Below are 144,179 nucleotides of genomic sequence, written 5' to 3'. Positions count from 1 at the left end.
ATAACACACACTCTCTCTTATATATTGTACATCTATATTTATGTATATATACATATATACAAAATTAATATATGTGTATTATTTAATATTTGTATACACATTATTAAATTTTTTAATTAAAATTTTTAATTAAAAATTCCAAATGAGGTGATAATAGAGATGTTGATACATGTGAAAATACATTACCTATGCTAGATAGATCCAAACAAACACAGACACAAGGAGCCCACTGCCTCCTTTTGAGAGACTGAAAAGTTTATTTTTCTCAGCATACTTGTTCAGACTGATCCATTATAATAACTGCTAGGACAACTTTTGTTTACTTTTGAGGCCGAGAGTCTTGTATCCCAGGCTGGCCCCAGACTCACTATGTAGCCCAGGAGGATCTCCTTGAACTTCCGATCCTCCTGCCTCCACCGCTTGAGAGCTGGAGTTGCAGACATGTGCCATTACTCTTGGTGCTGGGAGTATAACCTAGGGCTTTGTGAATGTTGGCCAACCACTCTAATAGAGTTACATTCCCAACAAGAGACTAACACATGTGTAACAGGTGGTTTTCATGCTCAGCATCCATGTTCTATCAATTTCTTAACAGTAGAATAACCATTTTTCCTTCAGTTTTCCAGGTTTTCTACTGGCTAAGATGCTCAGCAAATCCTCTATTACTAAGCTACATTGCTAGCCCACTTTGTTGTTTTCACATTAACACAGGGTTTCACTACATTTCAAGGGTGGTCTTGAACTTGACCTACAGTCTTGATTGTAATCTTGCTACCATAGCCTCTTAAAACTGGGGTGCCAGCCTATAATCAGCCCTGGCTGAGTTTTTGTCCTTATCATTTATATTCTATCTTACAATTTTTCTTGATCTTCTATTTCTGTACGTCATTAAATCCTTATGGGATTAAAATGCTCACACACATACATATACTGGGGGTGGAATTATCACAGCTTTCCAGAATGGTGACGCCATGACACTACCCACTTAGCAATGGCTAAAATTCCTATTTGTCCATGTTCCTTTAACATTGTCATGTTGTTTGTTTTCCTCTGCAATAGCAGTATGTGCTCTTAACCCCTGATCTGGCTCTCCAGCCCTGTTTTGTGTTTTTTGACTCTAGGTAGCTTAGGCTAACCTGGAATCTCTCTCCAACTCAAGAATGCTGGGATTACAGGTGTATAGCTACATCTGGCTCAGTCATTATTTTGATTATGCAATACATTTATTTGTAAATGATGTTTCTATGATGTATATTTGTATATTCTGTATAGTTTTATATTTTTAACAGTTGTCTTAATTAGGGTTTCTATTGCTGTGAAGACACCATGACCATGGCAACTCTTATAAAGGAAAACATTTAAAATTGAGGTGGTAGCTTAGTTTCAGAATTTCCATCCATTATTATCATGACAGGGAGCATGGCAGCATGCAGACAGACATGATGCTGGGTAGGTAGCTGAAAATCCTACATTTTGCAGGCAACAGGAAGTGGACTGTCTCATTGGGCATGGCTCCAGCAATATGAAACCTCAAAGCCCGCCTCCACAATGAAGCACTTCCTCCAACAAGGCCACATCTACTCCAACAAGGCCATACCTCCTAATAATACCACTTCCTATGAGTTTATGGGGGCCACTTACATTAAAACTACCACAATAGTCAATTATCTTTTATATATTTCAATAAGAAAACATGCTGCATCTTTCAGGAACTCATACTCCTTCTGTTCTTAACTTCTTTGTGCAGACTTGTTCATCTGGTGTTCCTTGCCTGGAAAATTTCCTTGGTCTCTGTGATGTCTGTCTTCTGGTGATGAATTTTTGTTTTTTTGATACAGGGTCTCTCTATTATGTATTCCTGACTGTCCTGTAACTCAATATATAATGCAGAGTGGCCTCAAGCTCACTGAGATCTGCCTCAGCCTTCTAAATGTTAGGCAAAAAGGCATTCACCATCACACAGGCTGGTGATGAATTCTTAAGGTATTATTTGCCTCTCGTTTTTTTGTTTTGTTTTGTTTTTTTGTTCTTTTTTTTTTTTTTTTTTTTTTTTTTTTTTTTTTTTTTTTGAGACAGGGTTTCTCTGTGTAGCTTTGTGCCTCTCCTGGAACTCACTTGGTAGCCCAGGCTGGCCTCGAACTCACAGAGATCCATCTGGCTCTGCCTCCCGAGTGCTGGGATTAAAGGCATGCACCACCACCGCCTGGCTGCCTCTCGTTTTTAAAGGAAATATTCACTTGGTGTGGAATTCCAGACTGGAGGTTTTTCTGCATTGTTGGAACCTGGCTGGCATTGCTGTCTGTCACTTTTGCTCTTCTGTCCACAAAGTGGTTCCCCCTTGTGGCTGCTTTAGAGTATTACTTTCTCTGGTTTTAAGTCATTTGACTGTGATTCAGCTTTTTCATTTCTTGCTTTATGCTTTGTTTCACTGTTTTCTTTCAATTGAATATATATATATATTGGCCTGAGTTCAGTGTTTGTGTGTGCTCACTGGTCATGGTACATACGTGGAGGCCATACAACTTTCAGGAGGTAGTTCTTCTTTCTACAGTGTAGCTTCTGGAATTGAACTTAGGTCATCAGGCTTGCAGCAAGCACCTCTACCCACTGAGTCATCTCACTGGCCTTTCTTTCCCTCCCTCCCTCTCTTTTTTTTTTTTTTTTTTTTTTTTTTGTTTTTCGAGACAGGGTTTCTCTGTGTAGCTTTGCGCCTTTCCTGGAACTCACTTGGTAGCCCAGGCTGGCTCGAACTCACAGAGATCCGCCTGGCTCTGCCTCTCCGAGTGCTGGGACTAAAGGCGTGCGCCACCACCGCCCGGCTTTCTTTTTTTAAAATCATAAAAATTAAAACCTTTAAAGATTCAATTACATGTATGAATGTTTTGACAGGATGTATGTATGTGCAGTTTGTGCATACTTGGTAGACTCAGAAGAGGTTTTAGATCCTCTGGAACTGGAGTTATGAACAGTTGTGAGTGTGGGAAATTGAATCCAGATCCTCTGAAAGCACAATAAGTGCTTTAGACCACTGAGCTATCTCTCCAATCCTTCTTTTTGTGAGACAGGATCTCATCACTTTGTAGCCCAGCCTGGCCTTCAACTTGTGGCAACCCTTCTGCCTCAGTCTCCCAAGTATGAGACTACAACCTTGAGCACAGCCATCACCACTACCTTTTTTTTTGGAACAGGGTATCACATGTAGCCATGGTTGGCTTGGAACTCACAATTCAGAGTTCCACCTGCTTCTGTTTACCTAGTCCATGGATTAAAGGTGTGCACCACTACACAGGGCTCCTTGACTGTTCTCAAATTCACTTACCATTTCTTCTCTTTCCCCTCACCTTTTCTCCTTCCCTTTCCTACTCCCTTTTATTTTTTTTCATTTTCTGAGATTTGGTCAATTACCAGGTTCTTTTTTTTTTTTTTTTTTTTTTCAAGACAGGGTTTCTTTGTGTAGCTTTGTGCCTTTCCTGGAACTCACTCTGTAGCCCAGGCTGACCTCAAACTCACAGCGATCTGCCTGGCTCTGCATCCCCAGTGCTGTGATTAAAGGCGTGCGCCACCACCACCCTGCACCAGGTTTTGTTTTGTTTTTTTAAACAATACCTTTTTTTTTTTTTTTTTTTTGCATTTTTGTGAATTTAATACACCATGTGCAGGTAGCCAGCAGGTCAGAAGAGAGGGCATTGGATCCCCTGAAGCTGGAGTTAGTGAGCCACCGGATAGGGTGCTAGAAACTGAACAGGGGTCCTCTAGAGGAGCATCAAGCGTTCTTAGCCATCTATCCATCTCTGAAATCTATTATTACTTTCTGACTTAAGAACTTTGTACTTTGTTCATCAGCTCATCAATATGGGGGACTTAACAGTACATTACTCAGGACCCTGTTTGGTGAGATAGGTTAGTGCCTGACCCAGACTACTACTGCCCCCTTTTAATTTTTTGGACACAATGGTCTCATATTAAGCTCAGGCTGGCCTCACACTCGAAGTCCACCTTGCCTTAACCTCCCAAGATACTACTCCTTTTAAACAGTTGAATTATTCTCATCTCTCTGCCATTTCAGTACCTTTATCTACATTTTGTGTATGTTAGGGCAGGGGGACACACACACCAGGATATAAGGCTAAATTTACCAAGCCCTCTCTCAACAGAAGTAAATAAAGTCAAAATGCTTGCCTACCACCTTCCCTTATAAGTTGGTATGTGAATTCAAGCTCTTCTGCAACATCAGGGAGCAATGCCTTCTTTTACTGAGTGGGCTTAGGAATTCCACATGGTAATCAACATTAGGGAGTAGAATTATGGCCTCCATAGTTTTAAAGCTATGGTAGCATTATTTACACATTATCTCCTCCATTTTAAACGAGGTCCTACATCCTAATAGTTCATCCAAGTTGCCATGTTAAGTGCCACTCTGTGTTGCTTTGCTGGTGACAGTTACTTATAACCTGACAGGATCCAACTACTGACTTAAAGCTAGGGACATAGCTCAGTTTGCAGCATGCATAAGACCCAGGCGAACAGGACATGATGGCACATGATAGCAGAAGGACCAGGAGCTTAGACATTTTCAGCTACAAAGGGAGTTCAAGGCCAGCTTCAGCTACATAAAGCTTGTTTCAAAACAAAAACAAAGCTGGGTGATGGTGGCACATGCCTTTAGTCCCAGCACTTGGGAAGCAGAGAAAGGCTGATCTCTGTGCGTTCAAGGCCAGCCTGGTCCACAGAGTGAGTTCTAGGACAGCCAGGGCTGTTACACAGAGAAACCCTGTCTTGAAAAATCGAAAAACAAACAAAAACCCAAAATAACTCCCACTCCCATCCAAGAATTACTGACTTATCTGCTACAGAATCAAAGCAGAAAGTCCGCAAGTAAGCATAAAAGAATAACCAAAACACAAAGCCATGCAATTTGCATTACCTCTAGGGCCACATTTTGCAATCAAACCATGAGCTCAAATATCATTCATTCCATTATGTTAATGAGCCAATTCCATTGTATATCTGACACCAAATCAGGCTTTCTGTCCAATCATACAGTTTGATGTATTTCAGGCTCCTAAGCCTAGATTCTTTTTTTTTTTTTTTTTTTTTTTGTCTAAAATAAAAAAAAATTGAAGGCTTTTCCAGCAAATGAGGCAGACACAGGAAGATTCAAGTTTAGGTCAGCCTGGGCTATATATTGACATTCTATTTCAAAACAAAAACAAGTTAAAAGTAGAAGGAATAGAATTAAACTCATTAGCAACAAAATTCTGATTCCAAGTATAGCTCTAGGTTTAAGACCATAATATTCTTTTGTTTTTTGTTTTTTTTTTTTTTTTGAAACAGGATTTCTCTGTATAGCCATGGCTGTCCTGGAACTCGCTCTGTAGACAGACAAGGCTAGCCTCAAACTCAGAGATCCACCTGCCTCTGTCTTCCAAGTGCTGGGATTAAAGGCTTGCAACCACCACCCAACAAATATTCTTATTTTTAAAATGTGTGGTACGTGTGTGTATATATGCCATGGCATATATGTTGAGTTCAAGGACAGCTTTTGGAAGCAGGGTCTCTCCTTTCACCTCATGGGTTCCAGGAAATCAAACTCAGGTCATCAGGTGCCTCTATTCACTGAATCATCTCAATTTTACTTTTAGAATTGGCATATTAAAGTAGGAATTTTAATTTTCAAGGATAAGAGTATTCAGATACCAATGCCAGCTTAAGTAACTTGTGAATCACAATTCTGTACCAAGAACCACTGCTTGTTTTTATACATAATGATGATTCTAAAATCTTGGGGGGGACCCCTCTTTTAACAGCATCTCAATCTGTTCAGACCAAGTTTAGACTTCAGAACATCCATGAAGCAATGACACAAACATCACAGGTTCATCTCAACTATGATCATATTATACTGCCATCATTTACTGAAGACTTCAGTTTTCAACTACAGGGTTTAAAGTGGCTATTTCCCTAATTTAACAGAAATTTTCACAGAACTTAGTTTAATCACACATTTACAGAAACCATTTTATGATCCATATCCTAAATATATTCAAGTTTTAACTTTAACCAGTTACAATTTTTTTTTTTTTTTTACACTTTGTGTGTCCGTGTGTGTACCTATGTACCTATGAACACACAGGGACAACTTACAGAAGCCAGTTGTTTTCACCACATGGGATCTAAGGATGGAACTCAGGTTTATGAGGCTTGGCAGCAGGTACCTTTACCTACTAACCCTCTTACCAATCCCTAAGTACTTTAAGTGTTTATTATTTTTATGTGTATGTGTGTGGGTCTGTGCACACAAATACAAGAGCATCAGATCTCCTTAAACCTGGAATTACAAGCAATTGTGTACTAACCTACGTGAGTGCTAGCAACTGAACGCAGGTCCTCTGCCAGTATGTGTTCTTTCCTGCTGGGCTATCTCTCCAACCCCCCAAAATTTTGTTTTTTGTTTCTGTTTTTGGTTTTTCGAGGCAGGGTTTCTCTGTGTAGTTTTGCACCTTTCCTGAAACTCACTTTGTAGACCAGATTGGCCTCGAACTCACAGAGATCTGCCTGGCTCTGCCTCCCGAGTGCTAGGATTAAAGGTGTGCGCCACCACCACTCCCTCGGCCTTGTTTTTTAATAATAAAACTAATAATAATAATAATAATAACAATAATAAAACTTGTTGCTGGAGAGATGTTTCAGTGTTTAAGAACACTTGCTGCTTCCCCAGAGGATTAGAGTTCAGTTCCCAGCACCCATGCTGGGTGGCTCACAACCAACTGTAACTTCAGCTCTAGGGGATCCAATACTCTCTTCTGGCCTCTACCCTCCTCATGTGCATATACCCACACATACACATAATTTAGTCATTAAAAAAACTTTATTTGAATATTTTAAAAATCTGCATAGATGTTAAGAAATAGTAAAAATCATTTTGATAAGTTTCATAAAAACTTGATTCAGAAGTTATTTTTCATGACCTGTAGTTTTAGTTAAATATTTTAAATGCTACTGGTTATCACTGATAATCGAATTAGGTGATTTCCCAGTTCAAAATCGTATTTGTACAGTGTTCAGCTTAAGTATTCTAAGTATATTTACATGGCATACTTTGTGTTTAGTATTGAAACAGAATTAGTAAGTAGCATACTTTAACACAAACTGATAATTAGGTCTCTCTCTTTAAAAAAAACAAACAAACCACCCTTTTAGGCAATGTGCAAGCCGTCTTATGCAGAAATGGAAAAGGGTTTTGCCTGACCAAAGAACACACTACACGAAACACCAAAGAGAGAAGAAGAGTCCTTCAGAGAGGAGCAGTCATCAGTTCAAATGGCCTCCTGGAAGGGCACATAAAAACCACCAGAGGTCTTGGATTCCATGGAAACCTCACACTGAAGAAGTTCATTATTCCAGCACCCCAAACAATTTCTGTCCCTATAGATGATTTATGTCAGTTTCTCATCTTAGCCACTGATGGGCTTTGGGAAGTTCTGGACAAGAAGGAAGTCACTGCACTGGTAATAACCTTGTTTCACGCATATAAACAAACATGTGCTTCTGGCCCTAAAAACAAATCCTGGCCATCTAAAGAGCCTCTTTCGCCATCAGACAGTAACATCCGAGTGCTGTTCCAGTACAAACCTGAGTATGAAGAAGTTATGTCAACTACTAATCTAACAAAAAGGTCATCTAATTCAGTATTTTCTGAAGCTTGTATTTATCAGGCTAAAAATACAGAAACATTTCCTCCAGAAGTGACTAATTATGACCCTTGCAGCAAGAAAGAACTATATGCTAAGAATTTCTATGGAGGTGCAGCTGAGTACATTGGCCGTGAACTTATAAGTACTGCTTTAGAAGGTGGTTCCAGAGACAGCATTACTGTTATGGTAATGTTTCTAAATGGCAGTGAGTATCAGCTGCTGTCATAAAAACATTCTGAAGACCTAGAGCAGCAAACAGTACCACAAAGACTTCAGTGCGTCAGACTCTAGGACAGATAATGACTGTGAGAATCATTCTTAAGAAAAGGGAAGAAAATACAAAAGCTTCCAGTTATATACCATGCGTGTTATGCTCACTACTTTATGTTAAAGAGAAAGAAAACTCAATGTTGCTTTTTATACCACTTTATTCCAACCTGAGCACCTCAATATAAAACTAAACACTGGTGAACTGTTTTCCTTACTAATTTTGAGTTACTGTAAAATGTACAAGTTCTGCTAGCAGATCAACACTTAAATAGATTAAATCATCTGACACATGGTAGATTTCATATAATGAAAATACCTAAAATAATTAGTGCAATATACTGATCAAAATAAAATGGACTTTGAAAAACAAGGTTTCAAGATTATTACTAATAACATTGTAATACTTATGTTACAAATTACAGGTACAGTGTTTATTATGGTTCTAGCTATGAAAGAACAGCAAAGCCCCTTCCTTTCATAGGGGGAGAAAGAAATAATTAGCTGTTTTAGTAACTGTACATTTTGTATACTCTTAGGCAATTCTTAAATATTACAGAAAATAATAAACATGGAGACTACAATGCAGTACTCTATTTACAGTACAGCTGAAGATCATATTTAAAATCATCAAGTTTGAATGTACATAATTGTTAGTGCACTGACTAATCATGTCCAAAGGGAACCAGAGCTCCCTCCCTGCTCCAGACAGACCTTTATGTAATGGCCAACAGTGATTAAAGAGAAATCAGACACCTGGTTTATTTCCACTTTGTTAAAGAGCTTCCCACGAAGGGACCATTATCCATTAAGATGCATTTATCAGTTTTTATATTCCTAAAACAAGATGGGGTTACACATGACTTCTTTTCAATCATATTTTAAGAAATAACAGGACTGAGTAAGATGTCACTAATATTCATTCTTTCTGGAGATGTAGGACTGTTTTCTTAGGATTATTTATTAATATGTGGAATGTACACTTATTAGACAATAGAAGAAATTACCATTTGCTTGGCTTCTGTTGCTAAGCATAAATATTTTTAGTCTTCTAAAAATGTTTCTCTAAAGCTCACATTAGTAATTTTGAGTCTTTCACACCTGACTATTATCCCAGTTTGGAGACTGGGTGGGTTAAGTGTGGGTCCATACCAACTGGAGACGAATGGTTCCCCTGTACTTTCCCATGGAAAAAAATTGTACACAGTTCTCATTTCCCTTTCTACTGCCGAAACATTAGTCGGAAGAATACATGCATGTTATTAAAAATTAAGTTCAAAACACTCAAAATAATTCAGTATTAGAAACTTGATTCTACCATAAGTCTCTTTTTGGAAGTCACAATGGGCCGGCTAAATGCTCCCACTCCACGTTTTTTGCCATTTAGGAAGTTCACACTGGAATTCAGTTACTACAACACTGGCTTCTGGCTGGCTGTGCAGGCTCAGTAAGATCTACTCCTCGTCCTCTGGCCGAGTTTGCGCCTGGATTCTGTGGTTCATTCTTTGGCAGCTTTTTAGCTAAGAAAGAAATGACCAAAATAAAATTATAATATTCATATTAAAATCACTTAGACCTGCCTATTTTCCCAGTTGGGCTATCTCCAAAGTTTTATGTGACTGACTTATGTTTGCTCTTTTCAAATGTTTATCATCTATTAAATGCCAAAAGTAAAACAAAATACCAAAATAACTCACAAGAAACACCCCACTGATTGCTGTACTAAAGGAATTTAATTTTTTTTTTTTGTTTTTCGAGACAGGGTTTCTCTGTGTAGCTTTGCGCCTTTCCTGGGACTCACTTGGTAGCCCAGGCTGGCCTCGAACTCACAGAGATCTGCCTGGCTCTGCCTCCCAAGTCCTGGAGTTTAATTTCTTAGTGTTTGCGAAGAGGCCAATTGTAGGCATACCATTTAAACTTAAATTTAACTAGAACTATACACAATTTTTTACATCAATTCCCTTAGAAATAGCATATTTTACTTAAGTATTAATACTTTGCATTGTGCTGGTTCACATGCAAAATAGGCAAGTCCACTACCACTTAGCTACACTCAGACTGTTTTATATTCATTAAATTTCTACTATATACAATCTGCTAGACATGATGAGACATGGTGTGAGAGCATGCTAGAGCAGCTCTCAGTAATTCCCATGATTCACTCTAGAGAATGAGTTGGGACAATCACTTGAGCCCAGGAGGTTCAAACTACCCTGAGTAAGCATATCAAGACTCCATTTTGAAAAACAAAACCATCCACAGACATAAAATCCAGTCAATAGATCATGGCCAGCTATGAAGTTTATAAAGAAGCTCACATTATGGCAGTATTCTCTGGGTTGTCCCAAATAATCTGAGAACAAGTCAGGATATAAACAAATTTTATAAACATAACCACCACACCAACACAACCAAACTTGTCCATTACTGTGCAACCTAATCAGAAACTGAACTAGATGACACACAGCATCTATCTCCTTCCTGGCTTCCACACCTTCAAATATCTAAGCTGTTCGTTCCCTCTTGGGCTGAGAATCTCGATCTGATCTACAAAAATAGTGATACTTAATATACACAAATAGCTTTAGCTTTGTGAGTTTACAATTAAAAGTGGTTCTATGAAGTATGCTTCCCACTAAAACTTTACCTGCTAGATCCATGGCTTAATCCTGAGGACAAAGTAGCAATACTCCTAAGAGTAGTACTTTATGCCCAATCGCCCCCTGGAATCCTGGACCCTGAACATGTTACACAAATTAACAACTACCACTAAGCCACACACCTTCATCCTGCATTTTTTTTTCATCCTGCATTTTTTAACCCTCTATTTTTTCTTACTTTTCCCACATCAATATTATTTTTAGAATCTCAGATGTTAGAAGCAGGTCCGGTGAGCACTGACGTTTGGAAAGAGCTTCCACTGGGCCACCCTAGGAATGGCTCTAGAGATGGTACCATAAAGTACAATAAAGACAAATGTTCAGTCATATTTATTTACAAACAATGCCCAGTAAGTGGATTAACAATTGTACTATGGACACAGAATAAGCTAGCACTGTAGACTGTATTATAATAAATACAGAGTTGGGTTTTGGAATGTGCAGAATTTCTCCCTATAGCCTACTCCTCTAAGGACTTTCTCTAATCATATCTGACTGAAATCAGGAGGAGAAGTAAACAGGACCAAGGACTGTTTTTGTTAATTGGACTGCACTATGTGATTTGAGATGCTAACTTTATTAAGAAAAGACCATAGTTGTATTTACACTGGAGATTTCTTTAAAAAAGGGAAAGAGTTTAATTTGAAATAGAACCTGGAAGTTGGGAACAGAATTGGGCTTCAAGGAATGCAACACAAGTGCTGTACCACAGAGCTATTTCCCCAGCCTACAAGTCTTAAACAAGTCTAAAGTATAGCCTAACTGGGAATGGTTGCTCCAACCCGTAATCCCAGCATTTTGGAGACTGAGGCAGGAGGATCTGGAGTTCCAGGCCAGCCTTGGCCACACAGTGAGGTTCTGTCTGAAAAAAAATAAAACAGGTTCAGTTAATGTTTGTTGTGTAACCATGAAGTTCTGAGTCTGGACTCTCAGCATCCATGTTAAAAAAACATGAACATGTAACTCCAGCACTGGGGTGGATCATGTAGGAATAGAAATATCTTGGGATTTTTCAATGAGCTCAGAGTTCACTGAAAGACTCAGGGTCAAAACAATGGGATAGTAGGATGATTCAGGAGTTAAAAGTGCTTGCTGTCAAGCTTTATGACTTCAGTTCATAGTATAAAGAGTAGAGCCAATTGTCCTGCCCTCCACATTTGTGCTGAGGAACACACAAAATAAATGTTTAAAAATGAAAGACGGGGCTGGAGAGATAGCTCAGTGGTTAAGAGTACTGACTGCTCTTCCAGAGGTTCTGAGTTCAATTCCCAGTGACCACATGGTGGCTCACAACCATCCATAATGAGATCTGGTGCCTTCTTCTGGCCTGTAAGGACACACGCAGGCAGAATACTGTACACATAATAAATAAATCTTAAAAAAAAAAAAAGAAGAAGAAAAAAAAAGAAAGAAAGATGGAGAAACAACAGAGGAAAACATCTCAGTGTCAACCTCTGGCTTCTATGTATACTCACACTAGCAAGAGTACCTGTGTGCAGGTATGAAACAAAAGTGTAGGCTGTTCTAAGGCACATGCTGAAATCCTAAATTGTCCCCACCTTCCTGCCTTGAACATGGAATGGATCATTTTGTCTAACATATCAACAATATGTACCAACTACCTACCTACTAGTAGCCAGCTTGGTTATCAGACTACCTTGGTATCATAGTGTTCATGTTAACATGACCCTTATTTTACTTAGAATGGCCCTAAAGCACAAGTACGAGGTCATCCTCAGGTACGTGAGACCCTATCTTAAAGCAACAACAAAACAAATAAAATAAAAATAAATAAATAAACAAATAAATAAAAAATTTTAAAAAAGGAAACTTCCAAGCCAGGCCTGTTGGTACACCTATAAACCCAGCACTCTATAGAGTCTGAGGCACAAAGACCCCATGTTCTAGTACAGCCTAGATAAAAACCAAGCCTAAATTTGAACTCAGCATCAACAAAACTCAAACTCAGGAAAACAAATCTTCAACAGTGGGGATGTAGTTCAAAAGTACAGCACTTGCCTACCATATTTAATGTTTGGAGTCTGATCTCTTTCCTAGGCAGAAAAGAATCTGTACATGGGAAGGAGAAGGAAATCTATGCTCGTTTTGCTATTCCATCTCTGTGTATACTTAGGACAGAAAAAGTATCAAAGGCATTATAACACTACCACATAGTTTCAGGCATCCACAGTGTGTCTTGGAATATAGTCCCTACAGGTAAGAGGTACTATTGTACACAGGAAAACTTTCATTTGCTCAGACTTTTCAGTGAAACCTTTGGACAATCTACCTCTTATCTGAGATCAACTTTTAATTCACATGTATTATATAACCCTGAATTCATGAATCAATATAAATCTGACATTACTGGGGTTGGGAATGTAGTGCAGTGGTAGGTACAGAGAAAGCTTGGCATGTTGGAGACCCTGGATTTAATTCATAAAATTGGAAGAGGGGGGAAAAAAGAAGAAGAGAGGAAGAGGAGGGACCTTTTGACAATCAATCAATCTTTTTTTTCTTCCCCACTCTAAGATCCCACTAAGACCCCACTAAGAGGCAGGGTCTTATGCCCAGGCTGGCTACTATGTCCTGCTTCCCAACCAGTCTTTACAGTATTACTAACAAAATATTGCTTAGTGGAAAGGATCTAAAAGTATAATCAGTTAAGAAAACCAAATAATGTTTTAGAGGGCATGGACCAAATATTCAATGTATTTTGCTTATCATTTGAAGAATGTTGTTATTAATCTTACCTATTGCCATGAATATTTCATTTACATTCATTGATGTCTTAGCTGATGTCTCCATGAATAATAAACTGTTGTCATCTGCATAGGACTGTGCTTCCTGTTTATAAAAAAAGATTTATCCCTTGAACATACACTGTATACCTGCTTTATTTCATAGATTTATTTGATTACTTATTACTAAGAGCCAGAGAATATGCTGTGGCAAAGGAAAAAACAATGAGTGGGATAATTCACCAGACTTTTTTTTTAACCTTAACTTTTTGCCTATTCCACTTTTGGTCATCAGGTCTAATATTAAATCTAATCACAATAACTGGGGACAGGGTATAATTTTACTACTCTAAATACTCTTTACTTTCAATGGCAATTTTTATTATGCCTTTTAAAGATAAAGATAGAATATTGGCAACAACTCTGGAATTATACCCTCATGTTTAATTTTCAATGACATACAGCATTAAAATTCCAACTATATTATGAACAATTCCTTCAAAATTACAAACTACCCTATATTTCTGTCACACTTGCTAGCTTAGCTATATTGTTGCCTTTGGTTCCCACAGCTCTTCTGAGCAGGAACAACTGAGGCCCCTTTGAGCTGTTAGAGCACAGTGCCACTTCTGAAAATAATTGAAGCTCTCTAACATGTTTTGCTGGGGAGCTTAACTGTTTGGATAGCATAGCAGATAACAAAACTTCACATGGCTGTCTTAAGAATTAAATGAAGTCACAATGCAAAGTGTTCTGCTTAATATGCAACAGTAGCTCCTTTTCTCTCTATTCCTGTAATGTCAAGAAGAATGAATTTCATCACTGATCTACATATTAGGCCACAGCTAGAGCTTTCTGAGCAAGAGAAACAGAAACAGTTTTCATAAATCTAGAAAGATCTGTTTTATTTCTAAAAGACTAGCATTCACTCATACACTGTTTTGTAGTGGAGGACATTCAGAATTATCTTAAATATACACAAACTAGAGATCTTAAATTTTTTTTTTACATTAATTTATTTGGAGATAGAGGAGCCTACACTAGAGGTCAGATGACAAATCAATATATTCAGTTCTGGAAATCCAGATTGTCACTTGTCATGACTGACAGCACCTTTGCCCATGAAGCCTCTCTTACACTTAAGGCTTTTTTCCCCCTACTTCTTCCTCTTCTGAGATAGGTTTACTGTGTAGCCCTGGATGCCATGTAACTATGCAAAGTCAGACTGGTCTCAAACTTATGGCAATCCTCCTACCTCTGCCTCCCAAGTAATGCAATTATAGTGATGAACTGCCATACCTGGCTCAAACATTGTTATTTTTGTATACATAATTACACATACATAATTTACGTGTGTGAACATGTGTTTGTGTGTGTATGCATATGTTTGGAGTATATACGTGCCAGTATGCATATGGAGGTTAGAGGAAAATCTGCATTTCTAGGCATAGAACTCAGCACCTTTATATGCTAAGTAAGTCACATTGCCCGGCCTCAAATGAAGAGCAGCTGCGCTTCTATTTTTAAATTTTCCTTTAAGGACAGCTATCTAAATATGCATGCGTGCGTGCGTGCGTGCGTGCGTGCGTAGTAATATATGAAGCATGCATGTACATGAAAAAGTAGGAAGAACATTAGCCTTTCTCAGGTGTGAATATGAGTGGAGGAGTGGAAGGTACAGAACAGTATTTCTGCAATTTTTCATGAAATTATTTTTTGGGAAAGAGACAGGGTCTCAAGTAGCTCAGGCTATCCTTAAACTCTTGATCCTCTTGCTTTAAATATGCTTTTAAGTTAAAGTAAAATTCCACATACCTGGAAGTCAACAGCTCTTTTATTTGCTAGGTCAGCCTTGTTTCCTGACAAAGCTATCACAATATTAGGACTTGCTTGCCTTTGAAGTTCTTTAACCCAGTTTTTTGCTCTTGCAAAGGACTCCTATTAAACAAAGAAAAAGCTATTTGGCACAGGATCAAAATAGAGTTATGAAGCATCTTCTATGAAACAAGGCTTAAAGACTCTAGAGAAGTGGCTCTCAACCTTCCTAATGCTGTGAACCTTTAATATAATACAGTTCCTCATGATGTGGTGACCCCCAACCATTAGATTATTTTTGTTGCGACTTCCTAACTATAATTTTGCTACTCTTATGAACTATAATGTCAATGCCTGATATGCAGGATGGTCTCAGGTGACCCCGTGGGTCACTAACACCCACAGAGGGGTCACGACCCACAGGTTGAAGACCACTGGTCTAGCATGCCCTGTAGGAAGGATGTAGCTAGAGTTTTCCTGCCTGGCCCACAGTCAGGACAAATCTCTCTCACCTGCCAGTCCCACAGCCGCTCAGACCCGACCAAGTAAACACAGAGACTTATATTGGTTACAAACTGTATGGCCGTGGCAGGCTTCTTGCTAACTGTTCTTACAGCTTAAATTAATCCATTTCTATAAATCTATACCTTGCCACGTGGCTCATGGCTTACCGGCATCTTCACATGCTGTTTGTCATCGTGGTGGCTGGCAGTGTCTCTGACTCAGCCTTCCACTTCCCAGCTTTATTCTCCTCCTTGTCCCGCCTATACTTCCTGCCTGGATACTGGCCAATCAGTGTTTTATTTACCAACCAATTAGAGCAACACATTTGCCATACAGAACATCCCACAGCAGAAGGAAATTTTTTTTTTTAAAGATTTATTTTATTTATTATGGTTTACAGTATTCTGCCTGCATATATGTCTGCAGGTCAGAAGAGGGCACCAGATCTCATTATAGATGTTGTGAGCTGCCATGTGGTTGTTGGGAATTGAACTCAGGACCTCTAGCTCTTAACTGCTGAGCCATCTCTCCAGCCTCCTGGGAAGAAAATTCTTAGGACTCCTGCATCATTTAGACAACTTCATCTTATATCTCACTCAGAAGAGCTTTGGCAGAAATGTTATGATTGGCTGCAAAGGAATTGAATTCTGAATACGAAAAATGATTATTCCAACTGGCTTCAGTCAGGGTACTAAGATTTCATACCCACCTCATTTGTGATATCATACACAACTATGGCTGCTTGTGCTCCTCGGTAGTACATTGGTGCTAGGCTATGGTACCGTTCTTGGCCAGCTGTATCCCATATTTCAAATTTTACTGTTGTATCATCAAGACACACAGTTTGGGTTAGAAAGGCAGCTGAAAAAGAAAATATCTGTAATAAGTTTATCCTTTTTCTCAACTTTTTGTTAAGACATGAAGGCCAGGTTGGCCTGGAATTCACTTCACAGCCAAGGATGACCTTGAACTTTTTGATCCTCCTATCTCTCCCTCTCCACTGATGCCACATGTGGTGCCAGGGATGGAACTCAGGGCTTCATGCATGCTAGACAAGTGCTCTACCAACAGAATCAAATCCTAGCCTACCACTTCGTATTTTTTTTATTGTATTTATTGTGTGAATGATGGATATACATTGATATCAGAAGACAGCATTCAGGAGTTGGTGTTCTTATCCCACTGTGGGAGAGAGAACAAACTCAGATCCTGCTAAGCCATCTCACTGACAGCCCCAACCCTGTAGACCTAGTAAACTTGCTTGAAAGCTAGATAAATACACTTCTTCATAGAAGACCTTAGTAGTGAAATCAGATTAAGTTCTTTCTTACATTTTAGTAAGCTGGGTGCAGTGGTGCATGATGGTAAGCCTAGCTCACAAGAGGTGGAAGGCAGGAGGACCAGAAGTTCAAAGTCAATATTGGGTACATAGTAAGTTCAAGACCATTCTGGTCTACATGAGGAATCACAAAACCAATTACCCCGCCCCCCACAACCCACACAGAAGTACAGTTACACACAAACAATATTCTTTCATATAAAGAACTTGCGAATTTCCTAAAACCAAGCCCTTATTGTTATCTAGGCACAAATACATACTCATCATTGCTTCTGTACAGATCTGATTTGTCAAACAGATCCAATACTCCCTCTCTTTTTATTTACACTTTTTTTCCATACAATATATTGATTATATTTCCTCTCCGTACAGGTTGGTTTTGTGTGTCAACTTGACACAAGCTAGATCCATCAGAGAAGAAGGAGTCTCAGTTGAGGAAATGTCTCCATGAGATCCAGCTGTAAGGCATTTTTTCAATTAGTGATCAATGGGGGAGGGCCCAGTCTATGGTGGGTGGGGCCATCCCTGGACAGGTGGGCCTTGGGTTCTACAAGAAAACAGGCTGAACAAGCCAGTAAGTAGCTCCCCTCCATGGCCTCTGCATCAGCTCCTGCCTCCAGGTTCCAGCTCTGCTTGAGTTCCTATTCTAACTTCTTCCAAAGATGGACTATATGATCTGAAAGTATAAGCCAAATAATCCTTTTTCTCTTAACTTGCTTTATGGTCATGGTGTTTTGTTGAAGCAATAGAAACCCTAACTAAGTCACCCTCCCAACTTCCCCCAAAATCTCCATACCCCCCAAACTTCACATTCTCTCTCTCAAAATATGAAAATCAAATCAAATCAAAGCAAAAAAACCCAAAACATTAAGTTCGTGTACACACACACACACACACACACACACACACACACACACACATTATGGAGTCCATTTAATATTGGCCAACTACTTTTGGGCATGGGGCCTGTGCTAGAATGTAGTTGATAATACCCAGTGTCACTCACTGGATAGAATTCATTTCCCTTTCCCTGAAGGTATCAACTGAAAATAGCTTCTTTGTAGTTAGGGATAAGACTTTCCTTCTCCTTGCTGGGGTATTGTATGATTTGAACTTGTGCAGGCCTTGTGCATGCTGTTAGTCTCTCTGAGTTCCTACGTTCTTTTTAAAAACAAGTTTATTATTTTTCATGTGTATATTGCTTACCACTGGAGTTTAAACTCAAGTCATTAGATCCTCTCTCATTCTAAGGGAAAAAAAATTATATTACACACACACATATACACAAATATGTAAGCTCTCACTATGTAGCCCCAGCTGGCCTCAAATTTAAAGATCTGTCTGCCTCTGCCAGAGAAATGCCAGAATTAAAGGGGTGCCACGATGCTCTGTATGTTTACTGTGTGTGCTAGAATTTTTAACTTTTCCTTTCCCTGTCTCTTTTTTATTTATCCTGAGATATAGTATCACTATGTAGCCCTGGCTGTACTGGAACTCTGTATGTAGATGAAATAAAAAACAAAACAAGTAAGAAATGGGGCTGGAGAGACAGTTCAGCAGTAAAGAGCACTTCCTGCTCTTGCAGAGGACCTGGGTTCAGTTCCCAGCACCCACATGGACGCTCACAATCATCTGTAACTCCAGTCCAGGAGATTTGATATCCAAGGTGCAGATACATACATACATACATACATGCAGGTGAATACTCACATCATAAAGTAAAACAAATCTTTAAAAATACTCTGTACATGTATGTGTGTGCCCAGTATGTGTACAGGTCAGAGAGCAACTTTCAGGAATTGGTTCTTTCCTTCCACTGTGTGGGCTACACTGACTGAATTCAGGTCAAGCTATGTGGCAAGGGACTTTTGTTTTTTATTCTGATTCTAATTTTAACAAAAAGTGCCACTATAAAAGAGTACTTTAATCGGGCATGGTGACACAAGACTGTAATCCCAGTGTTTATTCACTGGAAGCAGAAGAATCATGAATTTGAGGCCAGTTAGGTCTAAAACCCATACATAAACCTAAGGGTTTGTCAGAACATGTCCAAGAATAGAATTGTATGAAAAGTCTGAGTACTTGTGAGAAAACTCCAAGAAAGCAAGCCAAGATTTCTGAATGTTTCCTCAAAAACAGGGAACTGTTCTTGGATTGTGCTTTCATGCCCCTCCCAGGTATAGCAGATAGGAGTGAGTTTATTTTAGATTAATTACAACTGGCTATTGCTATTTGTTCATATGCCTCTATGGAAAAACTCGTTTTTACCACATGCAGCTTGTCGTTGTTATTGTATACATTTTGAACTCATGAGACCTTTACTCAAGTGATTTTTCTTGACCCTCAGAGTATAAATTGCCTGATGCTCTGAATAAAGTTGGTTATTGCAAGAGACTTTAGTCCACCTCATTTTTAGGCTCCACTCTACCATATCCCACTGCCCTTAGAGCAATAAACAAGGGCTGACAATTTAGTTCGGTTCATATATGTGCCCTCAGTTTAATTAACCATCAAACCCATGCACCATCCACTTTTAAGCCATTTCCACTGCACCCTGCAATTCCTCTCCTACTTTAACTTTAGTACTAGAATATATCCTATTGTATATTCCATTTTAGCCTAGTGTGGTGGCACATTCTATCATATTCAGTAGTCTAGGGCAGGGAGACTGCTGTGAATTCAAGACCAGCTTTGGATATCTACTGAGATCCAGGCTTGCCTCGGACGCAGAATGAAATCCTGTCTCAAAAAGCCAAGAAGAGGCAGAGGCAGGCACAGCACCTGTTATCTTAGCACTCATAAAAAGGACTATTACAAGTTTGGAGCTAGCCTGGGCTACACAGGGAGTTTCAGGTCAGCTTGGGCTACAGAATAGCACCCTCTTCAACGCCCCCACCCCAAACTCCAAAAAGGCAAAGCAAACAAACATACAATGTGCATAAATAGGAATCAAGTCTAAGTCCATGGAGATAATTGTCAATTAAGTTACTTTAACAAAAGTCCAGTCCAATTCTCAAACAAGTTATGTTATAAGAAATGACCACTTATCTAGGTAGGTGAGATGGCTCAGGTAAATCTGAGTTCCATTATTGGAACCCTCAAGGAAGAAGAAAAAGTCATCCTTTGATCTCTATACCCCTGTGCTACATGCTCACATGTATACAATAAAGAAAGGAAAAAAAAGGCTGAAGAGATGCCTCAGTGGTTAAGAACACTGGCTTCTGTTCCAGAGGACCTGGGTTCAATTCCAAACACCCACAGTTCACAACTGTAACTCTAGTTCCAGAAGATCTGACACCCTCAACATGTAGGCAAAACATCAATGCACATAAAAATAAATTTTTTTAAAAAAGGAAAAAATATTTAAAAAGACAACCAACCATATTCATAAATGTTAAAAATGCGAAGTACATACAAAAAATATTAAATACATTAAAAGCATAACAATAACTCAATTAAGAGTTCTTTTTAGAAGCAGTATACTAATAATCTAAAACAAATAACATTTTCATCTACATAAACTATGAAAGGCATTGGAGTTAATATTCAGTCCTTAAGAGTTCTTTCTTAGAACATCGCAACTAATTCATCCATAAGCATGAAACTAGCATACCACCCAATAGCAAGGTTCTTAGGAATTCTGACTCTGTGAACAATAATGCCCACATCACCATAATTTAATATTTTAATATTATGAGTAACAATATTATGAGAAATGAGTAACAAAAACAGTTAATGTCTCCTACAACTGTACCAATTAAACACAGAAGGTATAGAAAAACTACAGGAATTAATTCCACTCCACAGCAAGATGATTATTTGTTGAGGACAGAACCCTAGGCCTGACTACTGCTAGCCAAACACTTTACCACTAAGTTACATCCTCAGGCTTCTAAGTTAGGTATTAAATTCAACTAAAAATTACTTTATTAGAATTAACACACACACACACACACACCCTTAAGACTATGCATTTAAATATACAAAAACCTAAGACTCCTAAGTTTTTGAAACATCCAAAATGCACAGGTGAATATACTCAGAAAAATTCCTATGGTGAAGGTGAAGTGATTTTTAGTGTGTAGAAAATAAGCTGGGCATGGTGCCACATGCCTGTAATCTAAGCACTTGGAGGTTTAAACAAAAGGAGTTAGAGTCGAAGGTCAATCTCAGTTATACAGTGAGACCCTTTCTCATATCAAAAGCCCCATATATGCTGGCAGTTGGTGTCTGGTGTGCTCTGTCCACAAAAATACTTCCATTCTTCATACAACACAAAGTTGGGGCTGGAGAGATGATCCAGAGATTAGAAGCACTCACTGCTCTTACAGAAAACCGAGTTTACTTCCCAGCACCCATATGGCAGTTTACAACCATCCATAATTCCAGTTCCAGGGCACCTGATACACTCTTCTGACCTCTGTAGGTAACATATATCCAATATTAATAAAAAAGAGTATCAAATAATATTTGTATAACAATGTTTAAGGCAGCATTGTTCACAATAGCTACTAAAGAATGGAAGTAAAATAAGCAATCCTTTTCGCCAAGATGGCACCGAAAGTGAAGAAGGAAGCTCCTGCACCTCCCAAAGCCGAAGCCAAAGTGAAGGCCTTGAAAGCCAAGAAGGCAGTGCTGAAAGGCATCCACAGCCACAAAAAGAAGAAGATCCGCACGTCACCCACGTTCCGGCGGCCCAAGACCCTGCGGCTCAGGAGACAGCCTAAATATCCTCGAAAGAACACGCCCAGGAGAAACAAGCTTGACCACTATGCCATCATCAAATTCCCCCTGACCACGGAGTCAGCCATGAAGAAGATAGAAGACAACAACACACTTGTGTTCATTGTGGATGTCAAGGCCAACAAGCACCAGATCAAACAGGCTGTGAAGAAACTCTATGACATTGATGTGGCCAAGGTCAACACCCTCATAAGGCCTGATGGAGAGAAGAAGGCGTATGTTCGGTTGGCTCCTGACTATGATGCTCTGGATGTTGCCAACAAAATTGGGATCATCTAAACGGAGTCCAGTTGGCTAATTCTAAATATACTTTTTCACCATTAAAAAAAAAAAAAAAAAGAATGGAAGTAATTGAGGTTATCAAAAATGGATGTTGGGAGGGAGAGGCAGGTAGATCTTTGTGAGTTTAAGACCATTCTGGTATACAGAGTGAGCTCCAGATCAGTCAAGGCTACATAGTAAGACCCTGTTTCAAGAAAGAAAGATGGATGGACTAGGCTGAAGACTAGTTCAATAGTTGAGGCCTTGGATCCAATCTTCCACACTGAAAAAAAAGAAAAAAGGAAAAATAGAAGTATGAACCCACATGCTTATGACCTTGGAAGTTGAGAAGCAGAGATGGGAGGATCTCCCCCTCCTAGCTTGGCCTCCTGAGTGCTGTAACTAAAATTGTGTAATAAGTATTTTAAGGCAGTCAACTAGCCAGGGGGCATAAGCTAGTCATATGTTATTGTTTGAACATTACCATATGGGGGAAAATCTGCTAGTACATGGATATGGTTTTAAAATTAGTCTTAGGAGTTTAACATTTAGTGCCTTATACTTGACCTATCATCCTGGCACTGGAGAGGCAGGATTGTCTCAAGTACAAAGCCAGCCAGGATTACACTGTGAGCCTTGTATCCGCCCCCAATTCACAGAGATCCACCTGCTTCTGCCTCCCAAGTGCTGGGACTAAAGGTGTGTGCCACCACAATCACCTGACTGAGTCTTGTCTTTTTAAAAATCAAAACCAAACCAAGTCAGCATTTCAACTTTCAGAGCTAAAACACTGATGTATCTTCAAAAAGGGGTGTAATCCTAATGAAGTCTTTGTTCACAGGACTAGAATTCATTTCCTTTATTTGAAGCAGAATAAAGGTAGAAAGAAAGAAATAATGGGGTTAGAGAGATGGCTCAGTGCTTAATGGTACTGTCAGTTCTTACAGAGGACACGGATTCAATTCCTTCACCCACATGACAGCTTATAATGTCTGTAACTCAAGTTCCAGGGGATCTAACACCCTCCTATGGTCCCTACAGGCACTGTGTACATACATGCAAAGTACCCATGCACACCAAAAAAATAAAAAATAAAAGAGAAAAGGAAAGAGATTATTAAAACTTATTAAGTAGATATCAGAGATATAGCTGTGCTGTGTTGCTAAAGTGCTTACCTAGGAAGCACAAAGTCCTAGGTTCCATCTCCAGCACCAAAAAAAACCCCCAACAAACCAATCAACCAAACACCCCCCCCCAAAAAAAACAAAAAAAAACCCCAAAAAACAGGGTATAGTGGTACACACTTGTAATCCCAGCAGTGAGAGCTGGGGAGGGAAATAGAATGTAAAGTTCCAGATCACCCTAAAGTTCAAGGCCATCATTGGCTACACATGACCCTGTAACAAAACTAAAGCCAACCCAACCAGGCTATGCATATGTGAGTACACAGGCATATGCTAATGTTAAAGCTTCAATACTAATGAGGTTAAATGAACTGCTTTCTTTCTCTGGTCCTTTCCTCACTCCCTGAAATAATACCAACAGGATTTTTAGTTTTACACTAACTACTTCATGAACTGACAGAGGTGAAAATGTTTATGCTACTGCTCAGATATTCTGCGTCCATACATTTCCTTACCTCATTTCCTTTCCTTTCCTTTCTTTCCCCAGTCTCTTTTGCCTTTATAAAGTGTACTAAGAATATGCTTCATGTCTACTAACTTTTAGGATTGTTTCTTTCTAAATTAGGTTCTTTGCTTTAATTATTTCCCCTATTAGATGAATTACCCAACCATCAATAGGTATTTACTAGGTGCTGACTTTACACCTGGTTTCGCACTATATGTCACATCCTAGTTCTGGCACCCAGACATCTTTATGGTCCTAAGCACAGTAAGATGGGCTTCCTTAAGCAAATAGGTGCTTTTAAGAGTAGAAATTCAACAGCAACTATGCGACTTGCTGATCTATTTTCCTCAGGGAATCTGTTACTGAATTCAGTCATCAGATGCAGCAGAAAATGCTGCATGGGAGGCACATTCATTTCCTATTTGGGTTTCGACTACTCTCCTTTCTGTGGCAGTATTTATGCCTCATCAGTCCCCGTTACCCCTTTCCACAAAATAAGCATGAAAATATCACTTTACCATCCCTTCTTCTCCACTGTTCGGCAAGAACATAAGCCCATGACAACTGATGTCTGACCATGTATCAATTTAGGCCCACCCACAGAAAGGTTCTAACCACAATCCCAAAAATTAGTCACAATTTACTTATCTTGATGGTTTGATTTTACACATATTTTTGGTCAATTTTTTTTCTAAATGAGAAAGGGAAAGAGAAGAAAACAAAAGAAGGGGGAAGATAAGAAAAATGGCAAAGGGGAAAGGAAGATAGAGAATGGAGACAAAACAGAAGCAAGGAAGACAGAGACTTTGAAGGAGCACCAGTAAATTCCTTGATGTTAATTCTTAGTGGACCAGGAGAGGGGAGATAGTATCAATAAAGTGGAGATATTTTGAAATGCTGAATTAATGATTTTGCTTGTCACCTAATTACTTATCTGCTGCCTAATATCACATTTCATAATATTTTGCTTCTTGATCTGGTCATCTGATAATAAAATTCTTCCTTATAGTTAAAAAAAAAAAAACAAACAAAAAACAAACAAAAGCCAAGCCTTAGTAGTATCACGAGTCCTGAACATACCACAGAAAAAGTTAATGCAATTAAGTTAGGCTTAAAGGGTTTAGCTGTATGTGGAAAAAGTCTACAAAACACTTCAGCATACTTTAAAAGTTGAGAATTTTACAACATAGAAATGGCAAAAAAAAAAAAAAAAAAAAAAAAAAGTTATGAGGTTGGAAGCTGGGATTCTGGGAACCCACATTTGCTTCATAGCATTCACATGCAGTTAACCACCTGTAACTGAAGTTGGAGGGGATCCAATGCCCTCCTTTCTGGCCTCCTCTGCCACCAGACATGCAGGTGGATATATACATTTGAGCACACAAAATACTCATACATATTTTAAAAATCTCAAAAAATAGTTGGGGATTTAGCTCAGTGGTAGAGCGCTTGCCTAGCAAGCGCAAGGCCCTGGGTTCAATCCTCAGCTCAAAAAAAAAAAAAAAAAAAAAAAAAAACCTCAAAAAATAAATAAAACCAGGACTTTGAAACTATGTAACTATGACTGGCTACAACTCCTTAGGTAGAAAAGACTTGCCCTGAATTTGGCAGTAATCCACCTGTTTCTGGCTCCTGAATGCTGAGATTCCATTACCACACCCAGCAGAGATAGGAACAAAGCATAGATAAGGGATGTAGGTGGTGGCACACACCCCTAATAACATCAGTACTTGAGGGGCTGAGATGTGAGGATGTTTTGAGTGCCGGTCCAGAACAAAATATTAAAGTAACCTCCCAAATCCACCCAGATTAACAGGAATTAAGCCAAGACACCCATAGAAACTAGCAGTGTTCTAAGGGGGGAAATTTATAAAAAGCCAGGAACCCTTTAAATCTCAGTCATTAAAGCTTCTTTTGGCTTTATAACCATGTGCAAGGATCACATTACAGAAATAAGTTCAGGAGCAAACATTTGAAGATGACATCCACTACAGGACTGTAACCTGAAACCACAAACAGAAAAGCAAGAGTTAAATGTCTAACACATAGCAGTGCACATAGCTCAGCAGTAGGGTGTTTTGCATAACTTACAAACATGGTGCTAGGTCTGGTCCCTGGCACCATGAAGGGAAGGTGTGTGTCTGAGTGTGGTGTGTGTGTGTGTGAGAGAGAGAGAGAGAGAGAGAGAGAGAGAGAGAGTGAGTGTGTGTGTGTGTGTGTGTGTGTAAGAGTAGCCTAAGAAAAACAAGAAACCACAAAAATGAGATTGTAAGGTACTAAAGAAAGTATGATGACAAAGAGAACAGAAATTTTACCATTAGCAAAAAAAAAAAAAAAAAAAAGGAACAGTTATATCATATGACCATTATAAAGAAAACTGAGGAAGCTCTTCTGTTAAGATCTTACAGCCAATGACTATGTTCCAGGAGACCTACCAGCAATGGTGTCACAGTACATTTTTCTTACAACATGACTGGCACTGATACTATAACTTGAGCTTGGTCATAAAAAAGCCTCTAGCTTCTACCTGGTACTTTCATAATATTCATGCTTGAACTCAGCTCTTGTCAGGGAAAACCTAGGCTGAATTAATGTAAAAGACAGCTTGCTACAACTGAGTTCAATTCGAGCACCCACATGGTGGCAGTAGAGAACTCCTGCAAGTTATCCTCCAATCCCCACACATGTAACCACATGCAAACAAAATTTATAAAATAATGTACAGCTGTAAGAATTGCAAAACAGAGATGAGAGAGAAAACAGCAGCCTCCAAGGACAAACAATAAAGTGGTATCTTGGAGACCACTGGAAACCTTCTTAAGTCCATTATCTCTTATCCCCCAACCCCCTTTTCTTCTTTAAGAAAAGGTGTGGTGTCCCTATAAAGTCTTGGCTGGCCTGGAATTCATGGAGATCTGCCTGTCTCTACTTCCAAAGTGCTGGGATTAAAGGCACCACCACACCCAGCCCTCTTACCTCCTTTTTCTAAGACAAAGTTTTTGAAAACACTTTCACATTATTTTCTTTAGCTGACACGTAAAAGAGGAGTCAATAACTTCCAAATATTCGATTACACAACACAAAGCTTGTCATGTGTACTCTGATTTTCTAGTCTCAATTTCTTGCAAAACAAACAAAAAACAACCCATGTGCACACTTATAGAACAATGGTTGCATTGAAGGACTTGCTTTGAGTGAACTGCAAAAACCTGAGGCAAACTATTTAAGCTACTGCCTTGCTTTCCTCAACTATTAATGTTTTATACAACCATGCTAATATACTGATGAAACTTGGAAATACATGGTCTAAATCCCATGGGCGCACATGTATACACTTAAGGTACCTTGTCTTAATAAGTCAAATTGTTTCTGAAAAGTAATATCTTTCTGAAATTTAATTTACAAATTAGATACAAATGTAATAAAAGCCTCAAAATGTACTCTTGTTATTTTATGTTTTATTTTTCAAACATAACCACCCTGCCCCAGTGTCTTGTCATTTCAGTAGTAGGAGCTGAAGCAAGAGAATTGTGATTTCAAGACCAGCCTGGATTATATGGCAAGACCATCTCAAAAAGTAAAGGGAAGGAGTGGAAAGAAAAGGGGGAAGAAAGAAAAAGAAATCAAGAAGGGAGAGGCAGAGAGATTTAGACTAGATCTTAAAAAAAAAAAAAAAAAAAAAAAATTCAGCTACTCTGGAGGCTGAAGGAGGAAGATTCAAAGTTCAAGTCCTGCTCTGAGCCAGTGAGTTGAAAGACAGCCAAAACAATTTATTGAGACCCTGTCTCAAAATAAAAATGAGGAAAAACGTCTGGGCTATAACTCAGTGGAAAAGTTCTTGTTTAGTATGGGTGAGGCTCTAGGTTCAATCCCTAATGTTAAAAAAGTCCAATATGCAATACCAATAAAAAAATCTCTTCTTTAGCTGGGCGGTGATGGCACACGACTTTAATCCTAGCACTTGGGAAGGCAGAGGCAGGGGAATCTCTGTGAGTTTGAGGCCAGTCTGGTCTACAAAATGAGTTCCAGGACAGCCAGAGCTGTAACAGAGAAACCCTGTCTTGAAAAACCAAAATCTCTTCTTGACTGATTAGCCATTAAGTAGCTAGAATTTATGCTTACATCAAGTTAGATGATTACTTAAAAACAAAAATTTGGGTCAGCAAAAAAAAACGGCTGTGGGTGCCTGCCACATAAGCCCGATAAACAGAGTTCTGTCCCTAGAATACATGGCAAAAGGAAGGAGTTGACTCCTCAAATTAGTCCTCTGATCCCCAGAGTCCTCCAACATGCAGAGTACCCACACTGATACATACAAAATAATAATAATAAAAAAGCAAAAATTTCTCAAATTGAGCCAAGAATGTAGCTTAGGTGGTAGTAGTTTGTATTATCACATACTAACCCATGGGTTCAGTTCCCAGCACTATATAGTCGAGTCTCACTGTCCTATAATTCTAGCATTAGGAAGGTAAAAACAGAAGGAACAGGCCATCACTACACAGTGATTTCAAGGTCAGCTTGGCCTATAAGAGACCCTGTCTCAAAAACATATCAACCACAAAAAAAATTCTTGAATTATTGTTTCCTTTATATGGAGACATGACCTCAAACTTACTACATACTTTAAGCTAATACTGAACTTATCCTCCCTGCCAACTGCCAGGATTATAGGTGTGTATCATTATACTCAGCTAACACAGTTAAGTCACATGTGATTTCAGGTAGAATAGTGTCTGGAGATAGGTAATGAATTTCAGACAACCTACTATGCCTCAGTACACAACAGAACAGTCAAGTGAACCAGCAGAGGCAATACACTAGCTTAGAGCGCCTTGGTCAACCCATTCTGCTGAGCAGCTTCAAATCCTTGAACAGTACCAGCACTCTGACCCTAACAAAACTGAGACACAGCAAAAATTAATACTCATGATTCATAGTGATTCTTTGCAATCAATTTTAAGAGGGTAAAAAGATAAATAATCTTGACCATAGTAGGGGTGTATATGTGTTACTGTATCTTCTGTGATGGTGTGTGTGTGTGTGTGTGTGGGCTGAAAATAAGACTTTATGAATGCTAGGCAAACACTTTACCACTAAATATAGCCCCAATATATATATACATATATATATATATATATATATTTTTTTTTTTTTGGTTTTTCGAGACAGGGTTTCTCTGTGTAGCTTTGCGCCTTTTCCTGGAACACACTTGGTAGCCCAGGCTGGCCTCGAACTCACAGAGATCCACCTGGCTCTGCCTCCCGAGTGCTGGGATTAAAGGCGTGCGCCACCAACGCCCGGCTTTTTGTTTTGTTTTTAATACATGGTCTTACTATACAGCTCTGGCTGTCCTGGAATTCACTATGTAGACCAAGCTGGCCCCAAACTCACGAGATCTGCCTGCTTCTGCTTCCCAACTGCTGGAATAAAAAATGTGCACCACCACATGCAATTTAAAAGAACACCTGGGCTAGGGATGCAGCACAGTGGTAGAGCACTAGCCTAGTATACATGAGGAACTAGGTTCAATCTCCAGTACTGTCAACAAAACAGAACATCAACAAACGGTGTTCTTTAGAAATCCTCATCCAGTTCAATACTCTCATTTGCAAATTGTGTAAACAGGGCCCAAGTGTTTATAAACATTTTAGGATTGCAATCAATCCTACTCAACTCTGTAATTCGAGATGTAACATGAATCTTAAAAGGTCTTATTAATAAAAACAAAAAAATGGACCCAGATACTGGAGTGAAAGCTGAAAGATCAGAGAAGCAGAGCAAGCCAGCCACAAGTTCTTACCTCTAGGAAATCCTCAGTCTCAAGAGCGAAACTTCCCGTTTACTCACACCTTATATAACTTTCTGTGCCCTGCCATCTTCCTTCCTAGTGCTGGGATTAAAGGCATGTGTGCTTCCCAAATACTTGGTAGCAAAGGCATGAGATCTCAAGTACTGGGATTAAAGGCATATGCCACCATGCCTGGCTCTGTTCCCAGTGTGGCCTTGAACTCAGAGATCCAGCTCTGTCTTCCGAGTGATAGGATTAAGGATGTGTGCCATCACTGTCTGGCCTCTATGTCTAATCTAGTGGCTGGCTCTGTCCTCTGATCCCCAAATAAGTTTTATTGAGGTGCACAATATATCACCACACAACAGTAATATTTCAATTATACAGAGTGAGGACTGATACTATAACTACTGAAACATCATCTCCTAAGGTCCTAAGTGGAACAAACTAGTATGAAAAACCAAATTTCTACCATCTAATACAACCTACAACTCCATGGAGATAAATGTTCTAAGAGGAAATAATGTGCATAAAGATAATATTCTTTCACTTAAAACCAATGGACACGATACACTAATTTTATCTTTGTATTAAAAAACACAATAAATTAGATGTGGTGGCTGATGCCTATAGTCTCATTACTCAAGGAAGCTGAGGCAGGAAGCTACCTAGGCTACATACAGATCAAGAGCATCTCAATGCCCAAACAAGAAACCAGACAGCAACAACAATCTTTAAACAGTGAAAGCATTTTAAAAGCACCCTTTATTCATGTATAAAAACTATGTATTAAACCAGGTCCAGCTATCAAGAGAACGTGGAATTCAGGGCCAGTCTGGGTTACCCTTGTTTCAAATAATAACACCCTTTCCCACATCTGGGTGTTCTACCATTTTCTTAAAAAGTAGCTTTAACAAAAAGTAGGGGATGGTACTGGCACACATCTGTAGTCTCAGAACTTGGAGAGGTGGAAGCAGGACAATCAGTTGAGGCTAGCTCACTTAGTAGGTCGGAGGCCAGTCTGCTCTATATGAGATCCTATCTAAAACTAAACCAACCAAACAAACCAAAAACCAAATAGTACCATCAACAATGTGAAAGCTGAGTATGGTGGCACACACCTATAAATACCAGCCCTCAGGAGGCTAATGCAGAATTGCTTTGAGTTCTAGACCAGCTTATAATACAGAGACCCTTTATCAAAAACCAAAACAAAGACAAACATAGTTGAATGTAAAAATTTCAGTTAGCTTTTCTTTTTATTTTGGAATAAACTTATTTCCCCCTAGGTGTTGTAAGAAGCTCTGATTGTGTAAGGTCCTAATCGAATGTGTGTTGTTGACATGGGTTTGTCAGACACACCCCATCAGGACCCCATAGCCTCAGGTTCAGAGGGAAGAGTGTGAGTTTTGACAGTGTGCGCAGAAAATTCCACCATAGCTTTCTTCCCCTGGGATTTTTATAGCCTGAGGACAGTTCCGATACAGCCACTATCATTACCAAGATTAGCCAAACCTGTCTCCTTGATCCAGTTGTATGGCAGAAACCTTGCCTCCTTGTTTATCTATATGTAATAACCCCTACTCCTTGCTCTGCTGTATGCAATAGCCCTGCCTCCCTGTTCAACTCTATATAATAAATTCGTTGAGCTTCTAGGGTACAGTGGATCTCCATCAGAGATCCCAGTCCACCCAATCCTAGCAATTTGTGTGTCCATTATCTGCCTTTTCTTCATCCCTCACTGTCCTAGCCAGGCCTGTCCCTGGAGCCCTGCAAGGACAGAGCAAAAGGTATAATTGAGTAATAAAAGTTAAGTATACTTACAACACAGACAGTTTTGATACATGCATATACTGTTCAATGACTGACTCAAACTATCATGTTATCTATCAATGAAAACTAATTTTAGGGTGGGCAAAATGACTCAGTGGGTAAAAAAAAAAAGTCCCTGATGACCTGAGTCTGATCTATGGAAACCTACAGTGGAATGAGGCCAACTCCAGACAGTTGTCCTCTGCCCTCCAAATATGCATTGTGGCACACTTCTGTCCATACTTATGCAATGCATAAACATAATGATAAATAAAGTAAGGCCAGCAGAGATCATATACATAGACACTGTCTTAAGGAACAAAAAAACTGCTTGGTGTGGTGGCCCAAGCCTATAATTCCAGCAGGATAAGATAAGATGGGTTATGAGTTCAATTCCAGGCTGGGCTACACACACAGTGAGTGAGTTTGGGTCAGCTTGGGCTACAAAGTCTTGTGTCTAAAACAAAAACAAACAAAGACATTAAACCAATAAACATACCCACATTTAAAATTGTGAGCACAAAAGATCTATACCACTAATATTTTAGTTACATTATCACTAACTGTAATAACCAGAATTAACATATATATAGGTAATATTCCATTTACCTGTACTTTCTCCCCCAAGTAATCTTCTAACAAGTAACTCATTTGCTGTTGAGTGAAAGCCACTTAATGCAGTCTACACGACTAGGCACACTTGTGAAAAAAAAAGAAATGAACTTAAAATGACTGCAAGAATTTACCAGGCCTAATTCCAGAAACTTGGCTACAAAATGCTCACACATCTGTGCAAGTGAATTTGCAGAACTAATTTCTTTAGGTAGTTTCAGGTTTAGGTAATATTTGATTTCTAACATTTTTGTATTTCATTTGTTATTGGTTTACTTGGTTCTTGTGTTTCTTGTTGTTTTGAGCCATGTCTCATGCAAGCCTAGGCTGCCTTCAAACTCACAGCAATCCTCATTTCTCAACTGCCAAGTACTAGGGTTACAACAGACATAAACAACCACAAGTATGTTATTGTAAATAGTTACTTTTTTTTTTTTTTTTTTTTGAGACAGGGTCTCTGTAAGAGCTGGTTTTATATGTCGACTTGACACAAGCTTGAGTCATCAGAGGAAGGAGCCTCAGCTGAGGAAATGCCTTAATGAGATCCGGCTGTAAGGCATTTTCTCATTTAGTGATCAATGGGGGAGGGCCCAGCCCATGATGAGTGGTGCCATCCCTAGTCTGCTGGACCTGAGTTATATAAGAAGATGGGCTGAATAAGTCAGGGGAAGCAGGCCAGTAAGCAGCTCCCCTCCCTGGCCTCCCCATCAGCTACTGTCTCCAGGACCCTGCCCTGTACGAGTTCCTTGACTTCATTCAGTGATGAACAGCAATGCTGAAATATAAACCAAATAAACCCTTTCCTCCCCAACTTGTTTTTTGGTCATGGTGTTTTGCCACAGTAATAGAAACCCTAACTAAGACAGCGGTGGCTGGTCTGAGCCTCCTGAGGACTGGGATTCAAAGGTGTGTTCGACTATACTCCACTCTCACATGGTTAATGGTACTGTGTTTGAGACAGCACCTCATGTAGAGCAGGCTAGCCTCAGACTCATACCTAAGCCTAGCCTGAACTCCAACTCTGCTTCCACCTCTCAATTAAGAGGGATGCACCTGCCTCTACCTCTTCGTGCTAGGATTAAAGGGATGCACTGCCATGCCTAGCAACTGTAAATTTTAGTAAGAAACTTTATTGTCTAAGTCAGTGGTTCTCAACCTTCCTAATGTTATGCTTTAATACAGTTCCTCATGCTGCAGTGACCCCCCCATCATAAAATTATTTTGTTGCTACTCTCTAACTGTAATTTTGTTACTATGAATTGTAATGTAAATATCTGATATTCCACCCTTCTGAAAGGATTATTTGATCCCCCAAAGGGGTTTTGACCTATAGGTTGAGAACCACTGGTCTAAGTAAAGAAAGTCTGGGCCTAAAGTTCTTACCCCTGGAAGAGAAACCAGTGTTCCTAATGGCTTAACCATCTCTTCAGCCCCAACTCAAACAAAATTTTAAAACCCTAAATCAAATACTAAGCAGCTATCACCCAAAATATTATTATGTAACATATCAACAATGCTAGAAATGACTCAGCAAAAAGCTACACTGGTACTTGTTTAGATGTACTTACTAAGCATTTATTTTCTGCCAGTTAAGACATTAATTAAGACATCTGTTTTCATTTCAGGCAAGGTACTGTTATTTCTGTTTCATGTAAGAAGAAAATAAACATGTGACTTCCCTAACCTAACCAAAGTAGTATTCAACAGAGGATGGATTTAAGTTAAAAACACTGTGAAAAATGACTGAGGCTTAGAGACATACCTTAGTTGGTAGTATGCTTTCCCAGCATGCACAAAATCCTGGGTTTCATCCCCAGCACCACAAACATAGGGTGGTGGCCCACCTGTAATCTTAATATTCAGGAGGTAGAAGACCTCCACAACTACCTAGCTTAGTTCCAGGCCAGCCTAAGCTACATGAAACCTATCTTATGAATGCCCTCCCTCCCACCCCACTCCAGCCCCCCCCCCCCCGGGGGGGGGGGAAACTATGAAAGTCTTGCTAGGTTTGGGACCTTATCTCAAAAACAAAATAGGCTAGGCATAGTGACTATACCTATAATCCCAGCATTTGGTAGGTTAAAGCAGTAGGATCACCAAGAGTTTATGGGATATAGGGCAAGATCTTGTCTTGAAAAGAAGACTTTCCTACCTAAATAAATAAGACATTTCAATTTTGTGTTCTGTTGTCCTTTTTTGAGACAGGATCCACTGTGTCACAACCACTGGTCTGAAACTCACAGTCTTCCCTCTTCAGGTTCTAGAATGCTGGAATGATAAACCTGGCCACCCCATGTAGCTTGTTTTTCAAAGTTTTCCCATTAAATACTCTTTTAAGTCCCCAAACCGTGCTTGATAATAAGTTTATAGAAATTTCAGAATAGCTTAAGGGTACAATACCTTGTTTACAAACAAAACACCAAATTAAAATATATTTTAAAGTCCAAGGTCTGCTGAAAGTTTTTTTTCCCTTCCTTGTATAATCTACTTAGTTCTTCAAGATCACATTTAGAACAAATATTTATTAATGTATGATTCAGTTAAATGATTAAAAGAAAATAACAATCTCACCCCCAATGGTACTCTCTTGAAATTCATGAAACTGGCCCTTCACAAAGCGAAGCACCAGGCTTGATTTGCCAACAGCAGACTCTCCTAGAAGTACCAGTTTGAACTGGCATATTTTATTTCCAGTATTTGGCCCGTTGGGTCTTGTTGCTCCTCGATTAGCCATGTTCAAATTTGAAAGAAGTCCCTAATTTCAAATTCCTAAATGAACTTCCAGGATGCAAGGTATCAATTTTGTTTTCTTTCTGTAGAAAATACCTGTGGAGACACAAATAATAATTAAATAAACAAATCAAAACTAAATAAATGAGTATTAGTCACTTAGTAAGTTTAATAATAGAGTATTGTAATGACAAGTAGATAGCCAAGGTCATTTAGTTTATTTCAGCACTTTTCAAGGGAAATAATGGCACAAGATTTGAACTAAAATCACCTCAAGTTAACCTTCAAAAGAAGGGTGAGAAGTATAAAAAAGGAGAAAAGTAACAGAATCTCTATGTCATGAAAGCAGAAGGGAGACAATCTGCAGAGAGGAAGGGGATGGGAGAAGACAGGGAAGAACGACACAAATGAAAACATCACCTGTAACCCACCTATTTGTATGTTAACCAAAAAAATAAAAAAATAAATAAATAAATAAAAGGAAGAGGCAAGCTTTCAGCAGGGTGTGATAGCAACACCAATTCCACCTTGGGAAGGCTGAAGCAAGAGCTCAAAGCCACAAACAACATATAAGACCTAACTGCAAAACACAACTAACCTTTAACAACTTCACTTTGGGGCTAGGGATTGGGATAGTGCTTGCCCAGCAAATAGCAGGCTCTAAACCAAATAAATAAATAAATAAATAAATAAATAAATAAATAAATAAATAAATAAGACTTGGCTTTGTGCCAGTTAGTATTTTAAGTATTTAATACAGCCACTCAACAGTATCAAGTACTCTTACAATTCTTATAAATGAGGAAACAGGTACCAAAAGGTTAAGTGACTTCATTGAGATCACAGAGCAACTGTGACAGAGCAACTTGAGAGGTCAATCAAGAATTCAGGTTGTGGGCGCTGGAGAGATAGCATCTTAGCCTGAGTACTGCTATTCTAGGTGACTGGAGTTCAGCTTATAGGGTGATTCACAACCACCTGCAACATCAGTTCCAGGTTATATGACATCCTCCTCTGGACTTCTTGGGCACTGGCATTCACACGTACACACCCACAGACATAAAGGTAACTATAACCACAAAAATCTTTAAAATGAAGAAAAGAAAATCAGGTTCTTATTGTCATACTACTTGGATTAAAATTATTTTGAAGAAAATTATGCTAGTAAATGGAAAGCTTTTAGAACAAATCCTAGAGTTTACTATTTGAAGGTCTCCACTAAATGATACATTTTTCATTTAATAGTAATTCCCAAACACCAAATATTTAACTCCCAAGTTTGTATGGCTGGCTGATAAGGATTTCTCTATTTGGTAGGATTAGGAGCTGCGCAGTGGTGGCGCATGCCTTTAATCCCAGCATTTGGGAGGCAGAGCGAGGTGGATCTCTGTGACTTCAAGGCCAGCCTGGTCTACAGAACAAGATCCAGGACAGGTACCAAAACAACACAGAGAAACCTTGTATCGGGAAAAAAAAAAAAAAACCAAAACAAAACAAAAAAGAAAAGGATTAGGAGTGATCTATTTACTTACAGTAATTTTTGGGGGTAGCTTTTGGGGCTAAAAATGTGTATTATCTGTTTAACATTGCATTTGAAAAAACCTGAATGGCAGTCTTCTCCCCTCCTCTTTAGACAGGGTGTCACAAAGTAGCACAGGATGGTAATCTTCATACTTCAGGCTCTTAAGATCTGCACCAAGACATCCAGCTTGTCTTTAATCTCAGCAGAACCAGCAAATATTTGAAACAGTCTTTTCAGTTTACTTACAAGTCAACTTGAATACTTTAGTCCAACCTTTTATCAATATATGGAACATGGATGGGGCAAGCCTGTAATCCCAGTACCCAAGGACCTCGAGGAAGGAGGGCTGTGAAGTATTATTTAGGCTAGCCTGGGCTACACAGAGTCCTTGTTTCAAAAAAGAAGAAGAAATATCACTGAATAAGGCCCTTGCAGTGTAAGCTTGGGTTTGGATCCAGGGAACCATGTATAGTGAAAAGGTGAGGACCAAGACTTGAGGTTGTCCATTTGATCTCCACACAAATGCTGTAGAATGCATACACCTTCACACGGAAACACATACACACAATCACACACATAAACTAAAATAAATGTGGTTTATAAGCTTATTAAAAAACAAAACAAAACAACAACAAAAAACGTACTAAGGATTTCTTCCCTAAAAAAAAAAAAAAAAAAAAAAAAAAATCTCTGCCCCAAAGCAGCTACATTTAATTTACACTTCAAGTAAGAAATTTATATTTCCCCATAAAACTTGAGTTGATACTTGAAACATTCTTGATAATGGCTAATTCACTGATAAATATATCCTTAAGACCTTCTTGTTATTTTTGTTGTTGTTGTTTTAAAACAAGGTTTCTCTATGTAATCCTGGCTGTCCTAGAACTCAGAGAGACTGATCCCTGTCTCTACCTCCCAAGTGCTGAAATTAAACGTATACACCTCCAAGCCCAGCTTAGTTTTTAAGATACCACCTCTTGGCGTGATCTAGTTAATACCTTTGAATGTTCCTTATCTTTACCAATAAATACTGACACATTTACAGATAAAATGATATTTGAGTTGCTTCTAACCAAGAGAACACAAAACTATCATTCCAGCCTGGCATGATGGAGCTTGCCTGTGGTCCTAGCACTTGGGAAGCCAAGATAAAAACATGTCAGTCAGAAAGGCATAGCAAGGCCTTGTCTCAAAACAACAGATATGGTTGCTGGTTGTTGTTGGTGTACTCCTTTAATCCCAGCACTAGAGAGGCAGAGGCTGGCAGATTTCTGAGTTCGAGGCCAGCCTGGTCTACAAAGCCAGTTCTAGGATAGTCAAGCCACACACACAGAAACCTTGTCTCAACCCACCCCCACCCCCCACCCCCCAAAGAGACTTGGCAATCCAAGATTTTAATGCCAGCACTCACGGTCCAGAGTAAGGTGGATGAATCTGAGTTCCAGGACAGCCTGGTCTACAAAGCACGTTTCAAGCTATCCAGACCTACACAGTCAGTGCTTGTCTCTAAATAAATAAAATTCCCATTTCTCCTCAACCCACAAAACCACACTGAAGTCTATTCCTGGATATGCCAATTTCTGCCAGAGCAAAGTTTCAATTTCCAAATCTCAATCTCCATTATATTCTAACATTGCATAGCTACTGTGAGAATTAAGTAAGACAACACACGTAGTCTCTAATACTGTACCTACTAAGTACACAGTGTTTGAAATTGGCAGTTTAAATGGCCTCTTGGTGAGATAATGCTGTAGATCAATAGACTGTCATACAGACCTTCAGATACATTGTCAGCCTAAACGTTTACCAATCGTTCCTTACCTACAAAACAAATGACTTATCCAGGACAAAACTTTCTGTGAATGTCCATGGTACTTCCAAAATTTCAAGGAAACATCGGATTCTCACAGAAAAACTGAACAAAAACTTATACTTAGTTTTGCTTTTTAAAGTATTCCCTCCCCTCCCCACCTCATCTTTTTGAGACAGAGACTTGTAGCCTAGGCAAGCACAGGGGTAAGTTAGGGATAGCCTAGAACTCCGGATCCTCCTACCTCAGCTTCCAGAGTGCTGGGATGACAGATGGGTGCCTCCATATTCAGCGCCTTTTAAAGTTCAAAGCTACTGAATCTTTACTTCCAAAGACCTCAAACAGGAAACAAGCCAAATTATAAACATACACACATTGACCATGATATTAATGTTAAAAATTAAGTGCAAAGACTGGGAGTAGCTCAGTAGAGCCCTTGCTCAGCACACAGACGCTCTGAGTTCAACCCCTGGCAAAACACACACACACACACACACACACACACACACACAAACACACACACACACACACACACAGAAGCTCGATACATGCAATCCTTTGTACTCACTGCTTGTACTTCTTATGCCGCAATACAAACTTTTGCATAATATGCATCTTAAATCTTGAAAATGGTAATTACTTTATACAGTTTTTATCTTTGATTTAAAAAATTACTGAGCCCTTAAATTGTGCCAGGCACTGTTGTCTGTACTTGCTCATAACTCTACGAGTTCAAATTTTACATTAAAAATGATCCGGCCAGTCCTGAGTATACCGAGAGACGTACAGAGTTTTTTTGTGTTGTTTAGTTACCTGCAAGGCAACTGATTCAGCACTTTGAATCCACTTCAGCAAGGCAAAAACTAAACATGCCAAGTGTGACAGTCCGAGCTTTAAACTTCTGGAAGTGTCAGGATGTTAACCTGCTTGCAGAGAACCCCGCGGCTTCGGTTCACCATCTCCCACGGAAGAGACAAGAAGATCCCACCATTCGCATAGCTCGGCCAAGCCAGTCAGAGGTAGGCGGAGCTCCCAAACCCCACCTGCTGTAGGCCTGGATTCCCGGAGGACCCGAGAACCAACTCGGGGTGTCAGGGCCAGCAGTCCGGCCGAGCCCCGAAGCTGTGCTCCTAAGCCACCCACTCAGCCCCGACACGGCCCGGCCAGGACTGAGACCCCAGAACCGGGCCGGATACCGCCGCGGCCCACGGCGCCATCTTGGGAAGAGGGTGACACCCGCCTCTCCCTCAGCGGGTCCCGGCATCCCAGGCTCCAGAGCTGAGGCCCGGCAGAGGCTTGGAGACCCGGGCACAGCCCGGGGCCGAGGGGACGCGCCCCGACGGCGGCTTACCTGGGGCGCGGCTCCCGGCAGCGAGTCCACGCACGGCCCGGAGATCGGATGCGCCGCAGCTGCAGCGGCGTCGCCTGCTCGCCGCTTCTCACACTGGCCGGCGCGGGGCTCCGAGCGCCGTGCCGCCCCTGCCGGGCTGCGTCTCCGCCTCTCCGCTCCGCCTTCCTCTCTCCTCCTCCGCAGTCGCCGCACTAGAGTTCCTACGACTTCTTCCTCCTCCTCCTCCCTCCGTCTCCTCCCCTCAGGCGGCCAGGCTCCTTCACAAACCAAAACACAAACACTCAGGGTCCAGCGAAGAAACTACTTCCGCCGGCTCCGCCACGTAGCCGCACGCAGCGAAGTACGCCGTGTGGTCACTTCCGCTGTCGCCCCTTCCTAGTGGCCCGGCAAAGGCCTCCTAAGGGGCGGGGCCGGCGCCACGTGACCTCAACAAGCGCGATCTTGCCTCCGCCCTCTGCCTGTCCGCTAAAGGCGCCGGGTCGGGCCCTCGCAAACGCCTTCTTCATCTGAGTAGACATCTATCTCGGCTCTGGCTGCCCCGCCGGTCGGAGCGTCAGGAATGAGGGGGGCGGGGCTTGTATCACGTGTCTTCGCCAGCAGCCGGGGCCCGGCCTCCTCAGGTCCTTGCTGGGCCTTCTACGGGCCCCGCCCTCACTAGCGCCATTGTTATCTGGGCGGGCATCGCTCTGCGCCGGCTGTGAGCCTGAGGGGCGTGGGCCAGACCTGAGTCACCTGGGTCTCTTCAGGACTGGCGCCTTAGACCTCATCGCCGTTGTCGGCTAGGCGGCGGTACTGGCACTTCCATTGTGCCGAGATTCGCTCCGAGGATTCACTCACAGGCCTCACATCACTTAGTCATAGCAGTTGAGGGAGTGGTCCTTCGCCTGGTGGGGATTAACAGCAGTACAGCAAAGGAGTTTAGGCCAGGGGCTGGTGTGTCCCTGGAAGTGGTGTGTCCGTAATTTCGGAGAATCAAGATTCTTTCCGTTCAGAAGCTGACTTTATACAGCAAACCTCAAAAGAATAACTCGCTTTTATTGATGGTTTACCTGTGTTTCATAAGGAGTGGAAAGGAGTAAACGCTAATAATTGCGTTTATTCAGAATTTACCTTTGAACTAAGTACTAAACACTTTGGAGTCCGCTTTCTGAAACCAACATATTGCCATTTTAGGATCAGACACACCCCCAACCCATTGATTCGCACCTGCACAAACCCGTGTCTAGCAACGCCCCCGGCAGCCAGGAGTTGTCATGTTTGTGGAATGAATGAGGGAGGCAAGCAAGTAACGTGGCCAAGATCGCTGTCTGTTTGGTGATGAAGATTCTATGCTGCAGCTGGCTCCAGAACACTACTTTTTAAATTTCTAGTGAACAGCAGTCCAAGATGTTCATGGCTCCCCACAGCACACCTATTTAAAACATTCTGTTAACCCTCACACTGTCGGGTCCGAAAGAAACTCCACTCCCCCAAATTCTGACACCTGTTTCCCTAGACCAAAAGGAGGTCACCACTAGAAGGGACAAATGGCTGCCTATTAGCATAGGGAAGCACATGCTAGTCTTCAGGCTGACTCAGTATCTGTGGTTCTGCTAGGCTCTTCCCTCTCCCAGTTTCTCATTCCCATATAATCCTATTTTGGCCATGCTCTCCCCTTTGTCTTCCTCCCCTCTCTTCTTGGTCTCCTTAGCCCACACTCTCTTTGTCTTCCACTCTCATTAACCACATCCCCACCCCCACCCCATGACCTGGTGCAGTCTAGCACTTTCTCTCCCTGCTCTGGACTTACCCAGGTGCCTCTGTGGTACTTTCCCTTGTATCTACAATAAAAACCTTCTCTTCAACTATACCTTGGAGCGGTCATTTCTCACTTAATTCATTTGGTGACTAAAACCAGGAGGGGCATAGATGAGCCCCCTCCCAAGCGGCTCAGCCTCTCCTAACTGAACTAAGCTGCTAATTTGGCTCTCCTAAAGTATGTATGGATCATTTGTTTCTGCTGGCTTCTGACACTCACCATATTTGACTCCGAATTCTAGAATCCATCTTCTCAGCTACTTCTTCCCTCCACCTGCTCTAACCATTTGTCTGTCGACCACTTGGTAAGTGTCTTCTCATTCTCTCTGGCTCCTGGACCCTGCTACATTTTCCTGGGCGCCTGTCACCTGGGCATCTCTCTACTAAGAAACTTTCTCCTCTGCCTCTGTTGGAACTCTCCCTTTCCCCCAAAGCCTCTCCTAGTCCACGTTTGTCTTCTGACTGCTCTAACCGTTTGTCTGCCCTCCTCTACTTGGAAAGTGTCACCCTGGAGCTTGCTGCTTTGTTTCTGTTAGACTATTACAAAAGACACACCAGTGTGCCAAAAGCTCCTCTTGCCCTCCTGGGCCTTTATCAAGTGGAAAGTGATGCCTGTGCTCTGTGATTTGGGACATTTCTATTTGGCAAGTCTCTCAGTCCTCTTGGGAACACTCTAGATTGAAATTCTTGTCACCCAACACTTACCTTCCTCTGTTCCCTTTGTTCTCAGCTCCTTCCTGGAGATTCCTTACCTCCCCCTAGGAGCTGTAGTTCAAAGCTTCTCTACTTTCTCCTAGGCCTCCCTTGAGTGGAGTTCCTGCTTGTGACTCCTTCTTTTCTTCCTTCCCCTTAGAGCTATCCGCTGTATCTATCTTTATGCCTATCTTCTTGGGCCTATATATTGTCACTCTGTTCTCCTTCTCGTCTCCCCCTAGGAGCTATCTGCTAAACCCAACAGCTTCCTAACACCCTTCTGGGCCTCTACAATACCGGAACCCTCCTTCTGGTGGAATTTCTGTTTGAGACCCTGTCCCTTTTGGAAGTCCTGCAGCTTCTCTATGCCCTCCTGGGCCTATATGATATTGAAATCCTTCCTCGGTTGGAGGTTCTACTTGTGATCCTCATCCTCATGGCAACCCTGTTCTCTGTCTCTTAGTTCTCTCTTGGAGCTTACTGGAATCTTCCCTTGGGTGGAGTTTAGTTTTCAACCCTTTCTCCTTTTCTTTTTAGACTCAGTTTCCTCCTTGGACTGAGAGACTTCATTAAAGCCTCATTGTGTTACTGCAAACAGTTTGGCCTCAGGACTGCTTGCTTGCTCAATGGCCAAAAATGGCACACTTAATTCCCAAGTTCTTGCACATAGTAATAACTTCTGGTACTGTACAAATGATTCCAAAGTCTCTCATATCTAAATAGTCTTTGCTTTGTACTTTCAAAAGTCTCTTATCTCTAATTTTTTTCTATTTTCCATTCTTGAAAATATTTTATCTCTGTGATTTCTTTGCTCTCTGCTCTCAAGAAATCTAAAACCATTGTATAAATTCTTTATCTCAGGATTTGTCAGTTCATTGAGTATGGTTTTAAAAATCTGTAACAAAAAGCTATTTTAAAACCTGTAACAAAAGGTTGATATTTTAAAAATCTATACATAGGTAAATCTTAATTTGCTACAGCATACTATGTATGTGATTTAATTCTTGTTCAGAAAAATAGAACTACTTACTGTAATTGTAACTTGGATTCTTGTTTAGGGAAATAAATGTTTTTCATAACAAATATGTGACTTGCCTCCATCTTCGCTGATGGCCTCATCAGGATGGGAGCAACTGTGTGGCTGACAGCCATCTTTATTGAGGTTAAAAGAGAATCTATGCTGTAAAACTTTACCACCATCTTGATTAAGATGATCACATGGTATAAACCAACTAAAGCAACAAAAATAAAACTCCTTAGTCTTACTGAGCACTTTTATCATTGTATCTCCCTTTTAGATTAAGGAGGCAACAACATTCAAAAATATTTTGAATTAGGATAAATTTTTGTGTGATGATAAATTCCTAAAGTTATATAGGTATAGTCAGGTTAACAGAAACTGACTTAGTGATGTATGTCTAACTACTTATGTTTTTGCTAACTGCTCAATACCAGGCTTCTAGAAAATTTTAGATAAGAAACAAAATGTTTGATGAATAAAGTATATTTGATAAGTAAGGTTTAAATTCCTTAGGTTATAAAGATCTACTCAGATTAACAAATTCTAACTTAGGTATGTATAACTACTTATATCTTTGCTACTGTTCAACAGCAAATGTTAAACAAGGAACAACATATGTTTGATGAATAAAATGTGCTGTGGGATGTCTTTATGTGTGCTGTGAATATGTGTTACTCTGATTAGTTGATAAATAAAGCTGCATTGGCCTATGGCAAGGCAGCTTAGAGGCAGGTGGTAAGTCCAAGCAGATATATGGAGAGAAAAAAGGAGAGAAGAGATGCCAGCTGCCACTGAAGGAGCAACAAGATGCCAGTAGACTGGTAATGCCACAGCCACATGTCAATTTATAGATTAATAGAAATGGATTAAGTTATAAGAGCCAGCTAGCAAGAAGCCTGCCATAGGCCATACTGTTAGTAAATGATTTTAAGCCTCTGACAGATTATTTTAAAAGTGGCTGTGGGACTGTGGGGCTGGGCAGGACTGAAGAAACCTTCTGGCTACAAAAGTATATTTAATAAATAAGGTTTATAAATTCTTAAGGTTATTCAGGTTAACAGTAACTGACTTAAAGATATGTGTCTAGCCTCTTTGTCCTTGCTAACTTAATTAAGCATCTGCAAGAGTCCAGAGCAAGGAGAGAAAGTGGTAGAACGAACATGTCGAACAGACTGAAGTGGGCCACAGTGGGGGAGGGGGATGGAAAGTGGGAGGAAGAAAAGAGAAGAAAGGGCAAAGAGAACCAGGAGAGCTCATGGTAAAAATGGCAGGATTATATAGGAATCAGAAGCTAGAGGAAGCTCATAGGCTGGAGAAGTTTAGGTAGGGGGTGGGTGAGGAACTGAGAGGAGCCACAGGTACTAAGTGGACCTAGCATACACTTTGGTATGCTAATAGGCACCTCAGTTAGCTATTTGTCCTGGATTTATTTTCGACCTGACAGGCTCCACCTGGATAGTCTGGTGATGTGGGCCAAGAATTGGCCCATGCCTTACCTGCCACCAGGGCTCTGGCCAGACTGTGAACACTATTGGGTTGATTGATCTACTCTACCTCACCAAAATAGGTCAGTTTTCCCAAGTTTCTCCTCCACAGTAAAATCTCTCTGAGCTTCTAGGTCTGGCAGCTGAAGGCCAATGCTGCCCTGCATGCTAAAGATGTAATGCTCTCCTGTGTGACACCCAAGCACAAACTCTGCCCCCAGTGAAACCATCTGGGAGCCTACGGTAACCATGTAGGTAGTGAGAAAGTCTCTATCATTTTAATTGATACAGAAGCCATTTGGATTATACTTCCTGCTCTATCCATCCTTCTCAGATCTCTGATTAATCTTGATGGCCAACTGTAGATTTATCCATTTAAGCAAACCAGTTCCTCTCCCTAAGCTGTGTCAATTAATTTCATATGTAAAAATCAGGCCTTACTTTGCTCTAGAGCTGTTAGGTCTCCTACTGAGAAAGGCAGACACAAATAGTTTGCCTTGCTGATATTGAAAGATAAACTCAAAACAGGTTTCAATGTAACTTTTTACTATTCCTTTGTTTAAAGGAACCTCCTTCGCAATGACTACATTCAGCAATCAATCACTTGTGTCTCATGGTAAATGATTGGATGGAAAGAAAAGGTTTGAAGTTGATCTAAGTTTTAACTGTCTAAGAAAGTTAGTTTAATAGACAGGTGGTGGCGGCACACACCTTTAGTCCCAGCATTCAGGAGGCAGAGGCAGGTGGATCTTTGAGTTCCAGGGCAGCCTGGTCTACAAAGTGAGTTCCAGGACAGTCAGGACTACATAGAGTAACTCTGTCTCAAAATACCAACACCACCCCCACTCCCACCCCCAAGAAAGAAAGAAAGTTAATTTAAGGTTTGTAAATATAAGTAATAAAGATCAGGGAATGTGAAAGCTTAAGTAAGTTGTAAGGGTCTAAGAAAGTGATTTAAAGTATGTAAAAAAGTTTGAAATGTTTTAGATTTCTTTCTTTCTCTGTGCTATTGTGCTCTGGCTGTATTCTCCCTCATATCTACAATAAAAACTTCCTCCTTAACCATACCTTGGAGCGGTCATGTTCTCATTTCATTCAGGATTATAGATGAATGCAAGCCAACATCTAGGTGCTGGGAACTGAACTCGTTCTGGTCAAGAACAAATACTCTTAAACATTGAGACATCTCTCCAGCCCCCTGTGTCCACTTTGTGCTGCTAGTATGTATATGAGTTTAGGACCATCTTCTAGAACATGGGCAGCCTGTTAGGGGATATATCAGAAGAAACTGACTTTTGCCTGCAGCTGTGAGTTTTCCAATAGCTCCTCAGCTATGAGTAGAACTTCATGAGCCTGTCCTCCATTCATGCTGGACTTTGATTGGCTTGATCTTGTTGCAGATGTCATGCATGTAGTCACTGAAGCTAGGAGTTCATTTGTGCAATATCTCTGTCATATCTGGAAAACCCAGTTTCCTTGACGTGGATCTGGGCAGAGGTATCCTATGGTTGCTCATTTCATATTGTGCAATGGAGATGATTTGAATTCTTGAACAGCCAGTCTCTCAGATCAACTCCCCACTAACTAAAAGGGCAGAATGTGTCACATGTAAGTAGTATCTGTGGCAGATTATCCCCAGGGCTTGTTCTAATATATTAGTCATGTTAGTAACTTGTGGACAACCCCAGGAAGAATCAGTCATGTCAACAGTATGCCCCCAACCAAACCCATTTTCTAAACTTGCTTCCATTTAATGACATATTAACAGTTGCCCAGTCTTGGAACTAACAGCAGCCTCTTCTTCAACCTTCTTTCTTTCCATTATAAACCATTATCCATAAAACCATTATTACTAAAACATATAATTTCCAAACTTTGTCTAATCCCAGTGTGTGGTTGCAGTGCGAGCCTAATTAGTCTTAACAATAAAAACCCAGAGTCAGACATCGAGGGTGAAAGCTGAAAGATTAGAGGAGCAGAGCAGCCAGCCACCAGAGACTTCCTACCTCTACAAAAATCTCAGACCAAATGGGGAGTCAAGATCCTGTCTCCACCCAACTTATATTCCTGTCTCCACCTTCTGAGTGCTGGGATTAAAGGCATGAGATCCCAAGTGCTAGGATCAAAAGTGTATACCACCACCACCTGGCTCTATTTCTCTTTTAGACTGGTTCAGTCTCGTGTAGCCCAAGTTAGCCTTGAATTCCTGATCTTCCTGCTTCTTCCTTCCAAGTGCTGGGATTAAAGGTGTGTGCCACCACTGGCTGGCCTCTGTGGATAACCAGTGGCTAGCTCTGCCCTCTGATCTCTAGGAAAGTTTAATTTGTCAGAACACAAACAAAATATCACATTGCATGTGGTCCTTGGTGGTGTTCATAAGAACTGAAATTAAAACATACTCATGCCTTTTAAGCTCATTCCTTAGATATTTGCCAGTCATGTTCTGACTCAAAAATGTTTGACAGTATTTTATTAATTGCTAGTGGAACCAATTCTTAAACTCTGATTTCAACTCACATTTCCTTCATTCTATTTCTTCTTAAAATTTAAATTAATTTAATGTATGTGTTACAACATTCATGCCATGGGTGCATGTGTGGAGACCAGAAGACAACTGGCAGGGATTGGTCTCTCCTACCATGTGGGTCCTGGACATTGAACATAGCCCATCAGGCTTGGTGGCAAGTGACATTACCCCTTAAGCCATCTTGGTGGCCCTCTTTTATTCTATCCCTATAGCTTCCATCTCCGCAAACTTGCTTCATGCTCTGACCATGTATTTCAGCTGTTCTCTGAATATACACCTGTGTTCCCATTTTGGCACTTTGATCACTTTGCTTTCTACCTGGAACACTATTGCTGTCCATCATTACTGATCTAACTCACCCAGGACACTATTTCCTTTTGATAAAATTCAGGGAAGCTTCTATTGGACTTAATTATCTTAATCTATGTAAAGAGAAACTCACTATAGAGGTTTACCCTCTATAATAATTCTAAAGACTGCCACATTTTATAGTTAGCTTTTCCTTAGCCTTCCATTTCCTTATAATTATAAAGTTTTTAAGGACCAGACCCTTCAGTTATTTTGTTGTACATAATTTTGTATTTATTATTTTAGGTCCTCTCAAAAAACGTTCATATATATAAATAACTAAGGGCTCCAAGAATATTTGAGAGCTTAATTACATTTAGAATGATTACAACTAACTGGTTATGTTGTCATGCACCTTTAACCCCAGCACTCCAGGCCAGTTAAGACTACATAGTGAGACCCTGTTTAAAAAAAAAAAAAAAAGAATGTTGAGTAGGAAATTCTCGAGGAGCCCATACTCACTCTTGGGTTTGCCTTCCTTTACATAGCTCTTCTTCAGTAAGCTCATCTTTCTCCTCAGTGCTTCTCTTTTCCTTAACCACTGTGCTTGAGCCTATATTAAAATAGATTTATTCAACCCCACCTCTCCCATAAAATAAAAAGCATGATGAATGTTTCATTTAGATGACCTCACAGAGCTAAAGAGATGTCTCAGCAGATAAGAGTGTTTCCTACTAAGCTTAACCACCTGAGTTTGATCCTCAGTACCCACATGGTAGAAGAAAAGAACTGACTCTCACAAGTTGTCCTCTAGCTTTCACATACTCACCAAGACATACCTATGTCTTCTACCCCTAAAAGAAAGACATATTTAAAAACTGAATTAAAGTTTTGTAAAAACCCCACAAATAACATGTTAGATCCTGCAGTTCATGAATTACTGTGATATTTCTATTATGTTACTCTAAAGCAGTGGCTCTCAAACTTCCTAATGCTGTGACCCTTTAATATAGTTCCTCATGTTGTGGTGACCTCCAACTATAAAATTATTTTCTTACTACTTCTTAACTGTAATTTTGCTACTGTATCAATCATAATGTAAACATCTGTGTTTTCTGATGGTCTTAGGTGACCCCTGTGGAAGGATCGTTTGACCCCCAAAGGAGTTGCAACCTACAAGTTGAGAACCACTGTTCTAGAGTATTGTATGCTCATTCATTTCTATCTGCTGATTTTGTCTTTATTTAGTTTGTCTAGTATTTATTAGTTTGTTGGATTAGAACAGGGAGTTCCACATGTTTCTCATGGATTCTGTCTAATGGTCATTTTAAAGAAAATGAAATGCTTTGCTGTTGGGTTGCCATTCATACCATATCCTTCTTTCCTTTTTTTCTGACCACAGATGACTAGACAGAACCAACAATTATCTATATTTTAGTGTCTAATATGGAATTCTACTAGTTAATAGAATCTGTTAAAGCAAGCTACAAAATGGACAGGCCTCGTTGCAGTTGTAATGACTTAAAACACTGTGTTTCATGTGCATATTGCCCTCAACTCTCTAGGCACCCAATCATAAATTCCCAGTTTCTAGGCTTCTATCAATTACTCACAGCTTCCATATCACCTACCTTCTCTTCCTTCCTTCCTGTCCTTTCCTTTCTTTTCTTCCCCCCCCCCCCTTTTGTTTTTTGAGACAAGGTGTCACTATGTAGCTCTGGCTGTCCTGGAACTCACTCTATAGACCAGTCTGTCCTCACTCAGACTCACAGAGATCCACCTGCCTCTACCTCTCAAATGCTAAGATAATAGGTGTGTACCACTATGCCCAGTTTCTTTAATTTATCTTCATTCCTTGTTTAGCTGAAGAACTAATCTTTGCATAGATGGAAATGAGTGATTGCATTTTTGTTGTTTTGAGACTGTTTTACTATGTAGCCAATGCGGGTCCCAACACTCAGATTCTCCTGCCTCTTACTTCCCATTACTGGGATTATTAGATATGTGTTACCATGTCCATTCACATTTATTTTACTATTTGTCTATATATTTTGAGACAGCCTCAAGTACATAGCTTAAACTGACTTGTAACTTCCCACCAGTCCTCTTGTTTTTACTTTCCCAGAGATGAGGTGAAAGGTATGAGCCACCATGCCCAGTTGACTTATTTTCATCTTTTATTTTTTTGTGACAGTGGTAATGGAGCCCAGGGTCCTTCACACGTTAGGAATTCTACAAATGAAGTATGTCTTTTTTGGAATATTTTTTAAATTTTGAGGCATTGTATTTCCCCCACCCCCCAAAAACAAATGGTGTGGCAGTTAAAATAGATTATGAAGTTGACAGGATCTGGAGTCATCTAGGGGACACCTGTCAGAGATTATCTTGGTTAGGTTAATTGAGACTTGAAGATCTATCCTATATGTTTTGGCACCATTCTCTGGCCTAGTGTCGTGGGCTATGTGAAAAAGAAAAGCATGTTGAACACCAGCATTCATCACTCTCTGTCTTAGTTGCTTTTCTATTGCTGTAACAAACACTATGACTAAGGCAACTTACAAAAGAAAGCATTTAATTTAGGGCTCATGGTTCATGACCATTATGATGAGGAGCATGGTGGCAGGCAGGCAGACATGATGCTAGAGTAGTGGCTAAGAGCTCACATCTGATCCATAAATAGGAGGTAGAGAGAGCTAACTGAGAATGACACCTCCTCTGACAAGGCCATATCTTCTAATCTTTCCCAACCGGTTCCAGCAAACATACTTGCCTATACCACTCTATTCTTTCTGACTGTGGATGTAATACAAGCAGACATTTCAAGCTCCTGTGCTTTGATTTTTCTGCATTGATTGTGTGTTGGACCCCTGAGCCCAAATACACACCTCCTTCCTTAAGCTGCTTGTGTCTAGAAGTTTGTCACAGCAATAAGAAAAGTAACTAAGACATTTAACTTTAATATAAGCCAGAAAACAAAGCAATGGCAAAATGAGGCTATTAATACTTGAGCTGGGTGTTGGGGGATATTTGATCACATTGTGAATCCCAAGTTTGTATTTGTGTTGATTAAATAAAAATAAACCTTGGTTCAGGAGGCTGAATTAGCCACTAGTTGACAGAAAGTAATCATAGAGCATCAGAGAGCATCTGGGAGAGATAGAGAGACACAGGAAGTGATAGGGAGGTATTTGGAGTGGCGAGGCCTTTTCCAGTTTGGCAGAGTGAAAACGTAAGTCTTTCAGAGATGCCATCAATGAAAGAAGGTTAGCTAGTTGCCACCCAGCCTCTCTGAGCCTTCAGGATTTCACCACAGACTTTGAATCTTGAGTCTTAGTTATAAATAGAACAATAGAGATTTAGTTAAAGCTACCTTTAATAGCAATGACAGAGCAGGTGCCCGAGGGACCAGAATTCCCATCAGGCTTCAGCTTGAGCTGCCAGACCGCTGCTCTGCAGGCAGGCCAGTAACTGCAGAGTTGCAATTGCTGTCTGAAATAGCAGTAGATTAAGGTGCAGCCATTGTGCCGAAGTTAAAACAATAGCTGGGGTCTAAGAAGATGGCTCAGCAGATAAGAACACTTGTGTAAGCATGAGGATACGAGTTCTAATACTGAAAGGGAAAAATCAGTAGCCCTCGAGAGATGCCCTCTCTCCCAACTCCTCTAAAGGTTTTTGCTGACCAGCAGTTTTAGAACTGACCAGAAGTTGAACTCACAGGAAGATAAGACTGGAACAATAAATCTATATATCCTGGACTTGGTAAAACAGGATACGGGCAGTAATGGACTCAACTGACCAGAAATTGAGCTTATGGGAAAATAGGACTGCAACAATAAATCTGAATGTATATATTCTGGGTTCAGCAAAAGCAGGACATAGGGAGTAAAAAATTATGTCTCTGTAGATACCCTGCATCCTGTTAGCCACTAGTAATTTCACACTTGTAGTTCAGCTAGTAACTTCAAAGAACTACCTCACCCTGAGCCCCCTCGTCCAACCAGAGATATGTAACCTTCTGCATGTAAACATTTCCTATATAAACCCCTTGAAGTGAGTGCTCGGAGCCTCCTCCATCTGCTGTGTTGAGTGTTTGGAACAGACCAAGCCCGGGCTTGCTTTGTTATTAAACAACCTCTGTGTGCTTGCATCAGATATCGGATCTGTGGTGGTCTTGCTTAGGGATCAGATTGGTGCTGCCAGGAGCAATAGTGTCTCATATCAACAGAATTCTAAGTTATCAAAACATTTAAATGCCGTATTCTCTAGGTCTATGAAGTGTTTGAAGATTACCTATCTATCTGATATATGTTTCTGTAAATCTGGAGAACCTGACTAACATAACTATATAAATGACAAGCCTGAGTGACAATAGCTCAGTAAGTCTTCTCTACTAAAATGACTTAAGGAATAAGGCTTCACATTAACAAGATAAACAGTCTGTAAGCAGGTGTACCATATAAGGACAGTGACCTCACAACAATACACAAAATAACTGTTGGAGCCCATTAGGTTTCCTAGTGGCTATAACCAGCAGGACTGCATGGGAGGTTGATTGGATCATGGGCTTGGATACCAGGTGTTTGTAAGGGTCTAACTAGCAAGGGGAGGTCTTTTACTCCACCCCTTGGCATTGTTATGAATAGCCCTTTGGAATAAAGCTCTGGGCCTGTTTGGATAAGGATCCAGGCCCACATAAGTCTATTTCTCTCCGCTTCTTAACTCTGTAAGTCTCTTATCCCTCAATCCTCAAGTGTTCCTGGGGTAAATAATGGTGGGGGCTGCCCCCCCAAATAGCTTAAACAGTGGTAGGAATGTATAGTGCAATAGGCAATATGACAATAATCCTAAATATGTATCAATATACAAAATAACCTAAACAGATGTAGAACATACATACAGTATGACAAATATAATATTATATTTGTATCAATATACAAAATATTTCAAATAGGAGTAGAAATATGTGTACAATACAACAAATATAGTTTTTTATTTGTATCAATATATAAGAATACATATCAGTGCAAATTATCTAAGCTGATATTTTACTGAATTAGTCTTTTAACTATGGTAATGAGGCTTAGAAAAAAGAGGCAATTTCCAGAGGTGGAAGGAACCTTGAGGTACCAAATGTTTTAACTATGGTAAATCAGGTCATATGAGTAGAAACTGTACATGGGGTGCTCCTAGAAGCAATACTCCTTCTAGAAACAACCCAAATAGGAGACCCCAAACTTCTGGATTATGCAGAAGATGTGGCAAAGGCTGACATTAGACCAATGAATGTAGATAAACAATAGATATACAAGGCATTCCTTTATCAGAAAGAAACACCTTGAGGGGGTCTTTTACAGGCCCCCAAACCGAAAGTAGTGCATACATTTCTAGCCACTGAAGGAAATTTCTCTCCAAGACAATTAAATAACCCAGTGTCTAATGTAAAGAACAATACTGCACTGGATGACAGAACAGCTCTGATAGATGAATCAAAATAATCTAATAAAATGAATATTTTGGCAGACTTACATAAATGAACAAAGACCAAAGTTCAGACTTTGAATTAATGGCATTGTTCTAGAAGGCATGGTAGACATAGGTGCAGATGTGATTATAATTACATCAAAATCATGGCATCTGAATTGGCTTCATCAAGAGGTAAATGTTTAATTTATAGGGACTGGAACCCTATCTCAGGTAAAACAGAGTTCGAGATGGGTTGAATGCATAGGGCCAGAAGGACAGAGAGGAAGGCTGAAGACCTATGTGGTAACTGTAGCAGTAAATCTTTGGGGCTGAGATCTGTTACAGCAATGGAATACCCAGATTAAAATTCCTATAATCTCAGAAAGGGAATACAGACCAATGTATGTTTCTAGGAATAATGTTATAACATACTATAAAAAAACAGCCACCAACTGTTCAGGCTATATGTAAACAAAGCACAACTGCTGCTGAACTCTCAGAAGTACCATCAGTCTTACCTTTAAAATGTCTAACTAATAAACCTGTCTGGGTTGGACAGTGGCCTTTGACAAAAGAGAAGCTACAAACTTTAGGACAGCTGGTTAAAGAGCAGTTAAATGTACAACATATTGAAGAATCTACCAGCCCTTGGAATTCTCCTGTATTTGTTATTAAAAAAAAAAGTCCGGTAATTGGAGAATGCTGACAGATCTGAGAGCTATTAATAAAGTAATCCAGCCTATGGGCACCCTATAGACTGGGATGCCCTTGCCCTCTCTGCTACCCAAATAATGACCTATAATAGTTATTGACTTAAAAGACTGTTTCTTTACCATACCTTTACAAGAAAATGGTAGAGAAAAATTTGCCTTCACAGTACCTAGTTATGACAATTCCCAGTCAGTCAAGAGATATCAATGGAAGGTCCTCCCACAGGGAATGTTAAACAGCCCTATCCTGTGCCAATATTTTGTGCAAAAACCATTGGAGATAATCTGTGTGAAATTTCCACAATTCATTTGTCATTATGTGGATGATATTTTATTAGCTGATCCAAAGTTAGGTACCTTAGAAAGCATGTTTGAAGACGTAAAGAAAGTTTTACCTCACTGGGGACTATAAATTGATTCTGAAAAAATACAAAGAAGAGATTCTATTAATTACTTAGTATATAAGATAGAGCTACAAAGAATTAGACCCCAAAAGGAACAACTCAGGAGAGATAGATTGCCGACTCTTAAAAATGATTTTCAAAATTGTTAGGAAGCGTTTCCAACTTACAGGGTATCATTGGAATATCTAAAATGGACTAAAAAATTTGGCTAATACTCGAAAAGGGGACAAAGAATTAAATAGTCCAAGAGAATTATCAGCCAAAGCTGAGAAGGAATTGGCTCTAGTAGAAAAGACAATACAGAAGCACACATGGATCATGTGAATCCAGAACTTAAATGCATTCTGGTCATACTTCCCTCCAGACATTCTCCCACAGGTATTTTGATGCAGAGGGATGATATTACATTGGAATGGATATTTCTATCATGTAAACCAAGTAAGAAATTAAAGAGTTATGTAAAAAAGATAGCTGATTTGATTCAAAAAGGAAAATTAAGACTTCACCAGTTGACAGAAATGGACCCAGCAGAAATTGTAGTATGTTTAACTAATGAGGAAATTTCCTCACTATGGGAAGATAATGAATACTGGCAGAGAGCCTGCAGTGACTTTTTGGGAGAGATTAACAACTGTTATCCCAAAAGCACGAGAATAGAATTCATAAAGAGAACTGAATGGGTCCTTCCTCACATTGTACAACAAAAGCCAATTTCTGGAGTCCTCACTTTCTATACCAACACAAATAAATCAGGGAAAGCAGGATACAAATCAGGAGACTTAAGTAAAGTGGTTCAAAGTCCATACAACTCTGTACAAAAAGCAGAACTGTATGCCATTCTTATCGTGCTGATGGACTTCCTAGGACCCCTCAATATAGTCACTGACTCTCAATATGCAGAGAGGAAGCACCACCTCCTTTGGGCCATACAGCTCAAGGTCACAGGTGGAGCAAATACCACTACAGGTCTATTTGTTTCTATTTTATTGATTTCAGTCCTGAGTTTGATTATTTCCTATGGTCTACTCCTTGTGGGTATAATTACTTCTTTTTGTTTAGAGCTTTCAGAATTCAATGAAAATGAACACACAACATACCCAAACTTATGGGACACAATGAAAATGGTGCTAAGAGGAAAGGTCATAGCACTACGTTCCTACATTAAAAAAGAGAGAGAGAGAGAGAGAAGTCTCCCACTAGTGACTTAACAGCACATCTTGAGGTGTATTTCTTGAATGTAGCAGAAGAGTGGATCTTGTTTTTGCATCCTTTCTGTTAGTCTGTGTCTTTTTATTCAGGTATTGAGACCATTGATATTGAGAGAGATCAATGACCAATGATTGTTAATTCCTGTCATTTTGTCTTTGTTGTTGTTGTTGTTGTTGGTGTGTGTTTCTATTCTTTTGATTTTGCTGGTCTGAGATTATTTATTTCTTGTGTTTTAATAGGTATAATTAACCTCCTTAGGTTGGAGTTTTTCTTCTAAAGTTTCTGTAGGGCTGGGTTTGTATATAGATAATGTTTAAATCTGGCTTTATTGTGGAATTTCTTCCTTCCTTTCTTTCTTTCTTTCTTTGTTTTCAAGTCAGAGTTTCTCTGTATAGCTCTGGCTGTCCTGGAACTCATTCTATAGACCAGGCTAACTTTGAACTCACAGAGATCTGCTTACCTCTGCCTCCTGCGTGCTGGGACTAAAGCCACTTGTCACCACTGCCCAGATATCATGGAATATCTTATTTTATTCATTTATAGTGGTTGAAAGTTTTTCTGGGTATAGTATCTGGCATCTGTGGTCTCTTAGAGTCTTCAGCACATCTGTCCAGGCCCTTCTGACTTTTAGAGTCTCCATTGAGAAGTCAGATGTAATTCTAATAGGTCTTCCTTCATATGTTACTTGCTCTTTTTCCCTAGCAGCTTTCAATATTCTTTCTCTGTTCTGTATGTTTAGTGTTTTGATTATTATGTGCCAAGTGGATTTTCTTTTCTGGTCCAATCTATTTGGTGTTCTGTATGCTTCTTGTGCCTCTATAGGCATCTTCTTCTTTAGGTCCTAACCTAAAATTTACCTATAAATTTTCTTCTGTGATTTTATTGAAAATATTTTCTGGGTCTTTGAGTTGGGATTCTTCTCCTTCCTCTATTCCTATTATTTTGAGGTTTGGTTGGAAGAGGGAGGCCATACTACACTTCCAGAGCCAGCTTTTTAATAATGTAGAACACTATAAAACTATAGTTTAATATTAAACATACCCTAAAGACACTTAATCCCTACAAAACCGAATCCAGTAATGGAGAGACAGAGCAAGCAGAGTATAAAGAAGGCTTAGAGATAAGATTTCTGGGTGCAGGCCAGCTGTAGCAGCATAGAAAACTGCAGACAACAGAAGAAGGGGCTTATGGTGCCTACCACGGTTGCACACCAGGCACCCACATTATCCTAGCCTAGCAGCTAGGCAGTAGCCTCAGCCAGACTTCTATGGTTGGAGACAGGAGCCAGCTGGGAGATAGGACAACTTGGAAAAATACATCCTTCAGAAGCAGAGTGAAGGAAAAGGATCTCAAACAGGATGGCATAGGGTACCTGGTGTACCCATGGGACATAAATAGCAGGTTCCTGTGAGCCAACAAAAGGGACAGAGACAGAGCAGGCTTCAGTGAGGAGCTAGCATAGAGGCATCCAGGAGCAGTCTACCTCACAGAAATCCTGAAAATGTTGGATGCAGCTCAGAGGAATTTTGGCTGTGCTCAGTTTAATTCCCATCTCTGCAACAAAACTTGAAAACACAAACCCAACAGACAACAGAGAACAACAGAAAAAGACAGTACAACAACACAATCAGAAGCAAACAAACAAAAAACAGACTAACTCAGACATATCATAGCCACCTTCACTATTACACCAAAACCTGAAGGACAATATGCTGGAATCCCTGGACCCTCCTCCAGCTACATGACAGCACATGCACAGTTCAGTAGCTAAGCAAGGGTGCTTATGTAATCCGTGCACTGTGTGATCGAATACTTTGCGTGCAGTGTGATCATGCAATCTGCGCATGCATGGCATAGCTCCATAAGCCCATATGCATGAGTGCAGGGAATTCATAAGAAGCCAAACAAAGACCCCTCCCTCCTCTTCCTCCTCCTCCTCCTCCTCCTCCTCCTCCTCCTCCTCCTCTTCCTCCTCTTCCTTCTCCTACCCTCCCACCCTCTCTCTACATGTACATGTCTTCCACAGGCTTGGTTACGCTCTCTTCTGTCCTTCCCTTCTCTTAATAAAGCTCTACTTTGATAATGAGTTTTGTCATGCCTCATGACTTTTCTTCACAGAGTAAAACTGCCACAATAAAGCCAACACAATAGAGCACTCTCTCTGCACCAGATCTACAATTTTGTCAGATCTTGCCTTTTGTCTCTCCAAATGTCCAGACTCCAAAATAGAACAGAACAACTCACCGTGAATCATCCAAACTTCAGAAGTACATTGACCAGCAATTCGTACTTTCAGTTTGCAACTTTGGGGCAGTTGCAGTCTGGGATCCCCAGGGAATATCAAGTCCACCCTGGACATGCTCCCTCTGGGGCCTATCTCAGACTACTGGCCCTGAGTCTGGGGTTTCCTAGGGATCTCACTGGGGCCTCCAAATGGTACGGCATTTGTAACCTCTGGGAAAAGACCATAGACTCACTCCAATTATAATTAAAAGATTTGTTGATTAGCTCCTAGTAGGCTGAACAATCCCTGAGCCAAATTTGAGATTGTCCTGTAGGAGGAGTATGGGGAAGGACTTTTCAGGGAAAAAACATATGAGACCTTCACTATCTATATAAGTAAGTAAAATCTTGTCCGTTCTGCCAAGTTAAGTGGTTAAGGCAACTCAAAACAATCCTATATCTGTGTAAGCAAGTTACAGAAGCCAAAAAAGCAGTTAGTCATATCATAACAAGTAAGTCAGAGCTGTACATTTCTGGGTGGGGGTCACTGAGTCAGGGTTACTGGGAGCTTATCCTCTAGGGACTAGAGTTAGAGACAAACAACCGGTGGGTACCAAGATGAATGCCTAGCATAAATTGGAGCTTTTTTAGCCATAAGAAAAAGTATTTTCTGGGACTTTGAGCTGCAATTCTTCTCCTTCCTCTATTACTATACTTTTGTTTAGTCTTCCCCCAGAATCCCATATTTCCTGGATGTTTTATGTCAAGACTTTTTTAGATTTAAAATTTTCTCTGATCAATGCATTTGATCATTTCTTCTATTGTATCTTCAATGCTCGAGATTGTCTCTTCCATCTTTTGTATTCTGTTGGTAAAGCTTGTCTTTGCAGTTCTTGTAAAAATTCCTAACTTTTTCATTTCCAGAATTCCCTGTTTGGGTTTTCTTTACTGATTCTATTTCCATTTTCAGGTCTTTGACAGTCTTATTCATTTCCTTCCACTGTTTGTGTTTTCCTGGATTTATTTAAGATATTTATTCATTTCCTCTTTAAGGATCTCTATCATCTTCACAGAGGTTTTAAGATCTTTTTCTTGTGCTTTAGCTATGTTGGAGCATTCGGGTCCTGCTGTGGTAGGATAGCTAGGCTCTAGTGGAGACATATTTTCCTGGCTGTTGAGAAGGCCAGGCAAATGCCGTGACAGGCTCCTAATAACTCAGTTAAGAACTAGGCCTCAGTTCTTGCCTCTTCAATCTAAGGGAACTGCGCATACTATGCCTGGGCCAAACCCCTCCCCCCACAGGTGACAGCCAAATAAGGGCAAAGCCTGCGACTTGTCCAAGAATGGAAAAGCTATAGCCTTAGCCCACCCCTGCTAGCCCTAACCAATTAGAAACGTATTAGTATGATTGCCACTTGTGTAAGCCAATCCTAGGTAGAATGATCACACGGCTTTTAGACTCCTTTAGTTGTGTATAAAAGAGCCTGCAAGCTTTTCTTGGGGGGTCACCAATTTTGCCGAGATAGTAAACGCTTTTGCTGATTGCATCCCATCTGGTGTTCTTTTACGGGACTTCTGGTGGACCCTAACAGCTGTTATTGACTGTTTTTACACTGGCTTTTAGACATCTGGGATTGGGATGATTATAGGTCTAGGTACTGATTTCTAGATTTGTCTTTATTGGGTAGGTGTTTTGTTCCTTGATTTCTGTTTCTTTTCTGGATTTTTGGAGAGTATGATGGCTGTGTGTTGCCTGGTAGGAAATATTCTTTGGACCTGATAGTTGTGACCACTGGAGGTTCTAGGTAAAAGGTATTTCTGGGTATTGGTAGTTGACACTTAGGCTAGAGGTCTGAAGGGGTTCACAGGAGGGAGGGAGCAAAGTGTTCAACCAGGATTGCTTATTTCCTCTCCTTGGAATGGGGGAAGACAGTGAAGAAATATCAACCCTGAGGGTCTGCTATAGTACTGGTGATGAGACTTAGGGGTTTGGATCTAAAGAAACAGAAAGAAAGGGGAAGATCTACAGATGGCCTGCCTGCTTCCTTAGCAAGAGTAGCCTGTGGCTTACCAGGGCACCTGCTGGAGTTTGCATCTGGGACAGAGCCACAAGGGAGAGAGGGAGTTGAAGAGGGGAAGGTCTGTGGGTTCCACAGAAGATGTGGGTGGGGTGGGGGAGGTTGTGGTTGGTGTTCTGTTGTCTTCCTTCTTTGTTTATTCAGTTAACATTCTTTTAAAATTTAATTCATTTTACATATGAGGCTTAGTATGCAGAGAAATAAGCTTCATTCTGACAATTTCTTCCATGTAAATCATTACCCTAGCTGGAAGATGGTGGCAAGTGCCTTGAATTCCAACACTCAGGAGGCAGAGGCAGATGGATGTCTGAGTACAAGGCCAACCTGTTTATAAAGCAAGTTCCAGGACAGCCAGGGTTGCACAGAGAAACCCTGTCCTGAAAAAACAAACAAACAAAAAAACCCCCAAACAAAACGAAAAAGCAGTGTGTGTATATATGTGAAGAGTTAGAGTGATGGCTCAGTAGTTAAAACTTCATATAGCTCTTGCAGAAGATCCAAGTTTCCCTGTAACTCCAGCTCTAGGAGAACCCAACACTCTGTTCTGGACTCTGTAAGGTGCCTATGTATGTACTCACAAATACATACATACACACACACTTAAATACAAATGTTTCAGTCCGATATATAATCTTAGTTACTTTAGAAGATGAAGAAGCAGGATTACTTCAAAGCCACCATAAGCACCTTAAACAGAGTCTGTCTCAAAATGTAAAAAGGCTGGAGTATAGCTTAGTGATTGAGCATTTTCCTAGCATGTGTGAGGCCCTGGTTCTAACCCCCAAAAAGAGAAAAAAAAAATAACCGATTGAAGCTGTGATAGAACATAAGTATAATTTTAGTTTTTATTGAGAAGAGTCTTCTCTTACTGAGAAGCTGACATAGAATTTTAAAGTAGAGGCCAGTTTAGGCTACAATATATCTCATCTCTAAGAAAAACAAAACAAAAAAATGCAACTTCAATTTATGTAATCTCCCACATTGAAAAGCAATAAAGTTGAGTTGTCATGTTTATAAAATACAATATGTGTTATTGTGTTATAGCTCAACTGTTTTGATGGAGATAGGGTCTTCCTATGCAGGTCAAGCTGGCCTTGAATGTGCAGTTGCTCAGCCTATCTTCTGAGTACTGAGGTTACAGGCTTGTGTTGCTATGCCTGGCCTTCAAACTTCAACATAGACACTTAATATAATTTGAAGCCTAGTCATCTAAGGACTTTGAGATGTCACTATAAGAAAAAGATACTTCTATACTACAGTGTGAAATATAACTTTATAGAATTTAAAATAATTCTTTAAAATTTTTTGTTACATTTTAATTTATTTGGGGAGATGGAGGTTGCCATGGGGCACATGTGGAGATCAGAGAGCAGCTCAAAGGAGTTGGTGTGTGGGTCCTACAGGTAGAACTCAGGTCATTAGGTTTGGTAGAAGGTGCTCTTATCTGCTGAGCCATCTCACTGGCCTTACTGTCGTTCTTTAGAGCTGCAGATAGAACTTAGTAGAAGAGAGGTTGCCTGGCTGGCTGAGATTCTGGATATCAGTATGCAATGTCAACAGTAGGGAGAATGGGTGTGTCTGTGTAATTTTTTTTTGTTGTTGTTGTTGTGGGTGTGGTGGTTATGAGACAGTTTCACTAAGTAACCAAGTAGCCTTTGCTGGCCGGCACCTTCTCTGTAGACCAGACAGGCCTAGAACTCACAGAGATTCTCTGGCATTAGCCTTCTGAGGGTTGAGATTAAAGGCATGTGATAATAGGCCCTGTCCGTTACTGATTCTTTAGCACTAAGATAACTCTAAGCACTGGAGATACTTGGGGGCAAGGGAACACCTAAAAGAAGCAGTCGCCACAAAATATTTGCTCCCAGATCACCAATGAAGAGGCCAATGGCCTTCAGAACCGAATTTATCACTCTGTGTTTGTATCTTCCTCCTCTTTCCCTGTTTCTTTTACTCCAGGCTAGCCTTGGACTCCTACCCCTCTGCTTCTGCTTCCTGAGTTCTGTGATTGCAGTTATACACTATCATGCCTGGCTCAGTCTACTAAAACCATCATAATAGGACTGTATAACTTGGGAAACTGAAGAGAACTTGACAAACATTAGGTTTAGTATCCAAAAGCCACATCACTGAAGTTTTATTTTTTTATTTTTATTTTTGTCTTCTATAGTAAAAATAAACCCAGAGGTTTGTGGGGGAGGTGTTGGGGATTCGGGGTGAGCACAGATTGATGTTGGGGAGATGGATCAGCGGTTAAAATCTTGTGGAGAGTTTAGTTGGTTTCTAGCCCCCTCACAACTTCCTGTAACTTCAGTGGCTGGGTCCACAACGCATCTGGCTTTTCTGACATCTGCGCGCACGTGCACACACACACACACACACACACACAGACACACACACACACACACACAGACACACACACACACACAAACACACACACACACACACACAGATAATTAAAAATAATATTCTTAAAAAAAAAAAAGAAGAAAGAAACCAGGGTTTGAGGAAAGAAAAGGCATGAACTTACTGAGGCACTATGAATGAGAGATGGGCGGGTTGAGTTACCGGGGAAGAATTGCTCGCCAAGCCCCGCCCCAAGTTTGTTTCCCAGGTAACGGGGTAAACAGACTATCTACTCTCCTTCCCCAAGGTGTAACGCAGCAGGCAAGAAGCAGTCAGCAGGGAGTACCGGGAGAATGTGTTCATTCGTGAGAGTGGGGTCCCCCAAAACTTTGCAAACTTCCCTGGAGTCAAGTCCAGCTTCCCCGTTAGAGATGAGTTCCCGGGAAAGGATGAGGGCACCTGAAATGGAGGTGGGACTCACCCAGGAACAGAAGGACGATATAATAGACAGGACAATTAGGGATTCAAAATCTCCCAAGGAGCTGGAGCTTGAAATGAGACTAGGACAAAATCGAAGATGGAGGGAGAGGATGGCATCACTAGAAACAAAATCACCACCGTGCCATGCTCTTGGAGTAGGATTAGAAAGACATACTATTTCCAGGACACCCACGGAATTGGGTAATTTAGGACTCCACAGGGGCTCCACCTTCCAGGGCCCTAAACCTCTGGGTGTGTTACCAGGAAGAGTAGGGTCAGAAAACGAGGGTCTTCCATCTCAGCTTCCCTACGGAGGGACACTACAGCCTCCTTTGGGCACAGTGTGTGCAAGTCCACAGGCCGCGGGAAGCACAAGGAGGCCTGTCGCCTTTGGACCTGCGTGGACAGATGCTATAGTGGAAGAGCAGCCTGCTGTAGGTTTGGAACTCAGAAAAGAACTGGAAAAAGAGCCCCCCTGTGTTGTGGTGAACCCTTACAAAGAGACACCCCCTGCGGAGGTAGACATTGGGTTACCACAAACCCAGGAACCAGGTATAGCCAAGAATGCAGAGCCTCAAATAGGCTTAGTAACAGAACCTTTTGAGTGCCCATTTGCCCAACAACCTAAAGAGAAAAAGGAGTTTGCAGCCATGGAACCTGGAGTGGAGGCTCCAGCCCACATCAGACCCATATACGCTGGGAAATTCTTTGATCGGATGCCTTGCTGGCCAAGTGTAAGTTCATGTTGTTTGTTTGTTTTCCCTAGAATTTCTCCTTGAATATGTGGTAGCCATGTTTTACTGAGATGATACAGTAGTGAAGCTTGTTTGTATTTGGAGAGACAAAGTTTTTGCTGGGATTAGAGTTTCTATTGCTATGATGAAACACCATGACCAAAGGCAAGTTGGGGAGGAAAGAGTTTTTCTTCTTATACTTTGACATCACAGTTCATCATCAAAGGAGGTGAGAACAGGAACTTGAAATGGGGCAGGAACCTGGAGTCAGGAGCTGATGTAGGCCATGGACAGGTCCTGCTAACTGGCTTGCTTTTCCTGGCTTGGTCAGCCTGCTTTTGTAGGGAAGCCAGGACCATCAGCCCAGGGATGGAACCACCCACAATGGGCTGAGCCCTCCTCTATACATCACTAATTAAGAAACTGCCTTGCAGGGTTGCCTACAGCCTTATCTTATGGAGGCATTTTCTCAATTGAGGCTTCCTCCCCTTTGATGGCCCTAGCTTGTGTCAAGTTGACATAAAACTAGCCAGTACTGATTATTATGTTTTAAAGAATATATGTATTATTATTATTGTTTTTTTGAGACAAGGTTTCTCTGTGTAGGCCTCGCTGTCCTGGACCAGACTGGCCTCCAACTCAAGGTTCACTTGCCTCTGCTTTCCAATTGCTAGGATTAAAGACATTTAAGACCACCCCTGTCCAGAACTAGTACAGATTCTAATAACCCTTTGCTACTGGACTCTCTCCAGAAATTCCTTCTATTTCTTTGGATTCTCTGCCTGCCTTCTTAGATGTTAGTGTGCTGCTGTTTACACACCCCAATTTTCATTTCCTCAACCCTCTCATACATTGACATTATCAAGATTTCTAATGTTCATATGATGAACGGGGAGAGGCCTTTTTTTTTATTTTTATTATTCACTCAGGGTGTTGTCTCTTCTTCCAGCAAACACTTGCAGTCATCACTGTGCTAGAACAGGGCAACATGAGATGGGAAAGTCTATGTCCTTTGCCCTGGAGGTTTAGGTTTAATCCAGTGATTGACAGAATGAATTTTCACAGGTGTCAAAAGTGTAGCTAGAGTTTTCCTGCCTGGCCCATAGTCTGGACAAATCTCTGTCACCCGCCAGTCCCACAGCTGCTTAGACCCAACCAAGTAAACACAGAGACTTATATTGCTTACAAACTGTATGGCCGTGGCAGGCTTCTTGCTAACTGTTCTTTTTTTTTTTTTTTTTTAAGATTTATTTATTATGTATACAATGTCCTGTCTGCATGTATGTCTGCAGGCCAGAAGAGGGCACCAGGACTCATTACAGATGTTTGTGAGCCACCATGTGGTTGCTGGGAATTGAACTCAGGACCTCTAGAAGAGGTGCTCTTAACCTCTGAGCCAGTGCTCTTAACCTCTGAGCCATCTCTCCAGCCCCGCTAACTGTTCTTATATCTTAAATTAATCCATTTCTATAAATCTATACCTTGCCACGTGGCTCGTGGCTTACCGGTATCTTCACATGCTGTTTGTCATCGTGGCAGCTGGCAGTGTCTCTCTGACTCAGCCTTCCACTTCCCAGCTTTATTCTCCTCCTTGTCCCACCTATACTTCCTGCCTGGCCACTGGCCAATCAGTGATTTATTTATTGACCAATCAGCAACACACTTGACATACAGACCATCCCTTTTTTTTTTTTCTCTGAATTCATTTATTTAAGAGACAGAACACAGGCATTCAAAATTGTGAAACACAATATTAACACAGAGTAAGTTTGGGAAATTAAGAGGAATTGTTATATTCCATGTGCAGAATAAATATTTTTAAGAAGCAAATGTAAACTAAGCTTTACTAGATAACTAATTTACACATAAATAAACATTTTTATCTAAATTAAATGGCATACTGATTTTCAAATTGACTATTTTATCAGTTACATGGCAGTAAATACATTTTAAGCATGTTTAAATGTGTAGTGTAATATAATGTAAGTAGTCTATTCTACAAGTTCCTTATACACCTGGCCTTCATGTTTGGATAAAAAGCATGCAGAACAGTGGCAATACATATCACAAATTACCATTAATGATTTATGAAATGAATTACTGTATTTTGGATATAAAAATTTTTATGTCAATGTTGGCTAGTTTTGGTAAACTTAGAACTTCTCAACTTTGCCACTAACTAGCTGTTTGAGCTAGTTGAGTCTGTGCTTCTGCTTCATTTTTAAAGTAAGAGCTGGATTGGATCCCAAGTCCCTTACCCAGAGCCTAATATTTCACGTCCTGTCAGAGGAATCCCAGTTTTGATTTGCAAATGTTTAGTTTCAAAATTTTTCTAACACATGATTTTCATTTCAAAACTTTGTGTAAATGCTAACATCTCTGAAATCCTTAATTGTATGTTTGTAAAGAACAAAGTTCATTTTGTTGGTGAAGGCCACCCTGTCTTACAGAGAAAGCTAAGATCTTAGATCTCATGATCTAAGAGTATTTATTCACTCTAAAACCCACTACCAGAGACTTTGCGTGAAGGTTCTTGTCTGTTCCTTAGCCTTCCTCCACATCCTATAGTGTTTTCCAATGAACATGACCATTCTGTACCTAGTAAGAGAAAAAATCCTGACAAACCTAAAGTGACTTGCATTTTGCAGACAACTAGCTTGTGACTTATTTACATAATTTTAGAACAACTATTTGCTTTATCTGCTTTGCAGTCCTGTAAGGCAACACACCAAGTATTTCAAAAGGCAGCCATACAGTAATGTTTCTAAAACAGCATAAGGTCTAACACAATTTGAGACCAACTGTCAAGAATTTTTTTTACTTTTAATTTCATATGTACAGAGCAGATGATATGCCTATCAGTGTTCATCTTTCCTAATTTGCCACCTTATTCAAAATTCTCTCTTTGCAATCCATATCATCAATACACTTAGCAAGAACATGGATAAAATGGCAGAGTAAATCTAATTCATGCAAGAGAAAAACAGTAAGTTATACAACAACACATAAAACTTTACAAAAATTGGGAATACTGTTAATGTCAAATAAACAATTACCAAAGTAGGACTTTCATGCCAGAGGTCCGATTCAGTCAAAATCACGATTTGTAAGAACAAGTGGTGCCACCACTTGTCCAAACATACAGCATGATGCCAATCCAGCTGGAAGAGATTTTCACCCAGACTGCTGTCCATTGACTCTTCATCTCACTAGAAGGCTCATACCTGTATCAGTTGGTAAGGGTCATCATGATATAAAAAATATGTTTTCTCCTTCATGGAAATGCATTCTTCAACACAAAGCTCAGAGAAATAGTTTATGAACAGGATAGGTGCTGTAGTGGTGACCCAAGCACTGGGATAGGCAAAACAGGGAGATTGTCATGAATTCCACGCTAACTTTGGGCTACAGGGTCAGACCCTGTTCAAAAACCAAAACCAAAACCAACCAAACCAAAAAAAAAAAAAAAAAAAAAAACCCAACCAAACAAAAAAACAAAAAACAAACAAACAAACAAAAAAACAGGGGAAGGTGTCAATCTCTAATTCAGAGGACTGCCTGCTTAGCCTGCAAGCAGCTCTGCATTCTAGCTGTAGGACTGCTTTTCCTCACCACCCAATAGTCACTTTGGATACGGTAAGCCACTGTAAGTAAGCCACAGGATAGCCAAACTGTTCTTGCTTTATCTTTGTTTTGTTGTTTGAGACACAGTGTTGTGTAATGCAGCCCACGCTGTCCTCAAACTTGCTACACCCTGAAGAAGAGAAGACTTTCTTGTTTCGAGACAAAATCTATGTATTTCAGGCTGGCCTCGAACCTTTCCATCTTCTTGAGCCAGCATCCTCAGAGTTAGGCAGGGCTAAAATTGTTCAATGAAGAAATGACTTTTTTTTTTTTCTTCAAGACAGCATTTATCTGCATAGCCCTGGCCGTCCTGAACCAGGCTGGCCTTGAACTCAGACATTCACTTGCCTCTGACTCCTGAGTGCTGGGATTAAAGGTATGCACTATCACCAACTGGCGAAGAGATGATTTTTGTTGTTGGTTATTTATTTTTCAGACAGGGTCTCATATAGTCCAGGATAATCTTAAGCTCCTAATCCTCCTGCTTCAGTCTCAGGAGTACTAGGATTATAGGCTGGTCTGGAAGTTACAGCAAATCTCTTGCTTTAGTGGTCCTTAGGCATTCTGAGTAGAGCTCATATGCTGAGATTTGAAGACAAAATTCTGCTAACAAACTCATAGGGATCCTTCAGAGTTTTGTCTGGGTGCAGTGGACTTTTGCTCCCCTTAGGGCTTAGTTTGCACTTTTGTTTCGACCCACTCTGCTTTCTGTCTGTCATTGGGCTTCCCCAGCCACTGCTTCTCCTCTCTGTGTGCCTGTTCTTTCTGGATTGGTTCTGTTTGTGGCTTCTGATCTGGCCTCAAACAAATATGTATTCTAGCCCTTGGCTTCTGTGCTGGCTAGTCTTATGTCAACTTGAAACAATAATTATCTCAAAACACAACTAAGAAAATGCCTCTCTAAGATCCAGCTGTAGGGCATTTTTCTTAATTAGTGATTGACCAGGGAGGGCCTAGCCCATTGTGGGTGGTGGTATACCTAGGCTGATGGTCTTGGATTCTTAAAAAAGTAGGCTAAGTAAGCCAGGGGGCAAGCCAGTAAGCAGCACTCCTCCATGGCCTCTATCAGTCTTGACTCCTGGTTCCTGTCATGTTTGAGTTCTTGTCCTGACTTTCTTCAATGATGAAACAATGATATGAAAGTGTAAGCTGAAATAAACCCCTTTCCTCCCACACTTGCTTTTTGGTCATGGTGTATCATCAAAGCAATAAAAACAAAGACATCTTCCAAAGTGAGTAGTTCTAAAATATCTGCTTCTGCCACCTTCCACTTTTTCCTCCACCCACTTACCCTTCCTTCCTTCCTTTTTTTCTGCCCCCACCTTTTTGTTTTGTTTTGTTTTTTTGAGATAGGGTTTCTCTGTGTAACAACCCTGGCTATCCTGGAACTCACTTTGTAGATCAGGCTGGACTTGAACTCACAGAGATCCACCTGCCTCCCTAGTGCTGGGATTAAAGGTGTGTGCCATCATCGCACATCCTTTTTTTTTTACAACATTGTATATATGTGTATATACATACATATACATACATGTATATACATGATTATATTTTGAAGCAGAGTCTCATCTTACACTGAAGTGCAGGCTAGCCTGGAACTCATTATATAGCATCTCAGGCTTGTCTGGAACTCACAGCGTTGCTTTTGCTTCAGCTTTCTAAATTGACAAGGTTATAGTTGTGAGCCATCATGCATGCATGGCACACTATCTCTGACCATCTCTCTCCCTCTCCCACCCTGCCTTCCTCCCTCTCTCTGTAGCCAGTGCTGACTTCAAATTGGCAAGCTTTCTGCCTTAGCTTCTTTAAAAGGACAGCAAAGAGAAGGTCAAGGAAACAGTCACTAGTTGGGTGGGGTGGCTTAGGCCTGTAATCTCAGCTTTCATTAGGCTGAAGCAGGAGGATTGCCACAAATTCAGGGTAGCCTGGCTGGAGGACGAACAGTGATCAGCAGTGTTTAAACGGACCAACAGAAAGATGAAGTCTGCACTTTCCTGTGACTCTTCCACCAAATGCCCTTCTACATAGTTGTTGTTTGAACATTAAAAAATAGTTTTTTTTTTCATTTAGCTAATAAAAATTTCACTATATAATACAGAACTGTTTTATTTGGTATGGGATGGAACCCCTACAAGATGGTTTTCATTGAATTATTGCAAAGGCAAGCTTTTACACTGCTATTTTTGGTTTATGAATTGCAGAAATATGAATTCAATTATTAGAAGAAAGATTAACCAGAAAAGTGGCACATCACTTATAGGCACAGAGGTTCATAGAAAATAAGTGAGCCTCAAATGGATAGTTAGACTCAGAGACTTTTTAGTTTAACAAAAGAGAGGTTGAGAAGCTGGCCACAGTGGCTCATACCTGTGAATCCCAGCTACCCAGGAACCTGAGGTAAGAGGACAGTAAATTCAGACCAGCTTGGTCAATAGAGAGGTAAGAGAAGGAGATGGGGGAAGAGGATGGAGGGGGCAGTCAGGAAGGAGACACACACACACACACACACACACACACACACACAGAGAGAGAGAGAGAGAGAGAGAGAGAGAGAGAGAGAGAGAGAGAGAGAGAGAGAGAGGAGACTAGTCTTCAAGGAATGATAGATTATGGAGACGCAACTAGGAAATATTTCAGAAGAAATAATGCAAGACACAGGATATTTTGGTAGACTCTGTGCACTTTACCTGTTAAGTTGGCATAGCCTAAAGCAGTGGTTCTTAACCTTCCTAATGCTTTGATCCTTTAATATGGTTCCTCATGTTGTGGTAACCCTCAACCATAAAATTATTTCATTGTTACTTCATAACTGTAATTTTGCTACTATTATGAATCATAATGTGATATGCAGACTATCTGATATGCCACCCCATGAGAGGGTTGTTCAACCCCCAAAGGGGTTGCGACCCACAGATTGAGAAACACTGGCGGGCTGGAGAGATGGCTCAGCCGTTAAAGGCTAGGCTCACAACCAAAAATATAAGAGAAACACTGGCTTAGAGTTGCCCTAGAAGAGAGACTCTGTTGAAGCGTTGCCCAGATTAGATTGATCTATAGTACCTGTAGTTAGGCCTGTAGAGGGGCTGTCTTGATTGCTAATTGATGGAGGAGGGCCCCTGCCCACTGTGGGCTGCTCCATTCCTTGGGCAGATGGTCTTGGTCTGCACAAGAAAGCTAAGCATGAGCTAGTGGGCCAGCAAGCAGCATTCCTCCATGGTTTGTACTGTACTGTCTTGCCTGGGAGTTCCTTGGTCAGAGGTAGTAGTGTGTAAATTAACAGGCAGGTCTGCTTGGGTTTCTGCCCCAACTTCCCTTGATAGATTGTTACCTGGAAGTGTAAGCCAAATAAACACTCTCCTTCCCTACATTGCTTTTGGTCAGTGTTTTTTAACACAGCAACAGAATGAAACCAGAAGTCTGTTTATGCAGGATCATTTCCATGGACTGTCCTCAGGTGCTGAGACTTGTTCTTGCTGAGTTTGGGGACACTTCATAAGAGCAAGTCAACATCCTACTTTTAAGTAGAGCAAGAGTAGGGAAGAGGACTCGTGTGTCTATTGATTTTCATTACCCTTTGCTCAAAATAATCCATTGAATATTTTAGGTGATTTATTTTTATTCTTAGAGGATATTTTAATTTTTTAAAGACAGGGTCTCCTATATCCCAGGCTAGTCTCAGTCTTTATGCAGTTGGTGATGAGCATACATATCTAATCCTCCTGCCTTTACCTCAAAAGTCCTGAGAGTGCAGGTGTGTCCCAGCATGCCTGGTTTATACAGTGCTGGTGGTCAAACCTGGGACTTCATGCATGTTAGACTAGTATTCTACCAACTGAGCTATATTTTTAGCCCTTGTTCTTTTTGTTTTGGCCTTGAATTCTTGGGGATGCCCAGACTCTCAAGTGCTGGGAATATAGGAATGAACCACCATGCTGAGTTCCCAATTCTTTCAATTTTTAAAAGAGCAATGTGCACATTGCAAAATATTAGCCACTTTGAAATAGATAAAGGAGAGTGATATATGTGTTGTATTTCTGGGAGTTCATTTTTAAAAGCTTTGCTATGAGCAAAGGAAGGATAGATAAGACCCAAGTTACAAACAAGTGGGCAAAGCCAAATAAGACTTGGATTATTTCCTCTAGGGACTGGGCTACAGATAACATGCCTTCACATATCAAAAATGTGTTTTCTGGGCTTACGTGAGAGTTTGTGCAACTCTAGAGGCTGAGGCAGGGGAATTGTTGAGTTAGAGGCCAGCCTTGGCTATATAAGATCTGTATCTTAAAAAAACAAATTTGTATTGGAAACACACAGATACACTCACATATTTGGACGTGAAATAATTAACCAGTGAAAAATGTTAGGATTGTTTGTGACTGAGCATGGTAATGACTAATCCCAGCCCCAAGGAGGTTGAGGCTTGAGAATTGCCATAAATTTGAGAGAAACCCTCTGTCAAAAAACAGACAAAAAGCTTTATTGACATGATAAACACCTATAATCCCAGCACCAGGGATGTAGGTAAGGATTAGGAATTCAAGGTCACACTGTACTACAAAGCTAGTTCTAGACCCGAACAAAGCAGAAAAACACCGTGTTGGAGGCAAGTAAATACCTCAGAACATTTCCAGAATTACTGGATGATTTTCTGCCTTTTGTTTATTATTTATTTGTCCATTTATTTTATTGTAGTTTAAAAAATACTCGTTGTAGCATTTAAGGCACAGACCAAGTTTGAAGTAAAGTCCATTCTTTTAAAATGCTTTTTTCACAGTGAAATGATGAATGTTTTCTCCCTCTAAGGCAGGAAAAGTTAAGCCAGTTGGATACAGAGTTGCAAGCTGTTTGAGTGAAAAGCTTCCCAGGGTAAGCACTTCCTAGCATTTCCATTTGTATCTTGAATAAGAGCTGTAGGAGACTGAATTCTCAGCTTTCCCGTGAATGGGTGCACAGATTCAGTGTGGTCAATTTTGAACTCTTACTATATTTTAAAGATGTCGATTGATTTGTCCAAGAAAATGAAAATTAAAGTTTACATTTCCTATAGTTCACCAAAAAACTCTGGAATTAAATGTGTTTCAGTAGGAATAATGGGATGGGTTGTAGCCTGGATGTTTCCTGATCTCTCTCTCTCTCTCTCTCTCTCTCTCTCTCTCTCTGTCTCTCTCTCTCTCTCTCTCTCTCTCTCTCTCCCTCCCTCCCTCCCTCCCTCCCTCCCTCCCTCCCTCTCTCTCTCTCTCTCTCTCTCTCTCTCTCTCTCTCTCTCTCTCACACACACACACACACATTCACACACACACACACACACACACACACACACACACACACACACACATCTGTGTGAATATATGCCATATGTGTGCAGGTGTCCATGGAGGCCAGAAAAGGTTATTAAATCATTTGGAGCTCTGTATGTGCTACCTGATGTGGGTACTGAGAACAGATCCACTCATCCATTTCTAGCCTCCTAAATTATAATCTTAAAAAATGTTTTAAAGTTGATTTTTATTTTATGTGTATGAGTGCTTTGCCTGAATTTATGACTGTGTGCCATATGCATGCCTGGTGCTTACAGAGGTCAGAATAGATTGCCAGATCCCCTGGAATTGGAATTACAGAGTTTTGAGCCACTGTGTGGATGCTGGAACTGAATCTGGGTTCTCTGTAAGAACAGAAATGCTTTTCATGAATGAGCCATCTCTTCAGCCCCTCAAACTATAATACTTATTTTATTTTCACCAGTAAACAGATTTTAGGGGACATGTCTTCATTTGGAGATGAAATTCCTTCTTTACTCAGATAGCCAGCACTGCTTAGAGAAGGTGAATTGATATTTTAAAATTTGTGCTTTATGGTCTTGTTTCCTTGTCTCACTTTTTCCAGCTTATTACTCCCCCAGAGGCAAAAAAGTATTTCAACTTCAGGTATCCACCTCCTGGAGCAGAAAGAGTATTTTATGGCAGAGCAAACGATCCCCAAATTGCACCTTATTTGACACATGGAATAAGATCTAAAATTTCAATACCGGTAAACCTTTCTTTTTCTTTCTTATTAATTTACATTGCATTATTAATTTACCAAGTTAGAAAGTTGCACAAATAAAGGTATAAGTGAAATTCATAACTCCTGTGTACATTTTCTTTCCTCATTCTGTCCTCTAAAAACACTAGTCTTGGGCAATGAATTGAGTTTTCAAGCAGCAGGAACTAAGAATGTGTGAAGGAAGTAGGGTTCAAACAGCAGACTTCGCTGTTCCCCATTTTCCCAGTAAAGAGAAATGTCGTCACACTTTGTTAGCCATTAAGAGACCAGGATTGGATGCTCTTTCCTACAGGCACAACAGAGAGTATATATAGATCTTGAGTGGACGCGGGGTCAGTATTTGATACTGGGTGCTTGGCTATAATTGTCGTCTGTTTAGTTATCTGCCTTCCTATCTTTCTTTCTATATCTGTTATCTGCCCTTTATTTAACTTTTTTGATGGGGCTAAAACTGGAACTCAAGGTCTTATCTGAGCTGGGTAAACACTACTTACAGTGAGTCCAATCATCAACCCTCTAATTGATCACTGATAAGTCTGTTTTTTGTTTGTTTGTTTAAAAATCTTTTCCTCTGTGTGTGTGTGTGTGTGTGTGTGTGTGTACATGTTACAGCATGTGTGGAGTACGTGTGTAGAGGTCAGATGAGAAGAACTTGGGGGAGTCAGTTCTTTCTTTCCATCAAGTAATTTCTGGGGAATAAACTCAGATCATCACTCTTGGCAACAAGCTCCCTTACCTGCTGAGCCGTTTTCTTAGTCCTAAAAAATTAGTTAATTAATAATTATGTGTGTGTCTCTGTATGTGTTGTATGTGTGTGGGCATGCATGTAGGGACCTAGAGGACAACTAGAATTGATTCTCTCCTTCCACTTTTACATGGGTTCTGGGGATCAAACTTAAATTTGCAGGCTTTTGTGGAAAGTAACTTTATGTAATATACTTTCTTGTTGGGACCACCAGCCCACAAACAATGACAGGGAGACATTATTAATTATGAAAGCTAGGCCTTAGCTTAGGCTTGTCCCATTACCTCTTATAACTTAAATTAACACATTTATATTAATCTATGTTTTGCCATGTGGCTTTTTACCTTTCTTTCATTATTTATGTCTGATCATATCCCTCCTGCGCACCACCCCCCATCTCATTGGCATCTCCTCTCTTCACCCTACTTCCTCTCTCTGCCTAGAAGTCCCACCCCTCTTGCCTAGCTATTGGCCATTCAGCTCTTTATTAAACTAGTCATAGCAATATAGCTTCACACAGTGTACAAAAAATCCCGCAAAACCTTTACCTGTGAATGCATCTCTCAGGTCCTTTTTTGTTTGTTTTTGAGACAATGTACTGTGCCCAGCATCTCTCTCTTCTTTCTCTTCTTGTCTCCCTGTTTCTTTCTATCTTTTTCTATCTTTTTGTTTGTTTGTTTTGTTTTGAGAGAGGGTTTCTCTGTGTAGCCCTGACTGTCCTGGAACTCACTTTGTAGACCAGGCTAGCCTTGAACTCAGATCCGCCTGCCTCTGTCTCCCAAGTGCTGGGACTAAAGGCATGTGCTACCGTGCTTGCTATTGTTTTTATCTTTTGTTCTTTGCATTTTTTATTCTGTAGTCCAGGCTGGCCTCAATCTTCCTGTCTTTACTACTCAAGTGCTGGGATAACAGTACTGTGTCATCAAGCCCAATCTGGGATACATATGTTTGAGAGAATGTTTGGAAATGGTTTGTGTCCTATGCTTGTCCTGCCTGCTGTTTTCGAGTGTTTGAGTCAATAACTTGGGAACTCCTTGCATAAGTACTACTTTGAAAGGTTTTTATTTATTTACTTTTTATTTTATGTCTTGTTAGGCAAGTGCTCTGTTGCTGAGCTGTTTCTCTGTCTTTTTCTTTTTTTTTAGTTTTGATTTTTTTTTTCTGGCTCTAGGGCTTGAACTTACAGCCCTATGAGCAGTCTAATACTGAATCATATCTCCATCTGGCCTTGCACTCTCTCTGTAGTCCTTTTCATCCTGGATCTTGGTATCCTGGTGCTTCAGTTCCCCCAAGAGCTGGGATTATAGTCCTAGCTGAAAGTTCTGGATCTGGTATGTTAAATTTTTTATTACTGACTCTGTCAGTTCATAGGAAGGTGAGCAAGCCAATGATGATGGGGAAATAACGTTTTAATCATATTTTCTTCTCATTAGGATTTTCATTTTCTTACATATACTTGTTTTGATACTTTACATTCTATAATTTCTTTAGGTGAGCACATTGGTAAACCCACAGCCCATTACCACATTTCAACAGAAAATTAAAGACAAAAAAGAATCTATATATTTTAGCAATCAACGGGCACCATTGGGAAAATCTCATGATCAAACACCAGGATTGCCTAAAGGACTGGATGTAATCAACACAACATTTGGGACACCAGTTATCAGAGGTATTGAAACTAAGGGGTAGGAGGAGGTGGGAAAATATGTCATATGAAACTGGATCACATATGTCACTGGTATATTTTTGTTGATGGTATGAAGAATTTTTAAGAATGAAAGATGCTCATCATCTTGAAATATGCTGTTTTCTGGTTAGACCATTCTTTCGTCACTAGCTATCCCTATTTACGGTGGACATCACATCCTCTCTGCCCCTAACTACAGCCCCATTTTTACATTTTTAGCTTTTGGTTTTCTGCTTTTATTTAAACCTCTAATTTTTTTTCTAGTTAATCTTTATCTTGACACAGTACTCAGAAAAAGACACACAATGACTCTTGAAGTTCTCCATGTAAAAGTAAAAAGATGGTATCACAGCAAGATCTCTCTCCTTTCTTCCCTTTCTTCCTCATTCCCTCTCTTCCTCATTCCCACCCTTCCTTTCTGCCTTTCTGTCATTTTTTCTTTCTTTTTAGGTTATTTTATGAACCCAAATCCTTATAGGGTTTCTATGTGACAGCCAAGACAATAAGAATTCAGGCTTTGCAATGGAGAGACAGTTAAGTATAGCAGATATAATATAGTGACAGGAGAGACTCAGAGAAACTGGCATCAGGATCAACTCAGAGCTTTCCTGAATATCTATTTGTGCTGTTGTGTGTTTTTCTTAGTTACTGGGGATTAAGCTCAGGTCCTTGCATACCTACATATTAAACTAATGGGGCAGAGTGTAATTTCAACTTTCACACTTGATTTTGAGATGGAATAGAACTCTCCACCCCCTTTTTGAGATAGGCTCTTGTTCATTAACCCAAGCTGGCTTCAAACTCATTGTGTTTGAGAGACAGAAGGCCAGGTTAGCATCAAACTCAATGGCAAACCTCTACTTTCAACTTCCAAAGTGCTGGTTTACAGACACAGGACACCACACCTCATTGCTCAACACATACAATTTTTTTTTTTTAAATAATGGAATTGGTCACAGCCTTCTTCTTTTTATAATTTATTTTCATTTATTACTTGGTGGATGAGTGGGGCATGTGTGTCATAGTTCTCAAGGAGGTTAGAGGACATCTTTGTGGAGCCAGCTCTCTCCTTTCACCTTACATGGCTCTGGGGATCAAACTCAAGTTGAGTAGAAGTGATTTTACCTGAGCCACTCGACAGCCTCACTTTTTCTTTCCTTCTTTCTTTTTTTTTTCAATAGGCTATTTTTTAAAGACCCTATCATGTGGCTGGGTCTCATTAAACTAAAAAACCCATTAGATTATTTTTCTTTTAGGTAGTAGTATTTGCTCTGAAAAGAAATTATTCTTAGAATTCAACAGTCTGCTGTGGTATCTTATTATCTCAGCTGTAGAGTTAAAATCTACTAAAATTTGAACTGTGAAAGTTCTTTCTCATTTTTCCTTTAGTAAATATGTTTGTTCTGCTTAAAAATGTACTATTGAAAAGATAAAGTATCTTTTTCTTTTTAGTAGTATGCTGGTTAATTTTTCTTATCTTGGCACAATCTAGAGTCACTGAGAAGAGGGAATCTCAGTTGAGAAAATACCTCCATATTGTCCTGCAAGCAATATGGAGGTATTTTCTTGATTCATAATTGATATGGGAGAGCCAAGTCCATTAAGGGTGATGCCACCCCTAGGGAGGTGGTTCTGAATTGCATAAAAAGGCAAGCTGAGGGGCTGGAGAGATGGCTCAGTGATTAGGAGTGTGTACTGATCTTCCAGAGGACCTGAGTTGGGTTCCCAGGACCCACATTGAGTGGTTCACACTTGTAACTCCAGCTCCAGGGCATCTGATGCCTCTGGCCTTGTAGGACACCTGCACTCATGTGCATATATCCACACACAGACATGCAAATACACACAATTAAAAAGTAATAAATAAAAAAACAAGCTAAATGAGTCATAAAGAACAGACAAAACCCAGCATTCATCTATGATTTTTGCTTCATTTCCTGTTTCTAGGTTCCCACCCTGCTTGAGTTCCTGCCTTGACATCTTTCAGTGATGAACTATGACCTGGAATATATAAAATAAACAAACCCTTTCCTCCCCAAGTTGCTTTTGGTTATGGTCTTTATCACAGCAATAGAAAGCAGACTAGGAAAAGTAAGAGTGAAAAATCCTACTTATTGTAGATGTAACCAACCGTCTTATTAAATAAGAAACACAGAGCCGATTCAGAGAAGAAAGCCAAGAGGTCAGAACTAAGAGCCTTACCCTTCCTGCTTCAGCTATCCTGCTTCAGCCAAGAGAGCTCTCCGAAAAAGAGGCCTACTTCCTGTGTGTATGTCTTTAAATAGTCTAGATGTTCTGCCTTCTCATTGGTTGTAAACTAAACACGTGACTGCCTTGTCATTGCCTGTATGTACCGCCCTCCAGGTCCTTAAAGGCGTGCGCCACCACCGCCACGCACTTGCTATGGCTCTATAACTCTGACCCCCAGGCAACTTTATTTATTAACATACAATTAAAATCACATTTCAGTACAAGTAAAATACCACCACATTTCCCCTTTTCTATTTTAATAAAAAGGAAAAAAAAAGAAAAAGGTTATAACTAACAAAAGAAAAACTATATACAAAAGTACAATAACTATATACAATATATACAAATAATAAATGTCTAAACAATGTCTAGTCCATTTGTATTTGACTAATTCAGAGATGATAATTTCATTATCCTATTTTGTTAAGTCCAAAATGTATCTAATTCACTTTCTATCCTAATTAATCTTCAACTAACTAACCTTCAACTATAACTAACTAATCTTCAACTCCCTCAGAGACCCAAGAAGGAAATAATATTAGCTAACAAAAATAAAAACAGAAAGTGCATGCAAGCAACTTCCAAAAAATTTGTGAGTTGACAGAAACAGCCAACTGCCTGGACAGTCACCTGAGGTTTCTCCGCAATGCTGGGGCATCATCTTCAGCCTATATAGGTTTAGCATATCTGACAGACTCATTTGTGAAGTAGGATGTACACAAGGTCAACAGTTCAACCTCACATTGAGTGAGAGCAGTCCATGCACCAGAAACACCTGAATTCCACTAATGTCATGTCATGATTCAGGATTTTAAATTCTGGAAAATGTTGATGGTTTTTTTAGTTCAGCTCTCCATTCTTCTTGGCTGTGTACATATGGCTTCATCTCAGCATCCCGTTCTTCTCCACATCTCTCTATCAAATGCCAGTCTACTATTGAGAGGCGTGAGCTTAGTTACTCTTCAAGAATAACTGTTTCAGCTGCTGTTCCATAGCACATCAGAAGCCATCGGCCCACTGCCTGTTCAGCTGCCTTCGAAGAAAAGGGCACTGTACCTTTTCCGAGTTGTGAAGGCCACGTCAGGGATGGTGCCATATTGTCCTGGCCTCAGAAGATGCCTTTTGATAAAGCCATAACCACGCTTGTTTAGGCAAGAATCAGTAGTCCTTTGTTTCATGTCCTGTCTGTCCATTTTGTCATCAGTTGATTCGAGGATACTTTGTTGTCCAGTGGCTAACTTTTGCCACAATGAAAGCTAACTCCATACGCAGTTTCTTCAATGCCCATATTTTCTCTGAAGTAGATTGGTACTGCCAGGAGCCGACATGTCTCATAGTCATAACAAAAAAGAAAAATTTTCTAAGTTATTAAAACATTTTAAATGCCATATTCTGTAGATCTCTGAAGGGTTTGAAGATGACCTATCTAAAATATATCTGCTCAATTTTTAAAACATATCTAATATGACTACAAGTTCTATTGTAATGTCTAACTACTAACTATCATTTCTTTATATCCTAATGGTAATAATAACATTCAAGGATCAGAAAATTGCATTGTTAAATGAACGATATAAGTACAATTAGAAATATACATATAGCATTTTCTAACAATATCAATTTCAATATATATAATTTGTATACAATATAAAACAATCCAATCCAATGTAAAGTATTTAAAACTAGTAATTGTCTTTTTCTTCTTCTTTCTTTCTCTCTCTCTTTTTTTTAAAAATAAGAACCTTAAATCTAATCTGCTTAGTCTTTTTCCTAACCCTTGACAACAACTTGTAACCAACCCCCCTAAACAATGAAAATTATCCCAGACCCAAAACCCATTAAAAAGACCAAAAAACCACCCACCCCACACCACCTCTTTGGGAATGTGGGCGTCGTATTCTTAAAATTGCTTCCTGCTGGGTATGGGCGAAGTTATCTTTATCCTGAAAGAAAAATTTTAGGTTAATTGTCAAATTCTAGGAAAGGTAACTATATCCTTCATTATCCATTCTGTGTATAATGCCAAAGTTCAGGGTTTATCTCAAGTCCTTATTCAAGTAGTCTTTGAGACTGGATCATCTCAGCTAGTCATCTCAAAATTGCTCTGAGCACCTTGTAGTTCAAAGCTGATCTGTAGATGATGTTTGTCAGCTTAGTGATGTTATTATTGTCCACGTGGAATTGTTGTTGTTGTAGGGCCCCAACTTCTTCCTGGAGACTTCAGTTGATGTTAGGCCTGGCCGTGAATTCCTGCAGAAAACTGATAAGAGACTCGAACACAAAGACATATATATGCAGCTAATTGAAGCCTTTTTTTTAGAATTAATCAGTACTCTATATGACCATTCATATCTTAGCAAAGTTTAAAATGTATATATATATATATATATATTAATCTTGTAAGTTTTGATATAAAATTTATACTTTAAGAAAAGTTTAAAGAATCAGAATAGAATCAAAGAGTTGAGATTAATAATAGAATAGTCCCTTAATTAATTTGGCTTTTCTCCTGTCTCATAGCAGAAGATGGCTCTTTTATTCTGGCATGATACAGGGAGTTTGCATTTTCCTTTTAACAACATGCTTGAGTTTAAAGAAGGAGAGAGCCATTCTTCAACTCCAAAGTCAGCTTTAAATTTTAATTGGACTGGGACTATTAGAAGACCAATAGTGTTAAATCTTTAGAGAAAAGCAGAAACAAACATTTAGGAAGACATAAAATTTTTTAGATAATATATACCCATACGCCATTTCACTCTGCTTCCTGGGATAGATGATTTGTCCCTTTTCTTCAGTTGTCTTATTTGTCCAGTGTTCTTCAGATTCCTTAACCTTCATTCTCCTAAAAGACAAGAACAAAAACCTTTCCCCAAGACTAATTTTGGGAATGTTCCTTTTTGGCAAGTTATTATCTGATTAAATGAAAAGACATGTGTTACTGGTATAAGTTAGTTTAAATTGGATGTTCATGTTGGTTGATGAGCTATCACCTCCTCTAATTAAGAGGTTTCTCTTGTTCAAATCGAACCTTTATCAATTTTGATGGTACCCACAACTTATCTTCTCCTGTAGAAACAAAAGCAAAACCTCGTCCCCAATGTAACACATACCCTGGTTTCCATTCTGAGGTCAGCACATCCTTAAAATATATAGGCTGATTTAATTCTGTAGTTTTTTTCTATTATCCAACGTCTCTCTGCAGCTGTTGTTCCTTTCTCATTGGCATTAAGAAAATTCAAAGTTAATAGAGCATTATGCAGTCTATTTCTGGGGGTTTTTGTTGCCCCTTTCTGTTTATTTAGCATATCTTTTAGAGTTCTGTTTGATCTTTCTATAACTGCTTGACCTGTAGGTTATGTGATATGCCTGTAATATGCTTTATATTGTAATAAGCAAAAAACTGTTTCATTTTAACAGAGACATATGATGGAGCATTGTCAGTTTTGATTTGTGCAGGTATACCCATGATGGCCATAACTTCTAGCAAATGAGTGATTACAGAATCAGCTTTTTCAGAACTCAAAGCAGTTGCCCACTGAAATCCTGAATAAGTATCGATAGTGTGGTGTACATATTTCAGTTTTCCAAATTCTGCAAAGTGAAACACGTCCATCTGCCAGATTTCATTCCTCTGAGTACCCTTTGGGTTACATCCTGCTGGTAATGGCGTTTGATTGTAGAAGGAACAAGTAGGACATTTCTTTACTATTTCTTTGGCTTGTTGCCAGGTTATGGAAAAATCCTTTTTTAAACCTTTACTATTGACATGATGTTTTTTTATGACATTCTGAGGCCTCCAGCACATTTCCTATTAATAACTTATCAATCTCATCATTGCCTTGTGCTAGAGGGCCTGGCAGACCAGTATGGGATCGAATGTGAGTTATATATAAAGGATGACTCCTTTTCCTGATTGTATCTTGTAATTGAATAAATAATGAAGTTAATTCTGAAGCATCAGGGATAAATTCTGCAGTCTCAATATGTAATACTACTCTTTCAGCATACTGAGAGTCAGTTACTATGTTGAGAGGTTCTGAAAAATCCATTAATACCAACAGAATAGCATATAATTCTGATTTTTGAACTGAATTATAAGGACTTTGAACCCCTTTAATTAAATTTTCTGATTTGTAACCTGCCTTTCCTTGTTTGTTGGCATCTGTATAAAATGTACGAACTACAGATATGGGCTTTACCCGTACAATTCGAGGCAAGATCCAATCAGCTCTCTTTATAAGATCAATTCTATCGCTTTTGGGATATTTGCTGTTAATTTCTCCCAAAAAATTACTGCAAGCTCTTTGCCAAGGTTCACTTTCTGTCCATAATTTTTCAATGTCCTCCTTAGTTAAAGGTACGACAATTTCTGCTGGGTCTATTCCTGCTAATTGACGAAGTCTCAATTTTCCTTTCCAAATCAAGTCAGAGATTTTTTCCACATAAGTTTTTAATTTTTTATTTGGTTTATTTGGTAAAAATATCCATTCCAATATAATATCTTCCCTCTGCATTAATATTCCTGTAGGAGAATGCCTAGAAGGTAAAATAACCAAAATGCAATCCAGCTTTGGATCAATACGATCCATGTGCCCTTCATGTACTTTCTTTTCTACCAAGGCCAATTCTTTCTCAGCTTCAGGTGATAACTCTCTTGGACTATTTAGGTCCTTGTCACCTTCTAAGGTTTTGAACAAATTATGCAGTTCATCATTTTTTACCCCAACAATAGTTCGTAGATGAGAAATATTTCCAAATAATCTTTGAAAGTCATTAAGAGTCTGTAGTCTATCTCTCCTAATTTGCACCTTTTGGGGTCTAATTTTTTGTAGCTCTATTTTATATCCTAAATAATTAATAGAATCTCCTCTTTGTATCTTTTCAGGAGCAATTTGTAATCCCCAGCAAGGCAAAATTTTCTTTACGTCTTCAAACATTCTTTCTAAAGTATCTGCATTTGAGTCAGCTAGTAAAATATCATCCATATAATGATAAATTATAGATTTAGGAAATATTTTATGTATCACTTCCAATGGCTGTTGTACAAAATATTGGCACAGAGTTGGGCTATTCAACATTCCCTGTGGGAGGACCCTCCATTGAAATCTTTTAACCGGTTGAGAATTATTATAAGTAGGCACTGTGAAAGCAAATCTTTGTCTTTTTCTTGTAACGGTATTGAAAAGAAACAGTCTTTTAAATCAATAACTATGAGAGGCCATCCTTTTGGTAACAGAGTAGGCAGAGGAATTCCAGATTGTAGAGAGCCCATTGGCTGAATTACTTTGTTAATTGCTCTAAGGTCTGTTACCATTCTCCATTTACCAGATTTCTTTTTAATAACAAATACAGGAGAATTCCAAGGGCTGGTTGATCCCTCAATATGCTGAGCATTTAACTGTTCTTCTACCAGCTCTTCTAAAGCCTGGAGTTTCTCTGTTGTTAAAGGCCATTGCTGGACCCATACAGGCTTGTCTGTTAACCATTTTAAAGGTAGAGCTGTTGGTGTCTTTGGAAGATCATCAGTTGTTGTGCCCTGTTCTTGTATAATATGGATGGCTGGTGACCACTCAGAATAATGCCTTCTAATATTTCTCTCAGAAACATGTGCTAATTTATGATTTGTTTCTGAGATTGGAAGGATGTTAATCTGAGTATTCCATTGTTGCAACAAGTCTCGACCCCACAAGTTCATAGCTATGTTAGCTACATATGGTTTCAATTTTCCTCTCTGTCCTTCTGGACCTATACACTCGAGCCATCTTGCACTCTGTTTCACCTGAGACAATGTCCCAATTCCTAACAGTTGAACGTTTACCTCCTGAAGAGGCCAAGTTGGATGCCAAAATTCTGGTGCAATTATGGTAATGTCCGCACCTGTGTCTACCAGACCAGACAACAAAACACCGTTTATTTTTATCAATAATTTTGGTCTTTGTTCATTAATAGAAGTTTGCCAAAAAATTTTCTTTATGTTTTCTCCTGAATTTTCTATTCTCTCTGTTTCATCATCCTGACCAGCATGACTCATTCCAATAGGCATTTGGTTATTTAATTGCTCTGGGTAGGGGTTTCCTCTACGACTGCAGGAAAGGTTTGAACTGGATTTGCTATTGGGGCCTGCATGAGGCCCCTCTGGGAGTTTCCCGAAGACTGAGGCAAAGGATTACCCTGTCTGTCCCTTGTTGATCTACATTCGTTGGTCCAGTGTTTTCCCTTACCACACCTTCTGCATACTCCAGAAGGAAGGGGCATTCTGTTGCCATTGTTCCTTGAAGAAACATTGTTTCTAGGAATGACCTGTTTACAGTCCCTTTTCAAATGTCCTTGCTTTCCACATCCAAAACATCTAACATTCCTCAAACCTTTTGAAATTGCTTCTCCTACCCACGTATCATCATGCTCATGAGCTTCAACATTAACTGTATCTCTAATCCAATCTTCCAAAGGTGCAGATCTTGCCTTTAACGGCCTGATTATTGTTTTGCATGCTGCATTCGCATTCTCAAAGGCCAAAGATTCAATTATTATCTTACTAGCTTCTGAATCCGGGACCATTATCTTTACTGCTGAAGCCAGTCTTTGTAAAAAATCTGTGAAAGATTCTTTTGGGCCTTGTACAACCTTTGTAAATGACTCAGTTTTTTTTTTTCCTGGTTCCTCAACTCTGTCCCATGCATTCAAGGCTGCTGTTCGACATAAAATTAGGGTTTGGACATCATATAAACATTGTGTTTGTGCTGAAGCATATTGACCTTCTCCAATAAGCTGATCCTGGCAGACTTGTATTCCTTTATCCCTCCACTGCTTTTCTATGTTTTTAGCTTCGTCCTTGAACCAAGTTAGCCACTGAAGCCTTTGACTGGGTTCAAGAACAGCTTGTGCCAGCTCCCGCCAGTCCTGTGGTACAATCCTATTATATGTTGACCAAGAGTTTAACATTTGCTTTACATATGGGGAATGCATACCATAAGATACTATTGCCTCCTTAAACCTTCGTAAATCTATCATTTCAATCGGAGCCCAAATATTTTGTGTAGTCATTTGATCAGGCGACTGCTGTACGGTTACTGGACAAACTAAGGGTGACTGTGTGAAAACAGGCTTTCTTTCTGTAACCCTATGATCCAATCTTGAAGCAGCTTCACTGTTAGTTTCTTCTGTCTGAGTTTTTACAGGTTTAATAGGTTTTTCTAAAGCTGTCATCCTGGCACTTAAATTGACTATCTTTTTAAATAGTAAAATGAGGATAAACATAGAAATAAAATGCATAATTTGATCAACATTAATCTTCTCATATAGCTGTTCCATTGTCAGACTGTCTAAAATTGCAAACAAAGCCCAATTTTCTTCCAATGTACACAGAAAACCCATTTTTTTTTTAATGTGGAAAAAAAAATTTTTCTTTTAAATAGTTTCCTTTAAAATATCTGATATGTTAAGTGACTTACCAAGTCCTTGTAGAACAGTACCAATCTGAGGGAATTTCAAACAGCCACCTAGTGTCCGAGGTGTGAGTCCAGAGAGAGAGAGAGAGAGTAGCCACAGGTTCTGCCTAAGAGCTTGAATCCAGCCACGTGTTCCCGCTTGAGCCTAGTCAAGCCTTGGCTTTGGCTACCTTAAGCTCCAACCACGTGCGTTGGTTTTACAGGCAGGGGCCCTGTTCGGCAGGGCAGGCCTGAGTTGTTTGTAGCACTGGCTTTAAGCAAGTAGCTCAAGGTTAGTCCGGCCTGAGGCCAAGCCGACCTGGGCCTGGGCTAGGGAGCCGGCCGCCCTGGCGGGAAACCAGACCTGCTGGCCGCCCTGGCGGGAACCCAGACCTGCCGCCAAGCCAAGTTAAGTGGTTTTAATGGATTCTTGTCACGTTGGGCGCCAAATGTAGATGTAACCAACCGTCTTATTAAATAAGAAACACAGAGCCGATTCAGAGAAGAAAGCCAAGAGGTCAGAACTAAGAGCCTTACCCTTCCTGCTTCAGCTATCCTGCTTCAGCCAAGAGAGCTCTCCGAAAAAGAGGCCTACTTCCTGTGTGTATGTCTTTAAATAGTCTAGATGTTCTGCCTTCTCATTGGTTGTAAACTAAACACGTGACTGCCTTGTCATTGCCTGTATGTACCGCCCTCCAGGTCCTTAAAGGCGTGCGCCACCACCGCCACGCACTTGCTATGGCTCTATAACTCTGACCCCCAGGCAACTTTATTTATTAACATACAATTAAAATCACATTTCAGTACAAGTAAAATACCACCACAACTTATAGGCTAGGGACACTGCTCAGTTGGTAGAATACCTGCCTAACATGAAGAAGCCCTGGGTGGTCTCCAGTACCACACAAACCATGTGGGATGGTACATACCTGTAATCCCAGCACTCAGGAAGTATAGACAGGGGATCACAAATTACTGACCCTGTCTCAAAACAACAGAAACAAAAATCCTATTTATATAAACTTTCAAAATCATATGGGCCAGTGAGATGGCTCAGAAAGTAAAGCACTTGTGCAAGTCTGGAAACTTGGGATAGAGCATTGGAACCCATGTAAAGTGCCACCCTCATCATGCACATGCATGCATGCACACAATGATGATAATGATGATGATAGAGACAGAACTATAGAAATTACATAGTAACTATTATCTAGGATTAGTTTACATTTTTTAAATAAGGAAAGTACTCTCTAATACTCATCTGGGTATGATGGTAGACACTTATAATCCTTGCACTTAGGAGGTTGATGCAGGAGGACGAGGAATTCAAGGTCATCTTCACCTACATAGCAAGGTAGAGGCTAGCCTGGGCTATACATGAGACCTTTTTTTTTTTCAAAGAAGCAAACAAAACTCTAAAACCACTGCTTCAAAATGTGTATCAATGGCTATAATGATTCACACATCAAAAGAAGTACTGTTTCTATTTGCTTCATTGAATCCCTGAAAGCAAAACAGGCCCATTATTACTTCCATTGGAACCATTCCATTGTGAGAAATGTTCCAAGGGTTTTCTATATGTTTGTTTTGCTTTGTTTATACATTTTATTTTTTTGAGACAGGGTCTTGTTTACTATGTAGCCTTGCCTGGTCTGGTGCTTATTATGTAGAACAAACTGACCTCGAACTTTTAGAAATACATCTGCCTCTGTACTGCTGAGATTAAAGATGTGGTCTACCATGCCTTGCACCCCCAGGGTTCTCATGCTAATCATTTTGATCCTGAAATATGAGCACACTGTATACCGGCAACATTTCTGTCAGAACACTTGAAGGATATTGTTGTTGGTTGTTTTTGCTCTTTTGGGGGGCCTGCCATCCAGCTCCCAAATAAATCACACATGGAGCCTTATTATTACTTATGAATGCCCGGCCTTAGCTTGATTTGTTTCTTACCAGCTTTTCTTAAGTTATCCCATCTACCTTTTGCCTCTGGGCTTTTTCTTTTTCTTACTTCTGTAAATCTTACTTTCACTCTTACTCTATGGCTAGCTGTATGGCTAGGTGGCAGCTCCTATTGTCCTCCTCCTTCTCTTTTCATTCTTCAATTTCTCCCTCCCAGATTTCTCCTCTTCTTTTATGTCTCTGCCTGCCAGCCCCGTCTATCCTTTCTCCTGCCTTGCTATTGGCTGTTCAGCTCTTTATTAGACCATCAGTGTTTTAGACAGGCAAAGTAACACAGAGTTAAACAAATGCAACATAAAAAAATGCAACACATCTTTGCGTCATTAAACAAATGTTCCACAGCATAAGCAAAAGTAATACATCTTAAAATAATATTCTACAACAGGATATAGTCATCATTAAGTTCAACTAAGTGCTCTTCCTCAAATTATTTTTTTGTGTTTGCAAGACAAGATGTCTTACTCTGTAGTCCATCCTCACACTCACATTGATTTTTCTGCCTCTATTTCCCAAGCACTAGGATTACAGATGTAAGCCATGCTGTGGGGCTTGAATTATCATTCAAGATCTCTACCCAACAAAAGAGACATATTATTTCTTTGTACATTAAAAATAAAACATCTAAAAATCTTCAAGTAGTGTTTTATAGGAAATTTTCCTCTACTATAAATTGAACCTTGGGCCTTGAACAAGCTAGGCAAGTGTTCTACCTTTAACCTGCATTCTCAGGGATCTTTTCACTTTTTGTTTTAAGATGAGGTCTCACTATATATTCCAGACTGGCCTGGGGCTTCAGATTTCCCAACTCTGCCCTGTGAGAAGAATAGTAAGTGAAACAAGACAACTCACTGTATGCAAACTGAGGATTTGTGGGAAGAGGAATTTCTTCATGATTCCATGAGTTCCCTGTTATCTCTGGCTATGATGAGAATAGAGATTCAGATGAAAACAGACTAGATGTTTATGCTCCAATTTACAGCTGCCAAAATTTGTACATCACATCCCACTGGACATTAATGTTGCTAACTTTTATTTCATATTTGCTTGCATTCTCTTAGGAAGTTGGAAATAAAAGTAAAGCAGAACTGTCTAGAGTCTCAGGGCTGAGAATTTAACTGGAGTTGGAGTATGGTGGAGGATAACTTGAGTGGCTCTGGCAGAGTTCTGATCTTCAGAATTCTCAGGGCTCTACAGCAAAATGATACATAGACTCATTCTCTCCCCTGCCTCTCTCCTTCCCTTCCCTCTCCTCCTCCCCTCTTCTTCCTCCTCTGTCTTCCTCTCCCCTCTCCCTCTCTCTCTTCCTCCTCACTTCTCCTTCTCTCTCCTTCACTCCACTCTTTTAGGACAGGGTCTTACATAGCCCAGGCTAGCCTCAAATTCACTCTGTAGTCCAGCCTTGAAATCCTGGTCCTTCCTCCACCTTTAAGTGCTGAGAGTCTAGGCATGTGCCACTATGTCCAGCTCATCTTGTTTTTGCTTATAAACATTCACTTATATTGGCCATGTGATTGATCTCTAAGGCATTCTGTGTAGCTTATGTAGCTTAGACCACATTTGTCTTTTGCTGTAGTTTATATACACAACAAATATATAGGAGCCCTTAATATTGATCTCATTGATTCTTCCTTCAGAACTGTCTGCTAGTGACACTGTGAATCCACCAAAATCCTTTGAAGACGTGATTAAAGAAGGACAGGAAGGACACGATTTGTATATTGTCTCTCACCATGATTATTTTGCAGGTAAGACTCAGTATGAAGTGAGGCTGAGGATATGGGACCTTCAGATTTGTCAAAAAGACAGAGCATAATGTTTGTGAATTTAGACCCCTGAGGGATGATGAGGTTGGTCAATAGGAGGCAATTTACTGTCATTTGTAGCGTCATAAATCTTAGTAGCTGAGAACACATAGATTAATGTATCAAATTCATAAAATATAGAACTAGCTAGGCATGGTGTTACATGATTATAATCCCAGCACCCAAGAGGCTGAGAGAGGATTCCAAGTGTCAGGTTAGCATGGTGTACATAGTGAAGCTGTATATTAAAAAAGAAGCAAGCAAGCAAGCAAGCAAACAAACAATAAAGAGCCAGGCACAGTGGCACAGGCGTTTAATCCCAGCACTCTGGAGGCAGAGGCAAGCAAATCTCTGTGAGTTCTAGGCCTGCCTGGGCTATATAGTGAGACCCTGTCCTGAAAAATAAGTAAATAAATAAATAGAAAGAAAGAAAGGAAAAAAATAAAGAAAAGAAAAAGGTATGGTAACTTACTCCTATAATCTCAGCATTCAGGAGGCTGTGCCTTAAGTTTGAGGACTCTGAGCTGCAGAGTGAATTCTAGATCATTCTTGGCTACAGTGAGACAGACCTTGCCTCAAAACAGCAAGGACAACAATAAAAGAAATGTAGACATACATGTATTATTAAAATGAAAAATCAGTTGTAGTGATGGTTCATTGGGTAAGGGAGTTTATCATGCAAGCCTGGTGACCAGAGTTTAATCCCCAGACCCCACATAAAGCTGTTGAGAGAGCAGAGTATAAAAAGTTGTCTTCTACATGTGCACTGTGGTACACTCCCCACCCCACCATGCACATGCACATACAAAACAATTGTAAAGGGAAACATCAGATGATATGTTATATGTTCTTATTTTATTTAGTGGTTTTTAGTTTTAATGATTTCTTATTACAATCTCAGCCCCACCCCTTACCATACATAAGGAAGAATCTGTATTGCCCAGGATGCTCGTAAATTCCTAGACTTAAGTAATCCTTCCTTCTCATTCCCCCTGTCTAGCTGGGACTGTGGGCATGCAACACCAATCTTGGCCAAGTGTGCAGGTTTATGGATTGGATAGGTTAGGTTCAAATCCTGTCTTAGAACTTGAGAGTTTACATACCTGATCATCAATCCTTCTTAGTTCTTCAGTGGCATAGTATCCTTGTGAGAGATGAGTACATGCAAAAATTCTTAGCCTGGTGCCTAGAACAATAACCATCAGCTATTAAGTAAAGGTAACAAAGATAACTGAATTTTCCCAAGACCAACCCTGAGAAAATTCCTCCCAGAGTCCTGGGAAAGACACTTCATCTGGTGTGGGGTCATCTGAGGGAAAGGAATCTACATACACCATGGTTTTTTTTGTTCGTTTACTTTATTTCTCTATGACAAAACTCTATACAGCTTCAGCTCCATCCTCACATTCAACTCCTCTCTGTGCCCACTTTTCCTGTACTAAAAAGTAAGCTCCTGTGCCTTTGACCTCATCTATGTCCTCTGTCCCTTCATCCTCCATTTTGCCTTCCTAGCTTCTTACTCCTGGCTCTCAGAAAACTCTCCTAGAGATCTGCTTTACCCTCTACAGAATCTCTGTCTTCTTCTGTTATCTCTGGCCACATGGTTCTGTGTCTGCCTCTGGAATTCTGCTCTAGTCCTCACTGCACTTGGTTATGCAAAAAGCCCTATTGTCCTCAGTCAATCTCTCTGCCATAGCCCTAGGCCTGAAGGAAGGGGATGGTCTGAGCTCCATTTGTACAAGAAGCAAAGCTATGCATCTACAGCCTGCTTGTCTCCTAGGCTCAGCAGGGAAGTTAATTACCTGGAGGTTCAGCAGGTCTGAGAAGCTGAACTGTTTGCCAAATGGTCTAGTAATATATGGGCCCACAAGAAATTCATAGCAAGGCACAGCTGAATATTAAGGCTGTGTATCACCAAATATTCCATGATAAATGGCTTCCAATTTGACAGACCCTTTGTCAGTCAAAGTATAGCTTTATAATACACAGGTGAATCTCTATAATATATTCTTGCAGCCCGCAAGAATTAAGTGTTCTTATGTAATGACATCACAGTACTAGAATCATTTTAAGGACCAACATTATAAATTTGATATTGCTGTAAACTACAACTCAATTAAAAAATATGTGAATGCTAGTCTTGATAGATTAAAGAAGTGAATTAGGCTCTGATTTGGGTCTTGAGAAAGCCCCATCTGGGATCTGCCATTCTCTTCTTTCTCAACTAATATCTGCTGTTTCCTACACTTCTTAATGTGTTCCCAAGGCCTGATAATCTCTACCTCTGACTCCAACTGCTAATGTCCTTGCTCACTTGAACATAGTATCCTTCTGATGCCTTTGACTCTTTTCTTTATCTGTCTCCCGCTGCTTCCCTGACCTGCCTTTTTTTCTTTCCTTTTTTCCTCCTGCCCTCCCACATTTCTTATGAAAATCACATTTTGCCTTGTTTAGTCCACAGCTGAAGATTGCCTTGATCTTCTGATCCTCCTATCTTCATCTCCCAATGAGATTATAGGAATGTGTCATTATACCTGGTATGGTAGGAATATTTAATTTGGAGCTGGCCATGATGACTTATGTAGGAGGATGCCAGGACTTTTAGGCTATCCTTGGCTATATGAGACTCTGTTCCAAAGCAACAATAATCTACAACAAAACAATACAAACAAAAGATAACCATGACTAAATATGTGTGTGTATGTGTATGTCTGTGTATATGTATGTGTGTGCACGTGTGAATTGGTGGGTGTTTAAAAAGTATTTAGATCTGGGCTCATAGGAGCTCACAGACTTTGGACTGACAGCTAGGGAGCTTACATGGGACTGACCTAGGCCCTCTCCATTTGTGTGATAGTTGTGTAGCTTGGTCTATTTGTAGGAATCCTAACAGTGGGATCAGGACCTGTCCCTAACGCTTGAGCTGGCTTTTGGGAACCTATTCCCTATACTAAGTTGCCTCACCCAACCTTAATACAAAGGGAGCTTAGTCCTACCTCAACTTGAAATGCCATGTTTTGTTGACACCCATGGGAGGTCTGCCCTTTCTTAACAGAAACAGAGAAGGAGTTGGATGGGAGGGAGCAGAGGGGAGGTGAGGGTATGGGGAGAAGAGGAAGAGAAAACTGTGGATGGGATGTAAAATAAATGAAAAAATTTAATTCATAAAAAAAGAAAACTATTTAGAATAGGGCTGAATGTATTGAGTTGGTAAAGTGCTTACTGCACAAGTGTGAGGGACTGTGTTTAAATCCTCAGAATCCACATGAAGCTGAGCAGAGTAATATGTGTCTGTAACTCCAGTCTGGAGAAGGCTTAGAATATCACAGGCCAACTAGCCTGGCTATGCAGTGGCAGAAAACAGCAAGGAGACCCTGTTTCAGACAAAGTATATGGTGAGGACCAACACGTAACCTAAGGCTGTCATGTGACCTCTACATGCATGCTACGAAACAGCACACCCACATACATGAACACATGCACATATATGTAGCTGGAGAGTTTTCTCTCCGGTCCCACCAAACCCCGGCAGTCCGACAGCCCACTTATAAAATAAACACACAGATGCTTATATTGTTTAAACTGTTTGGCCTAATGGCTCAGGCTTCTAGCGATCTAGTTCTTACATTTTAAATTAATCCATTTCTATTAATCTATACCTTGCCACGTGGCTCGTGCCTTATCGGCATCTTCACATGCTGCTTGTCATGGCGGTGGCTGGCAGTGTCTCCCTCCACCTTCCTGTTCTCTCAGTTCTCCTCTCTGTTAGTCCTACCTATACTTCCTGCCTGGCCACTGGCCAATCAGTGTTTTATTTATTGACCAATCAGAGCAACATACAGACCATCCCACAGCACTTCCCCTTTTCTTTTTTTTTTCTTTCTTTCTTTTTTTTAAAGGAAGGTTTTAACTTCTACACATCTCCAAAGCCAGCTTGGTATATTTGGGAATTTGGGCGTAGCTTCTCTTACTACTTCCTGCTGGAGGGGGGCACTGTATCTTATGGGGACACAAAGAACATTTTAGGATTATGGAGTAGTCCGTTGAGGGTGTATCATCTGAGCCAGTTACCTTGCAACAGTTCTGGATGTTGGATCATCTGGGCCTTGGTGTCATTGGAGACCTTCCAGGGGGTCTTGGCTGGTCAAATCTGATGTATCTTAATCTGGAACAAATCCATAGCCTCTGGCTTTCTGTGGAAACAAAAGCATAGCCTCCTTTCCAAAGCAACATATCCTTACATCCAAATTTTGAAGTCAAGGTACCTTTAAAGTATACATTTTGGCATAACTCAACAGCTTTTACAATCAAATGTTTTTCTTCAGTTTCGAATATCAAAGACAACATAATCCAGATTCTCTGTGTGGTAGCCATCTTTATGTGGCTTATTTTTTATATTACCTTGAACCTATTGCTTTAAACTGCAGCATTTTAAGACTGAAACAGCACTGTGGCTGTTGGCTCTGCCCACTGCAGCTTCCCAACATGGCAGTGGTATGTTTTTTCACCAGCTCTGGGAGCCATCAACTCTCAGAAATAGTGGGTCTATGCTTCTATCAAAGCAGCGTATAGCCCAGAAACCTCTTTTTTTTTTTTTTTTTTGTACTAGCAAAGACTAAATCCACCACACAGCTTAATGTGCCACTTGCAGAGGCCCAGCTTAATGTGCCACTTGCAGAGGCCTCATTCCCGCCATACTGCAGGTCGAGCATGCACGCCAGGAACCCGCCATAGTAGCTCAAACACACAGGCTGCCGCTAATTTGAGAGAGACAACTAGGAACTGTTTTTAGCTCCGTTTTAGAATCTTTTTTCTCAGGTTTTAGGTGGAAACTCTCACCAACATGTTGGGCGCCATTTGTAGCTGGTCTCCCTCCACCTTCCTGTTCTCTCAATTCTCCTCTCTGTTAGTGCCGCCTATACTTCCTGCCTGGCCACTGGCCAATCAATGTTTTATTTATTGACCAATCAGAGCAACATACAGACCATCCCACAGCACATATATATGCACACACATCACACAACGCATCATACACATATATATGTACACATGTGTCATAAAACAAGGGAAAGAATAGAATGTGGAGAGGAGAGATGAACCCCTAGATCCCCTTTTTACTTTAGCAAAATATGTTTTTAAGGTATGATGCCAGCATTCTACTATAGCCTGTCTTTGAGGATTATAAGGAATACCATTCTTATTAACAATAGAAAAATCTTGGCAGAATTTTGAAAATCCTGTACTGCTGTAGGAGAGACTATTATCAGTCTTTATGCATTTTGGCACTCCCATATAAGCAAAAGCATGAAGACAATGATTCTTTACATCCTTAACCTTTTCCCCTGAATGAGCAGAGGCAAAAATTAGAGAAGAATGTGTATCAATATACACATGGACATATTGTAATTTTCCAAAGGGAGGCATATGTGTGATGTCTATCTGCCACACATGATTAGGTAAAAGTCCTCAGGGATTAACTCTCAAATGAGGAACAGGTAAAAATTCATCACAGATAGGACATGATTTAACTATCTGGATGGCTTGTTCCCGGGTTATGCCCGTGTGATGACGAAGAGATCCAGCATTAAGATGATAACTTTGATGCAACTGAGTAGCCTTTTCAAAGGCAGAACAAATTAATGTGACAGCCATACGAGTAATGGCATCAGCCCTCTGATTACCTTTGCTTAGAGGTCCAGGCAATATGGCCCACATAAAGGTTATGTGAGCGGGACCTTGCACTTGCAATAAATATTCATGAATGGGAGAAATAGATGGTATGTAGGCTGTTGTTTCCAAAAGCGTAATGGCACATGACACATATTGGCTATCAGTATAAATATTTACACTCTCATCAGAAAACATCTGCAAAGCAAGCAACAGTGCCTGTACCTCTGCCATCTGGGCAGAAGTGCCCTGGGCTTTCATTCTCTTCACTATGTTACCAGAAACCACCGCAGCAAAACCACGTGAAGTGCCATTAGTAAATAACACACGGGCCTGAGGAATAGGAGTCATCTGTACTATCTTGGGAAATATAACAGGATGCAATTTAAAAAATTGACACACATCATTGGAGGGGTAGTGAGTATCAAACTGATCCTGCATGGAGCATGTCAATATGGTCCAATCATTATCATTAGCTTGCAACCATGCTATTTGAGACTGGGTGTATGGGGTCACCACAATATCTGGCTCTTTACCAAAAGTTTGAACACTGATCTTGATTCCCTTAAATATAATCTGAGCAACAGCCTGAGGATAAGGAGTAATGGTTTTTGCTGGAGAAGCTGGGGAATGTACCCATAGAATAGAACCTGTTTGCCAAAACACTCCAGTGGGTGAATGAGAAAAACAAAATATCAAATACAATAAGGGAGAAAAAAGATCTATATATTGCACATGAGCCTGCTCCAGGGCCTCTTGCACATTGTAGGGCTGTATGCCCTTCAGCTGTTAATTTACGGAGAGATAAAGAGTCAGGGTCGCACTTTAAGACATCATACAAAGGACGAAGCTGATCTATTGGAACCTTTAAAGTAGACTGAAGCCATTGAATATCTCCCAGAAAGGTTTGGAAATCATTAAGTGTGTGTAGCTGCTCCGTATACAGTGTAATCTTTTGTGGATGTATGCCTGTGCGTAACAATTCATGACCTAAATAACGATAGGAAAAGATACCTGTACCTTTTCTGGGGGTATTTGTAAATTAGCCAGGCTAAGAACCTCTTGTAATTTAGAAAAGGCATCAAAAACAAGTTTTTTATGTTTAGCAGCCAATAATATAAGTCAATCATAATTAAATGCCAATGTTTAGGAATTGCCACAGGGGCAGGCAAACCAGGCTGTGTTGCTCCCATAAGAAGCATGGTATTATTTACAGCTCTAAGATCCTGTAATAGCCTCCATTTTCCTGACTTCTTTTTAATAACAAATATAGGTGAGTTCCAAGGTGAAGTGGAAGGAATGATATGTCCAACATCTAACTGTTCCTTAACTAATGTGTTTGCAGCCTCCAGTTTTTCTTTAGTAAGGGGCCACTGTTCCACCCACACAGGGTCATCACTTTTCCAAGTGATTTTTATCAGTTGTATTATCGAAGGCTGCTGTGCAGTGACCCCTATGGAAAAGACCCTAATCCTCTAGTATCCCCAGGACATCTAGTGACACAGCTTTTGTCTGCCACAGGGAGTGGGTCTCCTTGCAACATTTTCCCTAAGCCCCTTCCCAGACAGTAGCCCTGAGTCTTCAGCATCTGTTGTACAGGCTGTGTTGTAAGCACTGCTCCCATACCATCTAACACATCCTGTCCCCACAAGTTCATTGGAATGTCAGGTAGCACAAAGGGTTGAAAAGTTCCTGCATGACCTTCCTCATCCTTCCAATTTAAGAGTAGCCTGCTCTGTAATGGCGTCTGAGCTGTGCTGATACCTTGTAGGTTAGAGGTGGAATTTTTAAGGGGCCAATTGGGATCTCAGAATTCTTGTGAAATTATAGATATATCCAGCACCAGAATCCAATAATCTTCCAATCTCAATCCCATATAATTTTACTTCTAATTTAGGCTGTTTGTCATTGATAACTGTTTGTCAAAACACCTTTTCTCCTGTACTTCCAAAGCCTCCAGTAGTTCTACATATAGGCACCATTTTGCATTTAAAATATGAAAGCAATAATAATTGAGCAATTCTATCACCAGCTTCTGTTTCTATGGTCCTTTTTACATATGCCAATTATAAAAGGATTAAATACAATCTATAGGATTTGAAGGGGTAACTTTAGGTAATACTCTTGAGTATTTTTATAAAATCTTAAAAAGAGGATCCTTTTTTATAGATTCCAAATAACACATTAGCACAAATAGCCAATTATTAACATGTGGACTAAACAATTTACTTGCATTTTATTTACTGGAAAAATAATTTTGTAACCTCTTTATCAGTAAGAGATTATTTTTTATGGGTTTCTTAGCAACAACATTATTTAATAAGCTAATAACCCAATCCATTTCAGGTGTTACGTTTCTATAGAATTCTAGAAAGCAACTTAAAGAGCAGAGCCAAATTTTCAGTAATGATCAACAGACAAGAGCATACCTAATATATAGTTCAAAATTATGCATCCTGTTCCTTTAGTTTATCTACCATGAGAATCAACCATTCATCCAAACATTTATTAATACAATCAAAAGAACAGAACATCCTTTATTCAAACAGCATTGACTTAGCATTCCATGTCCTGACCGAAACCATTTTTCACCAGAAGTTGGGCCTGTTTAAACTTTTAGCACTAGTCCCTTCCCAGGCCTCTGCTGGCTTGCCCACTGGCGAGTCCATTCCTCTTGTCGGCCTGGTGGCTATGCCTCCCACCAGCGTGGACCTGCCTGCCTGCCTGCTGCTCCAGGCAATCTCACCACCACACATGCTTTTGTCTGCTGTGCCTTTGTCCACTGCACAGGCCCACACCCGTGCCCTCCAGTTTAAACTTCTTACACCCATGAAGGGATTACCTAATAATGAGTTATTCCCACCATTAAGGGAAAAACATTTCCCATGAAGGGATCCTAAATATTGAATTATTCCTGCTCTGAGGGAAAAATAAAAAAACATTTAAACCAAAATTAAGCAAACAGACAGCAAAACTTTCAGCTCTGGGCTTGCTTGCTTGTTCATCCAGCAGCAATGAGTCCTACCTGCTGATTCTTTGTAATTCAGATGCTGCCGCTCTGCACTGGCAGGCAGAAAGAGCTCAGAGTTTCAGCTATCCTGAAAATTCTAAAATTGGAAAGAGTCTTTTCTTCCTCCATTACCACTGGGAAGAAGCTTTTCTCTTTTGTTCATCCTTCCTCTGCAGGGCCCCAATCTTTAGGCCTAGTTTCAAAATTTTTCCCCCTTTTACCAGGAAAATCCTTATTTTCTTGATTAAAATTTTTCTCCCTTTTCTAACGGGAAATTTCCTTTCCTTCCCTCTTCTCCATTGGGAAGATTTCCTTTTTTATTTTCATGAAATCTTTAGCTGTCTTGCCCTTCTTAACTTCGGTGCTCTCCTGCTTCAACAGTCCAATTAACTGACTGTGAGCTAGCTGCACCCATTTCAATTCAATTCACCATTACCTTTTCTTTTTCCTTTAAATTGCTGGCCAACCTTCCTCAGGTGTCCATCAGCGACGTCCCTTCTTTCTCGGATCTCGGTGGAACCTCCATTTGTTGCAGTAGCGTCCGTGCTACCATCACCCGTTCACCATGTCCGAGCGAGGGGTTGTGGATTAAAAAATAGAGACAAAAAACAGCCAGTCATTTGCCACAGCAGAATGCCAAATGCCATTTATTGAAGGAGGGAGGAAACCTTAAATACAGGCTTACAGCACAATGGAGGAACCCCAGAGGGCAGAAGTTCACTACCGAATGTTCTACATTCTTGCATCTAAGCTGTTTATACCAAATGCAGGATACATGAACAAAGAACCTCCAGTGAGCGTTCAGGAAGAAGGAAACTGTAAGGCAATCAACATAGGGAGGACATCTGGTCAAGGTTGGCAAGCAGGCAATAGTTTACTCAAGATGGGAGGGCCAGGGCCCTACAATATAATCCCAGTTGATTCATTTTGCTGAATGGAATATTTTGTAATTTTTTTCATATTAGGATCTATAGCACATTTTTGCCGTTGTATGATATTTTGTTTGTGTTCTGACAAATAAATCTTACCTGGAGATCAGAGGGCAGAGCTAGCCACTAGTTAACCATAGAGGCCAGGCGGTGGTTGCACAAGCCTTTAATCCCAGCACTCGGGAGATGGAGACAGGAATATAAGGTGGATGGAGACAGGATCTCAGCCCCCTTTCGGTATGAGGATTTGTAGAGGTAAGAAGTCTCTAGTGGCTGCTGCTCTGCTTCTCTGATCTTTCAACTTTCACACTGATATTTGACTCCAGGTTTTTATTAATAAGACTAATTAGAATAATGCTACATTTTCCACTATTTTTAATTGAAAATAAATTTTTTCCTACAACATATTCAGATCATGATTTCCCCTCCCCTTTCATCCCCTCCACCAGATCATTCTCACCTCCTACCCACTAAACTCTATGCTTTCTTTCTCTGTATGTTTAGAAAACAGGCATATAAAAAAACCCCAAAAAACAGAAAAAAGAGAAAAAAGAAAAAGAAACACACACACACACACACACACACAAAAACAAAAAACAAAAAACAAAAAAACAGAAAGTCATAAACCATAATGTGTAAGCAAAAGACTCTAAGATAAAAAAAAATACCCAAGCAGACCAATATGAGACAAAAACTCTACAAAAATACCATTGAGTTTGTTTTATTTTGGTCATCTTCTGCTGGGCCTACATTTAAGTGTGGTTTATCTACCCAGTGAGACTCCATTAGAGAAAGCTAATTTTTCCTTTGCAAGTAATTGTCAATTGGAGATAATTTCTTAGTTAGAGATGGGAACTCATGTCTACTTCTACCTCTCAGTGCTGGGATCCTATCTGGCTTAAATCTGTGCAAGCTTTGTGCATGCTGCCACAGTATCTGTGCATTCATATGTGCATCAGTCCTGTTGTGTCTAGAAGACACTGTTTCCTTGGTGTACTCTTTTCCCTCTGACTGACAATCTTTCAGCCTTCTTTTCTACGTAGATCCCTGATCCTTGAGAGGAAGGATTTGATGAAGACCTCCTATTTAGGCCTGAGTGTTCCAAAGTCTCTCACTCTCTGCACATTGTGCATTTGTGGGTCTCCATATTGGATCCCATCTACTGCCAGAGGAAACTTCTCTGATGATGGCTGAGTGAGACACTAATCTCTGGATATAGCAGAAAGTCATTAGGAGCCATTTCATTGGCAGAATAATAATATTTGGTTTTCTCCTAGGCTCATGGCCTGTCTCAGGTTCTTGGCCACTTTAGCACTGTCAGGAATGGGTTCCATGGAGTGTCTCTTAAATCCAGTCGGATAGTGGTGAGTTACATCCACAATATTTGTGCCACCGTTACACCAGTGTATCATTCAGGGTTTGTAGCTCGGTTGGTGTTTTCCTTTGTCCTTTGATATCATGCAGAGTACCTTCTAAGACTATGAGTACTAGTCAGTAGGGGTAAAGGCTCTAGAGCGCCACCAGCTCCATTTCTCTATGTTCAGTGTGTTGTGTATGTGTTGTCTTCAACAATAAGGCTTTACCATCAGTTTGTGGAAAACAACCAATAGCCTTGGCAATAGCTTGGGTTTGTGGTTTCCCTGAGGCCCCTTTGGCCAACAACTCAATTAGATGTAACTCATCCCTGACACTGGAGGTTTCATTTGGTGACAAGAAAAGTCCATTTGGGACATTGTTTTCTCAATTATTTGGTGACTCCATTTACATTTCTTTCATAAATGTGTTTATTTTAAAAAGCTTCTATGGTATTAGGTTTCCATATGACCCCTCAAATGGCCCTTAGTTTCAGTTTTCCTTTCCTCATCCCCCCTCTTTCCTCACTGTCTCCATTTAATTCTCCCATTCAGGTCACCCCTTGTCCATGCATAACTATATACTCTATTTCCCCTTCCTCAGCAGATCCTCCCCCCACTCAATCCCTTAGTCTATACCTACCTCAGTGATTATATGGATAGTAACCAATTATTGAAGACTTAACAGCTAACATCCATAAATAAGTGAATACATAGCATATTTATCTTTTGGGGTCTGTGTTACCTCAGAATGATTTTTGTCTAGCTCCATCCATCCAATTGAGAATTTCATTTTTTAACAGATGAGTAATATTCCATTGTGTAAATGCATCATATTTTCTTTATCCATTCATCCATTGATGAACATCTATGCTGTCTCCAATTTCTGGCTATTATGAATAGAGCAGCAGTGAAATGGATGAGTGAATGCCTTTGTAATAGGATATAGAGTTCTTTGTGTATATGCCCAAGAGTTGCATAGCTGGATCTTCAGGTAAATCTATTTCAGCTTCCTAAGGAACCACCACATTGATTTCCATAGTGGCTGTACAAGTTTGCACTCCCATCAGCAATGGATGAGTGTTCCCCTTTCCCCATATCCTTACCCCTTACTGTACAAATGACAACCCAGCATGAGCTATCATTTGTTTTATTGATCTTGGCCATTCTGAACTGGTGTAAGATGGAATCTCAAAGTAGTTTTGATTTGCATTTCCCTGATTACTAAGGATGTTGAATATTTCTTTGTTTCTCAGCTATTTTGTGTTTCATCTTTTCTGAACTCCGTGCTTACTTCTGTAGTTCAATTTTTAATTGGGTTATTTGTTTTCTTAATGTCCTGTCTTTCAGTTCTTTATATATTTTAGGTATTGACCTAAATCTATTGTTCTAATTGGTTAAGATCTTTTCTCATTGTGTAGCCTGTCTCTTTGTCTGAATGATGGTATTGTTGCCATACAGAAGATTTCCAGTTTCATGAGATCCCATTTATTAATTGTTGTTCTTAGTGCCTGTGCTATCAGTGTTCTGTTCAGAAAGTCTTTTCCTCTGCCAAGGACTTCAAGACTATTTCTCACTTTCTATTCTGTCAGATCAGGGTATCTGGCCTTATGTTCAGGCCATCGACCCATTTGGAGTTGAGTTTTATACAGAGTGATAGATATGAATCTATTTGCATTTTTTAACATGCAACCATCCAATTTGACCAGCACCATTTGTTGAAGATGTTGTCTTTTTTTTCTCATGTATATTTCTGGCTTTTTTTTTTTTTTATCAAATATCAGGTGTCCAAAAATATGTGGAATTATGTCTGGGTCTTTAATTCAGTTCTATTGACCAATGTGTCTGTTTTTATGCCAATGCTGTGCTGATTTTCATTACTATAGCTCTGTAGTACAACTTGAAATTGGGGTGGTGATACCCCTAACAGTTCTTTTTAATATTTAGGGTTGTTTTAGCTATCCTGTTTTTTCTTTGTTTGTTTGTGTGTGTGTGTGTGTGTGTGTGTGTGTGTGTGTGTATGTTTCCATATGAATCCGAAAGTTGTCCTTTCAAGATCTGTGAAGAATTGTGTTGGAATTTTGATGGGGATTGCATTGAATTTGTAGATTGCTTTTGGTAAGATAGCTATTTCTCTATATTAATCCTACCTATTCATGAGCACTGGAGATTTTTTCCATCTTATGATATGTTCTTTAATCCCTTTCCTTAATGACTTAAAGTTTTTATTATGTCTTTTATTTGCTTGGAGATATATATATATTCGATTTCCAGTAACAAAGTATAATAAAAATGAAACAAAATTATATTGCAAAGCTGTAGCAATCAAAACAGTATGAACTGACTCAAAAACATACACAAAAGCAGAGTATAATGGGGCCACTGCATTATGTGTGTGTGTGTGTGTGTGTATGTGTGTGTATGAGAGAGAGAGAGAGAGAGAGAGAGAGAGAGAGAGAGAGAGAGAGAGAGAGAGAGGTATTGTTTTCCTTCTTTCTTTCTCAGTCTGTGACTGGTATATAGAAAGGCTACTGATTTTTTTGTGAAAGTGTTTATCAGCTGTGGTTCCTGATGGAGTTTTTAGGGTTTTATATTTATATCATATCATCTGCAAATAATGCTACTTCCCATTTCTTATAAGTTTTCCAGCCTTTTGGAATATAGTTTCTGAAATATACCCTAACAACCTTCTGGATTTCATTGGTGTTGCTTATAATAACTCCTGTTTCTTTTCATCAAAAATTAAATCCATTTATCATTACTTTTGCTTGCAGTACATAGGATTGGATGTAGTGCCTTAAGCATATTAGGCAAGCACTCCACCACCAAGTTACTCTTCTTTGTCATTTTATTAATTTTTGTGTTCTTTTTCTTTTGATTTGTTTGGCTAGGGAGCTATTGGTCTTGTTGATTTTTGCAAGGAATCAATACTTGGTTTGATTAACTCTATATACTCTTTTCATTAGCATTTCATTAATTTTGGCCCTAATTTTATTATTTCTTGGTTGGCGTTTATTGCTTTGTGGTTAGTTGCTTTTTTGTTTGTTTGTTTTTTCTAGAACCTTGAGCTATGTTTTTGGTTGTCTCACTGATTTTGTTTTCTTTTGATGCAAAGTCTTACTGTGTAGCCCTGGCTGGCCTATTCCTTGCTATGTAGACTTGGCCTCTGCCTTCCAAGTCTTGGGCTGCATCATGACATCCAGCTATGATTTTTTTTTATAAAATATGATCTCTGTGGCTACAGACTTTCCTTTTAGGACAGCTATATCTCAGATTCTGGTGGTCCGTGCTGTTGTTTTCATTTGATTCTAGGAATTTAGAAATTTCTTCCCTAATTTCTTCAGTGAATCACTGCTCATTCAAAAGTATGGTCTCCAAGTATTTGTGTAATATCTGAGGTTAGTCTTCTGTTAATTTCTAGTTTTATATCACTGTGGTCTGGTATGATGAAGGGAATTATTTCAATATTTTTGTATTTGTTAAGGCTTGGTTTGGGGCCTAAACAGTGACCAATTTTAGAAACAGTTCCATGTACCAGGGAAGAGTGTATATTCGCTGTCTCTTGGATGGAATATTTTTGTGGGGTGTTTGCTAAATCCATTTGATTGTTATTTTTAAACATGCTCTTGCTGTGTGGCTCAGGCTGGTTTTATACTCAAAGTCTCCTTTGGCCTCCTGAGTACTGTGATTTACAGGCATGAACCTTCACTCTCTTTATACATGTCCTTTATGTCAATAGCACACTTCTTGTTTTGTTGAGACAAGGTCTTGCTATTAGGTTAGACTTACACTCATAATAATCCTTCTGCCATTGCCTCCTGATGCTGTGATTGCAGTGGCCCCATTATACTCTGCTTTTGTGTAGGTTTTTGAGTCAATTCATACTGTTTTGATTGCTACAGCTTTGTAATATAATTTTGTTTTATTTTATTATACTTTGCTGCTGGGAATTGACTAGTAGGCTTTGGACATTCAAAGCACAAGTTCTATTATTGGGCTGCTTTTGTCATGTAATTATATGTATATATTTATGGAGACAGGGTCTTATGTATCCCACGATGCTTTGAACTTGCTGTGCAGCCAAAGATGACTTTAAAATCCTGATCCTGGGGCTGAAAAGGTGGCTCATCAGTTAAGAGTCTGTGTTGCTCATTCAGAGGACCCAGGTTCTGTTCCTAGCACCCCATGATAGCTTGCAACTTTCTGTAACTCCAGGCAAGTGCTCTGATGCTTCTGGCTTCTTCCATGGACACATGTACATACCACACTCCATACACATAATTAAAATAATACACACACACACACACACACACACACACACACACACACAATTTTAAAATCCTGATCCTTGGACTGGAGAGATGGCTCAGCCATTAATAATGTTTGTTGCTCTTCCAGAGGTCCTGAGTTTGGTTCTCAGCATCTACATTGGGTGGTTCACAACTGCCTATAACTCTAGCTCCAGGAGATCCAGTGCACTTTTCCAGAGTCCAACAGTATCCACACACATGTGTCAGACACACAGATACATAGATATACACATAAATAAAAATAAAATTGTTTTAAAATGTACTGATTATTCTGCCTCCATCTAAGTACTAGGCTATTGAGATTGATAGGAGTTGGAATCTCTGTATTGCTTTGGGAATTATGGGCATTTAAAATGTGTGTGTGTGTGTGTATTTACATGTGCCTATGACTACCTGATGAGAGGACAACTTTTCTGAGTTGGGTTTCTCCCTCCACCATATATGTCCTTGAATCAAACCTCTATTCACTGACCTATTTCACCTGTTCTAGTATTTTAATGTTATCAGTGAACAAAGAATATCCTTCCATTTGTGCCATTTATATTTTCTTTCCACAATGTTCTATGGTTTTCAGTGTACAAGTCTTTCACCTTCTCTGCTAAATTTATTCCTAAGTGCCAGGTGTGGTAGTGTGGGGCCTATTGCCTCAGGTATTAGGAGGGTAGGATAGGATGATCTCTTTAACCCATGAATTTGAGGCCATCCTGGACAACATAGTGAGATCATCTTTCAGAAAAACAATGGCTTGGGATGTAGCTTAGTGGTAGAGAGCTTGCCTGTTAGGTGCAGGGCTACGCATTTGAGCTTCAGCCAACCAACCACCCAACCAGCCAGCCAAACAGTTAATCAGCCAGCCGATCAGCAACCGAAAAAAGCAAGTTTATTCCTAAGTATTTGGTTAGCTGGTGCTATTGTAAAAGGGGTTGCTTTGTCAGTTGTTGTTTTTTTTTTTTTGTTCTAGGTAGTTATTTTTGGGGAGCACAAAAGTCCTTGCACTCATGGAGAAGCACTAGGGACATTAGGATTGTTAAACACACAGGATAGTCTCTTCAACAGGAGAGATGTATATCCTATTTTTCCATCCAGAAGGCTGGGAATGGAGGTGGTTAATAGCCAGGTGATCTGTGATATCTGCAGGGTTAGGCCATACCTAAATGCCCACAAGAAGGACCAGAGGTTGCTAATAGCCCAGATGACCTCTGCAGGATCTGTATGTCTGAGACCACACCATATCCTTCCTAGGGCCTTCAAGATAATACTTGTAGCCTGTCTCTGGAACCTATTGTGGAGGCCCACAGCAGAGCTGCATTAGAGGATTTCTTGACCATGTGCATGATTACCAGGTGTTTGGAAGGGTCTGCACTTGAATGTGCTAAGGGGAGGTGTTTTGCTCCACCCCTTGGCATTCCTTTAAAAAGCCCTTTAGAAGAGACAGAAGGGGCTGGTGGATAAGGATCCAGGCCCTCCCGAGCTATCCTGTGTTTCTATCTGTCTCTTTCCCCTCTGTCCTTCTATCTAAGTATTTCTCACTTCTCACTCCTCAAGAGTACCCTGGGGTAAAAATGGGAGCGGGTCTCCTACAACCTATCTTCATAAAGAAATGACATATACTTTGAGAAGAGTTTTGATGTGATTATGCCTCTTTATGCACACAGGATTGTGTTACATCAAAAATTTTTTTCCCTAAATTGTACTGTGCTTAAATATGCCTGCAATGAACTGTCCAATGTTAGACTGTAGAAGTTTAACCCAACACTGGCTACTGAGTTGTGTTGAACCAGACTGTGGATCATCAGTCTGCCAGCCCTGGTAGTTGCAGAGACCCCCACAGTTAATTTTATATGTTGATTTTGTGTCCTGCAACTTTCCTAAATTTACTTATTAGTCTTACTGGTTTTAGGTTACTTATTTATTTATTTGTTTACTTAGGATTTTCCAACTTTATTGTTTTTGCCTTTTGAGATATGACTTCACTATGTGGCCAAGGCAGGCCTGGAACTCACTGTCCTCCTGTCTCAGCTTCTATGTACTGAGATTATAGGCATGCGCTACAACACCTGGCTACATGAACACAAGGAGCTCTGGATATAACATCCCATGGTGTTGCAGCATGTGCAGGGGAGGGTCTTTATCATCTGTAGCTGAGTCTGCACAGCTCCCTATATGGGCACAGTTGTGGTCTTTGTCCCACTCATGCAATACCAATGAGAACACAGTGTGCTTTCCCTAAGATAAGGTGTTTTTTGTTTGTTTGTTTGTTTGGTTTGGTGCTTAACTCAGAAGTCTTCTTCCCTGCTCTCACTACCCACAGGAGAAGCAAAGAACCGAAAGTATAACCCACAAAGTTTCCATAGGTTTGACTTGTATGGAGTCCCGACACCTCATTTTAATGATGGGCGCACCATGGCCAAAACTTTACATTGGCTCCATGAACTACAACTGTAAGTGTGATTATACCTGGTCCAGCAGTAAATCTTAGAGATTTAGCATTTGCACTTGAATAACTACCTATTTAAAATTTATTTGTAAGAGATATTAAATATGTCAATATGATTCAACATAACATTCATAGAAAAAATAGATCTTGCGATTTCTTTACTTCTACCACCATTCTGTCTTGTTCCTTCAGAGATAGCCAGGATACTATTTTCTTGTTTGTGCTGTTCTGAAATTACTTCATGACTTGTTTTTTAGACAGGGACTCACTCTGAAGCTTATAGTAGCCTAGAATTTATGGCAGTCCTCTTGCCTCAGCCTTCCAGTGTTGGAATTACAGGCATACCCTAGCTTTTACTTATTTTTGTTGTTGCTTTAGATTCTATTTTTATTTATTTGTGTGTATGTGTGTGCGCGCACGCGCACACACACATGTAAATGCAGGTGCACCTCACAGGCTGAGACATCATGATATGCAATGCTTTGTTGATACCCATGGGAGACCTGCCTTTTTCTGAACAGAAACAGAAAAGGAGTGGCTGGGGCAGGGTAGAGGAGAGATGGGGAGAGGGAATGGGAGGAGAGGAGGAAGGAGAAACTGGTTGGGGTGTAAAATTAAATAAATAAAATAAAAAAATAAGTCAAATACCTTTTTACTTCAAGAGGGAAGAACCAGGGCACATTCACAATCAGATCAAAGTAAAACCAAACTCCAACAGTATGCATCACTCAGTGTCTAGTATATGGGATTCACACACAATCTCCTGGGCTTCTGCAAAGGGCTTGGGTTACTTCTTCGGCTCTACTCTTTGCAGCACACACTGTCTTCTAGGTTCCAGGTCACGGCAGTCCATGGCTACTGCTGTTCTTGGTGGTCATTCCATGGTATTGGCATCTCAATACTGGCATCTTCTGCTGCAACTGGGTTTCATATTCACCAGTAGCTTCTGGTGGGCTTTCTTCTTGGTGCAAAATTTCAACCTTCCTCATAACCTCTTCAATCCTGGGGCTTCCATTGCTATTTCATCTGCACCTTCACCAATGGCCTCTCTTGGCTTCTAACAGGGCCAAGCCTCAATTTCTCTCCATGATCCCTTCATGCCTTCAAAACTAGTACCACCTGGGAGACTCAAAACCAAGTTTGGCTGGCAGCATAAGATACAACCTTGACCGCCTCTGGAACACAGCTTCTGTGTGCTGTCTCTGAGGAAACACTTCCCAGAAAATTTCACCTCAGTGATGCTGGTCTCTTCTTAATCACCACCAATTTCTCAGCTCTAGTTGAACAGCATCAATAGTCCCAGTAAAGCAAAGGTTTTACTTCAGTGGCTCTGGTATCTTGTTAATCACAGCTGATTCTTCAGCCTTAGCTAACCAGAATCAAAGATTCTTAACTCAAAATAGCAAATGATCCTGATAGAGTCATTTAGGGTCTCTCTCTCTCTCTCTCTCTCTCTCTCTCTCTCTCTCTCTCTCTCTCTCTCTCTCTCTTGGTTTTTCGAGACAGGGTTTCTCTGTGCAGCTTTGTGCCTTTCCTGGAACTCGCTTTGTAGACTAGGCCGGCCTCGAACTCACAGAGATCCTCCTGCCCCTGCCTCCCGAGTGCTGGGATTAAAGGCATGTGCCACCACTGCCCGGCCATTTAGGGACTCTTAAATTTCCCCCTGAAACTTCACAAGCCAGGCCTTTATTATCTTCATTGCTCTTAACATTTTTGTCTTCCAAGCTCTCACGGAACAGATCACTAAGATTTGAATACTCAGTGGCCTTTCTAGGTCAAAGTTCCAAAGTCCTTTCATAATCCCTCCAAAAATACATGGTGAGGTCTGTCACAGTAACACCGCACTTCTGGTACCAATGAACAAAAGCAACTTTGGGAGAAAAGGGTTTATTTGGCTTACATATACAGAGTCATAGTCCAGTGAGGGAAATCAAGGTCCAAGGCAGGAACTCAATCTAGGCAGAAACCTGGAGGCAGGAGCTGATGCAGACACCATGGAGGGGTGCTACTTACTGGCTTGCTTCCCATGGTTAGCTCAGCCTGCTTTCTTATGCAACCCAGGACCACCATCTCAGGGATAGGTCCACCCACCATGGGCTGGGGCCTCCCCAACCAATCACTAATTAAGAAAGTGATCTACACAGGCTTGTCTACAGCCTGATCTTATGGAAACATTTTCTTGATTGAGGCTCCCCTCCCGAGAGGGCTATATAGCTTGTGTCAAGTTGACATAAACCTATCTATCACACTGCTTATATTAGTTGGAATTTTCAATATGAATTTATTAGGGGTTTATTAGATTGGCTTACAGGATGTGGTTTGGGTAGTCAAACAATGGCTGTATTGTGCCTGGGAAACTGAGAATCAGATAGTTGTTCAGAGGTCCCAATCTGGTGCTGGAGTCCTGGAGGATTTCTGGAGAGATGCTGATCTTCAGTCTACATTGGAATCCCAAAGATGTTGGTTCTAATCCCAGTGAAGGAATACAGCAGCAACAGAACAGATGATCTTGCTAGCAAGAGTGAGGGTAAGCAGACAAAAATCAGTTTCCTTCTTCTATGTCCTTTTGCATGGGCTGCTACCAGAAGGTATGGCCCAGATTTAGGGTGAGCCTTCCTGCTTCAACTAATCTGATGAAAAAAAGTCACTCACAGGAGATAGGAGTGTCATCAGTTTGTGTTGTAGTAAATTCTAGATTCAGTTAAGTTGACAAATAAGATTAGCCATCATACTTTCCCATCCAAAAATAAGGAGAAAAGAGAAGAGGAAGGAGGAGGAGGAAGAGGAGGAGGCTGTTGTTGTTTAGAGGGAGACTGGAAGCTGAAGAGACATTCAGAAAAGAAGGTATTCTGAAGATAGATGTAGGCCGAGGCTGGAGGGACATAGCTCTGACCAAAGACACCAATCAGCAATACCAGCAGCCAACAGCCATAGGAAAGAGCAAGGAATGGTTTCCCCTTTGGAGGAAATATGAGCATGCTAACCTCCTGACTGACAGCTGCCTACAGAGCTGTTAGAGAACAGTTTGGTTGTTTGAAGCTGTTTGTGGTAACTTGTTAAAGCATCCATAGGAGGGCAATGCACTCGGCCTGCTTTCCCGGGTGTCAGGGAAGACCTGACTTTACTCTGCTTTCTGCCATTTTAGGGAGTATGCAGCTGGGTGTCCCGCCACCTACTCTTCTGGCAGTGTGGTTCCTATAATAACAGTTCTCAGCTACGAAGGCAAAGTCTGTTAACATTCTCTTTATTATTAATTATAATTATTAATCCCATCTTGAACATCATAAGGTTGGAGTACTTAAGTCCCAGATGAATACTTTGAAGCTAATCATTTGTCTAAGTTCACGCAGCTGGGGAAGTCCTGGTGATAGGCTAGAACCTTGGCAGGGTGGTTTCAGCAGCTGGGCCTAACCCTGCGTGGGCCTATTGGCCTGGAGGCTGTGGCCATCTCTTTATGGTTTCTGGTCCTCTCATCAGATCTGTCTCTTTTACTTGGGCAGGAATAAGAGATGGGTTATGTTATATTTCTCCTTTTATTTCTCCACAGATTTATTCTTCTTTAGAAATTCAGCTCAAAATTTGATCAGGAAATGCTATTAAAAGCAGAGGAACTGTAAGGCTCTGTGTTCAATGGGGGAATTTATAATGTCATTAATTAATAGTGCTGTAATTTTACTTATTTGATAATGATCATAGAAGTAACAAAGTCATACTACAGAAAATCAACACAATAAAAGCCATAATCCTGTCAATTTACTTTGACCATCATTAACATTTAATTTCTAGCATGGCTCCCCAGGCAGAGTATTGCATAGTTGTCTCCAGACTGCCACCCCACTTTGTAGCCTTACTCAGAAGTTACTATGAATCGTTACTTAGTAGTCTTCATAACCAGAGCCTAAAATGCATGCAAGGCTTTTTGTAATCACCTGACTGAATATTTGGATTTTTTTCTATTATAACTAATGAGACTATAATGTTTCATGAACCACTGAGTTATATATCCTTACACACACAGACACACACACACACACACACACACAGACACACACACACAGAGAGAGTTTTTTCCTCTTTCTTTTCCTGTATATGTGTGTGTGGCACATGTTCATGTGTGAGGAGGCACATATATGTGTGTGCATATGTGGAGGCCTCAGGATGGTGTTGGTAATGTTCTTTGATCACTCTTTGTCCTTATTTTTTGAAGCTGAGTAGCTCAGTCAAATCCTGTGCTCACTGACAGCTAGTTTTCCTAGCTAGCTGGCTTTAGGGATCCTGGATCCTGTGTCTCCCTTCAGAAACTAGTATAGGTATGCTAGCATGTGCATTCTGAGCACCTGAGCTCCAGCTTCTAGTTTGTGCAGCAAGTTCTTGAACAGCTGAGCTATTTCCCCAGCCCTCAACAAATGTGAGTGTGATATAAATGCACATATTTTCTGCTTCCTTTTTCTTAGGGAGACAGGCTGTGCTCCTGTCTCTTGGGTTGACACAGTCCCCTGCCATAGCCTCCTGACTGACCATAGGTGCTCCACTGCTCTAGCTTCCACAATTAAAAAATGTGTTTTATTAGCATTAGTTTATATGTATATGGGTGTTTTGCCTATATGTATGCCTGTGTACCATGTGTGTCCACAGAGAGCAGAAGAAGGCTTTAGATCCCTGGGAACTGGAGTTACAGACAGTTGTGAGCCCCCATGTGGCTTCTGGAAACTGAACCTGGGTCCTCTGCAAGAGCAACGCATATTCTTAACCCGGAGTCATCTCTCCAGCCCTGCTTCCCATATTTTTAAACGCTGTGTGGGGTGCCTCTTTATTACTGATTCTTAGATGGAGATAAAAGGGCATGGTGGGAATGGGAGGGACGCAGCTCCACACAGACACACATGTCAGCCTGAGGAGTTCTTTTCTGAGTGAAGCTGGCATTCTTGACATTGCCACAGAGAAGAATTTGAGCTTATTATGAGAGATTAAAACATTTTTAAAAATTGTGGTATTTATGTATGTTGTCTGTGGTGTGTGTGTGTGTGTGTGTGTGTGTGTGCATGTACATGTGTAGTGTGTGTGTAAAACTGTCCAAGTGCATGTGGAGGTCAGAGGAAGACATTGTCAGGTATCTTCCCTGTCATTCTCCACCTTATTCCTCCAAGACAGTGTCTTTCACTGAAATGGAAGCTTACTATTTTTGGCAGACTGGCTGGCCAGAGGGAGCTCGTGGTATCTGCCTCCCCAACCCCTGTCCAGTGTTCATTGAAGGCACTTATAGCCCCAGCTTCTTTATGTGTCTGTTTGGAATCTGAACTCATATCCTCTTGTTTTCATCCTCTGAGCTACCTCTGTAGCCCCTAAGAAGATACTTTAACATAAATACAAGGGTGGATTTACGAGAAAGGCTCATAGGAAAGGAAGGCAGTACTCACCCAGGTGTGGGTGTGGCCTTCTCAGGGAAGAATCTTGCTCAAGTCTCTTTACAATATTTGTATATGTGACTTGGTGGCTTCTGAAGTTCTGCCTCAAAGAGTTGCTAAGGAACTGTTTCTCTCTCTTCCTTTTCCTTCAGTAAATGAGGTCAGGGACTGAGGGGACATTGAGTAGGACAACAGCAGACAAAGTAGAAGCTTGGGAGATAAGGGTGTTCAAGGAAGCAAATGTGCTTTTTTTTTAAACATTTGTTAAGCGTGGGTACGATATATGTGGGTATCCTAAGGTGAGCTTGCCTCCAAGATATACTTTTAGGTAAACATTTATAGTTTTCTTAGTGACATTCTTTGAAATAAGCACTTTACAACTGGGATAGGAGTAAGGCTGTATATGGTTAGACCTGAAGTGTGGTTCACTATTCTTTTAACATTCTTATTTCAGATATCTCTACATAAAAGGAATTTGGATGCTATAGGGAGCACCTTTCCCCATATTATATGTTCCATATTATCTGCCTTTCTGTCCTGCCTAAAAAACATTTTTATGTTTTTTTGCCAAAGTGTTTCCTTGTGCTTGTTTATGCCACTTCGCCCCGCTTCTTGTATTGAGGATTGAACTGAGCCTCATGCATGCTAGGCAAGTGTTCTTCCACTGAGCTAAATCTCCAAGATTGTCAGGTCCAAAACAAGAAGGGACAAATGGCTAACTGTGGTACCTATTAGCATACCAAAGTGTTTTAGGGCCTCCTGGCTGACTCAGTACCTGTGTCTCCTCTCAGCTCTTCTCACCAGTCCCCTACCCTAAACTTCTCCAGCTCATGGGCTTCCCTTGCCCCACATTTGGATTTCTATATAACTGTGCCATTTTGGCCATGTGCTTTCTTGGCCTCCTCTCTCTTGACCCCGTTTCCTTTGCTTTTCTCTTCCTCTCTCACTCCCCACTCCTCTCTTTCTTCTCATGGACCTGTTCAATCTGTGGGTCATGTTCAGTCCACTACTTTCTCTCCCTGTTCTGGACTTTTCCAGATGCCTCTGGCTGAACTCTCTCTCATATCTACTATAAAAACCTTCCCCTCAGCCATACCTTGGATAGTTCATACCCCCACTTTATACATAGAACATTCTGTCTGCCATCTACCAAATATATTTTTATTATAGAGTATGTGATTGAAGTATCAATAAATGTAGTGTTTAACACGGAAATGTCTTTTGAGACTTGTTCATTGTAGGCACAGTAATATGATACTTTTTAATATGTGAATATTTTGCATTCGATTACATTTTAATAATAAAGATACCTGACAATTTTCTCATTTTGTAGGGAACGAGGAGCTAAAATTGTATCCAAAAGAGTTGATGACTTCAAGGAAAAGTTTCAACACAAACTTGGAAGAGTTTTAGACCCGTGAGTTTGAGCTTGAGGCCTTGTCAGCGGTCTTTGTTCCATGTTGAATGGTCCTGTGGTGTTCTGGGTGGGCTTGGTGGCACACACCTGCGATCTTAGTACTGGAGAACAGAGGCAGGAGAACCAGGAGCTCAAGGTCACCCTTAGCTATATTATTGATTTGGAGGCCAACCTGGGCTACATTGAAAAACCATATGTTGGTTTGCTTTTTACTAAATTGTTCTTAATTGAATAAGAAAATTATTCCCCTGTTGTTTATCAATGGAGTACTGTCACTGACTACAGCATTTGGGCTACCAGAAGATTGGAGAAGAGGGAGAGAGAATTCTGTGTAAAGCTTTATTTCTGGGATATCAAAAAAATATTTTGGCCATATTTGTTTTGAATCCTCTCTCTCTCTCTCTCTCATGGTCTGCAGGGAAAACCATCAGCCATTGTTAATACAAATGGACACCAGACTCTGGTGCCTTCCCTGTGATTTTTCACAGTGTGTCTGTAGGAAAGTTTGTAGGTTGTTAAGGGCCTAAGGTGAACATATATAGCTTTCAGCTTCAGATGGTGGCAATTTTAACTAAGGAGTCTGTTTTCTCCTATAGCATTGCAGAAACTATGAACGTCGCCCCAGGCCACACATTTGGAGCTTGCCTCCAGCCTGAGGAATATGGTAAATATGTGAATTTTCTTCTTGACAAATAAACATATCCCCATTAAAGGAGTGGCTTTCTTAGAGAAGCCCACACTCAGGCCCTGGGTGTGACTTTCTTTCTGGAGAGTCTCTTTTTCTCTTAATCTCATGCTTTTAGCCTGTGTTGAAATATCTGAAATAATCGCTTTCCCCCCAAACCCTCTAAAGGGCTGCAGGTGCTGGGGTCTTGTTATTGCCCAGCATGATGCCCATGGATGCATACTAAATAAATTGTTGAAAAACATCCCTAGAAAGCTATGTGTCACATTCACTATGAATGTAGATACATATGTACACATACACATACATATGTACTTTTTTTCTGTAGTGCTGGAAGTTGAACTCAAGACCTAGTGCGTGCTAGACACAGCACTCTACCACTAAGCTATGTCTCCAACTCCTCCAAACTTCTGATATTAAAACATTAAAGCTTTATAGCAGTAATGATATATAAGAAAGATTTTTTTTCATGTCATGTTTGAACTAATAGTTTAAAGGCCTTATCATGAATACTGTAAGTGGACTTTTACTTAGAAAATAAATATAAATGTATTAAGCAAACTGAGTGAGATAAGGCAGCTTTTTATTTAATTTCAATGTTGTACTTACATCATGATATGGAGGTCTCTTTCTGCTTCTTAAAAATGCAAAATCTAGGCTGGCAAGATGGCTCAGTGCCAAACCTGACAATCTGAGTTTGGTACCTGGGACCCATATGGTTGGTGGAAGGAGAGATCTAACTCCCAAGAGTTGCCCTTTGACCTCTTCATGAGTGCCATGGTGCATTTGTGAGCCTGTGAGTGTTCATACCTGTGCACATGTCCCCAATCCCCCCTATACATAAATAAGTAAGTATATGTACATGTGTGTGCAGGTCCCCTGGAGGTCAGAGGAGTTAGATTCCCTGGAGTTAGAGTTACAGATGGTTGTGAGCCATCTGATGTAGGTGCTGGGAATTGAAATCTTGTCCTCTGGAAGAGCAGTACGTGCCCTTAACCACTCAGCCATTGCTCTTGCTCAGTAAGTACATTAAATAAAGAAATGAAGGCTGCAGAGATGGGTCAATGGTTAAGAGTACTTGCTGATTTTCTAGAGGACTGGGGTTCAATTCCCAGCACTCACACGGTGGCTCACAACTATTTATAACTTCACTTCCAGTAGATGCAATGCCCTCTTCTGGCCTCTATGGGTACTAGACACACATGCAGGGAAAATATTAATATGCATAAAATATTAAAAATAAATAAGAAAAAGTGCAGATTTTAGGCCACACTATAAATTTACAGAATCAGAAACTGTTTTGTGATATTTGAGGCACTACATCAGGCTGGTCTCTAACTTACTATGTCTTATCTATTCCTCCCAAATCCTGGGATTCAGGGAGGCACCACTATACACAGTAACACATTTGTTTATCCATGGGATCCAGCTTTAAACACAAACGTGTTTAAACTGTAATGCACCCTAGTCAGGCATAGTGGTTTATTCTGTAATCCCAGCATTTCAGAGATTGAGGCTGGATGATTGCTTCAAGTTTGAGAATATCCTAGCCAATAGAGTAAGAGGGCATGTCTAAAAAACATTCCTCAGTATGGGATTGAACTCAGGGCTTTTTGCAATGTGAGCAAATTGCCTACTCTAAGTAAATCCTTAGCCAAGAGAAATCGTAACTCAAAAATGAGCGAGAATGAGAGCGATCATAAGCACTCTGGTGTGCCACCACATAACTTAGAACCACCCTCATCAGGCAGCCAGCCAGCAAAGCATCAATCAATCTATAGATGGCAGAAGTCTTTTGTTAGGAGGTCTTTTTTCTAGTTTGTTTTAAAAAATTAAAATAAAAATGGTTTGTTATGGCTGGCCTCCAACTTGCTATACAGGAAAAAAGGACCTTAATCTGATTCTCCTGCCACAGCCTTCCACGGACTGGGATTACAGAACTGTGCCAAATATGCGGAGTTTTGGTTTTTGTTCAGTTTCACTGCATAGCCCGGGCTGGCCTCAGGTATATATTAGTTTGCTTTCTATTGCTGTGATAAACAGCATGACCGAAAAAGCAACTTGGGAAAGAAAGGGTTTATTTCAGCTTACGTTTTACACTCCACCACTGAGGAAAGCCAGGCCAGGAACTCTGAAAACAGAAACTGAAGCAGACTCCAGAGAGGAACACTTCTTATTGGCTTCCTCCCCAAGGCTTGCTCAGCCTTATACAGCACAGGACAATCAGCCCAGGGATGGCACCACCCACAGTGGGCTGGGCCTTCCCACATCAATCACCAAGAAAGTGCCCCACAGGTCAGTCTGAGGGAAGCATTTTCTCAGGATGTTTCCTATTTTCAGATAACTAGCTTATGTCAAGTTGACAAAACATTGGCCAGGACAAGGTAGGTGTGTGCTCCACTCTTGACTAAGGCAGTTTTTGTTTTATAAATAATAAAGAACCTACATCCAGTGACTGATGGAAGCAGATACAGAGACCCACAGCCAAGCACTTGGCCAAGATTCTGGAGTTCAGTTGAAGAGAGGGAGGAAGGATTACAGGAGCAAGGGGAGTCAGGATCACGATGGGAAAAATCACAGAGATAGCTGACCCAAGCTAGTGAGAGCTCATGGACTCTGGACTGACAGCTTGGGAGCCTGCATGGGACCGCACTAGGCCCTCTGAATGTGGGTAAAAGTTGCATGACTTGATGTGTTTGTGGGTCCCCTGGCAATGGGACCAGGACTTATCCCGGGTACAAGAACTGGCATTTAGAACCCATTTCCTGTGGTGCGATGCCTTACTCAGCCTGATGCAGCGGGGAGGGCCTAGGTCTGGCCCCAACTTGGTATACCAGCCTGTGTTGACTACCCAAGGGAGGCCTTACCCTCTATGAGGAGGGGATGGGGGTAAGGTGAGGGGAGGTGGGCGGGAGTGGGAGAGGGGAGGAAGAGGGAACAGGTGTTGGTATGTAAAAGGAAAGAAATAATTTCTTTTTTTAATAGTTTTTAAATAATTTTTTTGAAAAGATAAAAAAATAAAAAAGGAAAAAAAAAAGAACAGAAAAGCCTGGAGCTAAAGCTTAACAGTAGAGTACTTGCCTAGCATACTGTGGTCCTTGGTGGAGTCCTTGACACTGAAACATAAGTGACATACTTCAAAGGGGAAGAAGTACACTAGTGTTTATTATCAGATTGGGTTAGATTGATTTTCTTTCTTTCTTTCTTTTTTTTGTATTCTGAGACCCTAGTCTTACTATATAACTAAGACTAGCTTGAAATTCAGTGTGTAGCTTTGAACTAGTGACTTTTTCATTCAGCCTTCTTAGTGCTGGGATTACAGGCACAATCCACAATGCCTAGTAGATGTTTTCCTGAGCAGAGACTTGTGGGTGGGGAGATGGCTCAGCAGTAAGAATGCTTTCTGTGTAAGCTGAGGACCTGAATTAGAATCCTCAGCACCTATGTAAAAAGCCAGGAATGGCTCTACACACTTGTAACTCCAGCACTGAGGGTCAGAGATAGGTAGGTTCTAGGAGTTTACTGATAGCTGTGGTGATATATTGTATACCCTAATAAAGCTTGCTTGAGGATCAGAGGACAGAGCCAGCCACTAGATAGAGGCCAGACAGTGGTGGCACACACACTTAATCCTATCACTCAGGAGGCAGAGATCTATCTGGATCTCTGTGAGTTCAAGGCCACAATGGAAACTGAGCCAGGCTGTGGTGGCACACACACTTAATCCCAGTACTGGGAAGCATGTATGCCTTTAATCCCAGGAAGTGATGGCAGGACAGAGAAAGGTATATAAGGCATGAGGAAATAGGAGCTAAAGTAGTTCAGCTGAGACCCTTTTGGGTGAGGACTCGGAGGATTTCATAGAGGATTCGTAGAGTTGGTGGCTATGGCTTGCTCTGCTTCTCTGATCTTTCAGCTTTTACCCCAATATCTGGCTCCAGGTTCTCTATTGAAAGACCATCTAGATTCGAACAACAGACTGCTGTCCTGAAATGTGAGCTGCCAGACACTAAGAGACCTTGGCTCATGGAAAATGATACAGGAAGACACCTGAAGTTCTTCTATGGCCTCTTGCATGCACTTTCATGAATGTGCATACCTGCATACACCTGTGCATGCACTACACCCTCATTAAAACAAACAAACAAACAAACAAACAGAAACGTTAACTTTTAAGAGTGGATTGGTTTATGTACTTTTTTATACACAGAAGCATTCTGTATAATAGTATCAGAATGAGTGAGTGTGGTGTGACACCTGTAATCCCAGCACTTAGGAGACTGAGAGGAATCCCATGAGTTCAATGAGGCCAGCCTGAGTTATAGGAGACCTTGTCTACAAAACCAAAATAGTGGTGGGAAGTGCCAGCATTAGATATGACTGATTTTTGTTTTTTCATTCTTAGAGATTGCTAGGTTTCTCTGCCTTTGTCTCTCTCTGCCTCTGTCTCTTTCTCTCTGAAAACGCTATGGCCATATTTTAAATTCACATGCAAGACAACTTCTTTCTTCAATAGGAGTTGGTGATCTCATCCATTACAGACGCCCAGGTGAATATCTTCGTGGGAAAGACCGCCAGCGAGCCTTGATTGCAGCTGCTCGCCACCACTTGAAGAAATTTAATTACCAACACTTCGACACTTTGCTGTTGGCTTTCAGGCACTATGACAAGGCCAGTAGTCTCACAAAATGAGGGGGTTTATGACGTATGGATAAATGCCAGCAGACTGGTGCAAATGGTGGGTCAGCAAACTATGGTCTAAGGGTCAGAGCCAGCTCATGATTTGTCCTTGTAAGTGAAGTTTAGTTTAAGCACATCTGTGACTGTGTGGTTTTAAGCATGGTCAATGATGACTTTTGTTCTATACATAGGCAGAACTGAGTAAATCTCAGTGTTCTGACAAGGGCAAGTGTATCTCTGTGGGTCTCTGGGGGACACTGGATAGTCTTATACCTAAGTTTTGGTGTCTAGTCTATAGAAACTTCAGTCTACATCTAATTCATTCATAGAATGCCATTGACTAAGATAGCAGGGGGTGGTATCCATCCAAAGGCTGCAAGATCAGTTAAAAAGTAATTTTTTTTTTTGAGACAGGGTCTCTCATAGTCCAGGCAGGCCCTGAACCCGTGTTGTAGCACAGGATAGGAATGAACTTTCTATTTCTGCTTCTACCTCCCAAATGCCAGAATTAAAGACCTGTGCCACCACATCTGGTTTATGTGGTACTGGGGATTTAGCTACTGGCTTTGTTTATGCTACCCAAGCACCATATCAATTGGGCTGCACCTCAAGGCCAAGATCAACTAATTTTTAAACTACTGTAAATTTATTCATTTAGTTTTGGGTGCTGGGGATTGAACTTAGGACTGTTCACATGCTAAACACATGGCATGCTCTGAGTTGCACCCCAAGTTCTTTGAATGTACATTTCCCACCCCCTGTTTTCCAGGAAGCTCAGAGCCCATTGAATAGTTTCAGTGTCAACTTTGCGGGCATTTGAATTTTTTTCATTCTCACTTTGCTTTGATTTTCCCCTACTCCTTTTTGTGCCTCATTGTACCTGGTTTTCTAGGCAGTTTAGGGACAATTTTAAGTGGATTTAAAAAGATTATTATTCTTGTAGGATCCAGGGATTGAACTCAGGTCATCAGGTCTAGTGTGAGTGCCCTTACCCACTGAGCTCTTTGCTGGACCTACAAACCGTTTTTGAATGAGTTTGATATCAGTACATGTGATGTGTGCTGATACATAGTATCACAATCATTTTAAATTATGAATTTAGCTTTTATTCAAAATCAAATAAGCAAAAATTTTAAGAAATTTGTGTACATTATTGACATAACATAAAGTTAATAGAGACAACTACAAGTTTGCAATAAATATTATAAAAGAATCCAGGGCAGCATGAATATAAACCATGTCACTGCATGGTGCTTTAATTAAGATATGAATAAGGCTGAGTGAAAAACAAAACAAACCTTAAAAGTCCTTACAAAACCTTAATAAATGTTCTCTTTCTCCTGGTCCTTAATGAGTTTATGTACTATGTAATTTCTTAAGTATATATATATATCTTGGATTTTTTTTTCTGGTTTTTCTGAGACAGGGTTTCTCTGTAGTTTTGGTGCCTGTCATGGATCTTGCTCTGTAGACCAGGCTGGCCTTGAACAAAACCAGGCCTCCCTGCACTTTACTTTGTAATCTTATCTCTATTTTCCTTGTTAGTAAGCAATGATGTTGAGGACCATTTATGGCCCCAGTGAGAAACTGAAGGTGTTAAAAACTCTGTCAGCTTGAAAAATTGTAATGAGCTGTCAGACAGGCAAAACATTGCTCAAGTGAAATGCCAAGCATGTTTTATGATTATGCCAACTACATTCCAATGCAAATAGTTTGGTTTAAAAGGTATGATTAAGCAGGGTGTGTGAGAACAAGCCTGTCATCCCAGCACTTGGGAGGCAGAGGTAAAAGGACCAGAATTCAAGGCCATTCTCAGCTACACAGTTGATCTTAAAGCTGGACTGGACTACATGAGACCTTGCCTCAAAACAACAGTAAAGCACTAAAATAAATAAGTAATAACAAGAAGAAAATAAAAGAAAAAACGTGATTAAAATAAGTGGGGCTGTGAGCACAGCTCACATTTGTTTGACTATGTGCAAGGGCCTGGATTAAATCTCCAGGACCAATAAAAAAAAGATTCTTAATGATATTCTGCTTATACTAGAATCTCTAACTATAAAGTGTGTCTATCAGGTTGACTCAATGAGGATAACTCTTGCTTTACATATATAATATTTGATTCCTTAGTGGAGGTTGGAATTTGCTGAGCATGTGTGCTAGAGCCATTCTTTTTTTTTTTTTTTTGGTTTTTCGAGACAGGGTTTCTCTGTGTAGCTTTGCGCCTTTCCTGGAACTCACTTGGTAGTCCAGGCTGGCCTCGAACTTTTTTATTAGAGACCACACTCATCTTGTCCTCTTTTGTTTACTGGTTGACAGAAAGGAAATGGGATGATCGACAGAGAAGAACTATATGAAACTTGTGACCAGGCAAACCTGCATCTAGACAAGATGCTCCTGGACCAGCTGTTTGACTACTGTGACGTGGATCAGGATGGCCTGATTAACTATCTGGAATTTGCCAATTTCCTTAACTGGAAAGACAAAGTACCTCTCAGAGAGTATGAGAAGAGGGTCATTATTAAAGGTATTTCTTGAAAGCTTGCTGAATTCTTAAGTAGATTTTTATATTTTCATAGTTTGTAGGATCTCAACCAACATTAATATTATGTGTCCTAGTTAGCTTCAACGGTCAATTTGACATAGCCCAGAGTCATCTGATTGCCCAGATCAGACAGATTCTGTGAGAGATTGTCTTGATTGATGATTTGTGTAAGAGGGCCCAGCCCACTGAGGGAGGACTCAGTCCATCCCTAGGTAGGTCAGTCTGGGCCGTATAAGCTATCTGAGGGGCTGGAGAGATGCCTCAGTGGTTAAGAATGTTTACTGCTCTTAAAGAGGGGCCAATTCCCAGCCAATTGAGATTCAGTTCCCAGCATCCACATCAGATGGCTCACAGCTCCAGGGAACTCACTGCCCTCTAGCTTCCACAGGCACTTGCATGAATATGGTGCACACAAACTCATGCAGCCTCACACAGAATTACATAAATAAAAATAATAAATACATTTTTAAAAAAAGATATCTGAGCATGAGCAAGAGAAACCAGTAAACAGTGTTCCTCCATAGTTTCTGGTTCTGTTCCTGCTTCAGTTCATGCCCTGACTTCCCTCAGTGGTGGACTGAGGCCTGGTGTAAGCCAAATAAACCCTTTACTTCCCCAAGTTGTTTCTGGTCATGGTATTTATCACAGCAACCTAAAGGGAGCTAGGACGGTATACATACGTGTTTGTTCATTGGAGGATGTATATGAAAGGGAAGGAAAGAATGTGAGAACACTCAGGAAGATGGAAATGTGAGGCTGAGGGGCAGGGCAACAATGAGACTTGCCTTTTTAAAAAGTTAGGTATAAGATTTGTTAGTGATCATGACGGTTGGGATGGGACATTAAGCACAGTGGCAGCCCTTGTGAGCGCAGACTAGCCACTTGTCCATGGGCAGCAACTGGGGATATGTTTGCTTCCTCAGCCTGGGAGATCAATTACTTCTCAGCTGTGTCTTCAAATTCAACTGTATCGCACTTGGTGAAGCCCCACTTCTCGGAGATGTGCATCTTCGGTGGCCAGGGAAGGCAAACTTGGCCCTGAACAGGGCTTCAGTCACATAGTTCTTACTCTGCACATTGGAGCCATGAGGAGAGGAACCTGATTGGCTTACTTATGGCTGCAGAGGAGACTTACTTTTTCAAAAAGTTTTTTAATTAGCATATATTAGTTATAAATAATAATGGGTTTCTTTATGACATTCCATACATGAATATATGTATTTAATGATGTTCATGGATTACCCTTTCTTGTCTCCCTCTTGCTCTCACTAACCCCTCTTTTCCCAACCAGAGACTCACTTTTCAATGTATGGTTTTGTATCATCTGATATTAGGACTATGTATTTAAAAATTAAAAGTAAAGTATTTAGAATCTCAAAATTTAATAACTCCTTATGAAGGATTTTGAAAACCCCATTTTAGTTACTTCACCACATTCAAGAAAAGTTAATATTGAAATAGAATTTGACATAAGAATATTTGATTTTTAAAATTTTACATAGGGCTGGAGAGATGGCTTAGTGGTTAAGAATAATGGCTGCTCTTACAGAAGACCTGAGCTAAATTCCCAGCATGTACGGGCTTACGACTGTTAGTAACTTCAGTTCTAGTGCATGTGACACCTTTTTCTGGTCTCCATAGGCACTGGGCATGCATATGGTGTACAGACAGACATGCAGGCAAGGCACTCATACACATACAATAACATAAAAAATAATTTTTGCACAAAAAGTTAAGCATGGTGGTACACAATTGTTATTCCAACACTGAGGAAGTAGAGGCAGGAAGATTGTGAGTTTGAGGCTGATCTGAGCTATATAGAGACCCTGTCTAAAAAACATCCCCCAAACAAGTCAAACAAAAACAAAACAAATTTCCACAGAAATTTGTAGTCTTAACTTTAATTTTTGTGGTACTGGAAACTAAAGCTACACAGTAAGCAAGCACTCTGCACTGAGTTAATCCCAAGTCCTCTTTTTACTTTTTACTTTGAGAGAGACTGTCACTAACTTGCCTAGACTCTCTCTAAGCAACTCAGGTAGGTCTTGAATTTGTATTCTTTCTGTTTCATCCTGAGTATCTGGGATTAGAGGTCTGTGCTTCCAGGCCTGGTGATTGTTATCTTTGATTAAAATATTTTCATGTTTATATGTTATCTTTCTGTATCACTAAAGTATATATGTATGCAAATGTGTATATGTATGCATGTATTTATCTATCAGTTCTAGAACAGGGCAGCTCATGAACTCTCTAGTGACCTTCCTATCTGTGGTTCCCAAGTGCTGGGATCACAGGTATGCATCTCCCCCCCCCCCCACTTCTTGATTACTTATTTATGTTTTGTAACACGGTCTTACTGTATTGTCCCTGCTGGCTTAGAATTCAGTCTCCTGTGTTATAGGAGTTGTTGGTATGTTCTGTCATGCCTGGCTTATGAATAGAATTAATCTTTTTTCATCAAATATTTGAAAATATTCCTATTATCTTTTCTGTTTTCAGCTCTTTCTCCTTCCCCTGCCCCCTCTGTATCTTTTGAGGCAAGGTGTCCTGTGGCCCAGGTTGGTTTTAAACTTCTGCATAGTTGAGGCAATTCAGACCTCCCAATTTTTCTACTGCCACCACCTGAGTGCTGGAATACCACACATATGCTTCCTTCCCTCCCTCCTTCCTTCCTTTCTTGTATAAATTTGGAATTTTTGTTTTAAATAATGTGTATACATTTATGTGTTCATCGGGGTATGTGTGCAAGTACCCGTGGGATCCCTATGAGGGTGTCAGATCCTCTGGAACCAGAGGTACAGGCAGACGAGTTACCTGATGTGGTAGTGGGAAGTGAACTCAGGCCCCCTGTAAGAGTAGTATGCACTCTTAACCCCTGAGCCATCTCTCCAGCCACCCCCTGCTTTTTTTTAAGTCTATAACAATACGACCTTGGCTTCCACTTTCAGCACCTGGTTGCTGGGATTAACTTTTTAAAAGGTTACTGACATTTTTTATTTCCCCCGTGGAATGTCTCTCTTCTACAAAGTAATGATATGTTATTTCCACTTTTATTCTTGGGTTGGCATGTCATTCTGTAAGACTAAACTAAAAAGAAAAAGAAACAAAATTTTGTTCTTCTTGGTGATGCGAACCCTCTGTCTGGGACAATATTCTCTTCACCCACTGAGCATGCAGAGGGACTTTGTTTTTCAATTTATGTGTGTGCATGTGTGTACTATACATGGATATGGAAGTCAGTGGACAACTTCTGGCCTGGAGGCAAGCACTTTTACCCCGCCCCCCTTTTTTGAGACAAAAATCTCACTTAAGAAGCAGAGTCAAGAGGACACACAGCCTGGGTTATATAGTGCTAACACATCCACATTCCACTAAACAAAGTTGTTTCTGTCTCTTCAGAAATAAATAGGGGGCAATATTATTTCCTTGCTTCTTCTTCATCTTTTTTTGATATTGCCCATTATATTTTTGTTTTATTTATGTGTATTCATGTGTGTACTATACGTGGTTATAGAAGTCCGTGGACAGCTTGTGGGAGTTAACTCTCTTTCCCTCATGTGGGTCCTAGCAATCGAACTCCAGATTTCTGGCCTGGAGGTAAGCACTTTTACCCAGTGACTGAGCCATTTCTCTGCACCCCTCCCCCTTTTTTGAGACAAATTCTCACTATATAACTCAGACTGGCCACATACATGTGGCAACCCTCTTGACTCTGATTCTTAAGTGCTAGGATTATAGATGTGAGCCACCACATCTGGCATTTTTCCCTTTCTTGGTACAACTCATGATGCTTAAAAGAAAGTAGAGGAATGTTCTTAAAATAGTTTCTTTATTTATTTTATTACTTTTTTTTTTTTTTTTTTGCATTTCAATCCCTTGCCTCATCTCCTGAATTCTTGGATTATAGACATGTTTTGTCACGTTTGGTCTCATTTTTGTTTTCTGAGTCAGGGAAGCATTTGGTGGTCCAGGCTGGATCCTGCTTAGCTTCCCCATTGGTGGAATTACAGGTATGCTCCACTATGCCCAACTTATTCCTGGGTTTTGGTCAGCCCTCTCTCCTTCCCTTCCTCCTTTCCTCCCCTTCTCTTTTCTTCTCCTTTTTCTTTGAGACCAGGTCTGACTGTGTTGTTCAGTCTCAACCCTAAACTCCTAGTACTCCTGCCTCAGCCTCAGAGTGCTACGGGATCACAGCCTGTGTTACCAGGAACCGTGTTTTTAATGGAGTCCGCTCTGGGGGTGGGTTGGGGCAGTGGTGGGGTGGTAGGAGAGAGTTTAAGCCAAGGTTGGCACTGGTCATTCTGCTTCCACTTTTCTGCTGTCAAGTGGAGTTCTCAAGGATTTTCTTTTCTTATTTTTATGGCACAAACTTAAGCTGGTCTGGTGGCCGGTTGGTTCAGGAGTTTAGAAATGTTTTACCAGGAAATTTCCTTCTCTCTTCCCTCCTTTCCTCTCTTCTTTTCTTTTCTCTTCTCTCCTCTCCTTTCTTTTCCTTCCTCCTCATTTTCTTCTTCTTCTTTTTCTTTTTTGTCAGACAAGGTTTCTCTGTGTAGTTCTGGCTGTCCTAGAACTCACTCAATAGAGCAGGCTAGCCTCGAATTCAGATTTGTTTGCCTCTGCAAAGATTTAAGGCATGTGCCACCACCACCTTACCCTTTGTTTCTTTGACTTTTTCTTGTTCTATTTATTCCAGGCTGTCTTAAGAATTTATCATCCCCCTGTCTCAGCTGCCCTAGTGCTGGGATTATATGTCTGTGTTACTATTCCCAGCCTTGTGATGCATTTCTTACACCACATCTGTCTCAGGGCTGGTGTAGCTGGAGAACTTTTCTCCAGCTCCCGCCACCAAGTCCCGCCAGTCCCAGAGCCCACTTATAAAATAAACACACAAAGTCTTACATTATTTAAACTGCTTGGCCATTAGCGTAGGCCTGTCATTGTCTAGCTCTTACTCTTATATTTAGCCCATTTCTATTAATCTTTACTTTGCTACGTGGCTCATGGCTTACTGGTACCTTACATCTTCCTTGTCCTGGCGGCGGCTCCAGGCAGTCTCTCCCTTCCCTTCCTGTTCCCTCAATTCTCTTCTCTGTTAGTCCCGCCTATACTTCCTGTCTGGCTATTGGCCAATCAGAGTTTATTTACATATAGCGATATCCACAGCACTTCCCCTTTTCTTCTTTTTTTAAAAAGGAAGGTTTTAACTTTAACATAGTAAAATTACATATAACAAAACAATTATCAAGCAAGAATTATAGATACAATATTAAAGAAGAGATCCTATCTATCTTATATTTGTGAGTTTAAGGTTTTATATCTAACTTATCTTTTATTATAACTAAGGAAAATTGTAAGTATCTAGTCTTTAACCATATCAAAGACCTCAGAAGGATATACTACTACCTGAGAAATGGAGAAGGATATAAGCAACTTTTAGGAGTCTTGTAGGGTAGACAGAGACAGCTGGCAGCCTGGACAGTCATTCAAAGTTCTCTTGTAAAGTTGGGGCATCTGTCTTCAGCCCACAGGCCTAGAGTCTCTTATTCACTTTTCTCTGTGTCCTGTAGAATGTCTGGCAGTTTTCTCTGCAAAGCAGGAACCTGAAGGACCATTTTGTCAAGCAAAGTTCAGTGGTCACCTTTGTATGGGTCCTGCATGTCCAGTTGATCAGACAGTCCAGGCAAGAACAGTTTCTTGCCCAAATGGCTATTTTTGTCAAGGTGAAGATAAACTCCGTATGGAGTGTCTTCGATGCCCATCCTCCTCTCTGAAGTAAATCGGTGCTGTCAGGAGCAGACATGTCTCACTGTCCAGAAAGTCTAAATTTTTAAAACATTTTAAATGCCATATTCTGTAGGTCTTTGAAGTGTTTGAAGACTACCTATCTATCTGAAATATAACTATGTATACCTAAAAGACTTAACTAACATGGCTACAAATATGATTATCATAGATGACTAATTATTAATCTATTTTTTAATTATCCATTATAATTTTAAATGAGTTACATAAACATAATACCTCAAACAAGAATAGAAATATATATACAGTATAACAAAATTAAGTTTAAACTTGTATCAATAAACTAAAATCTATAGCGATGTAAAACATTTTAAACAAGTTGTTACTCTTTAAAAGTAGGTTCATTAATCTACCCTTTCATCCTATCATATCTAAACTATCCCCTTTTTTTCTTTAGAAAGAGATTGTATTTATAATCAACCTGCTTTAAATAAAAATATTGGTTTTTGTCTGTCCCACACCAGAGGGCTCTTCTGATTTGGGACATAAGAATCTCTTAACCATTTTTTTTTTTTGAGCAATATGTCTGGGTTTAGAGGGGGAGTGAGCCAATTCCATCTCTAAAGCCAGCTTGGTATATTTGGGAATTTGGGCGTAGCTTCTCTTACTACTTCCTGCTGGAGGGGGACGCTGTATCTTATGGAGACAGAAAGAAAATTTTAGGATCATGGAGTAGTCCGTGAGGCTGTATATCTGAGCCAGTTGACTTGAAACCATTCTGGATGTTGAATCATCTGGGCCATGGTGTCATTGGAGACCTTTCAGGAGGTCTTGGCTGGTCAAACCTGATGTATCTTAATCTGGAACAAATCCATAGTCTCTGGCTTTCTGTGGAAACAAGAGCAGAGACTCTTTTCCAAAGCAACATATCCTTATATCCAAATTTTGAAGTCAAGGTACCTTTAAAATATACATTTTGGCATAATTCAACAGCTTTTACAATCAAATGTTTTTCTGCAGTTACGAATATCAAAGAGAACATAATCCAGATTCTCTGTGTGGTAGTCATCTTTACGTGGCTTATTTTTTTATATTAGCTTGAGCCTATTCCTTTTAAACTGCAGCCTTCTAAGCCTGAAACGGCGCAGTGGCTGCTGGCTCCGCCCACTTCAGCTTCCCAACATGGCGGCGGTCTGCTTTCCGCCAGCTCTGGGAGCCATAACTCTCAGAAATAGTGGGTCTACACTTTTACCAAAGTAGCGTGTAGCCCAGAAACCTCTTTTTTTGTTTTGTACTAGCAAAGGCTAAATCCACCACACAGTTTAATGTGCTACTTGCAGAGGCCTCATTCCCACCATACTGCAGGTCGAGAGCGCACGCTAGGAACCTGCCAGTAGCTCAAACCGGCAGCTGCCGCTTATTTGAGAGAGACAATTAGGAAGCTGTTTTAGGTCCGTTTTAGAATCTTTTTTTCTAAGTTTTTAGGTGGAAACTCTTGCCCCACGTTGGGCGCCATTTGTAGCTGGAGAACTTTTCTCCAGCTCCCGCCACCAAGTCCCGCCAGTCCCAGAGCCCACTTATAAAATAAACACACAAAGTCTTACATTATTTAAACTGCTTGGCCATTAGCGTAGGCCTGTCATTGTCTAGCTCTTACTCTTATATTTAGCCCATTTCTATTAATCTTTACTTTGCCACATGGCTCATGGCTTACTGGTACCTTACATCTTCCTTGTCCTGGCGGCGGCTCCAGGCAGTCTCTCCCTTCCCTTCCTGTTCCCTCAATTCTCTTCTCTGTTAGTCCCGCCTATACTTCCTGTCTGGCTATTGGCCAATCAGAGTTTATTTACATATAGCGATATCCACAGCACTTAGAAGCCCCAAATCAGAGGCTGGCTTTGGGGGACAGGGGAAAGCATGTACCATTTTCAAACCATTCAGTTTTCTGCTTTTAAGGGTGTGTGTGTGTGTGTGTGTGTGTGTGTGTGTGTGTGTGGTGGGGTAGAGCCTCTGGAGCTTTCAAGGTACACCTGCCCCCACTGTAGATCTCCTGGAACAGTCCTCTTGGAGCTCTTGTTTGCAACCCTCTCATGGATTTCCCTAGAATGCTTCTGTGGCTGTGGAAACACCACACTGCCCTCCAGTGGTATCTGTGGAATAGCTAGCCCTTTGAAGGGAGATCTTAGCTCTCTGAAGTGACTGTAAAGTCAGTCTGCAGTTGCAGTACTACCTCACCGTTTTTTACCTTTTGGGCTTAGATTGGACCCAGTGCCTGGTGCATGATAGCTGCACATGCTCCTTCGGTGTCACTCACAGTCCTGGGTGTTTTTTTTTTTTTTTTTTTTTTTTTTTTGTACACTAACTTGTAGGAAGTTACTTTAGAGATGCAGGCCCCCAGCTCATGGTATGTTCTTGTCCTTCTCTGGATGGGGCATGTTCTGCCCTCCCAATCCAAGTATATGTGTGATTATCATTTTAACTTTTTCACATTGGGGTGGAGAGTTCAGTGGTATAGAGCAACTGTTGCTTGTACAGAGGACCCAGGTTTGTTTCCCAGCACCCACGTGGTGGCTCATAACCATCAGGAACTCTGTTCCAGGGCATCTGATGCCCTCTTCTGGTCTCCAGCAGTACCAGTCACACATGCCATGTACATATACATGTTCAGTCAGAAAGCATAATTATAAAAACAAAATACATAGTGTGTGTGTGCGCTTGCTTACAATGTGTATCACAGCACATATGTGGAGGTCCCAGGACAACATGCAGCAGTTAAGTCTCTCTTTCCACCATGTGGGTCCCAGAGATTGAACTCAGCTTGTCAGGCTTGGTGACAAGGGCCTTATCCACTGAGCCATCTCCCCAGCTCATGTGTAAAACTTTTAATCTCAAGTATGTCTTTCATCCCCCTTTAGGACTCAGTCTTAGGGAAAGCTGTATAGTTCAAGCTAAATAGGAGGCTAAGCTCTAATAAAGAGAGAGCTGAGGAGACAGTTCAGCCACAGACCACTTGTCTAGCCTCCATGAGGCTCTGGAGCTATTCTGGTATAGGAAGAAAAAAATTTAAAGTGTTCTCTGTTTTTAGTTCTCCAACTGGAATAAAGTTTTCCTGGAATAAAGTGAACAGAGTGACAGAAAGTGACACTAGGTCACATTGGGATCACACCTGACATGGCCTGAATTTACTGTTCCACAGTGGAGTATCTGTGCTGGCGGCTGCTTCACAGGTGCTCAGTTCCACTGTGAGAAAGCAGATACAAAGGACATTAATATTTAAAAAAACATTACATTTATTATTATTATTATTAATATTTGTGTGTATGCATATATGTGGCTGCACATGTCACAGTGCACATGTAAAGCTCAGAGAACAGCTTGAGGGAGTCAGTTTCTTCCTTCCACCATGTGGGCCCCCGGGGCTCTAACTTAGGCTGCCAGGCTTGGTGGCAAGTGGCAAATGCCTTTACCTGCTGAGCCATCTTGGAGGTCCAAATAATCCAGCTTGTTGCAGAACAGCAAGCACCAAGAAATGACATCTTCCTGTACTTTCTTGTCCCCTGTCTGGTTTTGCTTCAAGGTAGAAAACCAGACTGTGAAAACATTGCTGAGACTAGCATGGGAGAAGTTGAGCCAACTCTTCTGATACAGCCTGGAGATATTGTCCCAAAAGAACCAGGGAGTTCAGAAGAGACTCTCCGGGTACTCCTGAGACCAAATGACAAAGTTGCTAACCACTATAAGACAACTTCTTCTGAGATCAATGCAATTGTTGGAGCTGTTCCTTCTATATGTAAGCATGTCTCATTCCTTGTCAAGTTAAGTGATTAACACACCTAGAAATGCAATGTTCCTAGTATGTCCTTGCACTGTCCCTAGCCTCTTTCTTCATTAGACTATACATTTCTCAAGGCCTTGGGCCTTATGTTTAGCTGTGTACTATAAGCACTCAGAGGTCTCACAGATACATTTTACTGACCTGTTCATGATGGCCCACATTAAAAAAAGACTATATTAATAAAATTAAGACTCTGATTGATGATCATGTTAAAAGCTTTCCTAAGCCGTACTTGGACTTTGGGGCTCAGGCATTATCCCTCCTGCCTCATCTTCCCATGTCTTTGCAGCCAAGGTGTTTCCTGCTGTGTTTGGCCACACTCTGCTTTTTACATAGTCTTTGGATTTTACATTTAAGCCTAGAATGGTTTAGGTCAGTTACATTTCAAGTGTTCAGTGGTCAGGTGTGACTGGTGGCCACTGCTCTACAGCTGGGTTTCAGGGTGTCTTTTTCTCCCTCATTGATGACCTAGGTTACCCCATATATGGTGTTCCAACCATTCGATCTGACATTCCTGCTCCGAGGATTCGTCGTGTCAGTGATGTAAATAATTATGGTGAAGAAGGCAATGCTTACTCCCTGCTGCATCCCTCCATCTTTGCTCAGAAAGGTGTGTTTGAGAGAGACTTCTTCAAGACCAGATCAAAGGAAGAGGTACAGAAATCACCCCAAACTGCAATTCTATGCAAATATACAAAGACAGAAATTTTGACTTAACAGTGATCACTATTATTATTGTGACAAGTTTTATTATTGGTGTCTTTTATTTTTATTTGAGATGGTATTTTACTTCTTACCCCCGACTTTGGTTGGTCTGGAACTAACTTTGTAGCCCAGACTGGCCTACAACTCTTGGTGGTTTTCAGTCTCAGCTTCCCAAAGCATGAACCAACATACTTGGCTAGTGATATATATATATATATATATATATATATATATATATATATATATATATATATATATATATATATATATAAATTTTTTTTTTGGTTTTTCGAGACAAGGTTTCTCTGTGTAGCTTTGCGCCTTTCCTGGAACTCACTTGGTAGCCCAGGCTGGCCTTGAACTCACAGAGATCCACCTGCCTCTGCCTCCCGAGTGCTGGGATTAAAGGCGTGCACCACCACCGCCCGGCTAGTGTTATATTTATTTGTTTTGTTTTGAGACTGGGTTTTGCTATGAGCCCAGAGTGGACTTGAAATCATGATCCTCCTGCCTCGTCCTACTGAGTGCAGGAATTACAGGTATTACAGGTATTGCTTCTAGGTTAATTCACATCATAATCATTATTATTACCATTATCATCATCATCATCATCATCATCCTATTAGCCTCCAAATCAGCTATGTAGCTGACTTGGTCTTGAACTTCTGATCTTTCTGCCTCCACTTCCTGAACATTGAGATTATAGGTATGTTCCTGGTACTTGTTGGGCTGGGGATCAAATCTGGGATTTGTGCATGTTAGACAAGAGCCTTATCAACTGAGGCCCAGTCCTAGCTGCAGCCCATGACTATCATATTTTACTTTTCAGAATTATAGCTTGTATACGGATCCTGAAGTATAGGATTCTTGATAAATGATATTCATTTAGGTTGTAACAGGTTGCTAAGTTTTTCTTTTTATTTTTTTCTGGATGTATTGTATAATTCTTTCCCCTCTCCCAAAGGGTCTCACTACATAGGCCAGTAGTCCTTCAAGAGCACCTTCCTGCCTCTGCTTCCTGAGTGTTGTGAAGACAAGCACAAATTACCATACCCAGCTGTTTTTCTTCATTTAAACCTAGTTAATTCCTATTTTGGGGGTTGAATTAAAAACATGCACTTATTTATTTATATTTTGTGTGTGTGTTTCATGTATGCCTGAGTATGTGTGGATGTCAGAGGACAACTTGTGGGAATCGGTTCTTTTCTTCCATAATGTGGGAATGGGGGGTCACACCTAGGTCATCAATTTTGGCAGCAAGCACCTTCACTGGTGGAACCACCTTCACTGCCTTGTTTTGTTTTTAAAATTAAAAAAAAAAACAAAACAGTTCAGAGGTGAAAAGTTCTTACTCTGTAGCACAGGCTTACCTGGAATTAACTGTGTAGGCCAAGCTGGCTTCGAACTTCAACATTTCTATGTCAGCCTCCCAAGTGCTAGGGCTATAGGAATGCACTCCCCCATGCCTACAAAGTACTGGAACTTTGATGCCTTCTCATTTTTTTTTTTTTTTTTTGGTTTTTCAAGACAGGGTTTCTCTGTGTAGCTTTGTGCCTTTTCCTGGAACTCACTTGGTAGCCCAGGCCGGGCGGTGGTGGCACACGCCTTTAATCCCAGCACTCGGGAGGCAGAGCCAGGATGCCTTCTCATTTTATGTGCATAGGCACACATGCATATGTGAACATGTATACTTTGAGGGAGGATCAGTGTCCATTTATTAAATGTTATAAAGTTTTTAAAATATAAATTTTATCTTACTTAATTTTTTAAAATACAAAATTAAAATCACAAATCTTTGTCTGGCCTTAAATTCATTGTTTCTAGATTTCAGATATATTAACTAACATTGGAGTCAAGCTTTCTGAAGAAGAATTTGAAAATGTATGGAATCTTGCATCAAAAAAACACCACAGAGGAGAAGTTTGTGTTGAGACCATCAGGAATGTTCTAGATGAGCTACTGCATGCAGGCCGAGTCAAGTGTAAAACGGTCTTGTGATATTTTGGAAACTCACACTTTTAAGCAAAAGAGTCATTAAATCTGTGTTCCTCTAAAATGTTCTGGTTTTGCTGTTAAGTCAGAACTTGGCAGTCACTCTGGTATAACTCACGTGTCTGTATAGGACTGATAAGTTAGATCTTGTGGACTTCATCTTATTGTGAATTCTAAAACATCTAAGAACTTGACACATGCTATAAGAACCTTCCACCTCACCATATTCACAGCTTAGAATGATGTTGAAAGTTAATAATGTTTAGCAGGCCTAAGAACCCCACCGTTTCAATACATCTAAAGTTTGGTTGGTCTGTAATGCCAAATTCATACAATTTTGCTGCTGGTGCTTTGCTACTGTATGCTCTGTTATGACAAGACACCTACTTAGGGTGAAGTTGGTCTCTATTGAATCTAAGAAAAGCAGTTTATTGAAAGGACAGGATGTAGGGAGCAAAGTCTCAAGACCCAACAATTGATTGCATAATGGCCACTAGCTTAATATCTTCTTAATTTTTTTTTAAAGTTTTGACACAGGGCCTCATTAATATAGCAGGACTGGCCTCATCTTGAGACCTCTTGCCCTGCCTTAGTTTTTCCCGCACCTGGCTCTTCATACCTTCCTATGAACAAAGAAACACATGGTCCTTGATGGTCTGAAAAGGACACGGCTGCCCCATGGCAGATGCAGACTTCAGGAGGTTACCAGCGGCAGACTGGACTGACCCACCTCTTTGCTCATACCCTGGCTCTTTGATACACATTCCATGGGGCAGAATGGGGCAGGGATGGTGTGATGGTTGATTTTCCTTGTCAGCCTGCTTAGATTCAGAACTACATGGACACATGTCTCTGCATGTGTCTGGCAAGAGAAAGGGAGAAACATTTCAGCACACTGCCACCCCTGGGCTTCTACCCCACTATCACAGCCCTTAAGGTGGCTTTTCACCCAGTTTCTCTGCCATCCCCTTCTCAGGAGTCAAAGAGGGAAAATAATTCTTCCCAAGGTTTAGAAAAGGAAGAAAGGAAAACAGCCCCCCCCCCACCCAGGGGCCAAAAAGGACTGGAAAAGTTCTGAGAGTAAAGAAAAAAATAATTGGGCCAAATTTGGCGAGGAGCACAGAGAAATATACGGTAGAGGTTAAAGCAAAAGTAAAAATCACTGCGCCTGAGCCCTGGACCTCAAGGGATTCTGGCCTTCCACCTTGGGACCCCGGGGTTGAGGCCGCTCAAACACTGTACATAGCATTAAGGAGAGATCTCCGTGATATGGACCTCTATACCAGCCCCTCACTGGGAGGTATGTGTCAGGGGAAAACTTGGCCCCCAGCCCTAATAGACCTCTAAAGTGGTACCCCTGGAAGGCTAAAGATAAGGAGGAATGCCAGACCAGGGTAGAGGCCAATTGGGTGGCCAACCCCCCTATCCCTATCACCAATGGCGTACTAGCAGGTACAGCTGAAGGGTACTTTACAGGAGTCCAACAGGTGGTCGTGCAAGGTCCTTACCGAGATTAGGTTAGACAAACAGGGCTGGTAGCCTACAACAAATTAGATGAAGGGCCTACCAAATCTCCCATAGCAGGGGGAAGACAAAAACCCAACAAACCCCTATCAGAGTTCATAGATAGAGTCCAACAAAATATGTAGTTAATTTCCCCACTCATGATTGCCCTCAAGGGATTACTGGAGAGACAGGAATGCCCCATACAACATATGAGGGGGCATTCTGGGCTCACAGGATTTCTGTCCAGGGGAAACCGCTGAGCTGACGAGCTGGCATTGGGATTTAGGATACTGACCTTAAAAAATAGTCCATACCTACAAGGCATTCAACTCTTCCTAAAGGTACTCCCTTTACAAACACAGGGAGTTAACCCCAGAGCCAAATATCCTCTGATAAATATCTGTTAAACTTAAATATATTCTTGTTTTAATAGAACAAAATGGGGAATTAGCCCCCATATTCAGTTATTCTGCACCCTGTGGCCATCATGCTCCGGCCTCGGGGCTACAAAGACACCTGCATCGGGCCCCAATCAGGGCCTTCTGCTCCCCAGCCACTCCTTCGTGCCTCTTGTGAGGCAGGAGCTCATGGAGTGACGGTCCTTACAAAAGTGATGACAGAATACAGGCTTGTGGTGGTGGGTGCTGGAGGTGTGGGAAAGAGTGCCCTGACCATCCAGCTGATCCAGAATCGTTTTGTAGATGAATATGACCCCACCATAGAGGATTTCTATCAGAAACAGATGGTCATTGATGTGGAGACATGTCTGCCGGATATCTTAGACACAATGGTAGGGAGGAATGTGGTGCTGTGCAGGACCAATGCTTGGCACAGGGGAGGGTTTCCTCTGTGTGTTTGCCATTAACAACACCAAGTCCTTTGAAGACATCCATCAGTACAGGGAGCACATCAAATGGATAAAGGACTCGGATGATGTGCCAATGGTGCTGGTGGGGAACAAGTGTGACCTGGCTGCTCATACTGTTGTCTCCATGGGCCCAGGACTTTGCCCGCAGCTATGGCATCCCTTACATTGAAACATCAGCCAGGACCCAGCAGGATGTGGAGGATGCCTTCTACACACTTGTATATGAGATTCAGCAACACAAACTACGGGAGCTAAACCCTCCTGATAAGAGTGGCCCTGACTACATGAGATGCAAGTGTGTGCTATTGTGACATCAGATGGTGGTATTCCAGCTGATGGTCATCCTGCTCTTCCTGGCTCCTGCTACAGCCTGGAGGTCTCATTCCCACACCACCGCTGCCACTAAATCCTTTGGCATCCCCATCTTCCCTGCAGCAGCCTCTGATACCCACCCCAGGACAACTACCACCTGCTTCCAGTATCCACTACCACTTCCCAGGACCCCACTACTGGCTCCTCAATATCCTCGGAATCTGGGGACAATGGTGACTATACTGAGATGGCCTTTGGTGTGGCCGTACCCCACCTCCAAGACCCACCTGCTCTTCCACCACAGCCCTCGCGTGCACAGCCAATGGCAAAGACGATGTCCAGCACCTGGGGATGGGGCTAAAACTGTCTTTGCTGATGCCACTGTTGATCGAGGCCCCGCTGGACCTCTACTTCTCAATGGATGCTTACTGAGAGAGGCTGTATGTGGACCAGCCGGATGGCATACCTCTGCTCTATGCTCCTGAAGAAGTCCCCAGCTTTCACTTGGGCCAGCATCTTTCCACTTTGGATCTACATCCATGAGGACACTGACCTTTTCTACCTCAACCAAAAACCTGGACCACAGTTCCTGGGAACAGCTCAGCATTTGTAATGGTAGCTTCCCCTTGCTCATATCTTCCTTCAGGTCTTCCTGGGGTCTGCAACCCAGTGGGAGGACAGATGTCATTGGCTAGGCTGTGCCCATGTGTTCTCCTTCATCAAAGACTGCTTCCCAGCATGTAGCTCCCTCAAATCCCAGGACCTCTAGGTTCTTGGAAGGGGAGAGTCTGCCCTTCCATTGCAACATTGACAGCACTCACTGGGCCCTGGAGCTGCTGCAGGCCGCAGGAATATATCATAAGAACTTAGCTGGTTATGACAAAGTCACTGCCTGGATGGATCAAGGATTTCCTCCAGAGGAAGCCAAATTCCAAGGAGCTTTTGGTGTTATTTGGCTTGTTATATATCAGCTGTATTCTGTTATGAAAATCATGTGTGCCCTCATAGTTTTCCCAACTGACTTTTCCCTAAGAAGGGCTAACAGTGTGGACCGATCACTCTCTGGACATACACATTCCAGGTATTTGGAGAACAACCTCAGGAAAGGCTTTCTCTGGAATCAGATATCTCCCTTAGCCACTTTCGAGGACTACAGGAAACACCACCCAGGTGGGCACCCAACTTCGGAGGATAACAGTGATAACAGCCCACATGCAAATCTCCTGACTTAAAGTAAATTCCACAAGGAGACACTGCCTAGGTCAGGTGGATGTTAAGTAATAGCTTTACACAATTTGGCTCGGAACCTCCCTTTATATACAGGGACTTCCAGGGCACAGGATGGAGAAGAGAAAAGAGAATGGAAGAACTAGATGGGTAAGAACTTGAGAGGAACAAACTGAGATGGGGAAGAACTAGATTGAAGGTCTAGAAGAGAGTACTAGAGGAACGAGATGGAAGATTAAGAAGAGCCAGATGGGGAACAACAAGATGAGGAAGAGCCAGATGAGAGAGAAGGAGATAGGAGAGGAGCTGATATGGGAAAGAACTAGATGGATGAGAACCTAGAAGGGACAGAACTAGATGAAGGAATTAAGATAGAACCTAGAGGGGACAACAGATAAATGTAGAGATATTGGGCAAGAAAGGAGCTAAAAAATGAGAGCAGAGTATATGCTTGTAACTAACACAGAATAATAAGGAATTTCATGTACATAGATTCATTTCCTTTCATCAAAGATTAATTATCAGCTGGTTGTAGATTCTTCCCGGACCCTGGGAGGGGACTATCGAGGGGCTGGACCCCCCTAGTCCCTGATAAGGAACTTCAGGAGAAGTATGTGCTGGAGGCTGAGTGCATAATGGACACTGGTGACCATGTATGATGAGGATGACTCAGCGCCCACCTTCTCCAGAGGTGTGTGGCTGACAATTCTCCATGGGACTGGACTCAAAGATGGACTGATTCTAGTAATTCCTTAATATTACTAAAACAGCCTCCTTTCGGAAATCATCAGCTGTCTTTGTTGGTAGGGGTAAGGAAGGATAACTCTCTCTTTGTACCTTTAACTGGTTTCTTAACTCTTCTCTCTGTAGACCTTCATGTCAGTACTTCAGATAGTAAAAGCCTTTTTCTCCTGCCCACCATATTGGTAAAAAGAGACTTTTTAGAGAAATCCCCTAAAATTTTTAACTAGTGTAGATGTCACCAACCATCTTATTAAATAAGAAACACAGAACCAATGCAAAGAAGAAAGCCAAGAGATCAGAGCTAAGAGCCTTACCCGTCTGCTGCAGCTAGCCTCTTCAGCCAAGAGAGACCTACTTCCTGGGTGTTTGTTTTTATATAAACTTTCTGTTCTGCCTTCTCATTGGTTGTAAACCCAACCACATGACCGCCTCATCACTGCCTGTTTGTACAAACCTTCAGATCTTCTATGGTTGGTATTGAGATTAAAAGTGTGTGTCTCCAGTGCTGGCTGTATCCTTGACCACACAGGGATCTACCTAGCTCTGCCTACCAAGTGCTGGGATTAAAGGCATGCGCCACGAACGCCCAGCTCTGCTATGGCTTGCTATTAGCTCTGACCCCCAGGCAACTTTATTTATTAACATACAAATAAAATCACATTTCAGTACAAATAAAATATCACCATAAACTAGTGTTAGGACTAAAAAACCTATACTGTGTTTGCTTCATAACTAAATCACTCAGGGACAGTAGGGCTGATCTGTCAACTGATTTTCTGTGTTCTCAATAAAAGTTGGGTTTGACTTGAAAAAAAAAAGAGAGAGGCGGGGGGGGGGGGGCAGGGGAGCAGTGGGAATGCCAAACAGGTAAACAGCCCACCTTATTTAAAAAACAAAAAGGGGGAATCTGTGAGGCATACATGGGCTGCAAAGAGGGCGCCAAGAGAAAGTTAGACAAATAGAGCTTAAGCTTTAAGCTGTTTTCACCGAGAGTAGATACAAATGGTGCTAGAGGAAGTTAGTTTAAGCTCTTTATGCAGAGAATAGATACAAAGGATGGCTAAGAGGAAGTTAGCTTGGGTTATTCATATGGAGATTTGAGACAAATGGTGAGGAAGGAAGTTAGCTCAAGTTATTTATGCTAAGATACTAAAAACAGGAGATGATGTCAGTGCACAAACAATTTGTAAATAGGGTGACCTTTAAAATGATTGGTTGGTTCCTTCACTCCCTCCTAGGGTTCTGAGGTTTTTGCTATAAAAGAAGCTTACTGCCTAACCATAAACGAGTTCTTGCTTGACTTGACTCCGGGTCTGATGGTCTCCGGGGAAGAGGAAGGCTGGGGAACAGGTCAGCGGCTTGCACTTACCTTTCCTCCATTCTAGGCCACCTCTTCACAGGTGACCTAAGTTCCCGGTGGGGCATGACCCCACAGTATCTAGCAGGCTATTTCAGAAAGTTTAACCAAAGAGGGAAAACCCAACTAGACTGTGAGCAGCATCTTCCTGCCTCTTCTTCCTGACTGTGGATGTAGTCTGGAGTCTTGCCACTCTTGAAGACCACCCTGGGTAACACAGTGACCTCCTGCCCAAGCTGGGCCACCCAGTGAGATCCTGTTTCAAAAACAAAACAGAAAAAAATATTTTGGAGTAATTTTAGGACAAAAGTAGTAACCAGTACTACCAGTAACCACACAGGGGTGTGCTGGAATCTGTTCTCACACACACAAAAGTCAGTCCATAGAAGTTGAATGTTAGTCTCTCTTTCCAGTATTGGATTTCTTGGTAGCTTGATACCAGATGTAGTGAAACTGTTCTATTAAGTAAAACACTGGATACTATGGCTTCCACCCACCCAACTACTTATGTGTCATTGCTTATCTGTCCAGCCACCTGTCCATGCTGTGTCAAAGCAATTTGCATCAATTGTGTTTCACTTCTTGATACCAAGAAAACAGGACAATGGTGCCCTATCTCTCTGCTTCCCTCTTTCCCTTCTTCCCTCCTTTTCAAGGTGCTAGCTCTAACCCAGGACCTTTTAAACACCTAGATGGCTAAAGACTATAGGACCACACCCTCAGCCATCAATGTGGAAGCTCCAAAATCAGGAATACTCTGGTATACTAGTCAGGGTTCTCAGAATAACAAAATTTATAAAATGAATCTCTCTTTATATATAGAAAGGGGATTTATTAGAATGACTTACAGGCTGCAGTCCAACTAATCTAACAATGGCTGGCTGTGAATAGGAAGTCCAAGAATCCAGTCCACGAGGCTGGATGTCTCAGCTAGTCTTCAGTCTACACTTGGAATCCTGAAGAATTAGGCTCTAATGCCAGGGAAGGAACGGATTTGCTAACAAGGTGAGGGCAAGCAGGCAAAGAGCAAAAACTTCCTTCTTCCATATCCTGAAGGTGTGGCCAAGATTAAAGGTGTGTCTTCCTGCCTCAAGATCTGGGTTAAAGTCATATGTCTTCTTACCTCAAAGGTCCAGATTAGAAGAGGATATACCTACTTCAAATTAAGAAAAAAAAAAATCCCTCACAGGTGTGCTATCCAATTTTGTATTAAAATGTAACATTTCCAATGTAGTCAAGTTGATAACCAAGAATATCCACTAAATCTGTCATTGTTATCTAATCTACAAAGTTTATTTAAATTCATCTAATGTTATAGTAACATTTTTTTTCTCTTGATTTAGGGCAGATTCAATCTACAACTATATGCTGCATTTAGTGGCTTACCTCTTTGGTTTCCATCAATTTGAAATAATTTTTTTATCTTTGAGCTTTTTAACTCATTTTGGAGACAGGGTCTCACCATGTGGTTTGGAACTCACTAGGTAGACCGGGCTGGCCTGGAACTCATAGAGATCTGCCTGTTTCTGCCTCCTAATTACTGGGATTAAAGGCATGCACCACTATGCCTGGCTAAGCTTGGTGCTGTTTATGAATTAAGTCAGTTATTTTGTAGACTCTTTTTCATATAGTGGTGTTCAGAGGCACAGGCCCATAATTCCAGCTACTTTGGAGGTTAAAACAAGAGGATTATGGGTCTGCCTTAGCTACAACATGAGTTCAAGTCCAATCTAGGAGATTTATTTACCAGGCCCTGTCTCAAAATACAAAATAAAAAGTAGGGGTGGAGGTGTTGTTCATACAATGGCATTGTCACAGAGAGTGACATCCTCTCTGCTTAACTTTCATTTCCTGGCTAGCTTTCTCTCCATATGATGGGAAGATCTTCTTTCCCAGCTTACTCAAGCCCCTAATTCAATCTTGAGTACTGACACCCCCCACACACCCCCGTAATTCACACCTCTTTTAAATTGTTGCAATTTATTACACTATAGAGGCAGAATCACACAGGACACTTGGGGTTTTTGCTTTTTTGAACATATCAACTCTAATCCAGATATTATGAGCAGACAATGTGAACAGATAGATAATCCTTATTTGAAGTGGGCATTTAAGCATACTTGTTCATTCTCCTCCTGTAAAAGCACCATAGTTCTTGTTTGTTTGGTTTTAGTGTATGTGGTTTGCTAAGGCCAACCTTTTCTAGTTCGTATCTGGGCTTGTGGTGTCAGCCGGGCCTGGGTATCATGAACTTCTTTAGATGACTGTGATTGCTTCAGGGATGGCCCAAAGCAATCCCATTTGAGCACAGACTGTTTTTTTCTTTTCAACTGAAACAGTAGAAGTTAGTCCAAGGTCAATCTGGGCTGTGTAGAGATCCTGTCTCAACAAAATGCAACAAAGTGAAGCAAAACCTTCCCATCCTCTTCCCTTCTTCCCTCATTTCCTTCCTTCCTTCCTTCCTTCTTTCTTTCCTTCCTTCCTTCCTTCCTTCCTTTCCTCCCTCTTTTTTTTTGTTTTGGTTGTCTTTTTTCTTTTTTGGAGAACTTGTTTAAATAGCCCAGGCTGGCTTTGAACTTGCAATGTAGTGAGGATGGCCTTGAACGTCTAACCTTCTTGCTTTAGTCTCTTGGAATTGCAGGTGTGTACCACATGCCTGGATCCCTTCCTTCTTTCTTGACTGTCTTGCTATGTTTCCTGGACTGACTTCAAATTCATGATCCTCCTGCCTCAGTCTCATGAGTATGCTCCCATGTCAGGCTATGTTGAGTCTGACTAAATCTTGGCAACTTTCAATGAGCTGATGCTATTGCTAGGCATAGGGATACACCTAATGTTTCAACTGGAATTTACAGTTAAGCTGTAGCTGGTGTTAGGGAGTTCCAATCCACTGGGAAAGACTATTTAAATTATAATTAGCTGAATTTTTATTTAAGCTGAAGCTGACTGTAGTTCCCATGGTCAGATTTAGAGCTAAGGTCCAGCTATAAAGGAAGAAAGCTTTTAAAGGCAGATTACAATGAGTCCATTCCTGTGGAATTTACAGCTGTGTGAGGATCTGCCTCACTCTCCCTTACATAGCAATAAGCAGAGTTCACAGAAACCACAGCAAGTGGTTAACAATTTCATAACTGTTGTATATTGTGGGGATTGGGCAAGGAGTCGGAATTGCTAGGAGCCTGTCTTTTAGGAATTTAGAGTGGATGTCTAGCACAGAATGGAGTCTTCCTTATCTATCACACTGGCAGTGCCTGGAAGCCCCTGCTGTCTGTTGAAGACCTGTTTGTTGTTGCCCGGCAGATATCTGGCTAGAAATCTCACCATTTCTCACTGGGGTATCTTTATTAATGTCCTATCAATGAACCACTTTAGCTTACCTCTAGTTAAGTCTAGTATCTTTGCTCTTTGCTGATGTCTTATGTTTGCAAATGCAAACTTGAAGAAATAATCTTTATCTTGTGAACCTCGCTATCATGAACCGTAGCCAAATTTGGCCAGGGCTTGGTTGAAAAGCCAATGGCCTGATGGAAATTAGGCTCAGAGCACTTGGACCACTGATGGTAAGACACTTGCTTATGGTTGCATACTGACTTAGGCTGTGACAAGGTATATAGTATTGAGAATTATATGAACATCTCCCAACTCATGCTTCTTGTCTTTGAATTAATAAAGAACAGAGAACCACAATTTCAATCAAGCTTCATGCCTTCAATGGTTCCTAACTCATCATTTATTTTTTTTTTCTGCTACTTGCTGCAATGGCACACCCTTTTCAAATTTTATTTATTCTGATAAATAGTGCTGAGTTCTTGATTTTAATTGCAGCCAATCATAGTCTCCAGCATGGCAATTCTGCCAGCCCCATGCTTCACTTATTCTAAATGCAGAACATTAGTAATTCTGGTTCACCAATCAGACCCCTCCTGGGAGTGAACTAAGAGCATTGGATATGAATAATAAATCTGCTGCTCTCAGGGCTTATGACCTTGAAAAGACATTTAACCTTAAAAGCTGTGTGTGACCTTTCAAAATGGAGATAACACTGACTATTGATCAATGTGTAAGTTTGTTTTGATGTTTGTGGAAAGCTGTGTTAAATACCCAGCATTGTTTTATCTCAGTAAAAGTTAGCCAGGCGGTGGTGGCACATGCCTTTAATCTCAGCACTCGGGAGGCAGAGGCAGGCAGATCTCTGTGAGTTTGTAGGCCAGCCTGGTCTACAGAGTGAGTTCCAGGAAAGGTGCAAAGCTACACAGAGAAACCCTTCATCGAAAAACCAAAAAAAAAAAAAAAAAAAAAAAAAAAAAAAAAAAAAAAAAAGTTAATCTGAAGGGATCATCCATTGTAGGTACACTGTCTTCTCCATTTGCTAATATAGCCCCTGACTTCTTGGCTCTCCTTCATCCCTGTCATTCTTATTTTATTAACAGATATCTGTTGCTGACTCAGATAAATTGGACAGGTCTCACTGCTTTTCTGCTCAGCTTGTTTTAGGTTTTAAGATCAACTTTTTATTTTATTATTTATTTCTGTTTGTTAAAAACCTATTTAAAAATTGTATTACATTGTGTGTGTGTGTGTGTGTGTGTGTGTGTGTGTGTGTGTGTGTGTGTGTGTGAATACTTGTCTTTAGGTCAGAGGTGACTTTCTGGAATCATTTCTCTCTTTCCACCATTGTAGGTCTTAGAGATTTAACTCAAGTCACCAGTCTTAGCATCTAGTGCCTTTACTCTCTGAGACATCTCTTTGACTCCCAATTAATAATATTTTTAAAGATTGAAAAAAGGCAAATATGCTTGGAGGTGTAGCTTGGTTGGTAGAGTGTGCATATTTGTTTTTAAAAATTAACTTCAGGCAGTTCAGGCTGACTTTGAACTCATCATGTAGCCAAGGATGATCTGAACTTCTGAACTTCCTGCCTCTACCTCTTTTTAAATTATTTATTTTATATGTATGAGTGTTTTGTTTACATGTATGTTTGGTGTCAAAGAATCCAGAAGAGGGTCATCAGATCCCCTGGAACTGGAGTTACACAGAGTTGTGAACTGCCACTTGGGTAGTGGGAACTGAACCTAGGTCCTCTGCAAGAGCAGCCAGTGCTCTTAAATGCTGAGCCATCTCTCAAGCCCCTTTATCCATTTCTTAAGTAGTAGTTCAAAATCTAATTTTGC

At 40.6% G+C, this 144,179-nt stretch overlaps 4 protein-coding genes and 1 pseudogene across 6 annotated transcripts in view; 4 read left to right on the top strand and 1 right to left on the bottom strand.

Annotated features, from left to right (window-relative positions):
* Pp2d1 (protein phosphatase 2C like domain containing 1) overlaps positions 1 to 8,334 on the top strand; it is a 24,324-nt gene extending 15,990 nt beyond the window's left edge. Inside the window, exon 3 of the mRNA XM_059282317.1 lies at positions 7,201 to 8,334. Coding sequence (XP_059138300.1) covers positions 7,201 to 7,922 — 722 coding nt within the window. The 3' untranslated portion in view covers positions 7,923 to 8,334. The remainder of the gene's footprint in view (positions 1 to 7,200) is intronic.
* On the bottom strand, positions 8,105 to 39,622 carry Rab5a (RAB5A, member RAS oncogene family). Of its 3 annotated transcripts, none has more exons than XM_059282318.1 (7): positions 39,282 to 39,622; positions 38,175 to 38,266; positions 34,440 to 34,694; positions 16,391 to 16,542; positions 15,178 to 15,300; positions 13,375 to 13,468; positions 8,105 to 9,481 (listed from the first exon to the last, which is right to left on the bottom strand). In XM_059282318.1, the coding sequence occupies exons 3-7, from the start codon at positions 34,600 to 34,602 to the stop codon at positions 9,366 to 9,368; spliced, it is 648 nt and encodes a 215-aa protein (XP_059138301.1). In that variant the 5' UTR covers positions 34,603 to 34,694; positions 38,175 to 38,266; positions 39,282 to 39,622; the 3' UTR covers positions 8,105 to 9,365. The 3 variants fall into 3 exon arrangements, with proteins under 3 accessions (XP_059138301.1, XP_059138302.1, XP_059138303.1); XM_059282319.1 differs by lacking the exon at positions 39,282 to 39,622 and adding an exon at positions 38,744 to 38,950; XM_059282320.1 differs by lacking the exon at positions 38,175 to 38,266.
* LOC131926749 (large ribosomal subunit protein uL23-like) lies at positions 21,533 to 22,073 on the top strand. The gene has a single exon (XM_059282321.1). It carries the CDS (start codon positions 21,572 to 21,574, stop codon positions 22,040 to 22,042), a length of 471 nt encoding a protein of 156 aa, XP_059138304.1. The 5' UTR covers positions 21,533 to 21,571; the 3' UTR covers positions 22,043 to 22,073.
* A 22,180-nt stretch (positions 39,623 to 61,802) lies between the features above and the next one.
* On the top strand, positions 61,803 to 133,058 carry Efhb (EF-hand domain family member B). The gene is made up of 13 exons (XM_059281589.1): positions 61,803 to 62,738; positions 71,166 to 71,228; positions 72,246 to 72,389; positions 74,641 to 74,821; positions 88,116 to 88,226; positions 105,863 to 105,992; positions 112,727 to 112,810; positions 113,407 to 113,474; positions 118,012 to 118,166; positions 120,495 to 120,702; positions 130,040 to 130,252; positions 130,770 to 130,951; positions 132,827 to 133,058. The coding sequence occupies exons 1-13, from the start codon at positions 61,878 to 61,880 to the stop codon at positions 132,998 to 133,000; spliced, it is 2,574 nt and encodes an 857-aa protein (XP_059137572.1). The 5' UTR covers positions 61,803 to 61,877; the 3' UTR covers positions 133,001 to 133,058.
* Positions 133,059 to 135,113: 2,055 nt separating this feature from the next.
* Positions 135,114 to 135,679, top strand: LOC131926168 (GTPase HRas-like; annotated as a pseudogene).
* The last annotated feature ends 8,500 nt before the right edge of the window (positions 135,680 to 144,179 follow it).

This window comes from Peromyscus eremicus, chromosome 16_21 (genome assembly GCF_949786415.1).
Source record: "Peromyscus eremicus chromosome 16_21, PerEre_H2_v1, whole genome shotgun sequence".
Lineage (NCBI taxonomy): Eukaryota > Metazoa > Chordata > Mammalia > Rodentia > Cricetidae > Peromyscus > Peromyscus eremicus.
Note: the sequence above shows the minus strand (reverse complement) of the source record. Positions and strands in the feature narration are given on the sequence as shown.

Coding starts and splice junctions, on each gene's coding strand:
- Rab5a (XM_059282318.1), bottom strand. CDS start 34,602: ATGGCTAATCGAGGAGCAACAAGACCCAACGGGCCAAATACTGGAAAT. Junction 15,301..16,390: donor TGTATGATATCACAAATGAG/GTGGGTATGAAA, acceptor TTTGTTTAATAG/GAGTCCTTTGCAAGAGCAAA. Junction 9,482..13,374: donor TGAAATATTCATGGCAATAG/GTAAGATTAATA, acceptor TTTCTTTCTTAG/CTAAAAAGCTGCCAAAGAAT.
- Efhb (XM_059281589.1), top strand. CDS start 61,878: ATGTGTTCATTCGTGAGAGTGGGGTCCCCCAAAACTTTGCAAACTTCC. Junction 72,390..74,640: donor GATCTAAAATTTCAATACCG/GTAAACCTTTCT, acceptor TAATTTCTTTAG/GTGAGCACATTGGTAAACCC. Junction 105,993..112,726: donor TGGCTCCATGAACTACAACT/GTAAGTGTGATT, acceptor CTCATTTTGTAG/GGAACGAGGAGCTAAAATTG.
- LOC131926749 (XM_059282321.1), top strand. CDS start 21,572: ATGGCACCGAAAGTGAAGAAGGAAGCTCCTGCACCTCCCAAAGCCGAA.